This window comes from Medicago sativa, chromosome 3 (assembly GCF_051527215.1).
Source record: "Medicago sativa cultivar Bolivia chromosome 3, Bolivia_mono, whole genome shotgun sequence".
Taxonomy (NCBI): domain Eukaryota; kingdom Viridiplantae; phylum Streptophyta; class Magnoliopsida; order Fabales; family Fabaceae; genus Medicago; species Medicago sativa.
The window spans coordinates 90,674,796-90,807,779 of record NC_140751.1 but is presented as its reverse complement, the minus strand read 5'-3'; the positions used below and the strand labels follow the sequence as shown (position 1 = coordinate 90,807,779).

Below are 132,984 nucleotides of genomic sequence, written 5' to 3'. Positions count from 1 at the left end.
TGGTCGAGGAAGATGACAAACCACAACTGTACATGTAAAATTCAATTGTCAATGTTATTCCTCAAAAGTCAATTATTTATTGCAATGGATATGAGACTTGTTCACAGAGCCTAGGTCGATAATCTGGCATGATATCTATACAGAAGAGAAAATTGGTGTTTATTAATTCCATTTTTAGAGTGATATGTTTGGTTGTTGTCTGATAGAATTGATTTTGTTTTTATAATTGCTTCTACTCATAGTTAAGATTTGTAGCTTTTAATTCTACAATTAAATTTACACACAAATATATAATTCACTTTTATATGTGTATCCAAATACAAATCATTTTAGTCACAATATTTTTAACCAAAATCAATTTTACTAAAATTAATTATTTCCACCGCCGCACAACCAAACACACACAAAAAATTATCTAAATTGTTAGTCTAAAATGAATGACAGTCGAGTTAAGGGTTAGCTTATATTCAGATAACTAAATAGAGATTTGTCGAGCTAGCGAGCATCGATTACGAGTTAGTTAAATCTTTCTTAGGTCAAAAGAGTTTCACCAAAGTTGTGGAGGTGTCACAATTCGTCTAATATACTTGGAATGGACAATTGGACCCAAACTTGTGTTCTATGACAAAACATGACGAATATGGCAAAACGTTGGTCATCATCTAAACGCATCAACATTCAAAAACTTATGTGTTATTTGCGAATTCGTTCGATTTTTTAATAACAAATGTCAGTATGATAATTGTTATGTTAGTTTTTTCTTCTCGCCAACTAATGACATTCAAAGTCAGTCTTTGTCGGCCACATTAGTGGCCAACACAATTACGTGCTTTGTTTTAGACACACTCAAACTATGAGCTTTACTTGCATTTACCTGACTTCCTTTTCATTTTGATTCATAGCTTAGTTCTAAAAAATTCTCAACCTTCGTACTTAATTAACACTCCTAAGAGAAATTATGAAGCTCGCACCCAATGGACAAAGTTCTTTCCTTATTGTAATAACGTAAATAAAAATGAATCATTGTTAAGAGCTATTAGACGACCTCTTGATTAACTTTCAATTTCACTAAAAGATGGTTTCATATAACTAATGATCTCCGATTAACTGTGATTAGATTTAATTTTAATCCCACATTTTATCACTCACGTGTTTTTTTTGAGGAATCACTTACCTGAATATGTTTAGTATGGTCTATGGTTTGGTTTCTTTTAAAATTTTGATGTGTACGAAATTCAATGTCCTCTAAAGCTAATTATATAAAGCAAGAATTTGACAGAGTTTTTTTCTTTATGGTTAATAATAAAATTTTATTTTAAATGTTAAGTTTCTTATTTTCTGAGATACGAAATATTTTCTGAAAAATATTGTAGTTGGTTTCATTCAATATTTCATTTTAAAATGAGGATAAATAGGATCTGAGGGAGTACAATGCATCATATCTGCCAACTGAGTTAAACTCATACGAGAATTATTTAATCTTTATTGAGACATTATTGATCTTATATACTAAAGTTAATTTATTTAATCTTTGTAATTCTTTATTAATTTTTCCTTTGTCCCACATGTAAGTTTGACACACTTGTTTATTTTACATTCATTAAGAAATGACTATAAATGGAAATTTTATCAAATTGAAAAAGAGTAATTGATTTACATTGAAGATAAAAACTTCGTCCCTTGACTAATTTCAAATAACACTTCCGTCCTTTAATTTTTTATTTAATCATTTATGTTATAAATATGTAACATTTTCTTCTTTTATCCTTTTTTATTTTCCAATTGTTATCCTTTTTTTTCTCAAAAAAAAATTGTTATCCTTTTTTTTATGAAAACAAAATTAAAAAAAATCATTAAAAGAACTTATAAAAGATTCATCAAACTCATAAACAAACTCGAATCTTCATCATACAATAGAAACCCAAATTTCATTGAAAAAATTCTAGAAAAAAAGGATAACAATGTTGGTATTTTATAACATAAATGATTAAAACAGAAAGAAAAAAGGGCGAAAGTGTAACCTTATTATAACATAAAAGATGAAATCGGAAAGAAAAAAGAAGAAGATAAAGACAAAATTGTTGCTCAAAAGTAAGCTAAGGGACAAATTATTTAATTTTGTCTAAAAACAAAAACAAAAAATTGACATTCATTTTAAAACAATTGTAACACAATGAAAGAGTGTGATAAACTAAAAATTTGGGGCCTGAGGCCCTTATTTTACCTGCCTGGGGTGGCCTATAGTATATCTACATATTGGATTTATTGTTTTCAGCCGAATAATGTATGAAAACTGTTCTTTAAACACCTAACAATCGCTAACAAACAACTTAAATTTTTAAAAACGCCATCAATGATAGTTAACTATCGTTGTCTTCTGAACCGTTCAGATGTTGTCGTATATCGTTGTCTTCCGAGTATTATTCCATCAGAATGAGAGTTAAGTATCGTTCAGGAGCGAACAATAATTATGTACAGTTTGGGGCATTTTGCTAGCTTGTGATGAGCAATTGTTAGGTGACCCTAAAGATCAATTTCCATAATGTATCTTTATTATAAAAGCTAGACTTGCTTGACTACCATGTTTGTCCTAATTCACCCTATTTTGCCCTAATGTCTAGCATTTTTCCCTCCTAAACAAGTATTAATTGCTACTCTAATCTCACCCGTTCAAACTCTATTTTCACACTTGATGACACCCGTTGATTCAAACTCTAAAAATGTTCCCTCATATAACTTTGTTAATGCAATTGAAGACGTATTAAATGCTAATCAATTCGTTCAACAATCCACTACACTAATTGCTAATCAAAAAAATCATAAACATCCATTAAAACGAACTTATATCAATTGGTCACGAAAAACTTGATACACGGAGAAGTTAATCGACTATGCTATATATTCTATATATCAAATATGCTCCAATAACAAAAAATAACCATATATAATATATTAAACACATTTGTCACGCTAAATGGAAAAGCTTTGCATCAATATGCACAGACAATTTAACAACAAATATTGCATCACGAAAAAAATTGATGCAGCATATTTTTTGGTAAATTTTATGTTTCCATTCTTTACGGTAATGACACTTTTTTGATGCCCTCCGTTTTTATTTATGATGTGACTTAAGATCGAGCAGTGTAGTGCTATGTGCAATTTTGTTAACAAGTATTCAATTTTATTTTCGTATAGGAATTGCTTTTAATTGCTTTTAATCTCGCCCGTTAATTAAATCTCGGTTCTCAAACTCATCGTTTTCTATCATAGGACTTACTTAATGCTAATTAAAAACGAATAACACACTTTTATTGCAATTAAAATAAATGACACACTGTTAATGACAATAATTGTCGTAGTTAATGGCTTGAAATAGTAGTTAATGGCAATTGAAAACTTTTAACTTGCATATTTTCGTATAGAAATTGCTTTTGATTGCTTTTCGGCATTATGCACTAATTACTCTACCAATTACTACCTATTAAAATCAATTATGACGTATTTATATCAATTGGTCACGAAAAAATTAATACACGGGGAAGTTAATCGAATATGCTATATATGTTATATATCAAATATGCTCCAATAACAAAAAATAACCACGAAAAAATATGTTAAACACATTTGTCACGCTATATAGAAAAGCTTTGCAAAGTCATCGTTTTGCAAAAATATGACGTACTTATAGAATTGCTTTTATGCATTATGCATTAATTCCTCTACCAATTGCGCCCTATTAAAAGCAATTATGACGTGGTTATTGCACAAATCGAATTACTAATTTTATGGCTGCTGATGGCGTATTTCGCAAGTGTACGAAATCGTTCAAGTAGTAAATAAAACGGTAAGACCGAGTGTCGAACTCGAGGATCGCGTTATACAGTTGAATTGTATTTATGACTTAATTGAACAAAAGGTTAAGTTGTTTGTTTTATCGCAATATTGGAAATAACGGAAATTAAAGTGATGAAGATTAATGAGAGAAAAATGTCAGGGATGAGTTTCGCTAGATGACCATGAAAAGCTCATAACCTAGTTTTAACTATTGAATCGACACGTATGATTGTTATCGAATCATCTAATTTATTCTTGCCCTAATTCCTTAGTGACAAAAACTTTAAACCTAAAATAAAAACCTAATTCCTTAGTGAATTTGAATATTAGGGTTAAGCATTACGAACAAGAATTCTTTTAATGATTCCAAGGGTTTGTATCTATTCCTAGATTACAAAGGCAAGGATCCCTTATTTCAAAGCGTTTATCAATTCCACTTCCGTTTCACAAAATAAACCGTAAATCAATTTAAAGGTGATCAATCAATAAAAAGCATTAAGAACGGAAATAAGAGAAACAATCATATGAATTTCAATCAATAATATTAAACTAGGTCATAACAATGATGTTCATCTAGGTCTACTCATCCCCAACAAAGGAGGGTTTAGTTACACATAATTGAGCAATAAACAAAAGAAGAAGAATTACAAGATGAATTCATGAATAAACCTTGTTAAAACTCCTTCAATGGTGTTCCAAGACGCTCCAGATCGCTCTCCTATGTGTTTCTAGGTCTTTTGATCTCCAAAAATCGTCTCCCCTTAACCTGAGACCGAGTTTCTTTATATAAGCACAGTCAAAATCGGTTACCGATGGCATCCAATCGGTAACCGATCCACAATTGAAGCCCAGAAAAATGCGATCCAAAGCTCAGGATCGGTGGCCGATTTAACAGGATCGGTGGCCGATTTTTGCAGTCTTGAAATATGGAAATTCAGCAGCAAAATCGGTGGCTGATTGGTTCAATCGGTGGCCGATTTCTGATTCCCTTAAACTTGTATTTTTGCTCCTTTGTGGCTTCTAGCTCCCAGAATTACATCAAAAATGACCCAAAAATTACATAAAAATAGCCTAATGAACTAGGATGACAGGGTGTCATCACAACCCCAAACTTGAACTATTCCTTGTCCTCAAGGAATTTACTTGCAACAGTGACAAATGACAGTAAAATAACAGTTACCTGATGAAATGATAGTACCCAAAAGTTCAATCTCCCTCTAGCTAAAGATGAGCTAGTTTGACTTGTTCGCATCCACCAATTCACAACTCCACGCAAAAATTATGAAATAGGGTTCTACCAGTCGACATGCAGGTCTACATATTACCATACGCTTGAAAAGTTTCTAAACATCAATCAAAGTCAAAGTCATTACACACTTTTGAGGTCTTTAGGGTTGTAACGGGGCTTAGGTAAAAGGTGGGATATATTTGGATAAGTAGGCTACACAAAATTTGAGTTAGGCATTCCTACAAGTGATAAACAGCATTCAATCCCCCAATTCCCCTTTGAAATAACGATTTTAGGTACCTAGAGAACATTTTCAAAAATTTGGGACACTTCGAGTTTGTAATTTACTCGGATATAGCAATGTGTGTCCCTTTTTCAATTTCATTCTTCTTCTTTTTTTTTTTTTTTTTTCATTTCATTTTTTTCAAAAATTTTTTTTTGATACACCATTTTGTGTGTATTTTTCATTCTTTTTCTTTCTCTCTTGTTCTCTAGTACCCCACCCCAAACTTATTGGGTTGCAAATTCCAAAGGCAACCCCAAACTTATCATTTAGCGACATTCTACATAGCCTAACTCAAAAATAATATTTCAGGTTAATCATCCTAAAAGGCTCTAGGCTTCATTTGTAGTTTGTCACCGAACAAAAAGTTCTAAACCTACCGGCTCAAATTGGCTAAGAAAGGATAAATTTACAAAATTAAAACAGGGTAGGCTTCAAAAAGGCTCACAGGACCAAGCACTTTTGCCTCAGTGTGTAAATGACAAAGACCAATCGACAGTAGAGAAACAATGCAAGTTCTAGAAATGTAGTTGCATGGAAATCTAATCTATCATATAAGTAAATTGAAAAACAAAGTTTGGCAATGAACCTTATGGCTGAGATTTCTGGGAGTTGTGACTACCTAGCAACGCCGTACACTTCGCCTTTTTAAGAACCAAGTCACTCCTCCTGTTTGAACTTTCAGAATATCATTTCATCAAATCACTGTTACTAAACTGGAATAGGTCACCTGAAACAAACAAATTCATTGATAATAAACAAGTTCAAGAACAAGTACAAAAATGGGAAACTACTCAAGTTCAAATGAAAATACAACTGAAACAAAGTACTGAATCATATAGCAAAAACATAAATACTGAAAAACAAGATAAAATGCTTGGGCTAGACAAGGTGCCCAAGTCAAGTCAATGTGGTCCTCCTGCTCCTGACGACCCTCCTGGTCCAGATGGTGGGAATGGATAGTAATGTGGATGCTCCTCGGTATTAGGCTGCTCAGCCTGAATCCGGTAGTACTCCTCTCTGATGCTAGCCTCTCTGGCGGCTCCCCTCGCCCTCTCCTCAGCAAAGTACCTCTCCATGTCCTCGGGGCTCGCAAATCTCTGATATGCATTAGTCATGGCATCAGGACCACGACGATATGCATCAGCTGCAATAATAAACTCTTCATGGAAGGCTGGTGGTGGAATCCGATCTCGGGAGGAGATATCCATGGCCCAGTTGGCCATAGCATAAGTGTAGTGTGCAAAATGAGGAGGGATGTATCCCTGCTGCTGCTGTATCATAGGTGGCTGTACCTGAGGCATCTGCGGTATCTGGTGTGGCGGATCCTCCTCCATCATCTGAGGCTGACCCTGCTGCTCTCTTTGTCGTGCGAGTTCGCGCTCAAACTTCTCTTGCTCTTTCTCATATTTTACCAGGGTCTTGTCTGAAATTGGAAGCTGAGATGTGAGATAGATATCAGTAGGTTCTGAAGGAACCTGTGCCTCCTGGCAAAGAGCGTTAATCAAACAACAATGACCAGCAGTGGACCCAGTGGTGTTGATGAGGTCCTTCAAACTCGCATACATCAGCCTGGCAACATCAATGTCATCATCAGAAAGCACAGCCTGCAAAATATAAAAGCGAGCACGGGTCATCTCAGCCTTAGCGGAAGTCCGCTCAATAGTGGTCAGAAGAAAGTTCGACCAAGCCTTGAATATTGGCAATAAATCCACTACATCAATTCGCTGCGGTACTCCGCCCTTTCCTTTCCAACCAGCCCCCTCTCGAACAAGACCAGCAAGTAACCCAGCCCAATAATCCGCATTTCTCTCCCCTCCTCCAGACTCCTTCCTCCGCTCAATAACACCACACTCGTCCGGCCTAGTAAGCCCCAACACCCTAGCAATATCATCAGAACTGTACCCCACCCTCTTGCCTCGAACTTTAGCATGTCTACACGTTTCTCCCGCAGCAAATGCATTAGACAAAAATTCCAAAGCGATGGTCTTGTTGCTTTCACCGGTCACCATATTCACAATACCGTGCCAACCCTTCTGCTCAATTTTCTCAGCAAAAATTGGATACCTTGTGAGTGACCCAAAATCAAATCCCCTCTCCTTAGTAAAAGTGTTCCCCTGAATTTCCTGGTATCGTTTCTCCGCCGTCTCAGAGACAAACCGTCGGTAAGGTGGTGGGTTAATGGGTTGTGGTTGGGGTGGAGGGTTTGGTGGTGGTGGTGGTTGAGAGGAGGAAGACTCTTTTCCTTTCCTCTTTCGTGTGGGTGGTGGTGGTGGTTGACCTTGGTTCCTAGTTTGAGCCATGGGTGTTGATGAAATTGGGAATGGGTATGTGAATTTTGGATTATGAAATTTGGGAATAAAGTTAGAGTTTGGTGAAATTGATGGAATGTGGGTTGAATTCGTTGATAACAAGCTTGTGGGTTTGCTTTGTGATGGATTTGTGGTGTTGTGAATGGTTTATGAAGGTTTATGGTGATGGGTAGTGGTGTTGTTGAAAGAGGGTTTATTAGTGTGTGAGGTTAGAGATGGAGATGTGGAGGTTTGTGAAAAGGTTATAAATGTTGAAGATGAAGATTGGGTGAATATTTGAGGTTTGGGTTGGATTGAATGGTGAAGAAGAAGAAGAAAGGGAAGATTTTCGGTACCTATGGAGGTTGGGCGGCGCACATACTAAGTTTTTGAGGGTTGAAGATGACTGAAATTATGAAGGCTGGGTATTATAACAGCCGAAATCGGCCACCGATGGCAAAAGGATCGGCCACCGAAATTTCCAGCAATGCGGGACAATTTTTTCTCGCCAAAATCGGCCACCGATAGCAGAGGATCGGCCACCGATTTTGCGCCCCTTTTTTTTTTTTTTATGAGAAACAAAAATCAGCTAAAAGCATATTTTTTTTTTGTGTCAAAAATCAGTCACCGATTGAGATAAGCGACTCCCGATTTTTGACGTTTTAAAAGGACAATTTCTGATTTTTTGTGTGGGACTTAAAACTGTACTGCCCACATTTTCATAAGATAAATGCAAAGATTAAAGAAAAGAAAAATACCGAAGATGGGTTGCCTCCCATCAAGCGCTGGTTTAACGTCCTAAGCTTGACGGTCCACTTTCCTTTCTTCAAGTGGATTGTAACGAAATGGACTCCCTTGAACGCTCCGACTCTCCCCCATAATATGGTTTGAGTCTTTGTCCATTGACCTTAAAGGTCTTGTCAGAATCCAGATGTTGAACCTCAATAGCACCGTACGGATAAACTTTCGCCACTTTGAATGGCCCGGACCACCTCGATTTCAGCTTTCCAGGGAACAACCTCAACCTGGAATTAAAAAGTAAAACAAGTTGCCCTTCTCTAAACTCCCTAATTTGAATCTTTTTGTCATGCCATTTCTTTGTTTTTTCTTTATAAATTTTGGCATTCTCGTAGGCATAGTTCCGGAACTCATCCAACTCATGGAGTTGAAGAATTCTAGACTCACCTGCTTTAAAAAGATCGAAATTAAGGAGCTTAGTTGCCCACAAAGCCTTGTGTTCGAGCTCCAAGGGCAAATGACAAGATTTTCCATAAACAATCTGAAAAGGGGACATACCTATAGGTGTTTTGAAGGCAGTCCTATATGCCCATAAGGCATCATCAAGCTTAAGAGACCAATCCTTTCGGGACGAGTTCACAGTTTTTTCTAAAATTTGCTTGATTTGCCTATTGGATACTTCTACTTGTCCACTAGTTTGAGGGTGGTAGGGTGTGGCAATCCGATGATGCACATTGTACTTTTTCAACAACGCCTCCATCTTTCGATTGAGGAAGTGGGTGCCTTCATCACTAATTAAGGCTCTAGGAACCCCAAAGCGTGAAAAAATGTTTTTCTTGAGGAAGGCGACCACTACTTGAGCATCATTGGTTTGCGTGGCAATTGCTTCCACCCACTTAGAAACGTAGTCCACTGCCACCAAAATGTACATCTTTGAGTATGAGGACGGGAATGGCCCCATGAAGTCAATTCCCCACACATCAAAGATTTCCACTTCTAACACAGGATTTTGTGGCATCTCGTTTCTTTTTGAAATATTTCCTGTGCGTTGGCAGCGGTCACATTTCTGAACATAGGTGAAAGCATCTTTAAAAAGAGTAGGCCAAAACAGGCCTGACTGAAGGACCTTTGCAGCAGTCCTATCCCCACTAAAGTGTCCCCCATAGCTGGAGTCATGGCAGTGCCACAACACCTTTTCTTGTTCATCTTCGGGGACACATCTTCTTAACAAACCATCAACCCCCCTTTTGTACAAAAATGGTTCATCCCACTGATGTAAGATTTTTCCTACACGTCATATAACTATGTACACTTGAGTATATATAGGATCGTTTCCACAGGGAGTTACGTTAATCATAAGCATTTACACAATCGTTCACATTAAGGGTTTGGATATAAATTGTTTGTTTGTAACACTATATCCATATTTGACATTTAAGTAAAAACGAGAGGGGATCGAACTATTTCGCTTGCGGTATAAGATAACGAGCAAGCATAACAGCAGCAATCTCTCGATCGATTAACAGACTCTAGCTTTATAACCAATATTATTACAATCATTTCTACAATATCCTTCGTGTCCAAAGTGACATCGTTATTTCTAGGTTATCGTTTAAACATTCGTGTCCAAATTCCTTAAACGATAACAAAGTCGATCGGATGACTTAATCGACCGTGTCCAGCCTGATTAAGTATCCGAAAGCATTAAAAGCTTGATTAAAAGTAATTATCAAAGGTTTACAAACTTGTCAAGAATGATATAACATAAGATAGATTGTTATTCTAGGTCTAGATTCAAGGGTTTGTGTCCAAATCATCTTGAATCTCTTTGAAAGCATTAAAAGCAAGAATAACAACAATATTGAATCATTAAGCTAGAACCTTATATATTAAAAGATCAAAAGATTACATAATAGCTTGATAGTTACCTCAATACTACAAAGAAGGTTAGTTACATATAGACATGTAAACTAATGCAAGGAATGAAGGAAAGATGAAGATTCCATGCCAAGATCCTTGATGTCTCAATGAATCTAGGGTTGAATCTACTCCTTAATCACTTGCTTTGTGTTTCTCTCTATGAAATAGCTCTAACCTCTCTCTAGAAATGTGTCAAATGTTTTAATGGAATAGTGAATACCTAAAAGAGAGGTAAAAATGCTATTTAAATGGCCTGTGTTTTTGCACCTGCGCTAATAGCGCATCTCACGCTAATAGCGTGGTAAGGCGGCCTATAATTTGGCCAATGGGAGCCTGCCACGTTGTTCTTGCCCTGCTGCTACGCTCCAGCCACGCTAATAGCGTGGCTCTCTGGAGCATTTACGCTAATAGCGTGAAATACGCTAATAGCGTAGCTCTTCAAACCCAGCTTCTGCTTCCACGCTCCAGGTACGCATATAGCGTAGCTCTCTGGACATTGTACGCTAATAGCGCAGAATACGCTATTAGCGTACTCTTCAAGAGAGCTCCAGATCCACGCCCCAGGTGCGCTAATGGCGTATCCCTCTGGCCTTGGGTATTTCTTCATCACGCCAATAGCGTAGGACACGCTAATGGCGTAGCTTCATGAACTTTGACATTTCTTGCTCCTTGCTTGTAATTTCCTGCACAAAAAGGGTAGACTAAGGCTCAAAAGCATAAATGACATATTAACACAATATTTGGAGTTTTCCATAGAGAATCTTGCAAAACAAGTCACTAAAACGACTAAACTCCTATGCGAAATATATCACTTTTAAACACTTATCAAACTCTCCCCAACTTGGCTTTTTGTTTGTCCTCAAACAAATTAATTGAAAAGGAAACTAACAAGGCTTTGGACAAGGTTTTCAACATGGTGTCAAACAATTCAAAACAAAAATAAACAAATGGTGATTCAAAAATGATTGCGTGGACAAGCATGAAGTCCTCCGCTACTCTAGGTTCAAACTAAGAATGCGAAAAATGTCCTAAGCACAAACTATACATCATAAACTTCAATACATAAACATAACTATCTATGAACCACACCTAACACACTTCTTTGAAAGTAAATGCAATATAATGATAACAATGAATGAGGTAATGAACACACATCCAACAATCATGCTAACATCCTATTTAAGTTAGGTGTCCATCCTAATATCGTCTCAAAAAGCATAAAAGCATGGATCAAAAGGTCTTGCAAGGGTTATAACTTGGCCGGGCTACAAAAGAAATGTCATATGTGGGGCAATTGATCAGAAAGCCTATCAAAGAGGAACATTTTTTTGTATCACAACTTGAAATCCATATACTTCCCTACCAAGAATTAAAACCTTTGGTGATTAACAATAAAACTTATAACCTTGACAACTTATTCTCTTTTTGATTTTTCACTTCCTTTTTCTTTTCTTTTCTTTTTTTTTTCTTTTTTTTTTTTTTCAAATGTACAATTTTTTTCTTTGATTCAACGTTGTCAGGTTATTTTACAACTTCACCAGAACTTAACATATAATGCCTCCTTTTTCTCCCCAACTTGAATACAACAAAAACTCTAATTGAATGTTCCCCTATCCTAAGGCAAGGGACAAAGTACAAAAAGGTTAAGGGTTCAACAAAGTAAAAATATCAAAGTCCTATAAGATTCAAGCATGAACTGGATTTTTTTGAAAAATTCCAGGCAAATTCAACAAGCATTGTGCTTATGAATATTGACAGTTCATGTTTGAGGACTTGATTCATTAGGCTCGGATTGGGGTATCAGATACTCGCTCTTCTCACAGGTAGGCTTTATGTGGTCAAGTTGGTTACTCTCAATTCAAAAAGTGCCTTGATCCTTTCCATGCTTTCAAACAATTCAAAATAATTATCAGATTTAACATAACTAAAACAAGTTAGACGGTGATTATTGGTCTCCAGCATATATACAACAGATTGAAGCTACCTCACATTTATGTTAAGTACTAAGTGGTTCAAAAATATTTATGTCTATGAAAAGAATTAAATGATATATATTTGTGCAAAGTACAAGTTTCAAATTCTTATTAAAAACCTAGAATAAAAGAAAACCAATACCTTGGCCTTACGCTTTATCACAAGTAATATCATTATCACTCACCTGCTTTTGCTCAAACATGGCTCCATGGAGCACTTTAAGATTTATTGTTCATGAGCAATTTTCTTTTGAGAGACACAAGCAAGATGTAACAAAAATTTCATCCAAAGCATAAGTTATTAAACTAAAAAGCTAAGTTATTAAACCAAATATAAAGTAACAAAGTAACAAAGTAACAAATCAAGCACTAAAAACCACAGTGCTTGAAGAGTACAAAATACAACCAAAATAAACAGATGTTCCAACATGAAATAAAAACATAGAGTTATAAAGCAAAAAGAAAAACATCACTAAAAACTCAAGTTCACTGATCATCCTCTCCAGCATCATCCATATCAAGATCCTGGTACACATCATCATCATCACCCACGACTCCAGCATCATCAGGTGTCGCCTCATCATCAACAGCATCAGCCACCCCCACATAAGGATTTGGCCTGCCCTCAGGCCAATGAACATAAGTCTGGTACTGCTCAGGAGTCATAACCGGGTACTCAGCATTTCCCGGATGCATGTGAGCATTGTAGAGGTCCTGGTGTATGCCCATGTTACTCCTCCAAATTGCTTCATTCTGGTCCATCAAGAAGCTGTTCTGGTCCCTCACGTACTGGTTATGCATCTGCTGCTCCAGCATAAAGGTCTGCAAACCTGAAAAGTCAAAAGAACCAGCAGCCTCAGATGGGCCACCTTCATCATCAGAGAAATGGTATTGAGCTGCCCTTTGCTCTGTTTTCTCCCAGGTGCGAATATGAGTGTCAGTAATGACCCCTTCAATATCTTCATCATAGGGTCCAGAAATAGGCACTCCATAAGCCTTCAGCAATCCCATAATCAAACCCGGGTAGAACAAAGCCACCTTCTTAGCACCAGTGGCTACTTTCAAAGCCACAGCCTTCATCTCATTAGCAATGATGCGAGCAATATCAACAGGCACTTCTTTCATAATGCACCAGATGAGTGGTAGAACGGCTTTTGGGGCATCGGAAGTATGGGCTCTTGGAAGGGCATTGTGGACAAGGAATTGGAAAATTAAGCGGGCAGTAGCTGTCATCTCCTTGGTAAGTGCATGCCTAATCTCTCCCTTGTCATTTTTGACAAATAGCCTACCCTTGTTCATTATATCACGCTCAATTTGCTGATATTTCCAATTTCCTTGAGCGTTTCTCTTAGCATAGGTACACAAGGTGGGCATTGTGGGGTCCTCAGATGGCTCAAGGTTTAAAGCATTTTCAAGGAAATCATTGATTGCATCCCTATCAAAAGGGATTTGCTTTCCTCGGACGTAAGAAGTCCAAGAGAAAGTCTCAGCAAAGGTAGCGGGTGAGGCATCAGGGACAGCATTACAATAAAACTCCCTGATTAGGTCGGTGTTAATCTCGGTTGCAGGCACGAGGAGTTTGGTCCATTTGCGACCAGTGAAAATGTGGAGCATATCAGAATGCTCACCACTAGGATGAATATCAAAAGTTTTCTCGTGCCAGGTTTTGTACTGCACCATTTTCTTAAACCTGGCAGAGTGGGCAGGGGTGGGGAAACGGTTTGGGATTGCAGGTGCAGCAGAGGAAGAGGCACCTTTGCCTCTAGGACGCTTAGTCCCGGTAGTTTTTTCAACATTTTTCGGTGCCATCTGCAACAAAACCAGGAAACACCAACATATTGCATAGAAAATATTAGCACAAAATACAATTGGTCATTTAAAAATATCAAAAATTTTGAAAATCTGGGCAAGTAAGAAGATCTACGCTATTAGCGCCTGCCACGCTAATAGCGAAATTTTTCTGGGAAACTTTCGCTATTAGCGTAGAATACGCTAATAGCGAAATTTTCTGGAAAAGTTGCGCTATTAGCGTAATTTTCGCTATTAGCGTAGCTCTTCGTACCTGCAATTTTCAAATTTTCAAAATCTTTGTTCCTGCAATTTCTCAGCACAATCCAGCATATTTCAACCCTAGGTTTCATCCTATGTCTCTAAAACACAATAGAATCATGAAAAGGAATCAAAATCACATCATTGGCATACAAATCATTCAAAACCCTTATTTTTCAAATTTACAAAATGGGTCAAAATCAAAAGATGAATGTTTGTTGCATGTGGGTTATGATTATTGTTCCTTTTCCAACTATTATCAATGAAGAACAATCTCTATTCACAAATCAAAACTCTAACCCTAACCTAACCATCTCTAATCATGTCAAAAACATGGATTTTTCAAATTTAAGAACAAAGATAGGAAGAGAAGATCAAACCTTGTTAATGCAGAGAGAAGCAACACAAATGCAAGAAGAAATGATGCAAAAATGGATGCTTGAACCAAAATGAAAAGTGGGTTTGATTTCTAGGGTTAGGGAATGGGAGAGAAGTTTTTATGTGTGGTTATGAGATAATGGACAAATGAAACCGTAAAAGGGGAAAAAGAGGGGTTGTGGGAAGTTAAGGGGAGTTAATCCCCTGGGCCCACAAAATTTTTTTCTCCCACGCCAAACTCACGCTTATAGCGTGGCTCTCTGGAGCTCTCACGCTAATAGCGCAAATTTCGCTATTGGCGTGAGGCTTCAGGATCAGTTTTTCAAAGTCTTTCATTTCTGCTGTAAATGTATATGTACTACTACTATATGCAATAACCATAAAAATACTTACAAAACTGGGTGTGCCTCCCAGCAAGAGCTTGTTTTACGTCCTTAGCTTGACGCATTTTGAAGAAATCATGGCTCGATTAGTGAAATTGTCGTCAAACACCGATCAATTTCACCACCGAAGTAGGGCTTAAGCCTTTGCCCATTAACAATCCAGTTGGCTTTGGTGACTGGGTCCTCAAGTTCCACAGCTCCGTATGGTTTGACCTCTTTAACCATGAAAGGTCCGGACCACTTAGACTTCAATTTGCCCGGAAACAACCTCAGTCTTGAATTGAAAAGTAATACCATTTGTCCCGGCATGAATTGTCTCAGAGTGATCTTCTTGTCATGATACTTCTTGGTCCTTTCTTTGTAGAGCTTTGAAGATTCATAAGCTTGATTTCTCAATTCTTCAAGCTCATGCATTTGAACTTTTCTTCTTTCACCGGCTTTCTCTTGATCGAAGTTTAGGAACTTCAATGCCCAAAAGGCTTTATGTTCGAGCTCGACCGGTAAATGACAAGATTTGCCATAAACCATTTGGAAAGGAGTGAGGCCTATAGGAGACTTGTATGCAGTCCTATATGCCCACAAAGCTTCATCAAGTTTAGCCGACCAATCCTTCCGAGATGTAGAGACCGTCTTCTCAAGTATGCGTTTGACCTCCCGGTTAGAAACTTCGGCTTGTCCATTCGTTTGCGGATGATACGGTGATGCTACTTTGTGCTTGACTCCATAATGATCTAGGGCCTTGGCAAGTTGTGCGTTGCAAAAGTGTGATCCTCCATCACTAATAAGCACTCTTGGTGTACCAAACCGGGTGAAAATATTCTTCTTTAGGAACTTCACCACCGTCTTGCTATCGGCTTTAGGCGATGCTACGGCTTCCACCCACTTTGACACATAATCAACAGCGACCAAGATGTACTCATTTGAATATGATGAAGGGAAAGGGCCAACAAAATCTATACCCCAACAATCGAACACTTCCACTTCAAGGATGAGTTGTAGAGGCATCTCATTTCTTTTTGACATTGATCCGGTTCTTTGGCATTCATCACAATGCTTGCAATGTAAGTTGGCATCTTTGAATAAAGTTGGCCAATAGAACCCGGATTGAAGTACCTTTGCGGCTGTTCTCTCCCCGTTGAAGTGACCTCCATAGGGCGAATTATGACATTGCCATAGGATCTTCTTTGCCTCTTCATCATCCACACACCTACGCAAGAGATTGTCCGCTCCAATTTTGAACAAATAGGGCTCATCCCACACAAAGTGGTTAGCATCATGGAGGAACTTCTTGCGTTGTTGCCATTCAAAATCTTCCGGAATGAACCCGGTTGCTTTGTAGTTCACCATGTCGGCAAACCACGGTCTCACATTGATTGCTAGCAACCGTTCATCTGGAAATTCTTCACGAACCTCCGGTTCATTCTTGGTTACCTCATTGTTTGTCAACCTTGAAAGGTGATCAGCTACAAGATTCTCCGTGCCTTTCTTATCCTTGATCTCTAAGTCAAACTCTTGAAGCAACAACATCCACCGGATGAGTCTAGGCTTTGAGTCGGACTTAGTAAGGAGATACTTGATAGCTGCATGGTCAGTATAAACAACAATTTTGGAACCTACAAAGTAAGAACGAAATTTCTCCATTGCATAAACTATTGCAAGTAACTCTTTTTCAGTTGTGGCATAATTGATTTGTGCCTCATTTAAAACCTTACTTGCATAGTGAATAGCATGAAAAATTTTATCCTTACGTTGACCCAAGACCGCACCAACAGCATAATCACTTGCATCACACATTAATTCAAAATTTAAATCCCAATTAGGAGCAATGATTATTGGTGCGGTGGTCAACTTTTCTTTTAAAGATTCAAATGCATCAAGACATTCATTATCAAAAACAAAAGACTTATCTTTGTTGAGCAAGTTGCTCATAGGCTTTGCAATCTTTGAGAAGTCTTTGATGAATCTCCGGTAGAAACCGGCATGACCAAGAAAACTCCGAACACCTTTGACATTCACCGGTGGTGGAAGCTTTCCTATGACATCGACCTTTGCTTGGTCTACCTCAATACCCTTAGCAGAAATCTTATGACCAAGGACAATACCCTCGGTAACCATGAAGTGACATTTCTCCCAATTGAGCACCAAGCTAGTTTCAATACACCGCTTCAGCACGGTATCCAAGCTATTCAAACACGTATCAAATGACGAACCGAAAACTGAGAAATCATCCATGAACACCTCCATGCATTTTCCAATAAGTTTGGAGAAGATTGCTTGAACACACCGTTGAAAATTTGCGGGTGCATTACACAAGCCAAATGGCATTCTTCGATAAGCAAAAATACCAAAGGGGCAAGTGAAAGCCGTCTTCTCGTGATCATCTGGGTTCATGGCGATTTGATTGTAACCGGAGTAACCATCTAGGAAGCAATAAAAGGATTGACCGGAGAGTCTTTCAAGCATTTGGTCCATGAAGGGCAAGGGAAAGTGATCCTTCCTTGTTGCTTGATTGAGTCTTCTATAATCTATACACATCCTCCATCCGGTGACGGTTCTAGTTGGGATCAACTCATCTTTATCATTAGTGATCACCGTCATTCCTCCTTTCTTGGGAACTACTTGAACCGGGCTTACCCAAGCACTATCCGAGATAGGATAGATCATGCCGGCTTCAAGCAACTTCACTACTTCCTTTCGCACCACCTCTTTCATGTTTGGATTCAAGCGGCGTTGCGGTTGTGCTACCGGTTTAAAGTTTTCTTCCATCATGATCTTGTGCATACAATAAGATGGACTTATCCCTTTCAAGTCGGATAGCTTCCACCCTATTGCTTCCTTGTTGGCCTTGAGAACCTCTACCAACTTTGTTTCTTCATCGATGGACAAGGAGCTACTAATGATCACCGGTTTTGTACCATCTTTCTCAAGAAAAACAAATTTCAAATTAGATGGTAAAACTTTTAATTCTACCTTGGTGTCATCAACTTTGGCTTCTTCCTTGGATTCTTCTTTCAAATCTTCAAGTATGGCTTGATTAGGAAGAACCTCCTTCAAGGAATCTAGCTCCTTCAAACACTCTTCAATGGCACTTGCTTCGTCTTCATCAATAGCATTGAGTGCGTCCACCAAAGCACTCTCAAGGGGTGTTCTATTGTGCATTTGCTTCCGAGTAGTCAAGATGACTTCTTCGGTTGCATCCATTTTGAAACATGCACCCTTGTCTTTCGAGTACTTCAAAGCTTCTCGGATGTTGAAGGTAACCTCTTCATCATTTACCTTGACCTTCATGATATTATCATCAAGATCAATCATCATCCGAGCCGTTTGCATGAAATTCCTTCCCATTAAGATAGGCACATCCTCATCTTCTTCGACATCCATAACCACAAAATCAGCCGGAAAAATAAATTTGTCCACTTTTACAAGAACATCTTCGGCCATACCTAGTGGTTTTGCAAAGGATTTGTCGGCCAATTGCAACATCATCCTAGTCCGCTTTATACAAAGGTCACCAACTCTTTTGGCAACGGACAAAGGCATGAGATTGATGCTTGATCCAAGATCAAGTAGTGCTTTACCTACATGTGTTGTGCCAATAGCTACCGGTAGAGTGACTCTTCCCGGATCTTGCTCTTTCTTTGGCAATGTTCTTTGAATAATAGCACTACAATTGGCATCGATTTGGATCGTCTCTTCATCGTTGATTCTTCTTTTCTTGGAAAGGATATCTTTCATGAACTTTGCATAGACCGGCATTTGCTCCAAGGCTTCCGAGAATGGTATATCAATTTGCAACTTCTTGAAGAGTTCAAGAAACCTTGCGTATTGCCGCTCTTTGTCTTTCTTCGATGGAGCATGTGGGTATGGTAAGCGTTGAGCCACCTCTTGCTTCTCAACTACTTGTTTCTTCCCTTTATCTCTCCCCACATCTTTATTCTTCCTCTCCATCTCCTCTTGTAACTCTAGATCTCTTTTTTGATTTTTTTCTTTTTCAACTAATGCTTCTTTATTCTTTATATACACTTCCTCCTCTATCTCTACACTATCCTCCTCGAACTCCTCTTTATTGACAACCTCATCATCCTTTTCCTCAACAACAATATCATCACCTACCCCTATACCTACTACTCTCCCACTTCTTGTAGCTATAGCTTTTGACTGCTATGCCTTGTTGTGCTCCTTAGGATTTGGTTGAGTGTTAGCGGTGAAAGCTCCACCTTGCGGAGGACCTTGAGCCATTTGTTGAGCTAACTGACCAACTTGCGTTTCAAGGCCTTTGATGGACGCGTCGGTGTTTTTCTGGTTAGCCATGGACACTTGCATGAATTGTTTCAAGACCTCCTCGGTGCTTTGGGAATTATTTGGTTGTTGGGGGTTATTTGGTGGTGGATTTTGGTATTGATTATTGAATGGTTGTTGGTAAGGTTGTTGGTAGTAGTTTGATGGTGGATATTGATAGTTATTATTGTACGGTGTTCTCCAAGGTCTTTGTTGGTTCTGGTTGGCCGGATACCTTCCTTGGAAGTTGGAAGTACCCGGATTTTGTTGTGAGGTTCCGGCTTGTTGTGATTGGTTAGGCCTTTGTTGGTTTCCCACATAGTTGACCTCTTCCCCTTCAAAAGAACCGGGCTCGGGACAATAGCCGGTGGGATGATCCCCCGTACATAGTCCACAAGTATAGACTTGAGCGGTTCCTCCTTCTTGCTTGAGAGATTCAAGAATTTGTTTAGGCATAGCTTTCATCTCCTTTTGCATAGCTTCTAATTGTTGAGTGAGAAGCTTATTTTGAGCTAAGACCGCATCATTTGCTTCAAGCTCAAGAATACCGGCTTTCCTTTGATTAGGATTCCGATTGTGAGAAGATTTTCTTGTGTTGAGCGCCATTTGGTTAATGATTCTGACAGCTTCAGCTGGGTTTTTCAAAGCAATAGAACCTCCAGCACTTGCATCTAGCATCGTCTTGGACATGTCTTGAAGCCCTTGACGAAAAAGATATAGTTGCATTTGGCTATCAAAACCATGCTTTGGACAATTCCTTAGCAATGATTTATAGCGCTCCCAAGCTTCACAAAGAGTCTCACTTTGGCCTTGAGCAAAAGTTGTAATTGAAGTTTTAGCCTCAAGATGCCTATCCTCCGGAAAGAACCGTTCTTGAAATGCTTTCTCTAGCTCACCCCAATTTTCCATCAAAGAAGTTGGTTGATCAAGATACCACTCCTTAGCCTTCCCGATCAAAGAATGAGGGAACAATTGCACAAACACACCCTCTTCCTCATCTTCTTTCATACCAAGTGTACCGGCGGTAACATAGAAGTTGGTAAGATGTCTATATGGATCCTCATGATCCATACCGGTAAACTGGTTATGAGTTATCAAGTTTATCAACCCAGACTTAAGCTCAAAAGATTTGGCATTACGGTTGCCAAGATTAGCTAGCCTCCTCGGACTAACCCACATAGGTAGAGCATTCTCATCTTCATTAGCCATGACTACTTCTGGATCACTCCTCGGAGATGAATGTGCAGAAGAATGTGATGAAGAATCACCTAGTGATATAGTATGCACCGAACCTGACGGAGAAGGAATAAAAAGTAAAGATTCCGGCTGAGCCAGCCTGGCTAATCTCCTAGCTTCCTTTGCTTGCTTTCTAAGTAACCTAGCAGTTTTCTCAATTTCAGGATCAAATTGTAGGTCTTCCTTATCAACGGTACCTCGCATAAACAAAGTTCACCAAGACTATACCAGGTGGTTAGCATAAAAAATAATGAATGACATAAGTGTATAAGTATATGCATGAAAGAATTTTGTGCAAAATTGACTTAACATGACAAAATTGTTTCAATACTTATGATAAAAATTTCCGTTACTCCCCGGCAACGGCGCCATTTTGATGTAAGATTTTTCCTACACGTCATATAACTATGTACACTTGAGTATATATAGGATCGTTTCCACAGGGAGTTACGTTAATCATAAGCATTTACACAATCGTTCACATTAAGGGTTTGGATATAAATTGTTTGTTTGTAACACTATATCCATATTTGACATTTAAGTAAAAACGAGAGGGGATCGAACTATTTCGCTTGCGGTATAAGATAACGAGCAAGCATAACAGCAGCAATCTCTCGATCGATTAACAGACTCTAGCTTTATAACCAATATTATTACAATCATTTCTACAATATCCTTCGTGTCCAAAGTGACATCGTTATTTCTAGGTTATCGTTTAAACATTCGTGTCCAAATTCCTTAAACGATAACAAAGTCGATCGGATGACTTAATCGACCGTGTCCAGCCTGATTAAGTATCCGAAAGCATTAAAAGCTTGATTAAAAGTAATTATCAAAGGTTTACAAACTTGTCAAGAATGATATAACATAAGATAGATTGTTATTCTAGGTCTAGATTCAAGGGTTTGTGTCCAAATCATCTTGAATCTCTTTGAAAGCATTAAAAGCAAGAATAACAACAATATTGAATCATTAAGCTAGAACCTTATATATTAAAAGATCAAAAGATTACATAATAGCTTGATAGTTACCTCAATACTACAAAGAAGGTTAGTTACATATAGACATGTAAACTAATGCAAGGAATGAAGGAAAGATGAAGATTCCATGCCAAGATCCTTGATGTCTCAATGAATCTAGGGTTGAATCTACTCCTTAATCACTTGCTTTGTGTTTCTCTCTATGAAATAGCTCTAACCTCTCTCTAGAAATGTGTCAAATGTTTTAATGGAATAGTGAATACCTAAAAGAGAGGTAAAAATGCTATTTAAATGGCCTGTGTTTTTGCACCTGCGCTAATAGCGCATCTCACGCTAATAGCGTGGTAAGGCGGCCTATAATTTGGCCAATGGGAGCCTGCCACGTTGTTCTTGCCCTGCTGCTACGCTCCAGCCACGCTAATAGCGTGGCTCTCTGGAGCATTTACGCTAATAGCGTGAAATACGCTAATAGCGTAGCTCTTCAAACCCAGCTTCTGCTTCCACGCTCCAGGTACGCATATAGCGTAGCTCTCTGGACATTGTACGCTAATAGCGCAGAATACGCTATTAGCGTACTCTTCAAGAGAGCTCCAGATCCACGCCCCAGGTGCGCTAATGGCGTATCCCTCTGGCCTTGGGTATTTCTTCATCACGCCAATAGCGTAGGACACGCTAATGGCGTAGCTTCATGAACTTTGACATTTCTTGCTCCTTGCTTGTAATTTCCTGCACAAAAAGGGTAGACTAAGGCTCAAAAGCATAAATGACATATTAACACAATATTTGGAGTTTTCCATAGAGAATCTTGCAAAACAAGTCACTAAAACGACTAAACTCCTATGCGAAATATATCACTTTTAAACACTTATCACCCACACATATGACTTGCAGTCATGTAGGAATTTCTTACGTTGTTGGGAGTTAAAGTCAAGAGGAATAATCTTACCCACCATGTAGTTTGCATAGTCCGCAAACCACGGCACCATTGTAAAAGCTAAGATGTGCTCATCAGCAAAGAGGTCCTTGATAGGCCTCTCCTCCTCTGTTTCATCCATCTTCTCCAGGCGAGAAAGATGGTCAGCCACCGTGTTCTCCGATCCTTTCTTGTCACGGATCTCTAAATCAAATTCCTGCAACAACAGTATCCACCTAAGAAGCCTTGGCTTAGATTCCTGCTTAGAAAACAAATACCTTAGTGCAGCATGGTCAGTGTAAACAATGACTTTAGACCCTAACAGGTAAGATCTAAATTTATCAAAAGCATAAACAACAGCCAAAAGTTCTTTTTCAGTGGTAGCATAGTTAAGTTGTGCTGGATTCAAAACATGGCTGGCATAATAGATAACATGCAACAACTTATCTTTTCTTTGACCAAGTACTGCCCCAACAGCTATGTCACTTGCATCACACATAATTTCAAAAGGTAGTGACCAATCAGGTGCAATGACAATAGGGGCAGTGATCAATTTTTGTTTCAAAGTATTAAAAGCATTCAGACATTCATCATTGAATTGGAAAGGAATGTCTTTGACAAGCAGGTTAGTAAGGGGTTTTGCTATTTTTGAAAAATCTTTGATAAACCTCCTATAAAAACCTGCATGGCCTAAAAAGCTTCGTATGCCTTTCTCATTAGTGGGAGGAGGAAGTTTTTCAATTACTTCAATTTTGGCTTGGTCAACCTCTATCCCATTGTGGGAGATTCGGTGACCCAAAACAATTCCCTCTCTCACCATGAAATGGCATTTTTCCCAGTTTAGGACTAAATTAGCTTTTTGACATCTTTCCAATACAAGAGATAAATTATGTAAACAATTATCAAAAGAAGAGCCAAAGACAGAGAAATCGTCCATAAAAACTTCGATATGTTTTTCAAGCATATCGGAGAATATGGACATAACACACCTTTGAAACGTGGCAGGGGCATTGCATAGCCCAAATGGCATCCTCCTGTAAGCAAATATCCCGTAAGGACATGTGAAAGCAGTTTTCTCTTGATCTTCAGGTGCCACCGCAATTTGATTATAACCAGAATACCCGTCCAAGAAACAGTAGTACTCATGACCCGCTAACCTCTCTAGCATTTGATCAATGAAAGGTAGTGGGAAATGATCTTTCCTTGTTGCGGTATTCAGCCTCCTATAGTCAATACAAACTCTCCACCCGGTGACTGTACGTGTTGGGATCAGCTCATTCTTCTCATTTGTAACCACGGTAGTCCCACCCTTCTTAGGAACAACTTGGACGGGACTCACCCACGAACTGTCTGAAATGGGATAGATGATACCAGCTTCAAGTAACTTCACCACCTCCTTTCTAATCACTTCTTTCATGGCTGGATTTAGTCTTCGTTGTGGCTGCACCACCGGCTTGAAATTGTCCTCCATTAATATTTTATGCATGCAGAAAGTAGGACTTATTCCTTTCAAGTCCTCAATAGACCAACCTAGAGCACCCTTGTACATTCTAAGCACCCTTATCAGTTTTTCTTCCTCAAGTTTGCTCAAGTTAGAACTAATGATTGCTGGGTACTTCTCTTTCTCACCAAGGAACACATACTTCAAGTGAGAGGGTAATTGTTTGAGTTCAACTACCGGTGCTTCCTTTGATTTCTCCACAACTTCGTTTTGAGGATGAAGTTCCTCCCACCTAGTAGGGGTGCGACGGTTGTGGGATGGAGAGGCCTCCAACATAGCTAAGACTTCACCTTCTTTAGGATCCTCACTTTCTTGTGCAATTTCCGGTGGCAAGCTTAGGACTCTTTCAAGTGGTAGGGCTGGTATCTCTTTTTGGAGTTTTTCTTTCACAAAGGATTTGATCATGTCGACCCTATAGCATTTTTCCTCTTCGGGGTGCTTCATAGCTTTTAGAACATTCAACTTCACCACCTCATCAAAGAATTTCAAAGTTAAAGTGCCATCTTCCATGTCAATTAAACACCTCCCGGTTTGCAAGAACGGTCTTCCGAGTATCAAAGGAATATCATCATCTTCTTCCATCTCAAGAACGACAAAATCCACCGGGAAGATGAATTTATCAACTTTCACAAGGACATCTTCAACTATGCCATAGGGGAATTTGTAAGACTTATCTGCAAATTGTAGAGTCATCCTTGTGTCTCTTACTCTTCCGATGCCTAACTTCTTATAAATAGACAAAGGCATCAAGCTCACACTAGCTCCAAGATCAATCAACGCCTTCTTAAAAGTTCTATCCCCAATGGTACAAGGAATGGTAACACTACCAGGATCTTTCAGCTTCCTTGGGATTTTTCTTTGTAGAACAGCACTACATTGCTCGGTGAGCATCACATCTTCATCATCAATTGTTCTCTTTCTTGAAAGAATGTCCTTCATGAATTTTGCATATGAAGGCATTTGTTGAATAGCTTCAGCAAAAGGAATGTTGATTTGTAGCTTCTTGAACATCTCAATGAACTTTGCAAAGCACTTTTCATCTTTTTCTTTCTTCACCCTTTGAGGATAAGGCAGCTTGATTTGTGGCTTTGGGAGGTCATCGTTCTTTTTCTTTTCTGGCTCTTCGACAACCTGAGTATCAACAACATCACGCACTTCAACCTCCACTTCAATTAGTTCAGGAGATGAGTCACCTTCATCATTTTCATGTTTAGCTTGAGATGATAGTGATTCATCCCTCTTCATGCTTCTTGTGGTAACCATGTTCACATTTTCATGATCCCTTGGATTAATAACAGTGTTGCTTGGAAGGGTCCCTGGTGCTCGTTGTGTGAGTTGTTGAGCAATTTGACCAACTTGAGTTTCAAGATTTTTGATTGAAGCCCTTGTATTCTTTTGAGCCTCTCTGGTTTCTTGAGCTAAGGAATTCATGTTGGATGCCATTGCTTCTATAGCTAACTCCCAATCAGCCTTCTTTGGAGCTTGGTTTGATGGACCTCCTTGATAACCCCCTTGTTGTTGGTTTTGAGAACCACCTTGCTGATTTTTCCACGAGAAATTTGGATGGTTCCTCCAGCCTGGATTATATGTATTTGCAAAAGGGTTATTTCTAACTTGGTTCCCTTGACTGCTGAGGTAGTTCACCATCTCCACTTGGGTTGCATCCATGGGCACATCACAATGGATAGTGAAATGAGGGCCAGCACACCAATCACATTTGACAGTGTTCATTTGATTCACCGGAGCAACTTGGGGTTGAGCTAAGTTAAGTGCTGCCATTTTCTTTGACACTTCAGCAGCTACTGCATCTTGAATCTGCTTACCAGTTAGTATGCTTTGAGCATTTTTGAGCTCAAGTTGATTCAGATCTATGAGTCCTCCCCTTGTACCACCAGTTCTATCATACATCTCCATTTGTTCATTAAGTGCAACAGCTTCAATGATTTTGATTATTTGAGAGGCGGTTTTGAAATTGATGGAACCACCGGAAGCTGTGTCGAGAACTTGTCTAGTAGCCAGACGTAGACCATTACAAAACATCTGCATTTGAACCGTAGTATCAAAGTTGTGCTCGGGACATGCTGAGATTAACTTCTTGTACCTTTTATAAGCTTCTCCCAAGGACTCTCCCTCTTTCTGTTGGAAACTGGAAATGTCTTGTCGCCTTCTTACAAATAGAGCTGTAGGAAAGAATTGCTCCAAGAACTTGTCTTCCATCTCATTCCAAGTTGTTATGCTACCAGCCGGTAAGGAGTCAAACCACTCATAAGCGTCATCAGTCAAAGTAAACGGAAAAAGTCTCAACCGTTTGGCTTCTTCAGAGTGCCCTTGCACTTTTGCTGTCTCACAGAGTATCAAGAAACTCTTCAAGTGCTTGTTGGCATCTTCATTGTACTTTCCAGCATACTGATTCTCTTTCAACTCCCACAATAGACCGGGATTGATCTCAAACTTGTCCACCGTTACAGGCTGATTAGTAATGGTCAACCTGTTTCGATTTCTGTCACGGGCCCCATAGTCTCCTAGAAGTCTTTCTTCAGGTTGGGGCTGTGGCTGTGGCTGTGGTCCCTCCGCCATCTCTTCGTCTAACTGCTCGTCCGTGTCAACCTCTACTCTGCTGGTCCCTTCCTTTTCTCGAAGTTTTCGGAGTTTTGTTTCTTTCCGGATTGCTCGGCAGTACTTTTCAACTTCTGGAATAAAGGTAAGTTCAGCTGAGGGCTGGCCTCGCATACAAGGTTAGACAATGAGTGAGTACTAATATTAAAACAAAAATAAAAACAATAATTTTGTTGCAGAGCAAAAAATTTCAATTAAGAAAATAAAATTCAACAGTGATTTGGCAATCCCCGGCAACGGCGCCAAAAACTTGATGGCGTATTTCGCAAGTGTACGAAATCGTTCAAGTAGTAAATAAAACGGTAAGACCGAGTGTCGAACTCGAGGATCGCGTTATACAGTTGAATTGTATTTATGACTTAATTGAACAAAAGGTTAAGTTGTTTGTTTTATCGCAATATTGGAAATAACGGAAATTAAAGTGATGAAGATTAATGAGAGAAAAATGTCAGGGATGAGTTTCGCTAGATGACCATGAAAAGCTCATAACCTAGTTTTAACTATTGAATCGACACGTATGATTGTTATCGAATCATCTAATTTATTCTTGCCCTAATTCCTTAGTGACAAAAACTTTAAACCTAAAATAAAAACCTAATTCCTTAGTGAATTTGAATATTAGGGTTAAGCATTACGAACAAGAATTCTTTTAATGATTCCAAGGGTTTGTATCTATTCCTAGATTACAAAGGCAAGGATCCCTTATTTCAAAGCGTTTATCAATTCCACTTCCGTTTCACAAAATAAACCGTAAATCAATTTAAAGGTGATCAATCAATAAAAAGCATTAAGAACGGAAATAAGAGAAACAATCATATGAATTTCAATCAATAATATTAAACTAGGTCATAACAATGATGTTCATCTAGGTCTACTCATCCCCAACAAAGGAGGGTTTAGTTACACATAATTGAGCAATAAACAAAAGAAGAAGAATTACAAGATGAATTCATGAATAAACCTTGTTAAAACTCCTTCAATGGTGTTCCAAGACGCTCCAGATCGCTCTCCTATGTGTTTCTAGGTCTTTTGATCTCCAAAAATCGTCTCCCCTTAACCTGAGACCGAGTTTCTTTATATAAGCACAGTCAAAATCGGTTACCGATGGCATCCAATCGGTAACCGATCCACAATTGAAGCCCAGAAAAATGCGATCCAAAGCTCAGGATCGGTGGCCGATTTAACAGGATCGGTGGCCGATTTTTGCAGTCTTGAAATATGGAAATTCAGCAGCAAAATCGGTGGCTGATTGGTTCAATCGGTGGCCGATTTCTGATTCCCTTAAACTTGTATTTTTGCTCCTTTGTGGCTTCTAGCTCCCAGAATTACATCAAAAATGACCCAAAAATTACATAAAAATAGCCTAATGAACTAGGATGACAGGGTGTCATCAGCTGCAGTATCTTTAATTGCTTTAATCGCCCTAATAATAGATCTACCAATTACGCCCTATTAAAAGCAATTATTCAATTTTATGCTAATCAATTACTATTGCTCTAATTGCTTTTATTGCTGCAATGAATAATAATTATTACCAATAGAAGATTATGATCATTAACATTTGAAACTAATAAAGAGAATTGCCAATTACCTATTTAAATACCACTTAGTTGTGCGAATACAACCATTCTCTACTTTAAGCAAATTTAAGCAAATATAACTCTTTCTTGCACTTGCTAATATGACAAACATTTTCACCCCCCATTTCAGCTGTGACAGGTGGAAAGAAGGATTTGAAGTTGATTGTCTGTGTGGCCCATATATGGCTGATCCGTGATAAGGAAAATCCAGACGATATCATCTACATGAACATGATATTGGTTGATGAGAAGGTATATTATATAAATCGATTGTATAAATAAATGATCCTTTTTTCAAGTTGCCACTATGATAACATATACTATGGTTTATATTTGATGACATGTTATTTTTTGTTTAGCGAGGACGGATCCATGCCACTGTTCGTAAGTTCCTGGTGCCAACGATTCAAGGAATGGTTGAAGAAGGAGGAACATCTAAGCTAGATAATGTCATGGTAGGATTTAACGAGGGGAATTACAAACTCTTGCCACACAAGCACAAACTTAACATTGTTGATAGCACTTATCCAAACCTGTTAGATGGTATGACTGATATATCATATTTTCAGGACAAAGCAATACTTGCTCCAACAAACGCAATAGTGGATCAGATCAACGATTACATGTTAGATTTGATTCCTGGTGAAGAGAAAACATATTTGAGCTATGATACTCCATTGACACAGAATGAAAATTGTGATGTTGTTGATCATGTCCACACTCCAGAGTTTCTTAACACAATAAATGCTTCAGGACTCCCACATCACAAGATAAGATTGAAGATTGGAGTTCCAATTATGCTTTTGAGAAATATTGATCTAAAGTTAGGATTATGCAATGGAACAAGGTTAACCATAACCAGAATGGGAAAATTTGTACTTGAAGCAAAGGTTATATCTGGAAGTAACATCGGCGAAAAAGTTTTCATACCCATGTTATCTCTTCAACCGTCTGATATTAAAATTCTATTCAAATTTCAGAGAAGACAATTTCCAATATCTGTTTCATTTGCCATGACAATCAACAAGAGTCAAGGGCAATCACTTAAAAATGTTGGTATTTATTTGTCGAGTCCTGTATTCTCGCATGGTCAGTTGTACGTTGCAATTTCTAGAGTCACTTCAAAACAAGGTTTGAAAATACTAATCGTTGATGGAGATGGAGAGAGCACTAACACGACCTCAAATGTTGTTTATCACGAAGTCTTTCGTAATGTATCTTGATGATTAATGTTCAAACATTTTTGTTATGTATGTTACCATTTCATTTTGTTATGTATAATATAAAACTTCTATCGGCAATGTATGATTACATTATTTTCATTGATTCGATTAAATTCTACTTTGTAGGACCCCGTGCGGTAGCACGGGTCATTGGTCTAGTATGTAAAATTATTAAACATATCATATAATAGTATATAACGTCCGTAAAAAAAAAAAAAAAAAAACTAGACTTTTTTTTTTTGAGCAAAAAAAAAAAAAAAAAAAAATGGAATATAAAAAACTAGACTCTGGTTTTTTCAACAACAACAAAAAATAAAAATATTCACCATGACCATGGTATACTTATGGACTCTGGTTGAACGGAAGCAAAATCATCATGTCTCAGCAAACAGAATGCATCTGGAACTTTGGCTGGAATATAAAATTATTGATTTTTGTGTCTAAAGAGTCAACAAAAATGGAAAAGTGATCAATCAACACATATAAAATAGAATACATTCTTTCAAAAAAAAAAAATAGAATACATAATTTCTGTCAAAAAAAAAAAATATTAGAATATAGAAGGATATGATGAGAGATTGGATAATTGTAGGATATGATAGAAACAACTCTTATCATATCTAATATTTGTTGTGCACCTTATAACCAACTAAATATCATTATTTTAGCATATATTGTGTCTTTTTTTTGTTTGAATAAAAGCATATATTGTGTCTGAGATGAACCAACCATATAATATCATAATTGATATAATTGGATAAAATTAACTTATATATATTGTGTCTGAGATGATGAACCAACCATATATTAGTATAATTGATATAATTGGATAAAATTAAATTGTATATATTTATGCGTGCACCGCTTTTTTCATTTTTTTAATAATTAAATATGCATTTTTTTACATTCGTTCATATTTTATGTAATTTTATGTTACTTTTAAAATTTATATTTTATACTCGGTAGTTTCTAAAATAGTTAGAAATGACAAAGTGACCTTTTTTTTTTTTGACAAAAACAAAGGATATTCATTCATTCATATTGATAGAATACATCAGAGCCAATAACATGATCAATATCGCTAAAAACGTAAAGGGTGAATCTGCGAACAAACTCACAGCACCCAAGTTAATAGCATTCAACGGCAAAATGCCTACAAATAATATGATAAAATCTAAATCACCAGAATACCCATGCTTCTGAATCTGCAACGTTGACGCCCAAATCATTGATTGAATTTGTGATTGTCTGAAGCTGATCTTTCAATACGAAGCAAACGAACACCGCACAACAAAAGATGCGAAATCAAACAACGCCGCACAAGACGACGAACAACACAACGGCGCACTAAGACGACGAAATCACGAAAAAAACACAAAAGAAAAACTTGATGTATGTGGAGATCACTTATTTAGATTGAAAGAAAGGGGAAAAGAGATGCAGAGGGGTGATTCTAGGTCAAAAATTGACCTAAAATCACCCCTCCTCGATGTGTGAAAGAGGAAGAAAACTTAGAGATAAGACAGAGTTTCTCTCACTAAAATTGAGTATTTGGCGATCTTCAGTAGCATTAGAGCTGTTGTTGACAATGTGTTGAAGGCCATTGATTGCAAATGAATTCTTAGATTAGATAGATAGATGGAATGCCGTGTGCACTATAGTAGATAGGGGTATCATATCTTTTGACAAAGTGACCTATAATATTTTAAATTAGCTTTCATAATTTTTTTACTCAAATTAGTTTTGCTTAATCTAATATAGTTTTAGTTTTGTTTCTAATTTACTTTTTGTTTATATATATATATATATATATATATATATATATATATATATATATATATATATATAGAGAGAGAGAACATATACTATGAGAATGACATTCTTATATGAGAATAGTGAGAATGAATAAGAGCCATGAGATTAAAAAGCATTGGTTGAGATTAAAACATTCTTAAATGAGTCATTTATCATTGATATCATTATATAATTATGTTGTGTCATTAGTATTCCTTTTTTGAACATTCCTAAAATATAATTCTGAATCCTCATTAATAAAACTTCATAGAACATTTGCTTAAAAAAAAAAAAACGCTTCTTAGAACATATCTTGTTTATAAAAAAAAAACTTAGAACAGTGAAATGAGTATCAAGCTTCTTCCTCATGAATCAAACTGGATCACGACAAAATTGTTTTAAAATCTATGGAGCCTTCATTGGAGGAGAATTGTTTTAAAAATTTCACGACAAAATTATGAATTTCAAAGAAAGGGAATGAGTTTTTTGTCAAAAAAAAAAGGGGGAATGAGTTTATAAATCCTTAAGGTTTAAATCCTTCTTACTAGATATCATTTAAGGCTTCAAATGATTTTAACCGCTACATAGAAAGGGAATGAGTTTCAAAGATTTAAACCCGACTACCAATGAAGTATAAATATCTTGAAATGGAAATTATGAATTTTTCAATGGAGGAGATGAAGACCATGGAGAGAGATCATGCCCGAAATAAATGAATAATAATGACACCCTTTTTAAAAAAGAATATTATTGATACAATAAAAATCACAATTATATCATGATGTTAATGACAAATGACTCATTTAGGAATGTTTTAATCTCAACCAATATTTTTTAATCTCATGGCTCTTATTCATTCTCACTATTCTCATATAAAAATGTCATTCTCATAGTATATGTTCTCTATATAAAAATATATATATATATATATAATATTTTTCTTGTTTTTTTTAAATGGCAAAATATGTACACAAAGGAGAAACTTCAAAACACCGAAAAACTGTACAACAACAAGGCTTCCGTTATCAAAAACGGGAAGAATCTTGCTCTTTACCCAAACAGTATTGCTTAGTCCCAAAGTAAATTACCTTTATGACCCTACGCATGTTAAGTCACGCCACGCATGTTAACATGCGTTAGTTATAACGGTAACGCAACTTAAGTTGCGCAGCGTAACTTAAGTTGTGCAACTTAAGTTGCGCAGCGTTACTTAAGTTGGTTTTCACCAACACAAAACCTCCATTCCTCCATTTCTCAACTTTTCAAAAACGAAATTTTCACCCCCAAATCCAAATTTCACTATTCTTGCGCCATTCAAACCGAATTTCTTCTACAATATCAAGTAAGTGATTATTAAACTACTTCTTTGCATTATTTTGGTTGAAATTTTCGAATTTTAGTATAAAATTAACATTTTTAGGTTTTTAAAAAATTGTCTTGCATGTTAAAGATTATGGTTGTTAGTGATGATTTAACTTAGGAATTGTTGTTTAGATGTTGTTTAGGGTACAATGTGGTAGTTTAGGGTTTTGAAAATGCTAGATTACATAGTTGTTTGAAGAATGCACACTACGTGTTCGGTGAAATGTCTCAATGATAATTTTTTTGGTTTTATTGGATTGTTAATGATGTAATTAGTTAGAGTTATGTTTGTTAATGTTGAATATAGTTAATTTGACTGCAATGTGGTAGTTTATGGATTCAAATGACACTGTGGACATTATAGTGTTGTTGTTGTTGTATTGCTAAAGATTACACGTATGTTGCTGTCGAAATTATGTGAAAATGTGTTAAATATTTTTTGATTTTTGTGCAGATATGTCTAAACAGGAGAGGCCTGATAGGCTTAGGTTAGGGAGGATGGCCCCTACTAGTAGTGCACGTAGGGAGAAGCAAGCACTACATCCTCTGGAGGGTCGGGGTCGAGGTAGAGGGAGAGTGGGGCCCACGAGTCTTGCTACTGTTGATGCTGCGGGGGGATTGACGTCACAGACGGGTGCATCCCAGATTATGGACCCCCCACAGTATCAACATCAGTTTGAGGAGCTGACTTATCAGGATCAGCATTATCAGGAGCAGGCTGGATTTCAGCCGGGTTATCACTATCAGGAGGGGTATGAGTATCAGCATCAGTTTCAGGAGGGGTATCAGCCTGAGCATCAGTTTGTCGACCCTCCTCAGCAGCAGCATCCTGAGCAGCCTCCTCAGCAGCATCATCCTAAGCAGGATCCTGAGCAGCAGCATGCAGAGCCAGTTATGGAGGATGAGGGCTTTCCAGGGGGGCCTTACGAGTTGTCACTTTTACCAGACTTCGGTAGACACGTGGCATGCAAGCTTTGGAACGATAAAAGAGTAAGTATAATTTGCTTTATTTAATTTAATGATATTTTACTATTATGTGAAGTTTATTTTACGTATAATGTAGAATATTTTTAGTTTATTATTTCATGTTTCATTTATATATAATATATATAATTTATTCTACGTATAATATTCTACGTATAATATATTCTACGTATTTTTATTTATGAAGTTTATTTCATGTTTAATGATATTCTACGTATAATATTCTACGTATAATATTTTACGTATATATATAGTTTATTATTTCATGTTTATTTTACATATTTAATTATATTTTTGTTGTATTTCAGTTGCAAGCGGATCGTAAGATGAAAGGCATCTCTCACGGGAGGAAACCGAAGCTTTCTTCCCTGTCCCTTCCAATGCCGGCAGATGCTAACCCTTGGTTCTGGGAACCGGTTGATAGATCGGGTCTAAGGCCCCTCCTTCTGACTGGGTACGACAACATCTCCCACGGTTTAGTGTGTCCCATGGCTAAGAGATGGCATCAGGAGACCAGCAGCTTCCATCTGCCTTTTGGGGAGATGACCATCACACTGGATGATGTCACTTGTCTCCTAGGCATCCCTGTAACTGGACGGCTCATTCATGAGGAGGATTTAGATCATGACGCAGCTATGGATATGCTGGTGACCCACCTGTTGTTTTCGGTGGAGGCTGCGGTTGGGTATGTGACTAATTTTGGTGCATCTGTCTCTTACACGGCCCTGAAAGACCAATATGATTACCTGTTGAATAGGTGCAACCAGTTGCTGGGGGAGGATTTATCAGAGGAGGAGGAGCAGGAGCTGAGTCGTATTAGGCCCGCCTGTGTGAAGGCGTTTTTGTTGCTCTTGCTTGGCTACACCCTTTTTGCCTGCAAGAACAACAAAACCATTAGTCTGTTGTGGATGCTTGCCATTCGGGATTTGGCTAACATAGGCACGTGGTCATGGGGCGCGATGGGACTTGCTTTCTTGTATGAGCAGCTGAATCTTACCTCAGACCCAAATGTTGGCTCAGTTGGTGGTTACATGAGCTTGTTTGTGGTAATATATTTTTCCCTCTTTTTTTAAGTTAAACATAAATGTATAGGTGCTTGTATGACATGTATATATTTTGTCTGTTTGTGTTTGCAGGGATGGGTTATAGCTCACTTCAGACATGTGGTTCCGAGGTCCAAATATTTAGATTACGACCGGGAGGACCCGTATGTGGGTAGATGGAAACCTCAAAGGGGGTTTGCTCATGCTGACCACTTCAGAGGCTTGTTGGACTCGATGGAGCATTGTCATGTCACCTGGAGGTCGTACGAGCACCGACGAGACGTGACGCCTTTTCATGACGTGTGCTGGTACTCTGGATGGATCATGGCAGGCAGTCAGAGGATGGTGCGTCACTTGCCGGAGCGGGTGCTGAGGCAGTACGGACATGTTCAGAGGGTTCCCAGACCTCCTACTGATGTTATGCCTCTTGCCGCAGCAGAAGTGGCTGCTGTCTTCTTGGAGTTTGCTCTTCATGTCGTTCCCCACCAGCGGAGGGGGTCGCCAGGTCCTAGACGACGAGCCTTGGAAGCATACAGAGAGGTACGTGAGGTGGTTCTACCGTGTGTCCCATCCTCTCATCGTCAACCCTGCTCCAGAGCCTGATATTGTCTTGCCGAGACCTGTATACCAGGATATTCTTGTTGACCAGGAGTGGGCCAGACATCCTCCCGATCCATTGCAGGTCATCGGTAGCATGAGAGATAGAGAGTGGAGCATGCGATGGGGATTCCAGAGGTGGTTTCTAATCCACTCTTCTTTGGCATTTTGGAGGGCCTCCGTACTGACTATAGTGTGTTTGAGCAGCAGCTGGTTCCGAGGAGGAAGTCTAGGAGTCCACAGGAGGACCAGTAGTGTCTTATGTTAGGACTACATTTTATGACTTTTTTTGGATATATTTGTAGTATTTTCTCGACTTTTTGGTTTTTACATTTAGGTCTAGCAGCTGGTTGTATGATATTTACATTTGCGTGATTGCGCCTCTTTATGACATTTGCGTTAATTATCGTTTAAATTGCATTTCTAAATTATTATTGAATGAATGCTTGTTCTCTAAATTAAGAGTTTTGGTTGAATCAATGCATGTACTGTAAACAGGGAATGAAGGAACAAAACAGTAGCTACTGCCACTGTCATTCTGTTCTGGTGCCACTGTCTCTGTTCTGCTGCCAGCGTGAGTTAAGTCACGCTAGTGTTAATACTAGCGTGAGTTAAGTTGCGTCAATTGGATTTGGCTTGCGTGAGTTAAGTTGCGTGATTAGCAGCACACCAACAACAACGTGAGTTAAGTCATGCAACAGATGCAAGACATGTTGCACTAGCGTGACTAAAGACACGCTACGTGACTTAAGTCACGTGAAACTTTGTACTAGCGTAACTTAAGTAACGTAGCGTGACTTAAGTTACGTATGGTTTGTACGTGCGCAAGTTAAGTTGCGTAGGGTCATAGAGGTAATTTACTTTGGGACTGAGCAATATTGTTTGGGTAAAGAGTAGGACTCAAACGGGAAAAGCCTACACTCCAAAGAACAAAGCGAAACCAAAAAAAGAAATCGAAGAGCCCAGACAAGGTCTCCCTCGGCAACATAAAAAAGACACACGCACTACCACTACCAAGGAGACAGCTAGAGCGAGAAGAACATCACCAAATAGAGACATATGAAATCTAGGCACCACTCAAATTTCAAAAGCACATATTAGATCCATCTCTGCCCCCACACCGAACACTACTACTCCCTCCGTTTCAAAATATAAGTAAAATTCATTTTTTAGGTTCATTTATTTAATGATGTATGTGGTTCATATTATGAACCACATACATCATTAAATGAATGAACCTAAAAAGTGAATTTTGTTTATATTTTGAAACGGAGGGAGTAACTCCAATAAAGAATTGGCTCCACCTTCTACTTAAAAAAAAAAAAAACAAAGTGGTGTCTAATGATGAAATTGAATCTTGTAAACCAATTGATCAATCTTAAAATTACCACATAAAATATTGAGGTCATTATGAGCTTTTAGATAGACCACACAGTTGCATGCCAGACTAAAATAAAACCTAGCCGAGCCCAACTAAGACTTCCTAAACACACAAAGACCTAGAGCAATCTCACCAGATTCTCCAGCAAAACTACTCTCAACCTAACCACCTACACGGTGAATACCAAATCCCCGACGCAACCTATTTTGATGTTTATTGTATTTTAAATCTAGTTTTCAAGGGTGGAGAGAAATTCTTATCATATCTTCGTAAGTTTCTAATTCAACCTTCACTCTAGGATAATATTTATTTACACTAAAATAATATGACTGACTTAATTTATAAGATATAAAAATAGTAGATTAATCCCTCTAAAAAAAATAGTAGATTAAGATAAGATATAATTGCTTGTATCTTTTATCTTGGCTATGACATAAACCATAACGTGACTTAATTTAAAAGGAGAATCGTATTTGACATCTCAGTTGGTAAGGACAATGCATAATATATGTAAGGTCTGGGGTTCAAACCTTAGATACCACAAAAAAAAAAGTAAACGGAGAATACGTTAATTTTTATTTATATTTTTTTAGGGGAGCGATACACTTTCAGCACTCGTTACATGTTTGGGGAGCAACAGAGGAGAGCACCCCATACATGATTTTTACAAAGCTTTTCCAGGTCCTTCCTAAATTTTTGATGCATGCTATGGACAATTAATAAATTTGTACCCTTTAATTATTTGAAAGCATTTCTTTTGGCATTTTTTATTGCAAAAGATTTATTGATAATCAAGATTCTCTAAAAATGTATTTTTGCTAGAATTAATCAAAGTGAGTTAAAAAGAAATCTATCTATATAGTACTGACTACCAAGTAAAAATAATAAACTTGATGCCACTAGAAAATGATGCCCTGGATTGCTATCCCCTTCCGTTCATCCTAAAAAATTGGTGCCCCTAAAAAAAAATATTGCCCTGGGTGCCCCTAAAATAATTTTGGTTGTCATAAAGTAAAATCAAGTTTGGTTATAAACGCAAGCTTTGCTACAAATTAATCAAAAGAACAAAATAAAAACTTTTTTATAGGTTGAAGTTGAACAATGAAACCAGCGAGTAACAGTGAAATAGTTCTTCATCAATGCGCTATGCTTTAATTTTGAAAAGAAATATTAATAGATGATTACAATCTGCAATTTATAGCAGACAAAGAACAAGGCTAAAGTGGAAGCATTATACACGCATGAATTGCTCAATCAAGGTCGATCCAATTAGCTATTATAATCTTACCTAGTATAGAACTACAATATGTACTAATTTAACATGCTTACACAACAGTTGAAATCATAATGAAAAAATATATAACTTACATAACAAATAGTACAGTACATTATAACTTCTCCTTATTTATTTGCTTGTAATAAATTAATCAAGAATCTTGTATTGGAACTAATGGAAGTTTGCCTCCATATATCTCTGGGAGCTGACTCTCATCAATCTCTTCAAGCAATGTTGCTTTCAGCTTCTTGTTCTCAACAAATACTATCTGCAACATATTCAACACATGCATTATGCTCCTAGAACATCTCAATTTTCAAAGACATGTAGTAGTAATTTTTATACATCAAGTAACAATTTTAAAAGTGTTACCTTCTTCTTGGTATTGTCATCAATGAAAGGGTAAATAATTTTCCATACTTTCATAAACATGTAAGGTGCATGGACTATGAACAACTTTCCCAATCTCTCTGGATAGTAATCTTGTAGAATGGTTAGAGCACCGAGGTAACCGCGAATGTCGCTGTTTGCATATCCCCAGCCCTTAATGTCTGCAATAGATACAAACTTTTCTTCCCCTGGTGGCATCCTGTCACATTATTGGGTAAGCTACAAACTTTACAATTCTTCTTACTGGATTCACAGTTCCAAATATAAACTGTATAAGCATCACATTTTCTTTTTTGTATGCATGAATTAATTAATGAGAGGAAAGACACTTACTTTGAGCATAGTTTCTCAAGAGCAAAAACTACATACCCTGCATACACAAAAAATATTTATCATTGAGCCATTGTTTGGATAAACAACATATAAGTGCTTATGTCTAAATTAACAAAAGGTAACGCTGAGTCAAACTGTTTTCATAAACTACCTGTTGGGATAAACAAATTAATTAAACACTTATAGCTATAAGCAATTATCATATTATGCTTATGTATAAGTCATTTTTATAACAAGATAAAATCAAATTTATCTTTTTTTACACAGGTTATAAACTTTTATATAAACTATCTTGAGCAACTTATGAAAATAAGCTGAAAACAACTTATGGATATGTCATAATCAGTTTCCTTAAACTCTCCCAAATAGTCTCACATGAGTTTATGTTAGTAGATAAGTTCAAATAAGTCAATCCAAACACAGGGTCGGCCCAACACGTCAAGATGCCTAAAGCAAATTTTATAAAGAAGCCTTTTAGAATTAAAAAAATAACACAATGTTTATTAAAAGCAGAGTAAATCAAGTTTTGTTGAATCCAAGATTTGAACTTAAGACCAACTTAAGACCAAAAGGATATATATGATGTCTTAAAATGACCAACTAAGCTAGATAAATATTGATTATTAGTATGTCAGATGATATATTTATAACTAAATTGACTTATTTTGAGGCTTTTTTTTTAACCCTAAATCCCGAAGTTTAAACCTTGCTTGGGTGGCTTGGCCCTTGGGCCGGCCCTGTCCAAACAGACCCTATTTTGGAGAATTTATGGAAATAAACTCAAAATAACTTATAAACATGTCATAAGTTGTTTTTTATAAACTCTCCTAAACGATCTCACACAACTACATAGATAAAGTTAAATAAGTCAATCCAAACATAACTTCACATATTAGTTTGTTAACCATAAGAGGATTTCAAGCATTGTACAACTAATAGCATCTCAAGTGGGAAAAAAACATACGTTTGAATGCATCCAAACCATTTTTGTTTTGAAAATGTTTAGCAGCAAAAGCAACAGTTATAGGTCGACCCTTCTTATCCACTCCTTGAACATACATCTTTTCTTGTGCAAGATCATCAGGTATCTCTGAAGGGGATACAGAACCACTTGGAACAAATGATTTTCTCCATTTCATGTACTTTAGGAACATAGCTGAAGCCTTATCTACATCTAAATCACGAGCTCTCAAGAATCTTCTAATCATTAAATCATCTACCTCCTGCCCATCAAGTTCAATTCAATTCCAATCTAACTATTTGCTACCTAAGCCTAATCAGTACTGTAATAAAACAAAACAAACATCATGGCCATCATAAATTTTGTATTTTTATCATAATCCAAAAAATTTAGTTCGAAAAAAAAAAACAAAATAATTTTTCTAAAAAGTCAAACTTTGGGACATTGAACTTGTTTCAGAGTGAAAAACAGATCCAAATCGGTACAACATAGTAATTGACACCAAAATAAACTAATCTTGAACAAAGTGCTAGGATATGACACAAGTTGTAGTTGCAAAAAAAGTGGCAAAGTTTAACCGTTATCACTGTTTTATCAAAACTACATACGATGATGTCATGTCATGATGATGTTTGTTAACTTTGTTTGTTACCTTAGAAGAAGGGTCGCGGCTTTCAACAAGAGTTCTCATGAGGCTGATTTTGGTGAGTTCTGCTTCTGTGCTATCCTTCAAAGCTCCATCATCTTGAACAAGAATTTTCCCATTGGTTTCTTCCTTAGCCAATTCATGTTTTGAATCCAATGCTGAATTCCCAGGCTCAGGGCTCACGGTTTCCATGATCTTGTTGAAAAAATGAATAATCAATTGTCTCTCAATTCTTTAGGGGGGACATGTCACATAAATATAATAATATCATGCATATGGTTTTAATTATTTATTTATTTATTTATTTATTTCTTGAGCTACAAATAAATATCGAGTCCGGTTTTGAGTGCTTTGGTGGTTAGTATTTGACGTGAGTAATTATGTCCTCTCAACTACCCAATTGGGTTAGGTCCAAGCATTAATTTTCATTGTTGCCACTTGCTTGCCAAAATATGAAGTCACAGTTAGGTTAGTATTTTTATATGACACTTCGAATAAACTAGAGTACACCACCCGACGAAGTCGGTAAACGACAGACCCAGCTGGCATTCACCAAGGCAGCTGGGGGAGCTGGCAGGGGAATTGAAGAAGATCAATCGGAAGAAGGTGAGCTAAACTGCAAATGATAATGAGTTGGGCAAGGCTGGAGGTTGCCTTACGCCGGGAAGAAGGCCCTGTTCTCTTTTTTGATTTCCATCCATAGATATGGTTGGTATGTTGAATCACCTGTGAAGTCGACTTTACTTGACCGTGTCTGCCTCAACTTCACCCTAGACTCGTGTCGTGTAGCAAGAGCATATGTTAGGGAATTTAAAATAGAAATAATTCTCTTAAAAGTTGTGTTATCAACTTTATTCAACTTTTCAAAGTCAAACCTTTGTTCTTTTCTATGAAAATTTTTTAATTTTGGATTCCTTAACTTGTGCCCTAAGGACACAAGATAACAAGACCCTTTAAGCATAAAATTTCATGCATTTCATTCATAATCAACCGGGAAATATTAGTGACGGATGATGAAAATAATTGAAATAGCTGTAAATGTTGTCGTCTATGCTAAAGAGTGTGTTATATCATTTGTTAATCGTGTAACAAAACTAACACCATAATTTATAAAAGAACCAAGAAAAAAACTTGCAAGTAGATAGCAACCAAGACCAATTCATACACATGATCAAGGGACTCATGAAGACAATTAACAATTGTCTCACAAATCAAAAAAGACATTTTGTATGCTTAATTTTCTCACCCAGAAAACATGTGGTTTCGACTTTAAGAGTAGATAAACAAGAAGAGGCCCAAGTTGTTCTTGCTTGGACGGCACTCCATTTCTTTTGAGAAATGAAAATCATCACTCAAAATAATGGATTTTGGATCATTACGTTTTACGTATGCATTTTTCGGATTATATAGGATATATAATATAGCATAGGATTATTCATTATATTACTTGATTAGTTAGGTAACTATGTTAGAGTAACCGAAGTTAATTTCAACAGTGTCTTTGGCCTTAATTAGCGCCAGCCTACTGTACATTCATTCAAGGCTCTGGGGTCATTTTCATATGGAAAAGTAGCAATGTTCGTGTGTTAAAATGACCCTCTAAAAAAGGAAATTTATGGTCCGTTGATTGTATAGTATTTATCTTTTGCCCTGTATGGTAGGAAATGAAGCCACATTATTTAGACCACGTATGGCCACCAATGGACAGATCGATCATGTTCATCATCCTTAATCAAATAAAAAGACAATGAATTGACATAGAGAAAATTTATTAGGGAACGTGGACAACGCTTCCCTCCAAAAAAGTAGTCTTGGTCTAGGACATTCTAAAAATAAATCATGCTTCCCTCAAAAAAAAAAAAAATCATGCTAAGATAAGATATTTTGTATAAAAAAAAATTGTATCGCTGAATGAGTTATTTGGTCAGACAGTGTATGGAGATGAAGATTGAAGCCCCAGTTTCAAAGTAAATTTATAGAAGGAAATAAAGCAGCTAATTGTTTCCTAAGTAATTAGGGAACCCAAATTGTACTTGGCTTGAGGAAATTTCTCTTTGCGTTGTACATTTTTGTACAAACTACAAATGTAGACCTTATGTATTTTATTTTGAATGAAATTCACTCATTTGTCAAAAAAAAGATATTAAGTTTTGCTTTTCTTTTAAAATTTTGGCATCAAATTAATGACTCTTGCTAACAAGTGTCCCAGGAGTATTGTTTAAGGAACCTATAAAAAGAAATTTTGTCTTAAAAATACAAGTCAAACACATCTAAAATTCATAACTACACAATTGTCAATTCAAAAGTTACTACTTTTTGATGCTTAAACAATGCTCTAAAGACACTTGTTAGCATTTTCCTAAATTAATTCATCAATTATAGAGTACTAATATTATGACATATGTTTTTTTTTTTCAAACAGAGATAACTTTTATTAACTAAAACAGTTATTACAAACTACATGGAATTAGGAATCACCTAAACATAGAAACAAGAGTCAAGCTCAAACAAACAAGAAAGCCACTAGCCTCACAAACGAATCATCAGAGGTTGCACCTTCTTAAATTGCAATCCTCTGATGTAAACAATCATTTTTGATTTGGTTAAGGAGTTGTTGAACATACAGGTAGCAATTCCGAAATCTTTTATCATTCTTCTCCTACCAGATCATATACAGGGTCACACTCAACACCATTATATGAGCTTGATGCATACCATTGTTTCTGTTGCAATGAGACTAGACATATTGCAAAATAGATTGTCAGTTGCTAGTATTGATGCTCATATTCATCCATCTCATAACACCCATCCACACGGCATCAACAAATTCACAAGTAAAAAATAAATGAGAATGACTTTCATTCTCCTTTGTACATAGAATGCACACCTGATCACGTTGAATACCTATTTTAAGCATCCTATCACAAGTTGGCAGTCTAGCATGAATAATTAACCAAGTAACAAACAAACATTTTGGAGGGGCTGGATTATTACATATCATTTTCCTCTAACCAACCTTTGCAAACTCTCTTAAGGCATTATACATTCTCTTAATTAAAAAATTAGTTTGTTGATACACATTGTCATTAACACTTGAAAGGGTCTTTGCTGCACCAAAGACATTTTTTACTACCCATGAAGCTTGTGCAGGCACATCCATGAGTAGCACATTCCTTCCCTTAGTATAATATTCATGAACTCATTTCACCCATAAAACATCCTTCTTATTGGCCAAGTTCCAAAGAAGTTTACAAATTGCAGCTTGATTCCAAACTTTCAAATCAATTACATTCCACCCACCAGTTGTCTTAGGTAAACTTATATGACATATGTATTTTTATAATATTATTTAGTTAGTATGTATCCCTCAAAAAAAAATTAGTTAGTATGTAGTGAATAAAAAAAATAGTTGATGTAAGCATTGTTTAAAATTAAAAAAAAATAGTTGGTCTACAGTTCGATTCAATATCCTTTTGCACGGCCGTAAGCATTTTTCTGCTGGTTTATATGAAAAAAATATTGTATCGAACTATAGAGACCACAAATTAGTTTAGATCATTCTAATCTTACAAATTCTAAATTAAGGTTGAAAAAGTTGTTGTTTATTAAACAAATTAGTTAAATGGATTGCAAATATAACAAAAAAAAAAGTGTTGAGATTAGACTTAAGTAACCATTCATTCAATGATTTATCTTGATCAATTGCATATTTTCCATGATTCAGATATAACTCAGCATATCTTTCATCTTATGTTGACATGTTTGCGTAACGATGTGAAATCCATTGTATCAGTCAACTTCTAATACTAAGCAAAATAGCCGGTTGATTTAATGACATATAACTCGATAATTGAATATGAATATACATTTAACCATATGTCTATGCATTAGCATCCATACATGGCTTAAATTAGACCCTTCTCGCACTTGACAAGTCATATAATCATTTTCGGATTGCACGTTGGAAAAAATATTAAATATAAAATTAAATTAAAAGTTAAATTGAATAATCGATTATATACAATCAGCCAGATCAAGAGTAATACATTGAATTTCTAGCACCTACATCTAATCCCAAACACAGATAAATTAGTTACCCACAAGTGAGGTAACCAGCAAGAAGAGAAGAATGATGAAGGATGGACATCAATAAGCTTGAATCCAAACTCTAATGACATCCAATGGTGAAAATTAACTTCTTACTCTCTTTCTCTCTCTATTTATACAAATACTACTTGCTTGGCGAAGTGATGCTCGCTCAACGAGTTGAGGGCCCGTTTGTTTCAGATTTTTTTCAAAAAAAATCTATTTTTTCCCTTAAAAAAATCACTTTTTTCATTTTTAAGTGTTTGTTTAGGATTTTTAGAAAAATCATTTTATCAAAAAAATCTATTTTGACCCTAAAATGAAAAGCTATTAGGATTAACTTTTCTCAAAATCTATTTTTTTCAACAACAAGGAGAAAACACATGTGCATGTTAGAACTCATTTTTTTAAAAAAAATAGATTTTTATGGATAGTAAGCAAACACAAATAGATTCAGATTTTTTAAAAAATCTCTAGAAAAAAATCTCAAGATTCTTTTGACACAAAATCTACTCCCTCCGTTTCAAAATGAGTGTCGCTTTAACCAAAAAAATTTGTTTCAAAATGAATGTCACTTTCGGTTTTCAATGCAATAATAACTTTTTCTTTTCAATTGTACCCTTCAATTAATACTATGTTACACTACTTCCAAAGTATTATTTTTTCTTTAATGAAAAACAAACCAATAGTTGATTAAAATAATTTGGAAAAATTGCTATGACATTTGACTACTTTATTCCATTCCTTAATCTGTGTGCAATTGGCTAAAGCGACACTCATTTTAAAACGGAGGGAGTATTTTTTATAAAGCTGAAACAAACGCACCCAGAGTCTGCTTCAAGTGGAGGAAAAAGCCAGTTGCTCGAGCAATGCCCATGCAAACGAAGCGCCTCTGATACCAACTAAACTTGATGCTCCAATGAATTGAACTTAAAAATTATATAAAATTACTATAATTCATAACAAATCGCTTATTAAGGAGTGTCTATGCAAGACTATTATTATCAACATAATCATATACCAAAATCAGGTGGTTTTGTTCAAAGAAACAATTGTACAGTAACGTCACATTGTCATGTTTGGTTCTAGAATCACTTTTATTTTTGTGTGAAATTCTTCAAGTCCTTGTGTTGTGAGAAATTAATTACGCTTATTGATATACCATAGATAAGAAAATGAATGCTTTCCAATAATAAATAAGAATACTTTTAGGTGAGATTTTCACTTGAAACTATACAAGTTTTCTAAGCATGAATATTCTTACAACATAAGGAGATGAAATAGAATGACTAAGCTTTATTGTTTGGTTCTGTCAGCAGAAAAAACATTGTTTCTATTGTTTAAAATGAAATAGTATTTAATTTTAACAAAGGTTTGGGATTGACATGGTCTAAATAAAATGCATTTCACATAATTTTTTTGCAATATTCATTTTATATCCCTCTAATGAGTGGGGGTGATTAATAGTTGTCCATGATATTTTTTAACCCTTACAAAAATGGTCATTTATTTTAAGTTCAAACTTAGTGAACTTAACATAATCAACTAATTTACTCTCTTTTTTATTACAAATATCCACCAATTGACTTGTCTATCCCAAAAAAAAATCGATAAATATATTTGTTGTCCTTGTTAAGTTAACATGTATTTTTAAATGACTTTCTCACATGTGTTTAGAATACTATAACAAGTTTCTATGCCAAAATATGAGTTTAAAATTTGAACTTTAGGCCATATTTTTATTGCTTTTATTTTGAACATTTGTGATAAAAAAAAATTCATATTTAATTTATCTCAAGTTAAAATATTCAATTAATTTGTAAAAAAAACTTTTAGTAATGTTTTAAACATTTTTACGAAAAATCATTCAAAAATTTAAATGTTTCTAGATAATTATACAAATTTAGTTTTAACATAAATAAACATTGCATGTTAAAAATTTTTACAGAGACAAAGTGCCTCATTTTTATGAGAACGAAAAAACAATAGTTGATAATTTTGTCATGACGAAAAACATATTTAATCAAAAAATAAAGTAACAAAAAAATATGAAAAATAAATAAAGGAAAAAAGTAGGGAAAAAAACAACAAAATAAAATTGAGATGACATAGGTGAAAACATAGAGTTTGAAAGAAAAAAAAGTAGCCATTGTTAGCCGGCCCTAATTTTTTAGTGAGAGATACTCTGCCTTCTCTCTAAGTTTTCCTCCTCTTTCACACATCGAGGAGGGGTGATTTTAGGTCAATTTTTGACCTAGAATCACCCCTCTGCATCTTTTTTTCTCCTTTCTTTTAATCTAAATAAGTGATTTCCACATACATCAAGTTTTTCTTTTGTGTTTTTTTCGTGATTTCGTCGTCTTAGTGCGACGTTGTGTTGTTCGTCGTCTTGTGCGGCGTTGTTTGATTTCGCATCTTTTGTTGTGCAGTGTTCGTTTGGTTCGTATTGAAAGCTCAGCTTCAGACAATCACAAATTCAATCAATGATTTGGGCGTCAACGTTGCAGATCCAGAACCATGGGTATTCTCGTGATTTAGATTTTATCATATTATTTGTAGGCATTTTGCCGTTGAGTGCTATTAACTTGGGTGTTGTGAGTTTGTTCGCAGATTCACCTTTTACGTTTTTAGCGATATTGATCATGTTATTGTCTCTGATGTATTCTATCAATATGAATGAATGAATATCCTTTGTTTTGTAAAAAAAAAAAAAAAGTAGCCTTCAAGAAATTACTCATACCCTTAGCTTAGTAAGAAATTTACTAATAGTCTAAAAAATGTTGTGTTAATTTACATTGTCGACCTGAAAATTAATGTGTAATATATAGTGGCGGAGGCAGGATTATTATAAAACTTGGACAAAAAAAAAAATTGCAACGAATTTATAGGGGTTTATATAAGAAATTGCAAATAAATAATAAAAAAATCTAAAGAAATTGTCCAATTTATAGGAGTTTATATAAGAAATTCATAGGATTTTACATAATAAATTGCAAAAATTTTGGACCGGAGCTCGAGCGAGTGCCCGGGGTCTCGCCGGGCCTTAGAACGGTCTATATATCTAAACATTTCATTTCCCCTAAAAAAAAATCTAAACATTTCATTTATTAAAAAAAAAAAAAAAAAAAAAAAAGTGGGAAAAAGTTGTGTGGGGAGTATGGATGCCACGCTTTCCACGTAGGATTCAAACCAATTACACCCTTACAGACTCAATCACCAGAATTTTCCACAACACACAACTATTCTCTTATCTCCATTCATTTCCTCAATTCATAGCCGGAGGAAGAATCTTCGAAGATCAAAGAGAAATCAAAATGGCCTTGCAAGTGCAGGCCTCCCTTCACACTACAAGATTATCACCTACTGCCACTCCTACCCTCCGACCTCTCTCCAATCCATCTACTCTCAAGACATCTTTCTTCTCTCGTTCCCTTAACCTTTTACTTCATCCTAATCAACTACAAGTTGCTTATGGACCTCCCAGGTTTACCATGCGTGTAGCTTCCAAACAAGCTTATATCTGTCGTGACTGCGGGTTATTTTCCTTTCTTTGATCATTCTCTTTTTAGTATATCTGAATGAAATATATATCTCATTATTTGGTTTTGTTGATAATAATGTTGCAGGTATATTTACAATGAGAGGACCCCCTTTGATAAATTGCCTGATAAATACTTCTGCCCTGGTAATTTCATTACTTTTTACTCATATAGTGTCCACTATTACTCATAGATGGAGGAACTTCATTTCAAAACTATAATATTTGCTTTTACGCTTTCCATGCCATATGAATATTTATCAAATTCTTGTTGGTTTAGTTGTCTAACAAAAAATAAACAATTTTATCATGATCATAACAATTTCTATTGACATAAGGTATACTATTAAATTTCTCTTATAAGTACAGAGAAAGAAAATCAGGCATATCTATTATCTATATATAGGATGTATGGATTCTAAGTGCATGTTAGGTTCAGTGAATTTGACGGTGAATTTGACAGAATCACGGTGGATTACCGCCATATAGGCAACACATTTTAGAGTTTCAAAAAAATCATAGTGCCACCAAATTTAGAACTTAAAGCAGAGCTTCACTGCCACTCACAAAGACTGGTCTCATTTGTTTTTCAACCAAGTTTATTAAGGTCTAAATTCTAATATTATACTGATAAGAAAGGAAAAATAGGACATTTTTTAAGAAGCAAAAGAAATACGGGTCAATGAGACTGCATTATGATTGTCTCAAAATGGCGTTTTGCAGTTTGTGGTGCTCCCAAACGAAGGTTTAAGCCCTATGCAACAGATGTCAACAAAAAAGCAAATGAAACAGATGTTAGAAAGGCAAGAAAAGCTGAACTCCAAAGAGATGAAGCAATTGGGTGAGTGAGCCATAGTCATTTTCTTTTTGCCTTGCTTAATATGTTCACTCCTACCCATTATTTTTGTTTTTGACATAATTTATTATGCTAATGTCAACAGGAAAGCACTTCCTATTGCAGTTGCCGTGGGAGTTGTAGTTCTTGCAGGATTATACTTCTATCTCAACAACACATTTTAGCTGAATGGTTGATTCATTATGATTTACATTAGAAAATCAGACCTTTAATTCATTCATGTTCTTTTGTTTATTTGGTTCGTCAACACTTTTACACAGTTCCTTTTAGTTCCATCTGTTCAATTTCCAATAGCTTGCACAAGAATGTTGTCATAAGTTAAACTGAAAATAAAGCATGAATATAAGAAAAGTGAGTTCAAGTTTTTCATTTGCCAGTTGCCACCTATGACTGAACAAAAGGCTTAAAGTATGGTACTCTAATTATCTGGGCAATCCATGAAGAATTGCCATGTTTATGAAGTAAAATGCATTTTATTTTCATCTATGTAAAAGGAAAATCAGGCTGCCTCAAAAAAGGAAAATCAGCCGATAGAAAGTTTAGAGTTTAGACAAGGGCAAGTTACGCCGTCCTTGCAATCATGGTAAAAAAATTCTTCCAATTGACATTCATAGTAATACATTCTCCATAAGACAAATCTCAGAATTACATCGCAATTGTGAAGGTGCAAATTATGCATCTTCATTAGCACCTCTATCAATACTAAGCTTCTTAGGTTTCACTGTAACTAAGCTCTCTATCTTTTCCTAAATATGCTAGGAATATTAATCAAACCCGATCGAGAAAAACAAAGAAACTAGCTCTTTTATTGGCTATGGCTTTTAATATAGACTGAAATCAAAATATTGACAAGATAGTAATGACTAACGTATGAGAAAGACAAATACTTATATTGACAGATAGCAAGTGGCTGAATTACACATTATGGTTATACCAAACGCTTTCATTCTTGCAAAACAAATGAACCCTCTATTCTTCTATCCATGGGTGGTGGAGGGGGGAAATTCAAGGGCGAAAATGTATCATTAAAACAGGAGGTCGGTGCAGGCTTGAACTCGTAAGGACCTTCTTTTTGTCCCCAAACCTGCAATTGAATAGGAAAAAATCATGTTTAAGTTCACCTTTATTGTCTAGGTTTTAAATTTATGAAGGTGAGGTTAAATAAATCATCAAATTGATCAAGTTAATGAGTTGAAGAAAACTAACTTGATTTCCATCATCATCATAACCCCGATCCCAGGTGTGTATCTCATTGTTCTTCATAACCGCAAGTTCTGAAGTACAGTAGGTTGCTCCATTCTGTTTTTAGAAGAAGTGCGGATATTAAGACACTGATACTGGTACAAAAATGAGGGTAATAAGACAGTGGTTAGAACTGAAAATTACCCATGAATTAGGAAATCCTCCGGGTGGGGTTGAACCTTCATATAAGCAGCGTTTTCCACGTGAACAACGCTTGAGATGTATCGTTGTCAAATGTTCTCCAATGTCCTGCAAATCACAGTATATGTCAAGGAAGATCAACTACTAAAAGGAATAGAGGTATTACCTTGTTCAAGTATTGGATAAGTCAAGGTATTCAGACACACGGATATAATTTATCTTACCTAAGAAACTATAGATAAAGAATAAGTTTTATCCAGAAATTAAAAAAAAATAAAAAAAAGTATTTCATTGATGAAACCAAGTCATTAAAGACGTAAACTAACAGACATATGCTCAAAATATAGAAGACCATGGAATTTTTTATAGAAAACTATTCTGGTACATTGCAGGTTAAGAGAGACTTGTTCTCTCCTATTGAAAAGTTCATCTCAAACTATGGAATGGAGCAAGGCTCCTTACAAGATTGATAGAAAATCAAACTAAAAGATGTTTCCATCCTCTCCATCTCCCTCCCCATTTTCTCTCATCAATTCTTCTTCTACTCATTCTCTCTTGAATATTTTTTCTCTCCATATCTCTCATCCAGTTGAAGGAAAGAATCCATTTCAACTAAAAGATAGAAGAATTGCTCAGAGAGAACCAACTGCATCACCCAAACCACCTAAACCGGTCGATAGAATTCTAGGGTTCTACATCCTACTTTAGTGGGTCATGGAATTACCATATCATCACCTTCATATACAAAATTCTGGGTGAAAGGAAAAACTGGAATGTTCATTCATTTGCTTAATCATAACCTAAAAGTGACAATTGATACCAAGGTGCATTGGACTCGGCCTCTGTAGCACTTTGTCGTATAAATCTCAATATTAATGCCAAAACGTTGCTTCAGCAGCAGTTCAGCTGTAGTTTTCTAATTGTTTGCAGATCTAGCAATTTCTTGGGTATCCATTGATCCATCTACAGCTATTGAAGACTGATTTTCAAAACATTCTAAAACCTTGCTTCATTTGTCTGAGTCTCTTTTTATCACCATACTTCTTTATACCCTACTTTATTGTAAAATTATTTTCTGTCCTGTTTTTCTTTACTTTCTTCGCTCATCCTCGACACAATTATTTTGACATCCAACGAATTTTATTTACATTGATTTCTTTTCTAACCCACTTCTCCCTAACAAAAAAATGACAACTGTCTAAAAAAGAAGATTCCTGGAGCTAAGATCACAGGATGAACTATGAACATGACTTAATGCTTACCCCAATGACTTCTTCTGGTTGTGGGCGCTGATCCTTTGGCCGATCACAGAAATTTTTGTATTCCTCCATGTCTCTGATGGCATATGTACTTAACTGTCAGCAAAAGGAAGTTAGGATTCATGCTCTATTGAAAAGCAAATATAACTTTGACATGTAACATGAAAAGAAGTATCCCTATAGAAATACAAGAACAAGTATCCCTATAATGTAGGGCAATGGTTAGATTAATAATATTTAAATCTTGGGCATGGTTCGAATTACATGTCAGCAGAGTGAGTACTCATCTACCAAAACACAAATAACAAACTGACATTTAAGTATAATTGACCCCCTAATTCCTGCATCGACATGTATACGTAAAACCAAATATGAGAATAACTTTTAAGCAGTTTAAAAAAAAAAAAAAAAAAAAATCCTCTTCACAACGAAGGCATAGCATACACTGTTTTTTCAATGCCATTCGACGGAAAAATAATGATAAACTCCCTCTATGGGAGATCTTAGAATTAAGTCCTAGAATGGATCCTCTCGTGTTAAAATTTCACATTGCCTTGTTATCCCGTTTACAAGTTGTCTCTCACTCTCTCTTCCTAGACAGAAATTGAGTGGAGGTCTACTAAACTTTGTGAAAATTTCTAATGAACGAGACGTTGCACAAATTGTTTGCATGACAGGATCATCCAAAATTTCAACATTAGAGGATTTATTTTCCTGGGCAAGGGTTGTTAGCTAATGACCTAAAGTTGGAAGATAGAATGTCGACATCTTTAAATTGACCGAATACATACCTCAACATCACATTTCAACTCTTTTGGACAAGGTTTCGTCATTAACAGCCTCTGCAAAAAGATGAACAATGGCAACTAAGATATAGCTATTTTTTAACAAAATGAAAAAAGTGCATTTTGATGTAGATCATATCAACTGCTCTTGTTCATATTTCAATCCAAATAAAAATTTTCAGAAGAATATATATAGTCTACCAACCTGGCGAAAGGGTTTCTGTGGACTCCTCCAAAAAGCCTAGCATCATAAAGAAAAACTTGATTGAGCTAATTTTAAAGGCATTGAAAACAATTAATCAGAAAGAAGAAATACAGAATTGCACAGTAGTGCTGACCTGCTCATAATATAGGACATTTGAACCATCAACTAGCTCAGCAGCTGGACATGTAAGCATTCTACAAGCAAGTATATAATGTCAATGTTATATTTACAAAACACTTAATAAAACAATTAAAAGTAGAATTATTAGAGTGTTGGAAAGGAAGAAACCTAATATTGAAATAGTTATCAGGGTCTCTAGAAGCTTGGTCCTTGGAATACTGCATATCCATGGATGAAGAATTGAATGAATAATTGAGAAATTAAAGAAACAAGAAAAAGAAAAGTGGGAGGAAAAGGACCTTTTCGCCGGTGAGTGATTGAGTGACTAAACGAGTATGGTCCCAGCGAGTGGTAGACTTACGAAGACGTTTGACGAGAAGAGCGCCACCGAGGAGTAAGAGAGCCTTGAGAGCTAATCCTTGAGCACGATTCCATCCATTGGAATTGGAATTGGAATCGGATTCGGATTCCGTACACATGATGATGATGATGATTTTTGTTTATTTTGAATAGTGATAATAAGAAGAACTAATCATGGATGGAATGGAGCCAAATAGCGAGGGCGGCTACAACCACAAGAAGTGGAAAGTGCGGCGACAATTCTAGAACATTCTTATTGAGAATTCTAGGCTGTTGTATGTTAGTTTCGTATTGGTCTGTGGAGTGAATCACTCTTCATTCATCCAGTCTAGAGTGGAGTAGAGATGAGGGAGAATCCAGCGGTTCAATTTTCTTTCACCCTTTTTTATATTATTCTTTTTTTTTTTTTGTACAATTCTTTATATTATTCTTTACTACCTACCTCCAAATGTTTTTTTTGTTTGGTGAATTACTTCCAAATGATTGATTAAGGTTAAACCTTTTGTGCTATGCAATTAATAATAACATTAATAGGATTAAATATTTGGTAAAAAAAAGTAAGAAAAAAAAATTTGGTAAAAAAAAATTTAACATGTGTTTTTACCAATAAAGTTGGTTAGGAGTTGGCTTATACTTCGGAGGGGCGTCATTCAACTCTCATGTTGATACGAGGATATTTTTTTTTTTTAAGTTATCGAACTTGAAACCTTTAAGAGGAGCACTCTCTCAAGTCTCAAACCAATATCATCATCAGACCAACCAACCCAAGTGGATTAATACAAAGACGTTTTAATTTGTGTGATCTATAAATACTAATGTTATTCTCTTTGAATCTTGAGACATGTCCAAAGTTAAAACTATATAAACACTTCCGACGAATAAGCAACTAGCTAATCATTGATAGAGTAACTTTCTCTTTTTCGTTTCTTGTATGCTATGCAACTCGTCCCATAGAATGGTGTAGCTTTTCTCGAACAAGAAAGACAGATTAGCCAAATGTTACCATTCATATCCATTTTCAGCCCTGAAACTTTGGTGAATCTGATCCAACTAACTTAAACTTTTTTTTTGAGGGACTAACTAACTTAAGCTTTTCTTTACAATTTTTTTATCCGTACCTATAAAAGTACCGGCTTTTATTTTTCGTCTACATAAAAATGGCGTTTTTGTCCATATAATTTTTTCATGCACGCAGTTTTAATTATCCTAAAACTTTTAAAATTTTGAATAATTTTCTGTGTGTATGCCTAAATGATACATATTTGACTTGTGACTATACAAATACTTTTCATGCTGTAAATTATATGAAACGTCTATTATGCTTGCCGTGTACAAATATATGATGAATAGAGCTCAACTGAAGTTTTATGATACGGGACATCATTAGATAAGGGATTTGAAGTCATTAAATCATACTTTACATTATACACGGATACCTTTGTAAATTGAGTTGTTGAAAGTAATTATGAAATTTTAACTTACGCAAAGATTTCAATGATTTAACGTTAATTTCCCAACTAAGTGCAAATAGTGTCACGTGAAGGTTTTTTTTTCTTCTTCTTCTTTTGAGGGAGGTCATGAGATGAAGCTTTTTGTTTGGCAAAAATTGGAAGTGAAAAGAGATAATTATGAATTATTGACATTCCAACTATGTCCATACACAAACAAAACAACATATGACTGTTAGGCACATAGTCCAGGGCAACAAGTTAGTTTTATGATCTTCCTTCAACTTCAAGCATTGCTTTATTGTATCATCGCTTCATCTGTAGTTAAGAACGTTCTCAACTGATCATCATCTACTTTGATAGTTCAATTTTGCACTATATGTCCCTTTATGTGAAACCTTACATAAAAAGTTTGGCTTGTATTAGCCTTCCAATCATCCTCTAGTCTTTCTTATTCATCAGTAATAGAGACACTGACAATAGGTATGAGACGTTGCCTGAATTTTGTTAAGGTGTATGTTTCTACAAGCAGAGATCGCCACAACATATACAGTTTATAAAAATGAATGATAATCTACTTGTGCATTTATACCCGATAAGATATTTGAATGCAAGAAAGTATTCATTTCTACTGCCACTCTTGATCTTGTCCTGATATCGAGAGTCACAAACCATTTAGAAAACAATGGTTCATGCATCCCAAGAAGACTGATAGAAAAATGATGGAAATATTTTGCTAAACTAAACATTCACTACCTATCATCAGAACAGAAATAGAATAGGTACATACTACATCTTGAACCATTTTCATAATTACAAACACTTATGCAGCAGCAGCATCAACTTTGCCTCTCATCAAACTCCCAAAATCCTCATGAACAGTAGTGGATTCTATTATTATTATCTCAGTCTGATTGAAGCAGTATATAGGAGCCTGCCAATGCGGTTCCTCAAGCAGTGCTCCAACCTCAAACGTCATTACATGAGCGGTATATCCTCCATCTATTAAAATTATCACTATATCAAACTTTACTTCATTTCACAGCAACAATAACAATATTATAATTTTATTCACTTCATTCAATATCTTGGTTGATAAACTAATAATTAATAAGCTCAATCGGTTATAGAATAAACGTTTTTCATATAAATGTTTATGTATAAGTTATTTCTATTACTAGAAATATAAGAAAAATTGTATCATATAAGCTAATATTATGAACATGTCATAAGAAGTTTCTGCAAACTCTCCCAAAATGTATGACAAGATAAGCTTAAATAGGTAAATCCAAATATAGCCCAAAAGTGATAATATAAGAGAGACAAAACCAAACCTGAGTAGAAGAACCACTTAACAGGTCTACGAGTGAGAACATCTTCATAGTACACAATGAAATCAACTTTCGTCCAAACATTACAAAGGAAATTATCAACATGTTCTTGACCTAAATACGTAGCGCCCTCAAGAAAATTAGGACGGAGAATACCTACAGGAAACTGGACGACCTTGCAATGGCGGTCTGAGGGATGGAGAGTGTAGATGAAGGAGGTACCGTTGGTCCATTCGAGGTCGTAAACGACGACAGCATTGAGTTGATTTTGGATGATGTTGAAGTTTCGACCGTTAGGCCAGTCGTACCATAAGTCCACTTTCTGCAGGACTCCGCTCTTGTTCATAAACATTAAGGCATGAAACTGCTCCGGCCAAACAGCCGGAATTGGCTCAGCCATCGAATATGAAGCCGAGAGAGAGAAGAGAATGACATATAGGAATATCCTAGATAGTTGTTCTATTGCAGAGGCCATGGCTGCTCTAAGTTTCATCACAACAAATAAGAGAAACACTCAAAGTGGAAACAAAAAACAAGTCATTTTGGAAATTATCAGAAAAGATAAGAGTTTGATGAATGTGAGGTGGAAACTCCATTTTATTCTTCCAAACAAGTTTTTTTTATTTATTATTTATTTCTTGTCCCTTTTTTTATTGATTTAAAAATACTTACTTTCATCTGCCATTTTGATTTACCAATTTTTTTAGATTTAATCTCTGGGTATTTTAAATCATTACTATTTAGTCCCTCTACCTATCTAAAAACAGTCTCTTAGGTACTAATAAGCGAATTGGAAGTGATTCTGCAATCAATACATTATGCACAATTACTTTCCACACAACAGAGCGTATTAATTTTCGGGTGCTATACACACAAGCCTGCCATTTCACGCTAGATGGACGTGATCACGAGGTATTACGAAATTATTTCTACTTATAATCAATCAATTGCTACGTTAACATTTTCACCAAAATCTGTCTTGTTTATCACTTGTGAGACTTTTACCAATTCAGTTCATTATTTCCCAAAAGTAAAAGATAGCTGAGCTGACAAAATTTGATTTATGAGTTTGGATGAAAACCATATTGCATCCATCCCTACAAGATGATGATGGAAAATTGATGTTAATATTTGGCTAAACTAAACAATCATTCGGAAATACATTAGGCATATACAGTTTGAACATTTCATAATGAACAGCTCCTATGCAGCAGCATCGACTTTGCCTCTCATCAAACTTCCAAAAGAATCGCCACGAACAGTAGCAGATTCTAACATATTCTCAGTCTGATTGAAGCAGTATACAGGAGCCTGCCAATGCACATCCTCAAGCACTGCTCCAACCTCAAATGTCATCACATGAGCAGTGTATCCTGCATTAATTACCAGTATATCAAACCTTAATTCATTTCACAGGAATGAACAACATTTCAAAGAATAATAATATCATAAATTTATTCTCATTCATTCAATCTCTTGAAAATGATAAACTAATAAGTTCAAGGGCTTACAGCATAAACTCTTTCTATACAAGTGATTATGTACAAGTTTTTTATATTACAAGAAATAAAATCAAATAGTTTTATACCGACAAATTGTTATCATATAAGCTATAAGCTATTTTCACAAACTCATTGACATGTAATAAGCTGTTTCTATAAACTCTTCCAAATAAGTCAATGAATCCAAACAAACAGTAACTAGGAGTGATATTAGAAAGAAAGAAGTAAACAAACCTGTGTAGAAGATCCACTTAACAGGCCTTCGAGTGAGAACATCTTCATAATACACAATGAAATCAACTTTCTCCCAAACATTACATAGGAAATTATCAACTTGTTCTTGACCTAAATAGGTAGCACCATCAAGCCAATTAGGACGGAGAATACCAACTTCAACATGGACAACCTTGCAGTGGCGGTCGGAGGGATGGAGAGTGTACATGAAGGAGGTTCCATTGGTCCATTCAAGGTCGTAATCTACAACATCATTGAGTTGATCTTGGATGATGTTGAAGTTTCGACCGTTGGGCCAGTCGTACCATAAGTCCAATTTCTGTAGGGATCCGCTTCTGTTCATGAATAGTACGGAATGAAACTGCTCCGGCCAAGCTGCCGGAACTGGCTCCGCCGTCGAGAGTGAGAAGAGAACGACGGAAAGTAGTACCGTTACCGTAAAGGTGTGTTCTATTGCAGAGGCCATTGCTGCTGCTTTCAACAACACACACGAAAAATACTCAACAGATAAGAATTTGATGAATGTTAGGGGGAAATTTCATTTTGGGTTTGGGACCACTCTCTCAAGATTTGTCCACTGTGAAACCACGTGTCACATTTCTGTGTAGCTCAATTACTCAGTCAGAAACTGTACCCATTTGGATTACTCATAACAGCATAGAGTTTCTCCCTAACCCAACAATAATGGAAACATAATTTTCAAAGTTAAAATGAAGTTTTAGTTTTGGTTTAAGGTTATCTCTGTGCCTAAGTAAAAACATTTGTTGGAGATTTATCTAAGATGAAAACAAAAGATATTAATAAGTGGAATTGGATCAAATAGTTTGTTCGTAAATAAAGTGCCATCTCAAGCGGAGATTTATAGTTGATTGATTGCCCATCAGCAAGTTAGCGTGAGAGACCCTTATAAACTTCACAATTGTATCTTTCATATGGTAACTCATACGTTTCTTCTCAATGGTATGACTAAAAGAAAGTTGGAACTTGGAAGTAAAATAGAAGAAAAGAGTTAAAAAAAATAAAAACGCATACAATGATACATTTTCCGAGAGTCGCATGTATTGTGAAAGTGAACACATTTAGTTTGTTATAAATCCAGAAATCAACGCAGGGGTGGTGGCTCTAGACTGTTACTTCACTGAGTGTAAACCCTGGAGGGGAGAAGCATATTCAAACCATTTCTTTCTTTCTTTTATCATTAGTTTCTTTACATTCTGCTTTATTAGAGGATTCTTGCAATGAACAAAGGATAGTCCCTCCCCCTTTGATTTTCATTGATGACCAATCCCCAAACAATATGCCAATAATCAAAAGATAGATTGCAGATAAAAGTTAAGATTCAAGTCAAAATCTTCAAAGTTTATACGCCTTTCACTTATATCTAGTAGTAGCCGTAGCTAATACAAACCTTAAAGAAACATTTACTGATACTATTATTTTAGTGACTTATAGTGAGAAGAACCCGATTCTATTCTTTGCCATAGATAGACGAAAAAATACTCGATCACAAGCTATTGATTTCCAGATGCAGGGCCATCCCGCCCTTTCTTAATATCATCCCAACCTCTTGCCCATGGCTGGCCAAGTGTTGCTCTAGTTTCAGGAGCAGAATGGCTGTCAAGGTTTTTCATAACTTTTTCCCGCAATGCAGCAAAGACCTAAGCAATAACAGATGATTGACTGGCATGAGAATTGTACCCCAAACAAAACAAAATCAACCAGCTAACATAATCGGAATTTAATTATCTGATCAATAATATGAAACTCACTGGGTTTACATCAACTGATTCTGGGGGTTGCTCCTGTCCCGATATCCACTTCCATAAATCTGGATTTTCCTGAAGACCAGAAATAGAATTTTGAACTGACTTATGTTAATCAACAGAACAGACTGAAACTTTGACCTTTACTTGCTATCACATTTTCCTTTTTCCTTCAAAAATTGACTAAGTAAATCCTCAAATAGAACCATAGCCACCAGTTTCATAATTTTCTTCGGTAGGTGGTATGGGGTAGGCAAGACCTCGAATTATTAGATACATCGGGGATACGTTATTTGGCTTCGTAGTACTTTCTAATATACTAATTGATGCACTGTAAATAAATTAGTAAAAACAATAAAGTAGTTGATGAAAAATATATAATATCTTCAATAGGAATTACTTGAAATTTAAAAGACAAAAATAAGAGTCTGGACATAAACATAAAACACTGGTATTAAAAATAACTTAAAAAATTAAACATAATTTGCTAACAACAAAAACTCAAATTTTATGCATTTTCCTCTCTAGCCAACAACTTCTCTCATTGTATTTCTTTGATCTTTCACATCATTGATTAATTCCAATATCATATCTTGTAGAAGATTCTTCTAAATAAGTGTCGCTAGTAATCCATATCACATATTTTGAACGAGTCGTCCTTGTAGCGCTATTAGAAAACTGTGACCATAAACAGTTGTTTCCTTGAGTAAAATCAACCTATCCGCTCTTGCACAATTAAATTTGTTCATCACTACATTATAAATATAAGAATAAGTACTCCAAGTTTTTTTATATTAGAAGAGTTGCCTATTGGTTGAGGTTGACTTTTTTTGTCATCTCTCTTTGGAAGTCTTCAATTAATATGTTGACCATCAATCAATAGAACTCATGGTTACAATATACAGTTGAGCGGGAAGACATTGCATATATTCCATTTTTGTGTGAACATGACAAATTGATAGCTCAAAAATTTGTGTTCTGCTTTGTATATTTTTTCAAAGACTTGTGTGAAGTGTCCGCTTCCTTATACCGATTTGTAGCAAGATAACTTTTGTCATAAAGTCGAGGGATCAATGCCAAAACAAGACAATAATTAGTAGGTAATGTTTCCCATTTCAGAGTACAATATGTATATTTGTCTCTTTTTATAATTTCTCGACTTCCCCAATCATCAAATTCATTTTCTTGTAATTTTTTTAGCTTTTATCATCAACAAATTTAATCAACGTGTAATTCTTTTGATTATATTAATCACATTTTCAACTTGCACCCAATAATTCTTAATGTCAATTGTTTCAGCAACAAAATCCCTCAATTTTTATATGTTTTTATCTCCTTGCTTAACTCATTCTTTCCAAGTATTCAATATGGTTCTAGTTGCAAGAGCTTCTCGATACCAAGAAGCGTCGTAGGTATATTATAATGAGGCAAATCTGATTTTTGCAACTGTCAACAATTCAAGTTTTGGATTGGCTCTAAAAATGGCTAAAGATTAATTATGTTTACTTATGTACTTAACTGTAGTTTTTTCCTGTGAGAGAGGAAATGTTACAGTAAAGTACATAATCATAGTCAATCTTTAGCCATTTTTAGAGCAAATCACAAACTTGAATTGTTAAAAGTAGCAAAGACTGGGTTTGTCTTGCATTATATTATATTCAAGTTGCTTCTGGTGTATTGAGAAGGTCTTGTAACTATTGTTGTGTTGCATACTTGTAAAACAATGAATTAAGTAAGGAGATGGAAACACAAGAAAAATGGGGTTTTGTTGCAAAAACAATTAGCAGTGGGAATATTTGGGAGGAAGTTGAAAATGTGGCTAATATAATAAAACCAATTTACATGTTGATTAAGTTTGTTGATGGTGAAGACTAAATAATGGGAGAATTTTATGAGAAAATAGATATGATGTTTGGGGAAGCACGATAAATTATACGAAAAGAGACAAGCATGCAGATTGATACTCTCAAATGGAAAATATTATCGCTACAAGATGGGTCGAAGTGAATTATAATATTAATTATTGTTTTGGTTTTGGATTGACCCCTCGACTTTATGATACGCGTTACCTTGCGACACTGGTTCTAGGAGCTATAGCTAGAAATCATATAATGAAGAGGACAATACACTATGCAAGTCTTCGAAAAAAATATACTAAAGTGAACTAATGAAGAGGAACAAAAACTTGAAATTATCAGTTTGACATGTTTCACACAAAAAATGAAATGTATGCAACTCAACTAGAGGTGGTAACCATGAGTTCTATTGATTGGTGGTCAACATATGGATTTAAAACTCTTGAGTTAGCCAAGTTGGCAGAAAAATATTATCTCAACCAACAAGTAGTTATTCTATTGAGAAAGAACTTGGAGTACCTACTCTTGTATCTAAAATGTAAATGTGAACGAGCTTAATTGGCTAGAGCGGACAAATTGGTTTATATTCACTCAAACATCCGCCAACAATCAGGATTTTCTAATAGATACAAGCATGACTGTTCGATACTAGCAAAGCCCCAACAGAAACAATCACATCATCAATTCATGTTAGCAATGAAATCCAACTAGACAAACAAACAAACAGAGAAATGACATAGAAAAAGTGAAAGGGTCATAAAATAATAACCAGTATAATGTGAAGATGTAGCTAAATTACCAAGTCGAGGACATGAATGAGAGCTTTAATCCGATTTTCATCCAATTTATGTATGTTATCCTCTACCCATTTGCCAAGAACCAAGTCCAGTTCCAGAAACCCGCGTTGTTTGCTTCTGTATAATAACCTATGGAGCATTGACAAACAAATCAAACAAAGAAAGAACGTTAAACCCAATCAAAACGGGGAAAAAAATTAAAAAGAGGAGAACCTGTTAAATAAGCGCCTTTTGGATTCTTCGTTAGATAAATCAATAACTTCGGGTGATTGAGATTGGGATGTGAAAGGGGCAAAAAGAGGCCTACAATTGAAAAGAGGTCTTGTGGAAGAAGTGATGGTGCCTTTGTTAGAGTAGATGAGTCTGTGGACATTGATAACAGCTTTTCTTATTGTCGCCATTAGAAAATTTCAATTTGACTACTATTATTGTTTTCTGTGTGCTATTTGGGTGGGAGTGGTTCTCTATAGAGTGATGAATTTCGACGATTTGTTTGAGAAATGGGATTAGGAGGAGAGATAATTAACTAATGCAAACGCCGATGGACGGAGGAATTCTCCTGTGTGTCTCATATGATAACTAAAAAATATGGTAGTGCATAATATACGCAAGGTCTGCGGTTCGAATCTGAACACCACAAGAAAATATATTTTTTTTTACTAAGGTTCGAACTACCTATTATGCAATGTTTCTAGTGGTTATCTAAAATTCCTTAAATAGTCTCCGGGGATTATAAAATATATAAATGAGAGACACGTTTATTATTCCATGTGTTTAAGTTACTCTAAACCATTGAAGTTAATAGGGATACTAATTGTTAAGTTTTTTGAATAACTAGATTGTCTACCTGTCTTGCTGCACGAGTCATAAGAATTGAAATAGATTTTTTTGTTGGGGATAGAAGTATATGTTTAAATAGAATATCATACATGATAGAATCATTGGTTAATTTAAACAAAATGACCTTATCAATTTTGCCGAAAATGACATTGCTTATACATTATGAAAAGTTTCTTTGTAGACGACGTTGGTAGTAATACAATCACCATTTTTATCGGTACACAAAATTTTCAGTCCACTTCTTGCCGTAACCTTAGAAATTGCAGCGTAACAATTCATAAATCATCTACCACATCCGGTCCTTATTATAAGAAAAAGTTGACTTTTTAGATTCATAGAATAATTAATGTATCTTAGTGTAAATATAGACTAGATACATCACTTACACAATGAACCAAGAAAGTCAATTGTTTCTTATAATAAGGACGGGAGGGAGTATAATTTACGATGATTTTGAATGTTAATTTATTAATATTTTATATTGATCATATTTTCTTAATAGTTCGCAGGTCGGCTCAAGGGGACCAAACTAAGGTTTTTGGCCGTAAAGTATGAGTGATGTCTTAATTGTATGAGTGTTGATTTTATTTTTCTTTTTCTTGGTGTTATGAGTTTTGATTTATTCAATTAGTAGAATAGAAAATATTTATAAATTATTTATGTCGTCTAAATAAAAAAAATGTCAAAAAGAATTTGGGATGCCATCGAGGTCAACATAGCAATGCTTTAGGCAACATTGTCACAAAATATTGCAAAAATAAAATATTGATACCAACATTCTTTTTTGATGATTAAGGATAAAAAAATTATTTTCTTGAGTTATAGTGAAGCTCCAATAATGAATAATGAACTTACAATAAAAATAAAAGTCTTATAACATGATATGATATGAAAAACTCTTCAAATTGCTAGTGAACATTTGATGACATCAAACATTGTCAAACTTTCAAGTGATGATCACCAATGTGTCTCATATACCTCTCCATAGTCCATGTGTCACACTAATGGACCATTAATTTGACCATCGATCCTAATATCTCAATTAACCTGTGAATATATTGGTAGCCCTTAATTACCATAGACCACAAGGAATCAAAGTTGCAACTTTCTTTTCCTAGCAGTTTAATTCTACATAACCATGTTGTGCTTAAAAGTTAATCTCTCTTCTTTCAGCAAAAAACTTCCCTGTAATCTCTTGATCAGGAACAAGGGCAATCCAAACTCCAGTATCAGCCCCTTGTTCAACTGTAACACTTCCTGCATAACCTGTTAGAGCAGTTTTCACCCAACCAGGACAGTAACAATTAATGTAAATCTTTTCACCCTCTGGCCTATCAGAGAGCTTCTTTGCCATATACCTTGTGTAAGTATTAACTGCAAGCTTTGATACTGAATAGTCAGTAAATGTTTGAGGCCACCCTCCTGTTTTCCAACTTCCATCTTCTACTTGTTGTAGAAAATTATTTATAGTTTCATCAATTAGTTCCTCTGAAAGAGATTCCACATCACTCAGTTTCTCCCTCAACTCCTCATTTTCTATTCTCTGTAACACAATCAAGTTACAGTTAATCAGTTTTGCATTTCGCATAATTTGAGAATCAAGAGTATACAGACAAATTCATCATTGAAATTGTATGTTTGGTCAAATAGTCCCTTGCTAATTGGGAAATATATCCCTAAAACTATAAAATGTCATTCAAAATGATTCCTCCGTTACTTTCCATTGTTAAATACTATGATATGGGCATGTGGCATATTAATTGAACATGTCACATTACACGTTAATCCTACATCAATATAAGCTCATTAGGAATTAATTTGACTAAGAAACTTAGGTTATGTTAAAAACAAATTTGTCACTAGTTGCAATTGTTCATGGACTAATTACTAACCAATTAGTCCATGAGATACCTAAATTTCATAGGCAGATTAATCTACGGTGTGGTGCTATTAATATGGTTAAGGCGTCATATCATAGTCTCCAACGCTAAAAGGTTAATGGAGATACTATTCTAATTTTATATAAATTTATATTTATAAATTTGCAAAAATCATACTATATGCAATTATGCATACAATTTTGAGAGCAAAAAGTGTATTGCAAGTTACAAGAATAGAAATTACTCAATGAAACAATTAGATTGTTTGCTTACATTTCGTTTGCCATTTAGACGACCCAAACGTGAACTCACATTAACAATACGACCACCAGCAGCAGATGGCTTCATCAAAGGAATCATAGCTTCAATCATTCTCTTGGTCCCATAATAATTTGTTTCAATACACTTACGAGCATTTTCAACTGAGTTATCAGATCCCATGTTGGAATTAACACCAGCATTATTTACCTATAAATAACAAAATTATAGCCAAGAAACAATTGATAATTATAAAATTAACAACGCTAACACCTATAAACAAAATTAAGTCGAATTTCACATTTTTTGGCTAATTACATTTTAGAAACTTACCAGAATATCTAGACCACCATATTCTTCTTTCAACCACTCAGCAAATTCATTGACAGATGAAGAATCTAATATATCAAGTTGATGACAATGGACGTCCAAACCACCTTCTTGCAAGACCTTGATTGATTCAACACCGACACTAGCATCTCTTGATGTCAACACAACAGTAACTCCATGATCGGCAAGTTGTCTTGAAATCTCAAAACCAATTCCTCGGTTTCCACCAGTAACCACGGCAATAGTTTCCTTGGACCACCACCTTTATATAGAAAGGTAACATATTAAAATCATGATTTTAACGGATTTTAATTTGTTGCAATCAACGATCCACACATTCACACAATCCGTACATTGGTGGTCATTGGATTGAGATCAGGCGGACTGGATTGAAATATATATGGGTTATTCAATCTTGATCCGACGACCACCAACATGTTGATTGGGTGAATGCATCGAATTTAACAATCATATGTTCATATGATAATCAGAAGGAAAAACTAACTAAAAGTTAATATTATTGAACAATAAAAGAATTATAGGTATATATCTATAAGATCAAATTAACCTCTGGTGATCAGAATAAGGAATGGTTCTCAAAAGGGATATCTCTTGCAATCTCTTATCTTTTCGTGATTTTTCTTTGTGACCCATGTCTGTATAGATGTGGATTTGGCAACAATGAAGCTAAATTAAAAGTAGCATTGTTTGGAGTATGGGATAGTGCAACATGAAAGAAAAGTATGTTGTGTTGTAATGTATTGAATGTATCACATTACGTTGTTATCCGCATGCAAAGGATCAAATTGATGTCCTAAAATAGAATGTTATGTTATTGGTTCAAGAGCACCTATGTTGTTGGTCTCTGGTCAATGCATGGAACTACACTTTAGGTAACATCAGCTAATTTTTGTTCCGCAACGTTGGGGCCCTTTCTTGTCATTTTTCACGTAAGCTATTTTTCACGGAACATTTAATTTTAACAATAAATTTAATTACCAAAAAAATAATAAATTGATCATTTTTGTTGACAAAATAAATGATATTCATCATTCAAATTGATGGAGTGATACAATACAAAGTTAAAGTCGCTAAAAACAGAGGGGCGGATTTGTAAATAAACTCACTGTATTTATGTTAATAGCATAAAACAACAAAATACATATACTTACAAATATATGATTATATTTAATTGTACTACTAAGACGGTAAACTCACATAAACAAACAAGAGTAGTTAACACCAAATTTTAGTTTTTTACACGTTAAATTGTTAAAAACTATCGAGTATCATGTATGAGTGCTATGTGTGTTTTTTTAACATCTAATTTGATGTTTTGCTCAAATTTAAACTTATACCTTCTAGTAGGGGATTAAGTGTTTGTTGTGTAACTTTAGGATTTTCAGGTCTAGTTTACCTCAGGACGTGATATTTGCCTATTTGCCTTGTAAAAGCTAATTCAAACACATACTAAATTGGCTGGACTACATAAGGATGTGTCATATTCTTTACCCAAAAACATTTTAAAACATAATTGTAACAAAAATAAAACAAATTTGGTCCATAAGAAAAATACTTTCAAAAATAACAGAATTTAAATCAAACATAACAAAATCTAAATCTCAAATGTCATAGAAGTCAGTGCCGATTTTATATAATCTAATTATTGGTCTACGACTACGAACATGTCAATGAACTAAACATAAATGATAAAAATATATCTATTGTGACTGTTTCATTTTGATCAAATCATATCTTCAACTTCGATATATTTGTCAACTGTCATCTCGTTATCTATCCGCACAAATGATATGTAAACTGTCACACGAAAAACACAACGAAGTGAGTCATCATACTCATACTCATAAGCATATTATATGATTTAAGTGCACATAACAACAATATCAACACAAACATTTTGCGGATAATCAACAATGCATCGTAATATAATATGCTTCATAATCTTTAACTACTTCACAGTTGGACTTGTCTGACTCTAAATTGATATAAGTAGAAAAGTCACCTCAAACTCAATGAAAAGAAGTGTCGAGTCGTAGTGATGCCTTTTTAACTAAGTAGATTTATAAAATAACCATTGGCCTTGACTCTTTAAAAGAAGATAAAGTATGATTTTGTTTCGGCTTGAAGTAAACCAAGTTTTAGAACCCTGTCTTATTCTGATATTTGGCTTAAGCAGATTCATCTGAAGGTCTCCTTATTTGTTTGGTGCTTATTCCACAACCGTCTACCTATGAAAGACAACCTGGTGCGTCGTGGTGTTGTTCAAGTTGGTGACAACGTCTGTCTTTCAGGATGAGGATCACAAGAAACTGTTGAACACTTACTGTTGAACACTTAAAAAAAAATTGTTGATTTCGCCTCATGCAATTTGAGAAAATTCCAGTTTACCCACTTCAATTTGAGCAAATTTTGATTTACCTCCTACCAAATCATCGATTTTGTACAGTCAGATGACTTAGGGGATATTTTGAAAAGAAAATAAATTTACAAGGATCGAATCCAATTTTTTTTTAGAGGAGGCAAAACCCAAAAATAACACATATTACAAAGGTAAAGCACTATTAACCCTTTAATATATTCCTACTCTACTTTATTTTTGGGAGTAAATAGTCAATTACCCCGCTGAAATTGTAGCTTTTGTCAAAAACCCCCCTGAATTTTGCAAAACTTCAAAAAAAAAAACCCCTGAAATTGTCAAACGTCGGTCAAATACCCCCCTCCGTTAATTTCCTCCATCCAACATGCTGACATGGCTGTTAACTGCCACATGACACTGCCACATGATCAAAAAAGTCATGCCATGTCATAGGGGGGGTAATTGACTATATTTTTGTTTTTTTAAAAAAAAAGCTGATATTTTTTTATAAAAAAAAAATAAAAAATCTAACTTTTTTTTCTTTTCAAAATTAACATTTGTGCCACACATTTACCTTGCAAATACCCCCCTAAAATTTAACATTTACGTGCATATACCCCCCTCAAATTTAAAATTTATATATCAAATACCTCCTCAAATTTATACTACAAATTACACCTTAAAATTATTTAAATGGCAGAATTTGGTCTAGTTATGAAAAAGTTATTATATTTTCTTGTCTATAATGTTGATCAAAGAAACTTAAATTTTGATTAAAAACTATTTTGATCCTACCATGGTTGCAGGCCTCCTGGTAGTAACTAATTCATCAGCGTGACTGTAAAAAATGCTTCTCATTCAAATCTACCATGTGTAAAGTAGATGGTATTGTCACATTGTGTCTAGACCATTGGAATTGTTTCTTGTACAAGTGAACCCTTGACAGTGTTGTAATGGCTTAATGGAACTAAGCTGATTCATTGGCCTATTGTTCTGTGCAATTGTTCTTTTATCTTTCTTGTGCAAGTGAATCCTTGACAGTGTTGGAATGGCTTAAGGAACTAAGCTGATTCATGGTTTCTGTTAATGAATTTGCATTGTATGTATGAGCTTTAGTGGCTCAGAATTATTCTTTTATAATTATTTGTGTGTTTAATATCATAATGTTGTTGGTAAAAAAAAAATCATAATGTAGTTTCAGTAACTTATCATTTACCATATTGTATGTTCTGCAATCTTATATATCTTTCTAATTTGAAGGAAAATATTCTCCCTAATGACCAGATTGTATGAGTTTTTGTTATCTTGCAAGAAATCTTCACTGTCATTAGTTGCTAGTAAAAATGAATGAGGGGATATTTGCATATAAGTAGTATAAATTTGAGGAGGTATTTGCTACGTAAATTTTAAATTTGAGGGGGGTATATGCACGTAAATGTTAAATTTCAGGGGGTATTTGCAAGGTGAGTGGGTGGCACAAATGTTAATTTTGAAAAGAAAAAAAATCAGATTTTTTTTTAAAAAAATTTAAAAATATAGTCAATTACCCCCGTGACGTGGCATGACTTTTTTGATCATGTGGCAGTGCCACGTGGCAGTTAACAGCCATGTCAACATGTTGGATGGAGGAAATTAACGGAGGGCGGTATTCGACTGACGTTTGACAATTTCAAGGGGTTTTTGAAGTTTTACAAAATTCAGGAGAGTTTTTTACGAAAGCTACAATTTCAGGGGTAATTGACTATTTACTCTTATTTTTGGGCTCACTCATGCGCTCCTATGCATAATTGCAAATAATTTTCCATAACCAACGTGTCTCAACGAACTGGCCAACACGTATGCGTGGAAAGTACTACTTTACAACTGGGCCAAAGTGTTCAAAATGAAAAGAAGAAAAAAGTGATTATATTTTCTTTACAAGATTAGAATTTAGTTTTGACACATTATAATATTTTAAGTTTAAAAAGTTTTCTCTTTCTTTCAAAAAAAAATGTTTAAAAAGTTTTCTTACAACGAGCTGTAAATTAAAATATATATTTGACAAATGAAGGTTATGTCCGGTAGGAATGGTTAAAGAGAAATGATATTTGTACAATCATTTTATAATAACTTTTGTGACAACTTTCTCTCTCATACTCATATTATATTTTACTGTTTCTCTCTATTACTTTGATTTTCGTGCCAATACATATTTTTTTTTTGTAAAAGCATATGGTTGTCTATTTGGTTGTCAAACAAATAGATGTTCAAATAACATTTTTAAACTCTTGCAACATGTCAAACTAACTCTAGTTTGAAAAGGTATTAATGTTTTCTTTAAAAAAAAGTAATAATGTCTAATGTCCAACAAACATCAAATAAGATTACTTTGTGGAAAGTCAAAATAAATTAAAATATAATTGTAAAATAAACACAAAAAGTTACAACCTTCTAAAATAGTGTTTTTCTTAATGTATTGTCTACTTCGAATTTTATGTGTAATCTGACACTATTTTTGTTTTTGAAATTATATTATATATGAAATTTGTATTTTTGTTTAATAGTGACTATCTATAGTTTAAATCTCTTACCACTTAGATCAATTTACTGTTGATTAATCGCACACCCGACTTCATCATCAGATGAAAGATGTTTTGATGAACACAACTCTTTTAACTAAAGACAAAAACATGGAGAATATCTCCTTAAAAACATGGAGAATATCCAATGAAATGCCTCTTTTACACATACTTAGTAGCCACTTTTAGATTCAACAGCAAAATACTATTTAGTCAAAAGAAAACAAGCAAAGTATTAGAGTCAAAAGAAAAGAATAATCAATATATTATATATATGTATATCCGATAAAAAAGATTAAAATGAACGAAAATTTGAATAAAAATAGTTCATAAATCTTAGCTCAACCGATAAATATATTGACATTTCTTTTCTACTTGACGCAATATACTAGAATTTTTAAGTCGTACATCAATTCTTTCAATTATGTGTGTGAGTTTTTTATCTACCAAAAACAAATTTGAACGGAAATAAGAGGAATCTAAGAAAAGTATACCATTGTTATTTGGCAAATATCCCATAAAATCTGTCTTTTTGCATACATTTATTGGTTAGCCAGTTTTATTATTCAACACCAAAATGCAGTCAGTCACCCTTCACATTTGACATCACATTTTTAACTTGCAAGTTGCAACAATCATCTTTTCTTTTCATCCACCACAAAACATAACAAAATAAAAACGTGTTCATTCTGTCGAAAAAAAATCTTGTTCTTTTACACAAAAAGAGAAACATACACAAAATGTTGAAACCGTCGCAACTACCAGTTATGTTGTAATTTTCATCTTCAGACATTCTTCTCAGTCCAACATCAGATCTGCTAATAAAGTTCGAAGCTTTTCATCCTCAAATTTCAAATGCTCAAAAGGGTTATCTCATAATTCATTAAAACCAAATCAACACAATGGGTGGTGGCAGTATCAAAAAGAAGATCCCAAGAAACATTTCACTAGATCACGTGCTTGAGGCATTAGGTGAATCAAGAGAAGAAAGGGAAATTCGCATTCGAAGCCTTTTCAATTTCTTTGATGGAGGGAATAATGGGTACATAGATTATGTTCAGATAGAGAAAGGGTTATCTGCATTGCAAATTCCAGCGGAGTATAAATATGCAAGAGAGCTTTTCATGGTTTGTGATGCCAATAGTGATGGTAGGGTTGATTACAATGAGTTTAGGAGATATATGGATGATAAGGAATTGGAACTTTATTGTATTTTTCAAGCTATTGATGTTGAACATAGTGGTAGTATTCTTCCTGAAGAGCTTTGGGATGCTCTTGATAGGGCTGGTATATTCTCTTCCTTTTTGTTTTGCCTCTAGTTTAATCTTTTTTGGTTATTTCTTACTATTTTTGGTTAAGTTTGTTTAGAAATAATTACTTTATGTAGGTTGAGTTTTTTATTAGGAGAATTCTAACAGAAGAAAAGTATAATGCTGTCTTAGTGAAAACCAGTCTTAAAGTAGAAAAGTTATAATGAAAATCTGTTTATTATATTATACTTAAAGTAGAAAATGAAAAGCCAAAGTTTGAATTCGGCTGGTTGAGGTATCCACATTTAGTGTCTGACACGAACAAGGTTACCTCCCGTGGAAAAAACACTTGGGTAAGAAAGTATTTAATGATTTTTAAGAGGAGATGGTTCTGACCTTTCTTGAGGTGTGCTTAAATGATACATAGCCCATACTATTCTGTGTAAGACAATGATCTCCCCTCAATTTCCCTCCCCTCCCCCTATATTTATTATGTATAAGTATAGGGGCGTGCCATTGAAACATAATTGCAAGGAGGTTAGTAGAATTTTCTCAACAAATAACTATGATGGGTATTTATTCAAAAATAGAAAGGCCATGTGCTATTTAAACATACCTTCTCACTAGAGGTGTATGCGATTTCCCTTTTTAATTTAAAGTTATTAAAAGTGAGAAAATGTATTAAATACTTTTTTAACCGATGTCTTCACTCTTCAATTCACTGATCAGGAATAACTTATTTCTTTTTTTTTTGTTAAAAGCTTTTTGAGACATAAAACAAGTAAATCAAGCTTGTAATATTGGCTTTTAGACTTATGTAGTTTAGGATAAATGGAAATTGGATTGTGGATTCTATTATTGTGAAGGGATATATATGCTTTGCCTTTTTAACGGGACATTTTAACCAGTTGTAACAGTTATCCGTGAAGAATGTTGACTAACTGCAGATGTTTTATATTCCTTCCCAAGTTTATACCTTTTCCATTCTATATTGTGTTTGTTACATCTTTGTTTGTTTGGTGTCTTATTTATGTGTAATAATCTGCTCTGACCACTGCAGTTATTGTGGATATTGAAGATGGTTTTCCTTTTTGTGAAAGTTTTATTGTTTTTTTACCTGATAGTATTTATCATAAGCATGAGCAGTTTCAATGCTGCAGGAATAGAAATGGATGAAGAGGAGCTTGCTCGCTTTGTGGAGCACGTTGACAAGGACAATAATGGAACTATCACTTTTGAAGAATGGAGAGATTTTCTTCTACTTTACCCTCATGAAGCAACTATTGAAAATATATATCACCATTGGGAGAGAGTGTACCATGTAGACATTGGAGACCAAGCTGTCATTCCTGAAGACATTAGCAAGCACGCTAACCGGAGCAAATATTTTATCGCTGGAGGAATAGCAGGTGCTACTTCACGTACCGCGACTGCACCTCTCGATCGTCTGAAGGTGATGTTGCAAGTTCAGACTACACGTTCTTCTGTTGTTTCTGCAGTGACGACAATATGGAAGCAAGATAATATACGGGGATTTTTCCGAGGTAATGGATTGAATGTTGTGAAGGTAGCACCGGAAAGTGCAATCAAATTCTATGCTTTTGAAATGTTGAAAAAAGTAATTGGAGATGCTCAAGGTAACAATTCGGATATTGGTGCTGCTGGGAGGCTTTTAGCAGGTGGCGTGGCTGGTGGAATTGCGCAGACCGCAATCTATCCTATGGATCTTATCAAAACTAGGCTACAGACTTGTGCCTCTGAAGGTGGAAGGGCTCCTAAACTTGGAACCCTCACAAAGAATATATGGATTCAAGAAGGACCTCGAGCTTTCTACCGAGGACTTCTTCCGTCTGTGATTGGCATGATTCCTTATGCTGGCATTGATCTCGCTGTTTATGATACCTTGAAAGATATGTCCAAGAAATATATTATTCATGATAGTGGTATGGTATTACTGCAACTGCTAAACATGCTTATTTTGTTTAATAACAAATTAACAATTATTAAACTTTTTACCTTTGAAAAGTGAAACTATTTCTTATTATTGTTTTCCCTCCTTCATAGATCCTGGTCCTCTGGTACAACTAGGATGTGGGACAATTTCTGGAACCCTTGGAGCTACATGTGTCTATCCACTGCAGGTTATTCGTACTAGGTAGAGTGTTGTTTCTCTACTCTCCTTATCCAAATGAAATGATCAGAATCATTTGTGTTTTTCAGAACTGGTTTTGTATTTGTTATTTTAGGGATGTTCTTTGCTCACATTACATTTTAATCCTTTTTCAGGCTTCAGGCACAATCTTCGAACAGTTCCGATGCTTATAAGGGAATGTTTGATGCATTTTGTAGAACTTTTCAGCATGAAGGCTTTAGAGGTTTCTACAAAGGACTCCTTCCAAATCTACTCAAAGTTGTGCCAGCTGCGAGCATTACTTATATGGTCTATGAAAGTATGAAAAAAAATCTCGATCTAGAGTAGAGTTACATATATCTATCTAGAATATCACCTGGTTTCCCCACACGCATCTAGCTGCTTAGTATTGGCTTAGCCCTGGCCTTGTGGTACTTCCAATTAGGTATAGTTATTTCTTATGTAATTGAACTAATGCATTTACCTTAGTAAATCTTGCATTGTTGATGATGATGTCGATAAAAAAAAAATTATTACTCCTTTAGGCAATATGGCAAATATTCATTCCTTCTGTGACTCTTGAAACACAATTTTGTAGTCAGAAACATGGGAAGTATTTCCTCATTATGCTTATCTGAACTAAATGTTGATTAACTAGAGTTGTATCATTCTTAGATCAAATGTTAAAATACAGTGCTGTGGATCTCTTCATTATGTGGTCCTTCAATCTTCTTTTAAATTCTATATTAATCATAATAAGGATCCAGAAGTTCTAGTGGCCATTAGGTGAAATGGGTTCCTCAACAGGCAGTAAGATGAGAAAGAGAAAGATACAGGATCCTATAAGCATTCTGCAGTGTATAATTTCTGGTGAGGTCAAGGATCCAATTCAGCTTCTTGATGAAGCCATACGTTGCTTGAAATGCTTAAAACTGAACCATACGTTGCTTGATTTCTTGTAAGTTGGAGAATTTTAAGCCACTTGAGCTTATTTTTTGTCTAGTAGCCCAATGGCCGGAAATTCATCTTTTTTAAGGTGAATAAGCGGGAATACTAGTATGTTAGAAACAACTTGTATTTAACATATTATGTCACAATGAGGGAAATATGAATGATTATGTCCATGTTTGTCACTTGATCCTTTGCTGCCTCAAAATAACTGATCAAGCTCCACCATTGCTAAAATACCGAGCAATTGAGACTTGTTTCAAGCTTTCCTATTTATTCCTAGCTAATTTTAGAAAGAGCAATGTTATATGGACAATCAAATATCAACAACTTTTCTCACACCGTAGCTCCTCCATGAAGAAATTTCAGACCGGCACGCATTTCAAAGCAATTGAAAATGATAACTTTTCAATTCTTATGAATCTCTTGGCAATATATTTATTCTTATGAGAACTTTTTTTCCACTTCTTTTTTGGCAATAGAAAAACTTCTCATGAATCTCTTGACTTAAACCTAGGAATAACATTCAGTTAACTTTCTTATCTCTTTTTTGAGAAATCTACAAATATAACTTGAATCAAATACATAATTCGTATCTACCACAATTTATACATTTAAAAATATGATTCAATTTATATGCAGTGATTGTGTAATATTTTCTTTTACGATGTCAAGCAATCATGACCCGTTTAATTATTAAAAAATCTTTGACTTTCATCGTATGTAGATATGTAAAAATTCCATATAGTAAATGATGTGTAAATATGTAATTCACTTAAAAAAATCATTTTAAGAGCTCTAGCCTCTACGTTAGAGTTGCTCTAAAACAAACGTATTAGAGAGTGCCAAAAATGGATTAACTAATCTACTTTTATTTATTGCCTTTTTTAAATAAAAAAAAGTTGTTTGTTAGCTGTTACCTTTAACGGTTAGGTGGTGGATGACAATGTCAATAGTCATTCCATAAGAGAAATGATATTTGTACAACCGTTTTATGACAACTTTTTGACAACTTTCTCTCTCATATTCACATTATACTCTTATTTTCTCTCTTCCTTTTTCTCTCCATTGATTTTAACCAATGAAAAGAGAGAAAAAAGAAGTTGTCACATAAGTTGTCTCACATGGTTGTTCAAATATCACTACTCATTCCATAATGCATTCGTTTGTTTGGCTTTGTCGGTTGCTGGTGGTATGTAGATCGAATGTCCATGAGATTTTGAGCTAATAAAACTACATAAACATTAGAGAATTGATGTTCTGACATTCAATGTGTCTTAGAAACACAAGTAAATGATCAAAAAACTCAGCGACAGTTAACTGCTGCCGGTTTTTCTAGTTATAAGCCAGTGGTAGTTGACTACCGCTTGGGGTATTTTAGTATTTTACTTGTGTTTTTAGGAAGTATTGAAGGTCAGAAAAGCAATTGTCTAAACATTATATATGCTTGTTGATGTCATTTCTATAATTCCTTCTTCTCCAGTTCTCAATATTAAAAAAAAAAAACATATTAAAGGTACTATTAGACACTAAATATAGACATTTTCTTAATCATCACGTTATAGAAGCGTAGTCTCTTCCATTAAATTTAAACTTTAATCGTGTCAGTTCAAACAAAGAAAAATACAATCACATTTTTTATGAAATGTTTGAATCAAACTTCACTCATCTCTCAAGTTATACACGCGTAAGAAATAAATATAAATGTACTAGAGTATATAACTATATTTTAATACAATTAAACTTTTAGTGTCCTTAATTAATGTACGGTTGGTTCATCAACTTCTTTTACCAAACCAACCAACTATGATTAACTAGCTTTTCTAACCATAGATGTTTGTCTATCCAACTACGTAATTATAAAGTATAAACTAGTTTTGCTTAACAGTTCACAAGCATATCCTTAGCTTAACATTGCCACCTCATCATATGTAGATTGCCTTCCTCACATACACACAACCATCGTATGATCAGAAACTTAGAGCTTATGGCAGTTCCAATCAAACATTCCAAATTAATGTACATGTACTATGTGTGGAAAATAAAACAATAACATAAAATGATCCCAAATTACATGATAAGGAAATTTGAAAAATAAACATAACATAAGCAATCACCATAGATAGCAATCCGCACAAGCACTTAATATTTTAAAACAGAACAAAACAAAACAAAAGTACTACATATTTGAGATAAACCGAAATTAATCCGTGTGTTACATAAATAACTAAGTTACATGAATTGATCCTGGAAGAAAGGCGTTACCTTCCCTTTGCCTTCATGACTTGCCTTTTCCTTCATCTCCCTTCGCATCATGGAAGAAGAGATTACCTTACTTTGGTCACATCATCATCTTCATTTTCATCATCATCATTCTTTTCTTCTTTCTCCATATCCTTATCTTGTTACTAAGAAAAGAAATAGAGGGGGACTTATTGATAGCACCATTCAAGTATATAAATATAAATCCTCTACAAAGCAAAGATTCTTAGATGAATTAAATACTCAAATACCTTCAAATTTCAAGGGAGAATCTAAAAGCACAAACGTTAAATATAACAAAGAATAATGAAAACAATTCTCACACATCTCAACTTTGAAAATGGTCCCCTCACCTTCAAAGTAATTGATTTGTTACGGACGGAATAATATTATTCTTCTAGACTTAATTAAAACAGAACAATATTTTATAAGAGACAGTGGGAGAAAGTAAGAAGTAGGGAGTTTGGTCCATGTGAAAATGGATAAAGGAATAAGAGAGGGAAAGTGTAGATGAATTTTTATAGATTAAAATAAAGTCAATAAATGATATAATAATAATGTAAAGGGTGTCGGTTAATTAGGTTATAAGCAACCAAGAACGACAAGTGTAAAGACAGAACAAGGAGGTAGATAAGCACTTGCATGTTTTGTATAATTCTTTGGTGATTAGTGGCATTGTTGGAAGGGATCTTTAAACTGGTCCATATTCCATGCTGTGTTGTAGCTTCACATAGTTTCATACAGCAATTGATCTCAGCTGTTGATTTGTGATCAAACAATTTAGATTATCATGCGGTTAAACAATCTCATCCGTTGATTTTTGCAACTATGTGACAAAATTACATCATAGAAGAATCCATTCCCCTTTAAACATTTTGGCTAACATATCAAATGATGTATGGTGGACTTATTAATCTAATGGTAATAAAAACTTGGATACAGTACAAGTACAACATTATTTTCTTTGTCCATCATAAAATTAGTTTGATTTTATCCATATAGTTAAATAAGGCATAATTGATTATCTACTATGGACTCGGACTAACGATGAATATTTTCGGTTAATTTTAATAAAATTTATTTTTTAATAAATGAGATAAATGTTCACTTTTAAATCAGTTTTGAGATAAATGAGATAAAAAAAAATTCCCTAAAAAAAAAATCAGTTTTGAGAGTTTTCCTTTAAATAAAATAATCAGTTTTGAAAGATTCGTATTAAACACATGTTTTGAATAAATTTTTTTTAACACATTTGTTAAATAAATATGATTAAGAAATTGTTTTTTTCTTTTGACAAGATGATTAAGAAATTTTTGCAATATTAAACTTTTGTTCTGTCATTACTATTGGTCATATAACATTAAGATAATGTTTAGTGACCAACAAAAAGGTAGATGATAAATCTATGAAACAGAGGTACATTGTTTTACATATATTCTTTGACGAAACTAATCAACAAATGTGGACGTGCCGGAGTGGTTATCGGGCATGACTAGAAATCATGTGGGCTCTGCCCGCGCAGGTTCGAATCCTGCCGTCCACGTTTTTTGTCTTTTTCTTCTTAAATATATGGAGGTATAGACTTTCTCTGTGGGATAATTTAGAACGGTGCGCTTTTTATTTTATATTTTTGGTTTTCACATTTTGTTTTATTTACCGTAGGTAACGATAAAACCTTACATGTCTTGTTTTATTTTAACTAAAATTCGATCAATTTTTTTTTAGCAAAAAATTCGATCATTTTGTTTTTGCCTAAGGATATTCAAAACTTTAAACTAACATGATTCTTCTCTTAGGTATATTGAAGCTTTGTAGAATATCATACTCTCATAAATACAATTCATTTAAAATTTAATTCAATTTTAAATAAATTAATAATTAAATACAATATGTTGTTTCCTTCACACAAAACATATCGTTGAATAAATGAATGATGAGTATGTATCAACCACGATTTCAAAAGTATTTCCTTCACACAAAATATGCATTTCTTTCTATTATAATATATGAAAAATAAAATATTCGGATAGGCTCTAAAGATTCAACAAATAATGTTCAGCTTCTTTAAAAAACACACAATGTTATGAACCCAAAAATTGAATTCCAGAAATAACAATTTTATTAGGAAATAAAAAATAAAATAAAAAACAACAGAGCAAGCTCTCATACGTTGGTTATAAAACCAATTACAATTAAGATTATATGTCAAAGATGAATGATCAAATGGAAGAAATAGAAGACATTGGGAGGAGAGGGCTTTGGAGGTTAATTTTTTTACTCATAATTAAAAATCCCCCTCATTTGGGGGAACTCAAAAATTGTATTGGGGGAGGGTTTTAGGGGGTTATGAAGGGTTTATATGAATTTTTCAAATTCAATCTATGTTGTTATAATATTCTTAAAATTAAAAGTATATTAATCATAAGTATTAGTTTATCATTCTCTAAAAAACTGTTTTTTCAAAAAATGTGAATTTTTTGTCCATTTTTCTATATATTTCCAACCCCCCAAAGCCCTCCCCTCCCTTCCCCTCCAAACTCCCAAACAAAGCCTAAGAGAAGAAGGTTATATTTAGGCTTAAATGCACTTTTCACCCCTTATGTTTCAAAAAGTTGCGATTTTAGCCCCTTTTTAAAAAAATGGATATTTTAACCCCTAACGTTTGCCCCTCTTTTGAATGGTTGATTTTGACCAAGTCAAAGCATATGTGTCAAGTCATTTAAGTGACAAGGATGCCATCTGTACATTTTTTAATTAAAAATAATTATAAATACCATGTGTGTATTTCTAAAATAAAAAAAATAAAAAAGATAAAAAGGATAAGGGAAAGGTGAGGAACACGTTGAGCACCATCATCAAGCTTCTGTTTAAGCTTCTTCCTCAATGTAAAAACACAACAACAACAACCGCACCATCATCATCTCCTATCCCAATCTGTCCACCGCACCACCATCTCCTTCCAACAACCACCACAACAGAAACAACAACCACACCACCATCTTTTCCATTGATTCACCTTCTTTCTCCTTTCCATTGATTCAATCACTTTTTAGGGTTTTGATTGAAAATGCAAATCAATCTGGAACATTGTTAATTGAGTCATTTTTGTTCCATAAAGTTCTCATTTCTACTTCTAATTCACTTATCACTGCATGTTTTGGAAACCCAATTTGGAACATTGTTAATGCATCATTTTCACCTTCTCAATCTGCTCCTTCCAATTCTTCTTCTTCAAACCCACCTGCACCGAAATCTTCCTTAGGGATAACGTGACTGTTTGCTACCTCTTCTTCATCGTTGTGAGGTTGATAGTTACCTATTCTTATTTTTTAGATCTGTATTCGTTGTTTTGGGGATTTTTTAATTTTTTTTCCATTGATTATGGATTGCGACAAATTGAAACAGTAAGATGATATTGAAGGTAATGAAGGTGTGAGAAGAAGGAAAATGAGGAAGGAGAAGAGAATGGAGAAGGGGAAATCATATCCTGTTAAGAATGTTGTTGAGAAGAGGAGAGTATGAGTTTTCTGGGCTTGTGCTGGAAATCACGTAAGGAGAGGAGAGAGTGTTTTTTGTTTTTACAACTATTTTCTGGGTTTTTTTTTTCTTTTCTGGGTTCTATGTTGAAGGATTATGAAGATGAAGAATGAGGGGAAGGAAGAAGATGAAAAGGGGAAAAAATTAGAAACTCACATGCATCTTTGTTGTATTATTTTATTTTTTTAATTCTTGAAATACATGAGTGGCTTTTCTTTTATTTTTTAAATGAAAATTACACAGTTGGCATGCCAAATCACTTAAGTGACTTGACACATAGGCTTTGAGTTGGTCAAAATCAGCCATTCAAAAGAGAGACAAAAGTTAGGGGTTAAAATATCCATTTTTTTTAAAAGGGGGACAAAATCGCAACTTTTTGAAACATAAGGGGTGAAAAGTGCATTTAAGCCTTATATTTATAGACCTTATGCAGCAAAGAGATAACTAACTAATAGAAATCTAACTAATTTACAATGGAAAATAGAAATCTAACTAACAACCTAAACCTAACTAACTAATTTACTAACTAACTGCTCTAACAACTGGTAACCACTTTAACTACTATAACTTCCCTTTATTCAATATTCTTATCAATACACCCATTTTCAAGAGAACCATGTCCTCAGTGTTGACATTTGTTATATTATTCTTGAGGAAAAACCAAAAGGGATAATGTTGCTTTGGCTAAAATACTCATATTAGGAATTCGACTGAACTTCACCGACAATGTTGTTGTTTGCCTTAGGAAATTTAGTCAATGGCAGAAAAATAAAATGAAATTTTCCTCTAGGATCCCATTGCTGAGAGTTTAATGAACCAACTTTATCTTCAGCCAGCTTCCTATTCCATTGCTTTGTATTTTTCTGCCATAATAGCTAACTTACTGAAACAATTAACTTGATAATATTTTAGAACAACGACCTCGCTTTCGTTATTGGAGTTGCTCCAAATTCGTCGTCGAGTTTGAAAGATTGGCTGTCAATCATGCTCCACTCTTTTTTCGTAGGAAAATCAGTGTCCCCCTATTTTGTTGGTGATGACAGTCTAACCCACTTGTGTGTAGTTGTTGTGGGCTCTATGTCTATCGACGTCAACACCGCATACCCACTCCTTGATTCTTCTACCGAAGTTGCAACAAAAATCACTTGAGTATCGTCATCTGACAGTTTTTATGGCATAAGTATCTCTAATTTGGAAGAATCTTCATTGTTATCTCGCTGCTATGCACCCATCTTTGTTGTTCCGATTCACATCTAGTGGTTCTTTTTTCACATTCTGATTTGTTTTCTTCCTTGTACTTAATTGTTTTCCACTTCTCATTTCTAGGGCTACATCTTGGCCACCAAGAAAATGGTTTTCTCCATCTTGATAATAGATTGCACGCCGCCCTTGTTCCGCCTTTGCTCTTATTCTCCTTCGTCTTTTCATGGTGCCCCTCGTCTTTAAATCTAGGTTAACATTTTGTTTGGGCCAAATTTGCGATTTGCCTTGCTCTAGTTTCACCGCCTTGTCATTACAACTCTTTTTTTACCTTGCTATCCATACCTCCATCTTCACCACAATTTTTTTTTTGCTCTAATGAATTTTTCTCTTTCAAAGGGGGTTGCATCGCCTCTTTTGATTCTTTTCTTGTGCTCAGTTTTATTTTTTGCCATTAGTTCTTCCCGATGAACTTAAAACAAACCCCAAATTCTGGATTGAATTTCACGAGCAAAGGCTTCTCAAAGGAGCAAAAATCTACGTTTTGATTTGTTTTCCTCTAAGATGACTTCTTCGTCAAATCCCAATAAAGTCTATGATATCCATTTTTCCTTACAAATCTTAAGAACTTTAATGTAATGCTAGACTTGAATCAACCACCAATACATCCGTCGAATTTTGGCATCGTTATTGCCTCCATCATCATGAACACTGACATGCCTCAAAGAACCGGTAGGACAAACCAATTGTTAGGAACCCAAGTATCAGATTCCAAAGAAATAACAATTTTATCGAGAAATAAGAAAGACAAAATTACACGAGATCATTTATCTTATTTAGTTATAACACATTTGTCTTTTATATTTTTTTTTGTCCCGTTTAAATCCTTTATCTATCAACAGTTGCATATGTGTTATCCTTTTTCATTTTTTATTATAAAAAATGTTGAAATAATAATTTTATTAATAACTTTATTTATTATAATATTTTTAATTAAAGAAAATCATAGACCATATGAACATCTTCATCATTTTCATCATCATCTTCTTTCTTAAACTCGAAAAATATGAAGTGCAAGATCCTTGCCAAATAAAAATTACAATCGAATTTATTTTTTTTTTAAAATTATCACAAACTCAAAAATTATTAGACATCGTTGAACGTTTTATGAAAATTGCTCAAATCAGCAATACTTATTAGTTTTATTTAAAATAAAACTTATCACTTTAACATAATTTTATATATACTATTTCATATATTGAAAACATGATTAATTCTTAGAGAAATGATAGCAACACACATTTTAACACAACATTTTTGATTAGTTAAAATTCACATGTGTCTCATAAAATTTATATGGACCCCACATAATTTGGCGGGACTCGTGATTTTTAATTAATTAATGAGAGTGTGTTGAAAAATGTAAGTTAAAATGTGTGTTGCTAACATTACTCATTCTTAATAGTTTGTAATATTTTTTTTTCTTCGAAATAGTTTGTAATATTAATTTGAGATTTACTTTTCTCACCCTGCTGCCTTCTCGCGCGCTCTGCAAAATTTCCAAAAATGTCCATGGTCCGGATTATATAATCCAGACCAGATTGTTAGTGATATCCGGAAAACGAATTTCAGAACCGATGTTTGTTGCTTTTTTGTGTCTTTCTTTGATGTCAGGGGTCTCTGTTGATCGTTATATGAACCCCACACACGCTGCAATGCAATTGCAGGGTTCATATGAACGGTCAACACTGACCATGACACCACCGACACCCCTAAAAAACTAAAAACATTTGAAGAAAACGGAAGAAAAGAGGTGAAGTGACGAATGAAGGTATTTGTTGAAGATGAAAACTTATTTATAGCCTAAAACAAGTTCTAGGTCATTATTACAGTCAATGAAAACGTGTTAGTGGTTGTAACCATCCAAACCTACATTAATGACTCTCTTTCAAAAGAATCCAATGCTGAAACTTTTCAGATTATACAATCTGGAACTTCCTTAACCCTACAAGAAGTGCCAACTTTTCCGTTGTTCACCATTATCGTGTTAAGCTGGAAAATATATTCCGGAAACCAAAGGTGCATTCCAGATTGTATTTTATGGACTGCATCAGTGTCATGGCCGGTGGTCTGCACCACATGTTTTTGTCGGTGGTCAAGTCAAAAAACGTTTTTACCACGTTTTTTTTACTACATTTATGACCTCCCAACCGTTTTTGACCCCCCTCCCTATAAATAGCCTTCCAAACCCCACCATTTCTCACACCATCCTCTCCCACCCTCTCCTCCTCTTCTTCCTTTTACAACCATGGTTTTTCATCGTTGGTTTTTCATAGATAAGGGCCTCGTTGAAAACTTTCAGGGTTTGTATGAACAGTCAATGAGGATGGAAGCGCGGTTCATCTGGGGGTCATGTGGGTCAGTGTGGTTCTTAGCTTGGCATGTCTGGGCGTAAGTTTGAGAACCCCCTACCTCCCTCAAGGGAATTGGTTTCTTCTTCCCGCCCTCCGCTTCCCTCCTCCTCCGGTTGCCCTCCAATAGGGAAACTACTACTATGTCATATCACATAGCAGTGGTTAGACTCTTAGGAGATTGGAATTAGGCTCTTAGGAGATTAGAAATAGATTTAGGATCTTATGTAATAAGCTTAAAAAGCTTGAAAATTATTGTAATGTATTATTCATATATTAATAAAATGAGTTGTTTTTATGTTTATGTGTTTTTATTTATGTTTTTTACTTTATTTGCATTTTATTTTACGAATTTTAAAGCTTGAAATTGTAAAAGTTCTGGAAGAAAACAATTCCGGATTGTAAAATCCAGATACATCTGCAAATTTCTAACAATCGATTCCGGAAAACGAAATCCGGACAGGGGTAAAAATGGAATAAAATTGGGCGCGCTAGGAAAGACATAGGGTGGGAAAAGTAAATCTCTATTAATTTTTAGTATTTGGAGCTAGGGATGGGCCAATGGATGTGTATTTTAGAAAGGAAAAGAAAAACAGGTAAAACTGCAGGTAGAAAAGGTGAGGTCTAAGTAGCAAACAATTTAATTATATTAAGGGGTCAATCAATTACTCTCCATTTTGAAATGACAACTACCGTTTTTTATTGTTCATCCAACTCCTGAAAAATGTAAGATCTGATCCGAAACTATTTTTGGTAGTGTATTTTATTTTTTTAAAAGAAAGAAGCTTATAGTTTTTCATTATTCATCAAAGTAGAAATAAAATGTGGAGTGTTACGATGAACTTGGAGACTAGGTACAGTGCTTCCTTAACTAAACTATGAGCATCATCATTGGCTTGTCTCCTAATAAAACTCACATCAGAGTTTACTAAATCAGTACTCAACAAATGTCTACAATCATTAATCGTTGCCATGAAATCAGAGACACCATCCTTACCATATATGTTATCTGCCACTATTTTGGAATCCGTTTCGAAATCCATGTGCACCATATTAAGCTATTTTACCCATTGCATTGCATCTAGCAGACCCATGACCTCCTCTACGTCAACATTATGCAAAGGGGTAGCCCAATCAGTTCGTGCTATCACAAAATTTTCCTCTGCATCGCGAATACAAGCTTTGAATCCAACTATATTAGGGAAAATGGAAAAGGATGCATCAGCATTACACTTGAACCTCCTCGAACTCGGTTTTTTTCCAATTTTCAATGACAATATGCGAATTGCGGTTGATGCTTTGGTTTTTCACTGCTTGAGCATTTTTCCAACTGATAGAGTATTTTATTTAAAAATGTGTTACGAAAGTTAGTTTTTCATAGCGTATTTGACGTATTAAAGCATTTAAGATCGAAAATGAACAATCACATTTTTTTTAAGGAAAACAATCACATTTTCCTTCAAAAAATTCACATTTATTTACAAAGGCCAGTCAATTAAGTTATTTATAATTTTTAACAGCATTAATTAATTATTATTAAAGTTAGTTGATCTTTTTATAATTAATTCATAGATTGGGTTGGTCGTGACCAAAAAAATAAACAAAATATTAAATATTAGATTTGATTTTGACACTATGACCGTGCATCATAAGAGAGGGAAGTGATGCAAAAAATCCAACGTGGCTCAAAACAATTGGTTTAAGTCACGTGGCACGCAATATGATTGGTTGAAACAGGTCGAACAGCAAGCGTAAGTGTTGAATCCCATTTATCACTATCCTCTTTGAACAGAACGAGTTATCTATTTAGATCTCAGAAGCAGAATCAGATTTTTATATCAAAGCTAGGGTTTCAACAATTCAGTTAGAAACACAGAGACATTAGCAATGGTGGAACGAAAGGTTACCCCTATCGCTATCGCGGTGCTCCTTTTCTTCATTGCTTCCTCTTCCTTCGTTCACGCTTCCGATGAAGCTGACGATGCGGTAATTACGATTTACCTCATTATTCATTATTTTTTTTTGTTTGTGATGGATCTCTGATTTGCGATTTTTTTTTGTTTAGATCTTCTACGAATCGTTCGATGAGGATTTTGATAGCCGTTGGATTGTATCTGAAAAGGAGGAATACAATGGTAAGTAAATTCGAATCGGTTTTGTTTTGCTTCTAATTCAATTCAAGTAGTTTGATTTTTGTTTTCTTATTATTAATTAATTGTGTTTTGGATCTATGTTAACTTTGATATATCGATAACTTTTTAAAAGAAATCGGTTTCTGCTACTACATGGAGTATAGTTTTGTTTTTGTTGAGAATTTTCAATTATAATTGAGTTGCTGCTGTTAGATTTAAGTAAAACCTAATCTGGATTATTGATTCACGATCACGCATGATCGTAAGTTAGATCAAGTTATTCTGAATTATGAATTTCATGCAATTGAATAAACAAACTAACTGCTATTCTGGTGACTTATTTTGTATTTTATGCATAACTTAATTAATTACGTCTAAATTATCTGAAATTTGTTGTTAGTGTGCAATACATTATACATATACTTGCAAGTGATCATATAGTATACATGTGTATAATATTGCAGGCTAGATTTGGATTCCACTTGATTTCCTTTTAAAATTACAGGGACCCAACTATAAAAACCAATAGGAATATTTTTTGAAATATAAGAATGATTTTTGTGGCAATGTTGAAGGGTTGTTGTGTTGGCAATATGCTACGGAATAATAATGAAAGTAAGGATGAAAGCATAGGGAATTATTTGTCAAATCTATTATTAATGAAATTAAATAGAAACTAAGGCTATATAGTATTTTATCCAACCACTTTCATTTTATTTCTGTTATTCATTCTGGGGTGTGCATATCTCATATCTGATTCTTAAGACTGAAGCTGTGAAGTATAGTTCAGTTTATTTTGCAAGTTCAATAAATTTTGAAGGTTTAAATCCAACGCATATCACACTATGCAAACCCGGATCTGTTTCGCATTAATTGATTTTGATATGTATAGTCTATCCAACAAATTTTGATGTACATTTTGATTTTTGTTTTGGGTATCAGGTGTCTGGAAGCATTCTAAGAGTGAGGGGCACGATGATTTTGGACTTCTTGTTAGTGAACCAGCAAGGAAGTACGCCATAGTTAAAGAACTTGACGAACCTGTCATTCTTAAGGATGGATCAGTTGTCCTTCAGTTTGAGACTCGCCTTCAGAATGGCCTTGAATGTGGTGGTGCATATATTAAATATCTTCAACCCCAGGAGAGTGGTTGGAAACCCAAGGGATTTGACAACGAATCTCCATATTCTGTCATGTTTGGTCCAGACAGGTGCGGGGCAACAAACAAGGTGCACTTCATCTTCAGGCATAAAAATCCAAAGACTGGAAAGTATGTTGAACACCATCTCAAGTTCCCCCCTTCTGTCCCATCTGACAAACTATCTCATGTGTACACTGCCATTCTAAAGCCTGATAATGAGGTGAGAATTCTAGTTGACGGCGAGGAGAAGAAAAAGGCTAACTTCCTGTCCGAGGAGGATTTTGAGCCTTCTCTTATCCCTTCCAAGACAATCCCTGATCCTGATGATAACAAACCAGAAGACTGGGACGAGAGAGCCAAGATTCCTGACCCAGAAGCTGTAAAGCCAGAGGACTGGGATGAGGATGCACCTATGGAAATTATTGATGAAGAAGCTGAGAAACCTGAAGAATGGTTGGATGACGAGCCAGAGGAAATAGATGACCCAGAGGCAACAAAACCTGAGGATTGGGATGATGAGGAGGATGGTGAATGGGAAGCTCCCAAAATTGAAAACCCAAAGTGTGAATCAGCCCCTGGCTGTGGTGAGTGGAAGAGGCCAACGAAAAGGAACCCAGCTTATAAGGGAAAGTGGAGTGCCCCCTACATTGATAACCCAGCTTATAAGGGTATATGGAAGCCTCGGGAGATTCCAAACCCAGAGTACTTTGAACTTGAGAAACCTGACTTTGAGCCTATTGCTGCCATTGGTATTGAAATTTGGACAATGCAGGACGGCATTCTATTTGATAATATTCTTATAGCTAAGGATGATAAGATTGCAGAATCCTATCGTGAAACTACATGGAAACCCAAGTTTAACATTGAGAAAGAGAAACAGAAGGCTGAAGAGGAGGCAGCAGCTGAGTCCGAGGGTATTGCTGGCTACCAGGTAACGAAAATCCTTCCATTTACTCTATCTTCTCTCTTATATTTATAAGCCTTCCTTTTCTTTCTTATGCATGATGTTAATTTTTTTTACCTTACAGAAGAAGGCATTTGACCTCTTGTACAAGATCGCAGACATTCCCTTCCTAAGTGGCCAGAAAGATAAGATTATTGTAAGTATTAAAGCTTCAAATAATAAGTTTAAATTTTCCTCCTCTTTTGGTATCCATTATGATTCACTTACTGGATGGATTATGACTTATACTTTATGCTTCTCTGCAGGAAATCATTGAAAAGGGGGAGAAGCAACCAAATCTGACTATTGGAATTCTTGCATCCGTTGTGGTTGTTTTCGTGACAATTTTCTTTAGGCTCATATTCGGCGGGAAGAAACCTGTAAGTTGTGAAATTTTATTATGCTCGTTCATATTAATTTCATGGGGGTATTTTTCATTCACATTCATGGTCATAACCAAGTCTTTTCTTCTGCAGGCTAAGGTGGAGGCGAAGGTAGAGAAGAAGACCAACACAGAACGCACAGAAACTTCCCAAGCTGGTGGAGAGAATGAAGACAACAAAGAAAAGGAAGAAACAGCCAATGCTCCACGTAGGAGGCCAAAGCGAGACAATTGAAAGGATTGAAGCTTATAGTGGCTGCCCATTAAGTATCATCATGAGTGGTTAATTTTGGGGGGCTTAGTTGGATTTTAGGTGCACTTCGTATTCATTTTTTCCTTTTACCTTTTTCGAAAGATTATATACTCAAGGAGTATATTTTCTCCTTTTGGATACTCTGAGTGTTTGACCTAATTGTAGCTGTACAATTATTTTTTGTCCTCTTTTTTCTAGTAATGAATTATGTTTTTCACATAGCCAAATACGGGCCTGTCTCTAGCCACTGTGTTTCTTGCTTTTCTTATTCCTAATGTTCCCAAATATATCTCTTTCCTTTCTGGCCGATCTAGCCTATGTTTTTTTTCTGGTGGATTTAAGTTTGGTAATGGAAAAAGTGCAAATTCGCAGCAATGGAATAGTGATGATTTTATATAATAATCATATCAAGTAGAATTGTAGAAGTTTGGTGTTCAAAAGATAAAAGTTAATTTATCCCTGAAAAACATAAGTTAAATTCTTGTAAAAAATGAGTACCTTTAAAAAAAAAGTCAAAAACTAGTGATAGTTAACAAATTTAACACTATTTGTAAAATATTTTTCAATTATTATTACTTGATGTTTTTCCGGTTATTTCACAATTTTATTGATTTTTTTTTTAAAAAGTGTAAGTTAATTTATCCCTAAAGAAAAAAGATATTAAATTCATGTAAAAAATGAGTAATAGTTAAATGTGTTTGGGTGTGTATGTATGAAAAAACTACCCATACAATAAATCATATCAATGTTTCAAAAAAAATCATATCAAATTTGTTAAAAAAATTAAATTAAATATAAATCATATCATATTTTCGTAATTTTTTAATTATAATTTTATTTTTTAAAGTTTTTTTTAGGGGAACTGTTTTTAAGTTTTCTTACCTCCATAAATTAATTATTGATATTGTCCGCTTATGTACTTCTGAAGGAAGGGGGATATTGTTAGGATTAAGGAGGGTGTTAGGGATGGTGTGGAGACTTGGATACCTGACAATACTAAACGTGTTGTGGGTAATGGGTCTTCTACGTTGTTTTGGAAGGATTGGGGGTGGGGTGAATCGTTTGTGTGATAATTTTAGAAGATTATTCGAGTTGTCGGAAAATAAATTGATGGTGGTGGCTGATATGTTTATTTTGGGTTGGGGTGAGGCGTGGAAGTGGTGGAGACGTCTGTTTGCTTGGGAGGAGAAGATGGTGGGAGATATTAAGTTGTTATTATCTAACGTTGTTTTGCAGGAAAGTTCAAATGATAGATGGGTATGACCGTTAGATTCTTCCAAAATTTATTTAGTCATCAGCGCTTATGACTTTCTGATTTCCATGAAAAATGATAGTTTGGACGGTCTTACCAATGTTTAGGTTAAAGGAGTGCCGCTCAAAGTGAATATTTTGTGTGGCGCTTGCTTTTGAATCGCATTCCGACTAAGGATAATCTAGCTAGGAGAGGTATTGTTAGTTCAGATGATCGTCATTATGTGGGAGTTGTGGTTTGGATGAGGAGAGGGGCCACTTATTCGTTAGATGTAATCATTTTGGTAGAATTTGGAATATGGTGGCAGCTTGGTTGGGTTTCGAGTTTGTAGGAAATGGCCTTCTGCAGGAACAACAGATCATTTTTGTGCTTTAGGCGCTCCGTCCAAACGAGCTTATTGTACAATGGATGTGTTTTGGGCAGCTACAACTTGGTCAATCTGAAAAGATCGTAATTGTCGAATCTTTCAACAAAAAGTCGAGCCTTTGCAAACGTTACTCGAGAGAATCAAACTTCAATCTTTTAGGTGATTGAAATCAAATTACGCTACTTTTGATTTTGATTATCTGTATTGGAGGTTGCATCCTCAAATGTGTTTGATGTCTGTTATTTAGCTCTTGCCTTTTTTGTTGTGTCTTGTCTTGTTTCTAGTGACTGCTTGTATCTTTTAATCTTTTCTGGTACGTCTTGTGCTGGAAGGATTTTGGTTTTTTAGTTTCATTTTGCCTTGTTCAAAAAAAAGTTATTGATACTGTCATGTAAGTGCACCTAAATTGATAGCTCCATAAACATTGACACGCAATGGACGAGATTTTCACTTCAAATATTATGCAATGTCCATACCAACTAAGCTAAGCTCACAAGAACATTTTTTTTATTATTTTGTTGATATATTTAATTTATTAGATTTAAATTTTTTATATTTTATAAAGATAAATCAGTAATATATTTTCTTATATGATCTTGTTGGTTTCTAATCCATCTTAAATGCAGGTTAATTTTTTTCACTAAAAGACAAGATACGATAAGTTTTAGGATTAAACTAATTATGAATCGACTTCAAGTTTGATATAAAAAATTTATGCCAATTAACTTATTTAGGATGGGGGATTATCTTTTTATTTTATGTTGTTTTTATTCTATCCTCGTGAGCTTAGCTCAGTTGGTAAGGATAATACATAATATATGCAAGGTCCGAGATTCAAACCTCAACCACCACAAAAAAAAAAAAAAAAATTCAAAACTCAAGGGAGTGCTGAGTAATCTGTATGTAAGTGGTCATTTGTTTTAGTACATATTAAATTAAATTTTCCCCTTAAAAAAATTAAATTTTTAAAATGACTTTTTTACGAGAAAGCTTAAGATGTGTTACCACCTCTATCCTTTTTCTAATAATTTTTTTAGGCAATAAATCTTTTGTTTTACACATTGAGAAAACAATTACAGAAGATATGGAAAACATCAAACAAACTATACAAAACTATCTTAAAATGGAAAATAATTTTTATATAACAATTTTTTTATTCCAATTTCAATAAAAAAAAGTTAATTTAGGGCCCGTTTGAATTGATTTATTTGGACTTAATTTGTTTACTTTGTGTATAAATATTACTCAAATGTGTCCCTTCAGTTGGTAAGGACAGTGCATAATATATGTAAGGTTCGGGATTCGAACCCCGGACACCACAAAATAAAATATTACTCAAATGTCTTTTCGATACTCTACTTTTTGATTTTTTTTAAGCCAAATAAAAATATATTAAATAAAAAATAAAGAGATACAGAGATCGGATGAACATTAGACCTGACTCCGGTACAACCCAAAACGGGAAAACATCATGATAAGCCAAACCAACTGGAACAAAATCAAACCCATTGGAACGACCCTAAACTATCCTAACAAAAATTCTTTCATCACAAAAATTCATTGCAGTCTTTTTTCTTATTTTTGTTTAAGTTCTTTATCTATCAAAATGTACACAATTTAATCCTTTTTTACAATTTAGTCCTTTAGGTAAAATAGTTCTTTCAACATTATTTTAATTAAAAAAAGTAGAAAAGGATTAAAATGTGTATATTTTGATACATTAAGGACTTAAGAGGAACCAAAAAAAAGATAAAAATACTAAAATGTTACAATTAAATAATATAAAATTTTAAGCAATGATTTTTTATGAAAATTTGATTTTGATTAAGATAGGCTTAAGTGCAGTTTTACCCTCTCTATTTTGATTGAATTTAGGGCCCGTTTGAATTGATTTATTTGGACTTAATTTTTTTACTTTGTGTATAAATATTACTCAAATGTGTCCCTTCAGTTGGTAAGGACAGTGCATAATATATGCAAGGTTCGGGATTCGAACCCCGGACACCACAAAATAAAATATTACTCAAATGTCTTTTCGATACTCTACTTTTTGATTTTTTTAAGCCAAAGAAAAATATATTAAATAAAAAATAAAGAGATACAGAGATCGGATGAACATTAGACCTGACTCCGGTACAACCCAAAACGGGAAAACATCATGATAAGCCAAACCAACTGGAACAAAATCAAACCCATTGGAACGACCCTAAACTATCCTAACAAAAACTCTTTCATCACAAAAATTCATTGCAGTCTTTTATCTTATTTTTGTTTAAGTTCTTTATCTATCAAAATGTACACAATTTAATCCTTTTTTACAATTTAGTCCTTTAGGTAAAATAGTTCTTTCAACATTATTTTAATTAAAAAAAGTAGAAAAGGATTAAAATGTGTATATTTTGATACATTAAGGACTTAAGAGGAACCAAAAAAAAGATAAAAATACTAAAATGTTACAATTAAATAATATAAAATTTTAAGGAATGATTTTTTATGAAAATTTGATTTTGATTAAGATAGGCTTAAGTGCAGTTTTACCCTCTCTATTTTGATTGAATTTAAATTTTGACCCCCTATTTTAAAACTCAGAATTTTACTCCCCCCCCCCCCCCATCATTTTGATTGATTCTGGATTTTGCCTCCCGTATTTTAAAACTCGGAATTTTACCCCCCTGTTTTATTTTCTTCAGGATTTTGCCCCTCCGCCTATTTTATCCACATAATTAATTATTTATATTAAATGTTTTTTCATTATTTATTTTTATAATGAATTCAAATAAATTATGCTTGTATTTTACCAACAATATAACAAATATAATAAAAATTCTTATCATTTTCAATAACATCAACAATATAGCATTCTTAAAAGAAAGTTTGTTTATGGGTATAACTTTTTTTTAAAAGACTTAAGGATATAACTTTTTTTTTTAAGGAACTTAAGGATATAACTTGAACAATGAAAAATTCAGCCCAAAAAAATCATGTATTCTCTTTATATATTGTTATAGATTAGGTTTATAGATGTTTGTGACTTTTGAATAGTAACAAACTATGTTTATCTTGTACCAACAATATAATAAAAATTCTTGTTCAAAAAAAAAAAATCTTATTTTTTTCAATAACACCAACAATATACCATTCATAAAAGCAAATTTGTTTAAGGGTATAACTTGAATAATGAAAAATTCAGCCTAAAAAAATCATGTATTCTCTTTATATTGTTTTATATTATAGATATATTATTATAGATTTATATATGTTTGTAACTTTTAAATAGTAACAAACTATGTTTACCTTTTACCAACAATGAAACAAATATATTAAAAAAATTACCCTTTTCAATAACACAACACTATAGCATTCTTAAAAACAAATTTGTTTAAAGGTATACTTGAAATAATGAAAAATCCAAAAAAAAAATCATGTATTTTCTTTATACTTTGTTATAGATAAGTAAAATAATGATTCAATTACTTGATCTACCAAATTAATCCCCTGTTCTATATATATTTAATGAGATAGTACTTAACTAAGTTGATCAATCTCAAAAAAAAAAAATTTGATAAACATATAAGGGTTAAACATACAAAAAAGAACATATTACATTCTTTTTTGAAGAAGTTAAACTAACTCATCAAAATTGATACTCAAGATAATTAAATCTAGAAATTTGAAAGAAATACACTCCAAGGTTATAAATCAATACCACCAGATGTTAAAATACAAAACAAAACATATTACTTTTTTTTGGTGGTGACTAACAAAACATATTACTAAACCAACATAATACAAATTCAACATATCCTATCTTTTCCCTCAAAAAAATCATATCCTATCTTAAAAAAAGTAGTTCATAAGGAGATTAACGTAAACCATAAAAACAGAGATGAAAATATGCTAAACCATTTTGTTTTTCTACATGTGGTACACTGGTACTTACCCTTCCCCACTCCTCAAATGAGCCAAGCATAAGACTAAAAGGTTTACTTCTCTTAAAAGGTACGTTGACCCAAAAGTACCAAATGTGCTTTCTATTTCCTAAAATATCTGCTTAGGTCACCAGGCAGCATGGGGCCACACCACACCTTGACTTGTCCTTCAACAAACATCTTTCAAAGCTCAACGCTCGCCACCGGACAGTTAACTAGGGCAAACTAACATCTTTTGAACTGCCAAACCAAATACAACACTTACTTCTCTAACATTGAACCTTAATAAACTGAAACATGCACACTAACAAACAAGTGCAATTTAACAACAAATGACACATGCGAATGCCTATAGGGCAGTTAACAAGATAACATTATCCCTGTTAATTAAGCTCAAAAGATTACATATAAATATAATAATTATCACAATTCTAAAAGAATTGCCTAAACTGTTTGTCAAATGAGTAACATTTCAATTTTTATTATTAATGAGAAAAACTTAATTTTATTTGAATGAAAAAAATGTATATTTAGATCATGAAAATAAACATTTTTTTATGAAAAAAATGTATATTTAGATCATGAAAATAAACATTTTTTTTTTATATAGGAGGATGAATATTATTAACTTAAAAGCTGAGAATTATAACATCCGGCATCAGACATTTACAAGGGAATGTAAATGTGAGGAAACATAATCAACAAAAGTAATTACAGTCTTCCTCTAAAAAAAAGTAATTACAGTCTCCAATTACATGCATAACAGTTTTTCCTTAGAGTATTACTTTTCCCACCCCATGCCTTTCCTCGCGCGCCCTATTTTTTTTTTCCAATTTTACCTCTGGTCCGGATTACAAATTCCAGAATGAATTGTTTGTATTTTTCAGATGATTCCGGATTATAAAATCCGGAATAGTATTTTAGCAGAACTTTTGCAATTTTAAGCTCTACAATTCGTAAAATAAAATGCGAATAAAATAAAAAACAGAAATAAAAAGACACAAACATAAAAACAACTCATTTTATTAATATATGAACAATACATTACAATAATTTTCAAGCTTTTTAAGCTTATTACATAAGATCCTAAATCTATTTCTAATCTCCTAAGAGCCTAATTCTAATCTCCTAAGAGCCTAACCACTGCTATGTGATAGGACATAGCAGTAGCTTGACTATTGGAGGAAAACCGGAGGAGGAGGGAAGAGGAGGGCGGGAAGAAGAAACAAATGCCCCTGAGGGAGGTGGGGGGTGCTCAGACTTACGCCTAGGCAGGCGAAGCTAATAACCACACTGACCCACATGACCCTCAGATGAACCGCCCTTCGTTGCAGCGCGGTTCCATCCTCATTGACCGTTCATACAAACTCTGAAAGTTTTCAACGAGGCCCTTATCTATGAAAGGTCAACGATGGAAAACCATGGTTGTAGAAGGAAGAAGAGGAGGAGAGGGATGGTGTGAGAAATGGTGGGGTTTGGAAGGGTATTTATAGGGAGGGGTGGGTGAAAAATGGTTGGGAAGCCATAAATGCAGTCAAAAAACGTGGTAAAACACGTTTTTTTGACTTGACCGCTGTCAAAAACGTGTGGTGCAGACCACCGGCCATGGCACTGAGGCGTTCCGGAATATAAAATCCAGAATGCACCTTTGGTTTCCGGAATATATTTTCCGGATTAATGCGTTTATGGTGAACGAGGGAAAAGTTGGCACTTCTTTGTAGGGCTAAGGACATTCCGGAATGTATAATCCGGAATGATTCATCACTTTTGAAAGAGAGCCATTACTGTGGGTTTGGACGGTTACAACCACTAACACGTTTTCATTGACTGTATTAATGACCTATGACTTTTTTTAGGCTATAAATAGGCTTCCATCTTCAACAAATACCTTCATTCTTCACTCCACCTCTTTTCTTCCATTCTCTTCAAAATTTTTAAGTTTTGTAGGAGTGTTTGTGGTGTCATGGTCATTGTTGACCGTTCCTATGAACCCTGCAATTGCATTGCAGCTTGTGTGGGGTTCATATAACGGTCAACAATGACCCTTGACATCAAAGAAATACACAAAATATTCATATCGTTTTTGTTCGGATTTAATTTTCCGGAAATCTCTTCATCTTTTTTCTTCAAATTTCTTCAAATGTTTTTAGTTTTTTAGGGGTGTCGGTGGTGTCATGGTCATTGTTGACCGTTCATATGAACCCTGCAATAGCATTTCAGCTTGTGTGAGGTTCATATAACGGTCAACAGAGACCCTTGACATCAAAGAAAGACACAAAAAAGCGCACAACATCTGGTCCGGATTTTATGTTCCGGAAGTAACTAACAATCTGGTTCGGAAAACATAATCCAGACCAGGGGTATTTTTGGAATTTTAACAGGGCGCGCGAGAAGGCAGTAGGGTGGAAAAAGTAATACTCTATGCCTTATGGTGCCATTTTCCAAGGGGTGGTTCGCATGCGAAGGTCCACGCCCACACATCCTAGAAAGCATGATGCTTCGAGTACATCATAAATTGTTTTGATGCTAACTTTTTTATAAACAATTTTAAAAGGGAATTTTACATATATGACAATTAATGGTGAAAAAGAAATAAAATGAGTTAAATCATTGTACGAAGTAAGAGTAATAAGATGATTAAGCATTGAATAAAAAATTCAAAATAAGCAATTAAATGTATGATCCACACAATTGTTATAAAATCTTTGAAAACAGTTTTTTAGAACACTTTGGGGAACACATATATAGAAAAATGAGATTTTGATATATAGGTTGAAACTTTGAATACAATTCTTTTTTTTACCAAATGAGTACATTTTTTTAGTACAAAATGAGGTCATTAGTCATAGATAATCAGTTTGAGAAAGTTGATTAATATTTAGGTGAACATTTTACAAAAGAACATTTTTTTTGACAGATTTACAAAAGAACATATTAATCAGGAATATACAGCATATTAAGTTTCTATATAAATAGTAAACACTCACGGTTAAGTGTTACCTCAAAAGTTACGTGGCCTAGTTTCTTTTTCTTTTCTTTTTAACAATTTCAGTGGCCTAGTTTCTATGTGATAAAAACCATCAAGAAGAAATACAACTGAAGCCAAAAAAAAAAAAAACCAACACAGTGAAAAAAGAACAGTTTCTTAAATTATCAAAACATCTCTGCCGTCTTTAGTAAAAAAGAACCCTGCCGCATGTACCTTATTAGGACATCTACAGAAAAAAAAATGTTCCACCGAATCTAACAACAAAAGTCAACAAGAAAAACAAAACAAAACTTAAAAAAGAAATACACGGCATTTTCTTCTTTCTCTCTAACTCATGTCTATAACTTGAATCATTTTCTCTCAAGATGTCTATTATATAACTTACTTTATCTGGTTACACTTATTTGCCACGGCCACCACCGGCTTTTCTCTGAGGAGGAGCAGTATCCTCGTCATCTGACTGAATATCTCCATACTGCCACATTCCACGCCTAGCGGTCCTTGCCTCTCCTTGGAACATTTCCAAGTTATCAAGGGCCTGCTTTCTTGCTGTTCTGTCCCACCTGTTTCTTTTTTCCATCCTAGCAAGTCCTTCCTGAAAATTCCAAATGACAACAAAATGTTCAGTGTGGTGTGTTTTGTGATTGTATGTGTATTTCAGGCAAGAGTCGGTGGTAATAAAAACCTGAAGCATGGCAGCATTGACGCTGATCTCAGAATCGACAGCAACAAGAGTTACAGCAATAATTGGTCCTGTTCCCTGCCCTTTAACTTTTCCGCCAGTAGTATCTTTCTCCTCAACCATGGCCCTAAATTCTTTTCCACTGCTTAAAGTGAGTTCACTCAAGTATTCAGCTGCTTCTTGACCAAAATCATCTTCCAAATTTGGTAACTTAATGTATGCAAGGCTACACAATTGAGCAAGACCAGGTGCAGCAGACACAGATGGATCAAGAGGCCGCAATTGACTGTAAGGTACTACTTCTTGATTTCCATAATCAATGTAGAAAACTTCAAACGCGTCTTTAGAAGATTCAACTGGTCCACGTGGCGTATTGACAACCTTGAAAATTCAATTGCGAATAATCAGTATAAAATAAACAAAGGAATGCGACACCAACTATTTAGCCTCTCATCAACTCTGATCATATGTGAGCTTGCAAAAGCGGTCATAAGGAACTTGTGCATAAAGTATAAATCATATAACGGCATATCAAGCTCAACAATCTCAGGTCAACCATATTTTTGTGGATTTTTTTTAAGCAGCTAGAATGTGCAGAATAATCTGGTTAACGAAATTAATCTACTTCACATTACTTATCCAAAAAATTCATAAACAGGATATTATAAAATATAATTATAAACCATATTGATTGAATATCAACCTAAACGCTCGTCAAGGTACCTGGATAAAAAATCTAGAACAAGAAGGGTAGGGGAAAACAGCCAAGGGATCCAAAAAAAGACAAAGACATGAAAGAAATAGGTCACTGTGATGAATCATCAATTGATATTATATTTTTAATCAGCTCCCTATTTAATTTAATGGCCACAGGATTGCAATGCCTACACTGGTAAGGGGAGAAGGAAAAAGCAACAAAAAAAAAAAAAATCATATTGGAACTTACCATAGCCCGGTACCAAGATGAATCAGCGTGAAAATAACACAGGACTATGTCACCCTTCTTAGGATTAAAAGCACCAATCACAGGAGCATCCTTCAAGTTCAAAGAAGCTAGCTGATTCTGAATGGAGGCTATCTTTTGATCTCCAACAGTTTGGACATAAAATTTACCACCACCCAAGACTTCTGTAACAGTTACCTATGAATGTAGGACAGTGGATCAAGTCATTCCACCATTAACACAAACAAGGAGCACTAGTACTATTAGTAATAAAAAAGTATCCTACATTCCAACGTACCTTAAGTACTTCCTGCTGTTTGCTTTCAACATTTGCACCACTGGGTACAACCTCCCCTTCAACATAATTTTCCCAGATCTGCAAAATAATTTTCTTTAGAATAATAGCAGGGAAACAGAGTGATTATGACAGATATAGTTGGGACCCCATTCTTACCTTCAGCTTTTTACTCTTGGCAGATTGTTCAGCTTGCTCTAAGACGTGAAGATCAGGAATCCTGTCACTGCCAAAGGAAGTTTGAAGTTTTGCAAGACCAGCTTCGAGTAGTGGAACTGCCCCGTTGGCTCTTGACTCCCATAAGGATCCCAAGAATGTTCCAGTTCTATCAACTGTTTCTACCTCAATCTGCAAAAATTATATGTTTAACCATGTAAAATAAACAACACTCGTACTCAGGAATCTTGAGCTCAGAAAGGAACTGAATTACCTCAACATCTCTCTGCATTATCCTTCGCCTCATTAGCGCAATTGCTTCATCAGAATATGGCTCTTCACGACCAGGACATCTGACACCAGAGAATGCAAAAGCAATACTGCAAGTTTCTTTAGGAATCAACAATTTGAAACGGTGACCACTGAAGACATATTCCACTACAGCCGGAACTCTTCTGCTTCGATGCAGGAAAGGCAGGAAGTCTTTGGCTTTCTTGGCTGAGGCCTAACAATATTGAAGAAAAGGAAATAGTTAAAGACTTGAGTCACACTTTCTAAGCTTCAAATTAAAAAACAAAATCCAGTAATTAAAATTTTCCAAACCGTGATCAAGTCAGTTATATGCATCACTGGAGGATCCTTGGCAGAATGGATCCCTTTCCTTCCAGAAATGGCACGTGCTTCAGCAGCAAGAAGAGCATCATAGAAGTTAGATCTCTCTTCGAAGTCACGATGTCTAATGACAGTTCCAAAGCCACGTCCAATTATCAATTCGGCGACATTCAACCCAGTTTGCTGACTTGCAGGAACAGCAGGTGAAGGGGCATCATCACTGTCAGCTTTCCCAGAGGACAATAAGAAAACTGATCCAAAATCCATTACTCTGGAATCAGCAGCTCCCGGTGGAACAACAGATCCATCCACAGGACCAACCTTCCTAGAATATTCCATTTGTACATTCACCTGAAAAATAGAAGTAATCAGTTGTAGCTTAGGTCAGCAATGATATTAAAAGGAGGTCCACAATATATCTTCGTACTTGGCGACCAATGAGGCGTGTTCTCAAAAACTCCTTTGCTTCACGGGCATAGGGAGCTGGCTTTTCATCTCGACGAGGATTGCCCATTTTCGGACACCTAATACTTGAAAGGTTAACCCGCCTCTCGGCCTGTGGACTACCGTACGGAATAGAATCATCAGCAACAATGACGCAATCTCCACTCACAACCTCAACCACCTGAAAAATTAAAGAAATCAACACTTATATCACTGAAGAAATAACCATTTGGCATAAAAAATAAAAAAAATAAAAAATGAATTAAAGTATATTTTACCTTTCCAGTAAAATTTTGGTCATGAATTGCCTTCGAATTTGAAGTTGGTGGTACATAGTTTGTCCAAATTCTTAACCTAGTTTTCTTAGCCTCAAGCTCTGCAGCCTTCAGCTTCTTCTTTGCCTCATCTTCCATCATGTTTGCACTCCATTCAACATATTTAGCAAAACCCTATTTGATGGAAAAATCAAATTGATTAAAGACATGGAGAAACATTCCAGACTCCCACAACAAACTATCAAGTGACTTTGGCACATTCGAATACCCTATCGATGAGGGGAGAAACATGGGATATCAAGGTCCAACTAAATGCCATGCAATAGATATTGCCTAATGATATGGCATTAAAACTAAGGTAAAGAATTATAAAATATTAATATAAAATGAATAACAGTTGAATATTGATAAAAGATTCACAATTTATTTTGTCTACTCTTTCTTCAGAAGAAAAAGAATCTTGAAATATTTTTTTATTAGTCCATTCAAGTAAATAAAGCCAGCATCATAGCAAGCAATAAGTTTCCATTTTCACACCGATTTAGTTGGTATGGTAGGTAGGTAATCAAAGACTCTAACAGAACTTAAAAAAAAAAAATATATCCTACTGGTCGTTATATATACGAGATGTGATATACTCCGTGTACCAACAACCGTCTTAGACCAATTAAAATTATGTATAAACACAAATGATCCAAACTTGCTTCAAAACAATTAATGAAACAATGCTACAGTATAAAAACCGTGGTAGTAAACAAGTCAGATCTAACAAGATTTGATCTTGACAAAATAAATCATGTTAATATGGCTCTATACAAGTGAATTACATACGTTTTCAACAAGCTCCAATGCCAAATCCTTTGCTGATTCACCATCGGGATAATACACTGACCCAATCAAATTGCTGAACTTATCCACACCTTCTAGGACAATCCGAACCTGCATAGCCATTTGGAATTTAGAAAAAGCTCAGAGATGCAAAAGCAATATAACTTGTAGAGGATTGTTGCTTACATCTCGATTCAATACACGCATCTCAGTGAAAAATTTAGCATCCGCTCCAAAAGGATCAGCTGAAGTTTCAGCAGCAGATGCTGAAACAGCAAGTCTCTGGGCAGATGTAAGGGGAGCTCTAGGTTCCGCGGGAACATCTCCATTTGTGGTATCAACCGTTACCTCAGGTACAACTGCACTTTCCGGTGCAGCTCTCCTTCCCATTTGTGGGGCCTGGCGTAAAGACAAAAAATAAGTGGGCACACATAAAAAATGGTAGCAGCCAAAGTAGCATTCATGAAACGTACCTGAATTCCAGCAACAAAAACTTGGACAAACTGAAACTCCGGGAGCAAATAGATTCTGAGAGTACTGCCATCACGAACCTGCTCAACAAGTGCCTCCATGGGCACCCCTTTGTTTTTAGCTAACAACCCCATAGCATCAAAGTTGCTAGCATCACCGAGGGCAGAAGGTGGCAGATTTCTGACAGATGCCTCGGCGGCACCGGGAACCTGCAACCACCATAAAATCATATATGATACACTCACAGGAGATTTCAATGATATAAACGGGAATAGAAAATACCATTCCAGAATCATGATGTCGTGTAAATTTAAATGAAATTAGAAGACAGCGTCTATAAATATTGAATAATAAAGTAAGAGTTCACTCTGTATTTAACCAACAATTTAGAATATTGACCATTCAAATTATTATTGCCATACTTAATTGATTATTAAATGCAACATGTAATCAGGTCAAGACTTTGAGAAAACGACAGTAGAAAATACTCGCTAAATATTGTCGTTAACATAGATACCATACTTAATTGATTATTAGATGCAACATGTAATCAGGTCAACTTCGAGAAAACGACTTTGATAAAACGACAGTAGAAAATACTCGCTAAATATTGTCGTTAACATAGATGCCAAACACAGTGCACATCGGTTGCAAGAGCATCAAGGAACAAACAATTGACTTTCAATCAATGCAGCAAAAGCAGTCCCTTAATTACGAAGTATTCAAAAAAGATGAAAAGCCAGACAAACCTTGCTCCAACGACCAAGTCCTTCTTGTTTAGCTTGTTCTTCTAACCGTAACAATTCTGCCAAAAAGGGACTTGCTTCTCCTTTCTGCTGCCCCTGCTCTCTAACCTACATGAACGACAAGCCCACAATCAACAATGCAATCCAAAAGTATCGCATGCAAATCTATCTAGACATAAATCACAGAGAAGTCAACCTTTGCCCATCCTTGAGAAACAACAAGCAGTGCAACATTTTTGTCGCCAAGAAAAACCGTTCCAAACTCTCGATTAATGGATGGCACGGTGTAATCAATTCTGAACGTAATCTCCTGATATAATAAACAAATCACATCAGAAACATTGCATGCATCATCAACCACAACAAAACAATATCAGATCACACAATCAGATCAGATCAGTGTAACAAACAACGACTCTATTTTCGCACCTTTCCTATCAAAAGCTTCCTCAGAAATTCTCTACTTTCCCATGCAAATGGCTCATCCACACCACCTCTACGAGCCTGTCGAAATTTCCAAAATTCCATCCAATTAAAACATATAAATTATAATTTTATTTTTGTTAAATCTCAGCACAAAGTTTTAAAACCTTGCTTCAAAACACATTGAATTCAACTAATCAAAATTACCAATCTAGGAGCAATCAACGACGATAAAGTGATTGATTTCTCAGGAAGAACACCAAGCTTGGCATTGGCTGCTACAGATACAACGACGATGCAATCCCCTGAAGGAACTGCCTTCACCTTCGCCTTATACCATGCTGAGTTCCCTGCCGCTGTTGCTGCCATTCTTCAACAGCTACCGTTCGATCTACATCAAACGAACTCAACTCAATTCAATTCAATTCAATTCAATCCATATATTAAAAATAGAAAATAAAAAACTCAACTTTCGATAAGTGATTCATATCTCTTATCATGCACCATGCAACAAAGTAAATCACAAAATAACAGAATGCAAAAAACGAACAAAAAAGCAAATCATGCGATATTTTTATAAGATTATATATCATCATGGATAAAAATACTCAGATCTATGTATGAATCAAAACATGAATAAGAATTTTGATTAAAAAAACGGAAATAATAGTGTGAATAATACAGATCGAATAATCAAAACGAGAATGCGATCGATCAACGACGATACCTTGAAACGATTCACACTTTGGATCTACCAGATAAAACAAACTGAACAAAACTTCAAACTCTGAAACTGTGAATTCTATGAATATTTTTTTTAGGTTTTTTTTTGTTATATAAGAAGAAAAATTTGATTCGAAAATGAAGAACGAACACCGGAAGAAAAAAAAAAACACGAGTTGAAGTGTTTGAGTTTCAGGCGGAGAGCACGGAAGAAGAGAAAGAAGAATAGAAGAGAGAGAATGAAGAGAGAGGGTTTTTATATTAGGTGAATTGTGTTGTGATGTTTAATAGTGACCTTAGTTTTGTGCGTTAATTACGTGAATTGCCACTCATAAATCAGAATCTGTGTGAAAAGTAAAAAACAGCTGCGTCATCCAATCCACCTTAAATTGCTAATTTAGCATAGAGAGAGAAGAATTGGGATAACTTATGCCTTTCGTTGTTTTAACTGTCTATTTTGAAAAGAAGTTATTATCCAAAACTATTTTATCTTTTGCTTTTTGGGTTTCATGTCCAAAAGAATCTTATAATCAAATTTACTCCCTTAATATCATTATAAAAAAAAACATTTTTGTATGGAAAAAATATTAATAGTTTAAGAAAATCGAGTTCGATTGAGTTGTATCGTTGACATATGTGCACCGCTTTTATAATATTAGTATTTTACCGTTGTTGTTATTATTTGGTATCTTTGTTTCTTAGACAAATCAATAATTTTAAAACGTTTGTTGGTTAGTATGACTTTTTTAGTTGTAGTTTATTAATTTTGTCGGATATAATTTATGACGCGATTAACTTTGGGTTTTAATCGATTTTTCAATATTAGGATAAAACATAACTTTAGTTGTAGTTTATTTATTTTGTCGAATATAATTTATGACACGATTAACTTCGAGCTTTAATTCCCTAAAAAAAAAAAACTTTGAGCTTTAATTGATTTTTCAATGTTAGGGTAAAACATGAACTTAATATGTAGCATTAGTTGAAGGAGGATTAAAACTTTCTATCAATTTTTTTTTATCTAAACTAAATTAGATCATCTTGTCTGAAGGATAATGCAAGTCATTTAAAATACTATTGATTTTTTTTGGTACAGTCTATTAGTTTGTTTCTATTCATCTATTAGTGTTGATCTATGTTAGGATGTACACATTGTTTTTATCAATTAATCTGCATCAATTATAAACGGTTTTATTAATGGAAATTTTGTTAGGATTAAAATTACGGGTACTAGCGTTTAGACGAACATAATGTTCGTCGGTCCGCTCTTCTTGTTGCGTTTATACGTATAAATTATTAGCAGAATTTTTTTTATTTTTTTGACAAAAATAAACGATATTCATTCATTCAAATTGATAGAGTACATCGATACAATACAAATTCAAATTCGCTAAAAACAAAAAGGATGAATCTGTGAACAAACTTACATCATCCATGTTAATAGCATAAAACGGCAAAGTACATATGCCTACAAATATGACTAATATGAATATATTCATGTCTCCGAAATACTCATGTCTCCGGATCTGCAACGTTGACGACGCCAAAGTCATTGTCATTGATTAGATCTGCACTTGCTCAAAGCTAATCTTTCAACCTGAATCAAATAAACACTGCACTAAGACGGGAAATAAAAAACACACCGCACAAAGACGAGAAATCAAAACAAACAGAGTCGTTCAGAAACGACGAAATCACAAAAACAAACGAAAGAAAACAGAAAATATGTGAAATCACTTATTCAATTAGGATAAAAGGAAAAACAATTCGGAGGGGTGATTTTTGGGTCAAAATTGACCCTAAATCACCCCTCTGATCAGAAGAAGAAGAGAGGGGTGACGGTCTCTGATCAGAAGAAGAAGAGAGGGGTGACGGTTCGGGTTTGAGAAGGAGAGAAGAGAGAGGAGAAAAATAACTCTTTTTAACATTAACTATAGCGGAATTGTTTTTATGAAATTTTGATTAAAATTAATTTGATTTTAATTGAAATTATAGGTATAGATAATAGATACTTTGTACTTTCGTGTTGTAAAAAATTATTCTTATTTTTTTTCAATGATAACAACAATATAACAAATATAATATCTTCAATAAAAAAAATATAACAAACGTAATATAAATTCTTATATTTTTGAAATGATAACAACAATATAACAAATATAATATCTTCAATAAAAATATAACAAACGTAATATAAATTCTTATATTTTTTAATGACAAAAACAAAATTGCATTTTTCATGGTCGAATTTGTTAAGGGTGTAATTACGAGGAGAAAATTCAGTCTAAAACGATCTACTTTCTTTATATCTGCTAGCGAAAAGACGGGCACATTATTGCGTTAACATTTAAAAATTATGAACATTATATTTTATTATATTTTGATTAAAACTATTAATATAAATGTTTACTACTTTCAAGTTTTTTTTTTGACAAGGATTACTTTCAAGTTATAACAAACCAAGATTAACTATTTCAATGACACCAACAATATAACAAAAAATATATAATCTAAATTCTTTTTTTTTTAATGACACCAATAACAATCTTTATTATAGAAAAAGTTGTTTAAGAGTGTAATTGAGATAATGAAAAAGTAAGTGTGTGTGTGTGTATCTATATTTGTATTGAAAATTGAGGACATTTTTGGAAAGAGAAAAAGCCAGCCAAAAAATGCTGAATAGATAAGAATAATTTTTAAAATTTTTGGAAAGAGAAAAAGCCAGGCAAAAAATGCTGAATAGATAAGAATAATTTTTTTTTTGTGGTGATCGGGGTTTGAACCCCGGACCTTGCATGTATTATGCATGAGTAATGATATTTTGACATCCATTTGATGACAACTTTGTTGACAACCTTGTTTTTCTCACTTCTTATTGGTCAAAAACAATGGAGAGAGAAAAAGGAAGAGAGAGGATAACAACATCATGTGAGTATGAGAGAGAAAGTTGTTCAAAAGTTGTTAAAAAGTGGTTGTCAAAATATCATTTCTCATTATGCATTGTCCATAGCAACTGAGTTAAGCTCACGAGGACAGAATAAATTTAAATATTTAAAAAGTATAACAAACACGATATGAATATATATATATGAGAAATAATATTTGAACAACCATTTTTTGACAATTTTCACTCTCATACTCACATCATGTTTTTACTTTCTCTTTCTATTGCTTTGGTTTTTGTGCCACTACATAAATTTCTTTTATGGCAAATGTTAACTTGTGCCCTCAAGGGCACATGTTAAGGAATTCATTATAGAAATATACGCATTAAAAGTCGTGTAGTCAACTTCTAAAAAGTTAAAATATCATGTTTTCCATTGCAAAGCTACTCTTTTTGGGTTCCTTAACATGTTCCCTAAGGGCACAAGTTAACATGACCCGTTCTTTATATATTTTGGTTGTCAAACAAGTTGTTCCAACAAAAGATTCTTCAAATAACATTCATCTATATATATATATATATATATATATATATATATATATATATATGATGTATACTATGAGAATGACTATCTTATATGAGAATGATCATCAACCATTAGATCATAAATAAATGGTTGAGATTTAAAATTCACATATATACCTCACCTTATTATATCAATTCTCATGAACTCATTTCCCTTTTCATCTTCTTCTCCCCACAATCATAGCTAAACAAAATTAAATTCATATTCCAATCTAATTAAATCATCTTGAATGCATGGCCAAATAAATTTCATTGCAAAAACGTTACTGAAAGTTCATTTGTGTAGATAGGGATAAACCAATTTGTATGTAGGGATAAATCAATTAAACAGAATTAAAAAAATGGTATATACAAGTGAATTTGTGAGTCTTGCGAGATATATACAAGTGGATTTGTATATAGTGAATTAGTAAGCATATAAGAATTTGTATAATGAGATTGGGATTAATCAATTAAACTTAATTTAAAAATTGAAATTATTCAGGAGGGTGAGATATAGGACATGAAGAAATGTTATAATGAATGAATCCAAGGAGATAAGAGAGAAAGTAGAATTCAATTTGTTTTAGGGCGGAGAAGAAGAAAGAAGAATCAATCTTCATCGGAGATTGAACGGTAACCGTCGGAAAGAGAGGTGGTCATCAGAAGAGAGATGGTAGCATAAATCCGGATTTTCTGGAGAAGAAGATGAAAAAGGAAATGAGTTTATTATGAGAATTAATATAATAAGGTGAGGTATATTTGTGACTTTTTAATCTCAACCATCTATTTATAATCCAATGGTTGATGATCATTCTCATCATTCTCATAATAAACATCCTCTATATATATATATATATATATATATATATATATATATATATATATATATATATATATATATATATATATATATATATATATATGATTTGTTTTTCCTTTATCATTTAAAAAGTGTAACAAACTAAATGAGTATATTTATACTTACTTTTTTACTATCTTAATTATACCCTTTAACAACTTTAAATATAATAAGATTGTTGTTGGTGTCATAAAAAAAATATTATATTATATTTGTTTGTTATATTGTTGGTATTATTGAATTAGATTATCAAGTTTAATTCGGTTTGTTATAACTAGAAAGCAACGAACATTTATATTTTTAGTTTCAATCAAAATCAAAATTTCATTAAAAAAAAGAACATAGTTCATAATTTTCAAATGTTAGCGCAGTAAAAAGAGCGGAAAGACGGACACGTGAGTGCCCGTCTTTCCGCTAGTATATATAATGTTCTTGTGAGCTTAGCTCAGTTGGTAGAGACAATGCATGATATATGCAATGTCTGGGGATCAAACCCCGGCCACCACCAAAATACTATATATAAAGAAAATAGGAGGATTTTGGGATGGCTTTTTGTTGTTCCAATTATACCCTTAAATATATTTTTTATAGTAATGTTATATTGTTGGTATTTTTAAAAAAATAACAATTTTTGTTATATTTGTTATATTAATGTTGTCATTGAAAAAGATAAATATGGTTTGTTACACTTGAACGTCACAAATATCTATACTTATAATTTTAATCTATAATAAAAAAAAATTATATAAAATATCGTTTGTAATTTACACGCAAAATTTCTATAAAATATCGTTGATAATCTACACGCGTTAGTGCAATAAAAAAAGTGAAAAGACAGGCACGTGACTGCTTTTAGGACACTTGTTAAGAAATCTATAGTGAAAAATTTATCTTGAGGATTATGTGTTCAATACGTTGAAACATCAAAAAATATTTTTTTACTGCATAAAACTTACCAATTATTTTCAATTAAAATCTTTAACAATTGCCCTTACTTAGAACACTTGATGGTCTTAAAAAAAATAGATCAGAGATGTAATAATTTCAAATAACTTGTTTATTCACAATTCAAGAAAATTATGCTACGAAATCTTGTGTTGCTAACAAGACGTTAATAAACTCGCATCGAAGTTTGGATTTCCTGAGAGTGTTTTATTTCATGTCCCTCATTTGAAATATGATTGTCACACTATTTACGCTTAAGGATTTAAACTCCAACGTTTTTGCAAGGATTTCCTGAGAGTGTTTTATTTCATGTCCCTCATTTGAAATATGATTGTCACACTATTTACGCTTAAGGATTTAAACTCCAACGTTTTTGCAAATAACTTTAAAAGAAAAAGTTTTTTTTATGTGTTATCTGGACTCGATTAATATTTATTTGGACCCAATGAGTGAATGATTCTAGCGCAACTTGATGTTTGAAAAGAATATGAGAGTATTTATCAGAAAGATAATGTTAACTAGTACTCCATGAGCACTAGAAAAGAAAATGAATATATAAATATTGAATTGGGAAGTATGAAAATGTTGTATATCAAAAAAAATTAAAGTCAATAATTCATTGTTTTAAACGAAAAATTTTCACTTTTAACTTTCCTAACTAATGCCTCAAGGGCACTAGTTACAATATTTGTTGTAGCTTGAGAAATAAACTAGATGGTTGAATTATTTTTTATTTTTTTAATTTATGGTTGGGTCATTGATAAGTGGCAACGTCATGTTACTTTTCACAACACTTGTTAAACTTGATTTGCAAGTAATATGTATAAAAAAACTCCAATTTATTAAAAATACATAACATTCTAGTTTTAAGCCAACTAAATTGTTTTTTTTTTTATCTATTTCCCTTCAATTTTATAGGTTTTCGAGCTTAAAAACCAAAAGTGATAAAAAGCAAGGATTATGAATCAAAGCACTTTCGCTAGGCGAACAAGAGTGAGCTCAATGCGAAGAATTACAAAAAATTTAAGAGAAAATTGCAAGATCAATTTCGCTAGGTGATTTAGGCTTTACCTAACTTAGCAAGTCGGTTTTGGTGACCTATTAGATTAGCTAATATTTCCTTCCATTCGAAGAAACCTCAAGTCGCTAGACAAGCTGAATTTGCATGTCGACGTGTAATCGAAAAATGATTATTTGATTTAGAAAGTGTGAGACGTCGTCTTATTATCTAAAGGATTTATATTAAATCATATGTAAATACTAATGTTTGGACATTGGGTTAGGTTTGCATTCATATCAACTATTCGGTCACATGTCATTAGATCAATCGACTATTTTGCTCAGCATCAGAAGTCTGTTAATGCAGTGAATTTTGCGTTGTTAGGCAATCATGTCAACGTACAATGAGGGATATGCGAAGACATTGTTGAATTAAAAGGAGTATATAATTAATCAATAAAAACTTTGGATGAGTAGTTAACGAACCTTAATCCAGATAATTTATAATATTTCTATTATTGTTTAATATTTGAACTGCAAAAACCAATTTATGCACAAATTAATCCATCTTTTATACTTAAAAATAATCATATCTGTTTAACAACTTTATTATTACACGAGTCTATGTAGATTCGATATTTATTTTTGATAAAATCGGCATACTTAATATTTTGTGAAGGATAAAAAAAAACTTTTTTTTAGCAGTCATGATAATAGGAATATAAGGTATCAGGGTCTCATGATTACTACCAAACGGGGGAGTAATTATTTTGATATGCTTTAATATAAGGGTCATGTTAACTTGTGCCCTAAGGACACATGTTAAGGAACCTAAAAAAAGTAACTTTGCATTGGAAAACATAATATATTACTCCCTCCGTTCCTTTTTAAGTGTCACTTTTGGAGAAATTTTTTGTTCCTATTTAACTGTCACTTTTAAAGTTCAATGCAACAATAAATATTGTTTTACCAACAATACCCTTAGTTATTTACCGTGGAGAGAGAAATATATGAAATAAGATATTAAATGACTAAGGCTATTATAGTAAAAGTATAGATAACTGTATAAGAAAAAGTAACATTTATTGAGTGTCTTGGTTTGTGTAAAATGTTAAAAAGTGACACTTAAAAAGGAACGGAGGTAGTAACTTTTAAGAAGTTGATTGCACGACTTTTGGTACGTATATTTTTATAATAAGATCTTTAACATGTGCCCTTGAGGATACAAGTTAACATTTGCCTTAATATAAGGGTGGTGATTGGGTTAGTGATCCAGGAGATCTGGATAATTATTACCAATATATATTCACCAAAGACAAGTTCATAGATCATTATGTTTTGTATCAAGGTTTTTATAGTCGGAGTCTATAAGAATTTACCATATTTGGTGTGATTTTCTTCGGAGATGAAATATATGGTACAACTATGGATCCGTTCAAAGCTTCAGGTTTGGACAACCTCCAAACAATGCTTTTATCAATCCCAATTAGGTGGATGTTGTTTCCTCAATGAAACATTTTCTGTTGAAGACAAAATCCTTATTTGATGTTTTAAAGATTACAAACATTTAATACTTGTTTTTTAACTTGTTATCTACTAATGAATTTTGTGAGAAATGTTTCATGAGAATGTTCTTAACATAAGAAGAAGGCTCTTTGCTCACAAGACAAGTTAAAAACGTCCTTATCAAAGCAATTAAGCAAAAGGACATAAATGGACTTTTTGGTACAAAATCAAGAAGCAAAATATTCTCTATGTCTCACCAAAAGAAGATACTTGGTATACATGACATAAATAGAATATCATATGATTACATAAAGGCTTTGCACTTTGAAAAGAAATGGAAAAGCACGTGCCAAAGAAAAAGAAGAAACAAAGCTGTTTTACAAAGAAAGAATGTTCTTGAGAACATTCTGGTGAAACTACAAATATGGATAAGGATGCTGTCATTCAAACACAGCCAATTACAACTCATGCACAACTGTATTACAACCTCACGTGGGCTGTCTCAAATGGCTAGGAAGAAGAGAATGTTCTTCAGAACATTCTTCACTTGGAACAACACATTTTTTGCAACACTTGTGCATCAAGCAACAAAAAGCAAGAGCACATGGGCTGTTTCTCATACACGCTTAAACAGCTGTATGTTCATGTATAATTTCAAGTGAGCTTCACAAATCAAGCCTCTATAAATACAAGCATATGGCAAGGCTAATTCTTCAAGAGCTTACACACAAGAATTCCATTCTCTCATTCACGTGAATATTCAAAAGAAATATTATCAAGCTCTTCAACAACAACAACAAAGCAAACTACACATATCTTTCTTATTAAGCTTAGATATCCCTGAGAGTTTACAACAAAGCAAACTACACATATCTTTCTTCTGAGTTTAGATATCCCTGAGAGTTTGTATTTAAAATATCTCTTTGAGATATTATTTTGAAATCTCCACGTGAGATACTTTTTCTCTTTTGAGATTCCATATTTTACCAACACCCATCACCATACAAATTGTAACTAGATCTCAAGTCTATTAGGCTTAATAGTTTGAGATAGAACTTTTCTTGTGTGATCAAGATTAGTAGAAGCCTGCTGAGGTTGATAATACAGAGTGTAACGGACTGATCTGGTGTGATCAACAAATTATAGTGCTATTCAGAAGTTTCTGATAGCAGGATACTATAGTGGATAATCTCACACGTAGTGTGGGGACTGGACGTAGCCGGTTAGGCGAACCAGGATAAATCTCTTGTGTTCTCTCTCTTCTCTCATCTCTTAATTTCTGGCCGTCACATATAACTATAATTAAATATATTAATTTTCCAGAGTACTCTGGTCCTTAAAACTAAAATTAAATAATTAACCTACCACTTAATAATCCAGAACTTTCTGGTCCTTTATCGCTTTATTTATTTCAGTTATATATATCCAGAGTTTTCTGGTCCTTTATCGTTTTATTTATTTCAGTTAATTATCCAGAGTTTTCTGGTCCTTTACTGCTTTATTTATTTCAGTTATATATCCAGAGTTTTCTGGTCCTTTACTGCTTTATTTATTTCAGTCTTTTATTCCAGAACTTTCTGGTCCTTTTATTTATTTTATTATCCAGAGTCCTCTGGTCCTAATATTATAATATTATATTATTACTAACACTAACCAAGATTTTCTTGAGCATATATTTTTATTTAACTTCCAGGAATAATTTTTAAAAGGGTCACAATTCAAACCCCCCCTTTCTTGTGACGTTTATTGCTACTTCAATTGGTATCAGAGCCCGGTCTCTGAAAAAGATAAAGCACTTAACACGTGCTAGAGGAAAAGATCCAGAAAGAAGCAATGTCTTACATACCAGAAGGACTTTCGTGTACTAGGCCTCCATTATTTAATGGAAAGAACTATTACTTCTGGAAAGGGAAAATGGAACTATTCCTAAAATCTCAAGATATAAATATGTGGAAAGTTGTCACTGACGGTAACTTCATACCACAAACCACTGACGCAGTCACGGCTGTAGTGACTATCAAGTCTGAGGCGTCATGGACTGATGACGAGAAAAAGAGAGTTCTCTTAAACTCTAAAGCTCAACTCTTTTTACAATGTGCTTTAACCATGGAAGAAAGTGAAAGAATATATGAATGCAATACTGCAAAAGATATTTGGGACACTTTAAAAATTCACCATGAAGGAACAAGTCATGTAAAAGAAACAAGAATAGATATTGGCGTAAGAAAATTTGAAATTTTCGAAATGAATGAAGAGGAAAACATTGATGAAATGTATTTCCAGATTTACTTCAATAGTAAATGAATTAAGGTCATTAGGGAAAATATATTCCCCTCATGACAGAATAAGAAAAATACTAAGATGTCTCCCAAGCACGTGGAGACCTATGGTTACAGCAATCACTCAAGCCAAAGATCTGAATACTTTGGCTTTAGAAGATCTCATTGGGACACTAAGAGCTCATGAAGTTCTACTTCAAGAAGACAAACCAATGAGGAAAGGAAAAATGATTGCTCTTAAAGCATCTCAAGCTACTCAAGACAATCTAGATGAAATATCCTCACAAATTGAGGAAAAAGAAATAGAAGAAGAACAGATTGTTCAAGAAGAAGCGGAAGATGAACTAGCTCTAATATCAAAGAAAATTCAAAGAATGATGAAAAGAAGAAACCAAATCAAAAGATACTTCCCAACCAGACGAGACAACTCAAAGAAGGAAGTTGATAAAAGTCAAGTAACCTGCTTTGGATGCAACAAGCTAGGTCACTATAAAAATGAATGTCCACAAAACAAAAGGAACCAAAAATCTCCTTTTAAGAAAACGGCATTAATGACATGGGACGATCTTGAAGAACCACAAGAAGAAGAAGAAAAAGAAGAAGAAGCAAACATATGTTTGATGGCAAACTCAGACAACGAAGAGGTAATTCTATTCGACAAAGCTCCTTTAAACAACGAATTAGAAAATACAATTGACAGTCTTTTATTTGACTCAAACTTTTTAACAAACAAATGTTATTCTTTACAAAAAGAAATTAATGAAATAAAAGAAGAAAAAGAAAAACTTCAAACTATGAACGATGATCAAAAGAAAATCATTCAAAGTTTGCAAGACTCATATTTTCAAATAAATGAAAAAATGAAAGATCTTAGCAAAACTCAAAATCCTATTTACACTAAAAATGAAAACATTTTTCTAAAAAATGAAATCAACAGTTTGAGAAACGATCTAACTCTTTTCATTAAATCAACTGAAACTTTTCAAAAAATTATAGGATCTCAAGTAGGAATGAACAGTCATACTGGTATAGGTTTTGATGCTTCTAAACATCAAAAAATATATGAAAACATTTTTATACCAGGAAAAGACAAATTAAGATGTTCATTTTGTAACAAAAATGGACATAGTGAATCTATGTGCTTTCAAAAGAAAAGAATGAAAGAACATTCTCTCCAACACCAAGAAAGAACCTTCTTTAAAAAATGTACTTTTTGTAAAAGAAGTGGTCACTTAGATGTTGATTGTTTTCTCAAGATTAGAAATCTTGAGTTATTGAAAACTAACAAAAAAGGACCCACAGACTCTGGGGTACCTAAGAAATCACTAACTCAAAATGCAGGAATCCTCTCAAAATGCAAAGAAAAAGCCATGGTACTTGGACAGTGGCTGTTCTAGACACATGACAGGGGACAAACACTGCTTTATCTCCTTCATAAAAAGAGAAGGAGGAGCAGTAACCTTTGGTAACAATGACAAAGGTCAAATCAAAGGTAAAGGTATTATTGGTAAGAATAACTCTGCTAAAATAGAAGATGTTCAATATGTTGAAGGTTTAAAACACAATCTACTAAGCATAAGTCAATTATGTGACAGTGGCTTTGAAGTGACTTTTAAACCTAACATATGTGAAGTCAAAAAGGTTTCCACGGGAAATATTTTCTTCACTGCTTCTCGAATGAAAAATCTTTATGTTTTATACTTAGATGACCTTCCAACTGAATCTTGCTTTATGTCCATTGACAAAGACAAATGGATTTGGCATAAAAGAGCTGGACATGTAAGTATGAAAACTATTTCAAAAATATCACAACTCGACTTGGTAAGGGGTCTTCCAAAAATCAATTTTGAGAAAGATAAGATATGTGAAGCATGTACTAGAGGAAAACAAGTCAAGAGTAGTTTTAAATCAAATAATATTATTTCCACTAAAAAACCTCTTGAGCTTCTTCACATAGATTTATTTGGACCCGTTAGAACTGCAAGTCTTGCTGGAAAACAATATGGTTTTGTTATAGTCGATGACTACTCCAGATATACATGGGTTTTATTTTTAAAACACAAAGACGAAGCTTTTAATGCTTTTGAAAATTTTTGTAATCTTGTTCAAAATGAAAAAGAATCAAACATCATCTCCGTCAGAAGTGATCATGGAGGTGAATTTGAAAATTTATCATTTAAAACATTCTTTGATAAAAAGGGTATTTCACACAATTTTTCCTGTGCAAGAACTCCCCAACAAAATGGAGTTGTTGAAAGAAAAAATCGAACCCTACAAGAAATGGCAAGAACAATGATTAATGAATCAAATGTTGAAAAATATTTTTGGGCTGAAGCCATTAACACTTCCTGCTATATTTTAAATCGTGTTTCTATTAGAAAAATTCTAAACAAAACCCCTTACGAACTCTGGAGAAACAGAAAACCAAACATTTCTTATTTTCATATTTTTGGTTGTTTTTGTTATATTTTAAATGATAAAGAAAACCTAGGAAAATTTGATTCTAAATCAGATAAAGGAATCTTTTTAGGATATGCAACAAATTCTAAGGGTTACAGAGTTTTTAATCTAAAAAATCAAACCATGGAAATAAGCATGCATGTTGTGTTTGATGAGTTTGATGATTTAGTCACTAACAAAGAAGATGATGAGGAAATTTTGAAAAATCAAGAAACTATAAGCAATATAGATCAAGCATCTTCATCTCAAACTCCTCCAAAAAGTTGGAAGCTTGTTGGTGATCATCCTCCAGAACAAATTATTGGAAATACATCTGATGGGATTAGAACAAGACTATCCTTCAAAGATAACAACAACAACATGGCAATGATCTCACATATTGAACCAAAAAATATTCATGAAGCTATATGTGAAGAATCATGGGTAAATGCCATGAAAGAAGAACTTTCTCAATTTGAGAAAAACGAAGTATGGAATCTTGTTTCTAAACCTCAAGGTCATTCCATAATTGGAACAAGATGGGTATTTAGAAATAAGCTGGATAAAGAAGGAAAAGTCATCAGAAACAAAGCCAGATTAGTAGCACAAGGCTACAATCAACAAGAAGGTATTGACTACGATGAAACATTCGCTCCAGTAGCCAGGTTAGAAGCAATACGAATTCTTCTTGCATATGCATCTCATAAAAATATTAAATTATTTCAAATGGATGTAAAAAGTGCCTTTTTAAATGGATTCTTAAACGAAGAAGTTTATGTGCACCAACCACCTGGTTTTGAAAACACTAACAAACCTAATCATGTGTTTAAGCTAACAAAGGCATTATATGGTCTTAAACAAGCTCCACGAGCTTGGTATGAAAGGTTAAGTACATTCTTAATCAAAAATAATTTTTCTAGAGGAAAAATTGACACCACACTTTTTAGAAAAGACAATGAATCAAATTTTTTAATTGTCCAAATCTATGTTGATGACATCATATTTGGATCAACAAATGAAAAAATGTGTGAAGAATTTTCCAATCTCATGCAAAGTGAATTTGAAATGAGTATGATGGGAGAATTAAGATTTTTTCTTGGTTTACAAATTAAACAAGAAAATGATGGAATATTTATTTGTCAAGAAAAATATATTAAAGATCTCCTTAAAAAATATAAAATGAATGAAGCCAAAATTATGGCTACTCCCATGCATCCTTCCTCAAGTTTAGATAAGGATGAAAACGGGAAAAATATTTCTGACAAAGAATACAGGGGAATGATTGGTTCCCTGTTGTACTTAACTGCTAGTAGACCAGATATTGTCTTTGCAGTTGGTTTGTGTGCACGTTTTCAAACTACTCCAAAAGAATCTCATTTAACGGCAGTAAAAAGAATTTTCAGATATTTAGTAGGTACTACTGATCTTGGCCTTTGGTATAGAAAAGGTTCTTCTTTTGATCTTGTAGCCTATTGTGATGCTGACTACGCTGGAGACAAAATTGAAAGAAAAAGCACAAGTGGAGCATGTCAGTTCCTCGGGAATGCACTTATCAGTTGGTCATGCAGAAAACAAAACACAATCGCTCTGTCAACGACTGAAGCAGAATATGTGTCAGCAGCAAATTGTTGCTCCCAGGTATTGTGGATCAGAAATCAACTCGGAGATTTCTCAAAAAGGTACACAAATATTCCTGTCTTTTGTGATAATACAAGTGCTATAAATTTATCAAAAAATCCCATTCAACATTCAAGATCAAAGCATATTGAAATAAAACACCATTTTATTAGAGATCATGTGAATAAAAGTGAAATCGAATTAATATTCGTAGACACTGAAAATCAGTTAGCTGATATTTTCACTAAACCTCTTGCTGAAGATAGATTTAATTTTATCAAAGATAAATTAAATATTATTCAAAATCCTCATAAAAAATAGGATGTTAATTCTTAGAATGTCTATAGAACATTCTTTTTGTGTGCTTTCTATGTGTGCATATGTGGGGCTCACGTTCAAAAATTTTAGTTGTACTTCTCTAGTTAAGTGAACTAAAATCATCATTAGATTGTTCTAAAAATATTTTAACACTGCCCAACACAAGTTTGATGCTAATCACATCACTAAGTAGGCCCACTTGAACTCTCTCATGTTTCCAATACCACTCTCAATCAAATCACTTTCACTTCCCTCTCTCTTCCCTAAACCGCAACTTTTTCTTTCTTCTTCTGCAAAACCACCACACACTAAACTTTTCATCTTCCATAAAAACACAAACCTTCTTCCATAAAAATCAAACTTTTTTTTTCTTCCATAACAATGGCAAGAACAAAAGGAAACCATGCTAACTTCAGAACTCCCTCACCATCACCTTCTCCACCTCGCTCTCCATCACCACCCTCACCACCGTCACGGCCATCCTCTCCGACGAACCCTCCACCAGCCTCACCGGAATCCTCAGACTACCAAACTCCAAACAAAGCAACCCCTCACTCTTCTCCTCAAACCGAGCCTAACCCTAAACCATCTTCAAACCCTAACATTGTTGAAGAACCTTCTTCACTTCCTGAACCCACTCCAACCGAACCCTCTCTTCCAGTAAGGGCCATGCCTTTAAACTTCATGCTTCAACCACTCTTTCAAGCCTCTGCTCCTAACTTGAATCAAACCCCTCCTCATCTTAAATCTAAACCTAAGAAAGCAACCTCAGCCCCAAATTTGGCTCCAAGGAAATCACAAAGGTTAATAGGAAAAAGGAAGACTAATGTACTTGACAACACAGTGCATGTAATCAGCGATGATGATGATGATGTTGTCCAAAAGGAAATTGCTCAACAACCTACTCCTACTTCTAAGAATGTCACTCCTCTTCCTACTCCTAAGGAAACTAATCCTCTCTCTACAAATGAGGAAACAATCGCTCCTCCAATAGAAAAGGAAAGCGAATCTCTTCCTAATCCCTCTGATGTTGTTGAAATTGAACAACAATCAACAATTGCTCCTGAGAAACCCTCATCTCCAATCGAAACTCAAAAGGATGCATCTCCACCTCGGTGTGACAAAGAAAAGGAGAAGGAAATTGGTCAAGAAGATACTCCAGAACTTTCTCTTGCAAGGAGGAAAGGAAAAAGGAAAGTTTCTGAAAGATCAGAACGTTCTCAAGAACGTTCTTCTGTCAAAGAAGCCGGTCCAAACAAAAGGGTAAAATCTCGAAACTTGTCTGTGTCTAAGTCTAAGTTTCCTCTGCTGATTGATCCTTCCCTGAACACTACCTTTTATGAAAAATGGTCTTCTAGGCCCATTGGTATAGGTAGATACTATGACTTTGATAAGTTAGAAAAAGATGAAATTTTCATCAAACAATATCCTGACAAACTAGGTTGGGTTCCATTCCTTCAAATTAGGGAAAGACACTACCCAGAGGCCATTCAAGCCTTCTATCTTATGGCTGAATGCTATCCTGAAAAAGACTTAATTGTTTCCAACATTAAGGGGGTTAGAGTCCACATCTCTTTAGATGAAATCTCAACCATTCTAAAAATTCCTATCTCTGGAACAATTGTTTTTGGTGATGAGTGGTACGATGCTTTAGGTCTAGATTATGACTCTGTGTGCAAAACCATCTTTAAACCAAATGCACCAGACCACACATACTCTAGTTTGCTTCCAACCACAAAAATTCTAGCAAACATGTGTCATTATAGCTTCCTCCCTAAAAATGGCAGCTATGATCAAATTTCTCACAATGACATATTACTCATCTATCACATGTTCAAAGGTGAACCACTAAATTTACCTCACATCATCATTCAAAACATGATACTTGCTGCCAAAAATCCAAGCAAAAAGGGCACTCTCCCTTATGGAATGGCCTTGTCAAAAATTCTTAAAGAACTCAATGTTCCACTTGATGATGAACTCTCAAGCTTTAAGTTCTCAACCTTTGGACCTAAGAATGTTCATCAAATGAAGGATGAACCTGAGATTCACATTCCCCCTGCTGAAAATGTGTCACACTCTCAAGGTACCAAAAGAAAGAATCCTATTTCTATGGAACATCTTTTTCAATGTCTTCAACCTGAGTTAGAACCTCTTAGAAAGAGTTCTCCTGTGTCTAAAGACCATGCTAGGTTGTTAGAAAACTTTGCTCAAAATCCCATCTTTCCAAAGTTTCAAAACTTGTATGAGATGCAAAGTTTCTTTGGTGAAATTGCTCCCACAAACAAACTGTCAGTGGCTGCACCACTCTATGTGTCTCCTCCAAAACACAATTATTCAGCCTTGTTTAGATCTGAATCAATTGATAAGTTTTTCATGGATCCACCTTTTTATGAGTCTCCTACTCCTCATCATAAAATGCAATCCTCTTCTCCTTCTTTCAATGTGCTAACTGGCGCATCTCTCCCTCCTTCCATGGATGAACCTCCTCCTAAGAAGACAAGAGTTGAAAGGGAAATAAGAAAGATTAGGAAGGATGTCTTGAAGTTATTTGAAGCATTTCATGGAATCATGAATCATACTGTGTATGATTCTATGGAAAATACATGTTTAAGGCAATGGTACAATTCTCTAAGTGCCAAATCGGGTATTGAACCACCTATGACTAATCCTTTTCCTCCACCACCTGCTATTCCTATGCCGGTTCCATCTAATTCATCCTCTTCTGATGGATCTTCTCCTTCTAAGTGAAGCTTGAAGACTTGGTGCTTTATCTCCTTTTTTATGTGACAAAGGGGGAGATAATTAGAAGTACAACTTTTGTTTTTGGAATGGTGTTGCTGCGCACATGATGCATACAAGGATATATTTTAGGTTGCTAGCTTGCTGCTTTAAATATTATTGCTGCCTTGTATTAAAAACATTCCATGTACTTCTGTATTATGCACTTTTTATATTTTGTTTCTATGTCATTTTGCTACTTTATGCTATTTTGATATATGAACCTTATGTGAACTTGAAGTATGTATCATTATCTTTATATATGAAATGATATTTTCGGTTCATTATTTACTTTGGTGCATTATTGCATATATTCTCAATTTATTCAAAAAGATCTTGGATGCTAAAATTGAGGGGGAGTTATTGATAAAATTATTTCACAAATAAATTATCAAATCTCATATTTAAATATCAAAATCAAAAACAAATTATAAATGTTTGTCATCATCAAAAAGGGGGAGATTGTTGAAGACAAAATCCTTATTTGATGTTTTAAAGATTACAAACATTTAATACTTGTTTTTTAACTTGTTATCTACTAATGAATTTTGTGAGAAATGTTTCATGAGAATGTTCTTAACATAAGAAGAAGGCTCTTTGCTCACAAGACAAGTTAAAAACGTCCTTATCAAAGCAATTAAGCAAAAGGACATAAATGGACTTTTTGGTACAAAATCAAGAAGCAAAATATTCTCTATGTCTCACCAAAAGAAGATACTTGGTATACATGACATAAATAGAATATCATATGATTACATAAAGGCTTTGCACTTTGAAAAGAAATGGAAAAGCACGTGCCAAAGAAAAAGAAGAAACAAAGCTGTTTTACAAAGAAAGAATGTTCTTGAGAACATTCTGGTGAAACTACAAATATGGATAAGGATGCTGTCATTCAAACACAGCCAATTACAACTCATGCACAGCTGTATTACAACCTCACGTGGGCTGTCTCAAATGGCTAGGAAGAAGAGAATGTTCTTCAGAACATTCTTCACTTGGAACAACACATTTTTTGCAACACTTGTGCATCAAGCAACAAAAAGCAAGAGCACATGGGCTGTTTCTCATACACGCTTAAACAGCTGTATGTTCATGTATAATTTCAAGTGAGCTTCACAAATCAAGCCTCTATAAATACAAGCATATGGCAAGGCTAATTCTTCAAGAGCTTACACACAAGAATTCCATTCTCTCATTCACGTGAATATTCAAAAGAAATATTATCAAGCTCTTCAACAACAACAACAAAGCAAACTACACATATCTTTCTTATTAAGCTTAGATATCCCTGAGAGTTTACAACAAAGCAAACTACACATATCTTTCTTCTGAGTTTAGATATCCCTGAGAGTTTGTATTTAAAATATCTCTTTGAGATATTATTTTGAAATCTCCACGTGAGATACTTTTTCTCTTTTGAGATTCCATATTTTACCAACACCCATCACCATACAAATTGTAACTAGATCTCAAGTCTATTAGGCTTAATAGTTTGAGATAGAACTTTTCTTGTGTGATCAAGATTAGTAGAAGCCTGCTGAGGTTGATAATACAGAGTGTAACGGACTGATCTGGTGTGATCAACAAATTATAGTGCTATTCAGAAGTTTCTGATAGCAGGATACTATAGTGGATAATCTCACACGTAGTGTGGGGACTGGACGTAGCCGGTTAGGCGAACCAGGATAAATCTCTTGTGTTCTCTCTCTTCTCTCATCTCTTAATTTCTGGCCGTCACATATAACTATAATTAAATATATTAATTTTCCAGAGTACTCTGGTCCTTAAAACTAAAATTAAATAATTAACCTACCACTTAATAATCCAGAACTTTCTGGTCCTTTATCGCTTTATTTATTTCAGTTATATATATCCAGAGTTTTCTGGCCCTTTATCGTTTTATTTATTTCAGTTAATTATCCAGAGTTTTCTGGTCCTTTACTGCTTTATTTATTTCAGTTATATATCCAGAGTTTTCTGGTCCTTTACTGCTTTATTTATTTCAGTCTTTTATTCCAGAACTTTCTGGTCCTTTTATTTATTTTATTATCCAGAGTCCTCTGGTCCTAATATTATAATATTATATTATTACTAACACTAACCAAGATTTTCTTGAGCATATATTTTTATTTAACTTCCAGGAATAATTTTTAAAAGGGTCACAATTCAAACCCCCCCTTTCTTGTGACGTTTATTGCTACTTCATTTTCATCCCGTTAGAATGCATAATGCATATTACTACCTCCGTTCCTTTTTAAGTGTCACTTTTTAACATTTTACACAAACCAAGACACTCAATAAATTTTACTTTTTATTATACAGTTATCTATACTTTTATTATAATAGCCTTAGTCATTTAATATCTTATTTCATATATTTCTCTCTCCAAAATAAATAACTAAGGGTAATGTTGATAAAACAACATTTATTGTTGCATTGAACTTTAAAAGTGACAGTTAAATATGAACAAAAAATTTCTCCAAAAGTGACACTTAAAAATGAACGGAGGAAGTAATAGACCAATGTGAAGATTTTGCATTATAGACATCATTGAGTGGTTGAGTATCTTATTATGAAGCTCTGATACTCTAAAATGGAGACGTACTCGTATCATATACGTATCGGATACCGATACTTCACGTATACGTACCCACAAAGTATCGGAATTAATTACTTTAATTTAAAATATATATTTTATCGGATACTTATAAGATACTCGACAGATACACACAAATACTTATAAGATATTTTTTCACATAGACATATCTCGAAGAAAAAAATGAAGGATAAAAAAATGAGATTGTGTTGTGAAAATTCAATGGAGATGTATATGATTCAATTTAAGATATGAATCATTGTAATTGTTTTTCGATTAACCAAATAAAAATTATGCTTTTGGTGGATGAAAGTAACGAGAGAGAAGATTCAATTAATCAACCTTAGACAAACTTTGTTTTGAGTTCCTTTATTGATGCATTTGTTAATATCCTAACATCTATTCTCTAATTATGAAATTTAATGTCTACCAAAAATATAATTTTACCCCTTCTTAATTTTTTAACACGTCATCAAAATTATATCCTTTTGTGTCTTTTGCATCAACCTCCCTCTATTTTTTCTCTTTTAAAAACAAATTAAAACAAGCTCATTCGATACACACTAACTTAATCTTTTTTTTAAATAACAAACAAACTTAATCTTTTATTTTCTAATTATCTATTCTCTAATTATTAAACTTAATGTGTACCAAAAATACAATCTTACCCCTTCTTAATTTTTTGAGTCGTCATCAAAATTATATTCTTTTGTGTATTTTGCTTCAACCTCCCTCTATATTTTCTCTCTTAAAAACAAACTAAAATAAAATCACTTGATAAAACACTCTAACTTAATCTTTTTTTAAAGAACAAACAAACTTAATCTTAATCTCAATCAAAATAAATTTTTCAAATAATTCAACTTCTAAATATCTAAAGAGTAAAAAAAAATTACAATCTATTATCTTTCTCTAATTATTAAAGTTAATCTTTCTATAATTATTAAAGTTGATGTAGTTTTGTAACAAAAACCCATTTTTTTTATAGTTGTATCCAAAAAGACATGTGATTTTAATTACAATAACCAAACAAAATAAATCGTGATTTGTTTTATAAATTCTCTTAATTAATAGATATCAAAATCACTTTTATAAATTATACACGGGGTTAGTATTTATTATGAGAAATACAACTACTTTACATAAAATTACACATCTTCAAGATTACTTCTTTTGTATAAATGATTTTTATACGTTTTTTGGTTTAACTTAATGTCATATTATAGAATTATTATTTTTAATCGTTATTCGTTATTAATCATTATATCATTTCAAAGAATGACTATAAAAAAACACAAGACAAATGTTACTATCTAATTAATTAGACACTAACTAATATTGTTGTACAAATCATACATGAGACAATAATGAGTCACATATTAATTAGTTAAATTGATTTTTTTTTATGTATTGTATATTAATTAGTTAAATTGATTTTTTTTATGTATTGTATCTAGGCATGACAACAAAACCCGTACGTGCGAGTACCCATCCAAACCAAACTCAATTTGACGAGTTTTCCCCCGCTTTGATTCAGTTTGGGTTTTCCCCGATATTAAAATACGGGTACGGGATGAGTAACGGGGATATAGGTATACCCACCCTGAACCCATACCCAAACCCGTCCCGAATGTAGAAAATCATTTTATTGTCCCCTTTTATATAAAAATAAACTCAAACAATAAATCATTTCAGTCACACAATCAGAGTCTCAGTCTATCAGATGACACTCATTTCTCAGAGTTCTCTCTATTCTCCATCACCATAGCCTTGATCTATCATCGTCATTTCTTTGCATGATAATGCATTGCAACATTGCATCAAAGGCAGAAAAATACTTCTACTTTATTAAAAAAAAAATCCATTACTGGGATGGGGCGGAGATACCCTATAACCCGTAGGAGACGAGAATGAGATTCGATTTCTTATCTCCGTTGGGTATGGGTAGGATAGCGGGTATGTATATGGTAGTAGGGTATGGGGACGAGTAAGGTAAAACCTGTCCCCACCCGCCCCATTGCCATGCCTAATTTTATCTTCTAAATAATAGTGGGAGTAATTATAATATACTAATTATAATTTGATATAAAAATATTGCACGATATACATATTTATTGTTTATAAATTCATATAAAAATAAAAAAATGCTAAAAAAATTACAAATAGTTTTCAATGATATATAAAAATCACGGGGCTTATTAACGTCCCCGTTATCATTATTGTGATTTTATTATTTATAATATTTTCACATATTTTTAGTCTACCATTTTATAATATATAATAACAACTATTTCAATGTTTTTATTATTATCTCATCTTTATCGTTATTTTTTTTTTCTTATTTCTCAATGCAAATAATATTGTAAACGCGTTTTGACCCATAAATCGCGATTTAAGGATCAGCCCGTGCGAAGCACGGTCCCCGTGCTTAGCACAGGTCTGTTGCTAGTATGAATGAAAATAGAATATGATTTATACGAAAACTTAATATTTTTTATTTTGATCACATGTATTATTTTTTGTAAATTGTGACTTTTATGATTATATAGTATTGAAGAGTAATAAATGCTTAGTTTTTTTTTTTTTCAAGTATCTTATATGCATATAAATTTTAGCATAAATATTTTTTTTAACGTATCTTAGCCGTACTGTATCCTAAATTTTAAAAAATTTGGGTATCTGCGTACCGTATCGTATAATACCCACACTCATACTACGCATCCTGGCTTCATTGTTATTGGCCTATGCCATGGTTGTTTTGTACATAATAGACAAAACAGAGATAACATAAACGTGGTGCAAGACATCTTTAATTCCTTAAGTAGTAAATAGACGTTAAAGGTTGGATGACGATCAAAATTGGCCTTGAGAAAATTAATGGCAGTTTGGATTGAGATTTTCTCAGAGACATTATGGAGTAGATAAGCATTCTGAACAAGTTTGTTGATATATTTGGCATTGTATTTCTAAACAAGTTATAGAAAGACGGATCTCTAAACAAGTTCACTCCCTCGTGCGATATCTATTTGTACTATTTGGAAATATTGTTCCATATGGTCAACTTAATTGTGGGGTAAGGCATCTGGGTTTCTATTTAGCAAGTGAAAAGAAGACCAACTATTTTATGTATGGTCTTTCCTGATGATATTATCCTTCTTAATAAGACTGATTGATAGCTACGATGTCACCAAGGTATATTAAATTAAATTATCATATCCACATGACTTGCTGTATGTTTTCGTCCTTCAACGATTTTTATGTTAGCAAGTATGGTTTTGAAGTTTATATGTACATAAACTAAAATGTTGCTAAGATTGATAAAATTTACAAATAAAAAACTGGTTGGAATTAGAATTTCGCTAACTACTTCTCCAATGTATCATCATGGTCGATCATATGTGTTCAAGTTTTCGATATTTTCACTAGTTGCTATAATTTGAACATTTTCATCTTTGATAAACGGCAAAATATCTATTGTATTACTTAACTTTCGATCTCTCGCACAATTGACCAATATGATAACATTAATTTCGATCAGATAGTGGTTTGTGAGGGTAAACCTAGCCATACTAGTGCCCCGCTAATATCCATAGATGAATTATTCTAGATTCATGTATAAAAAGTCCTTTCCAAACACTAGTTAAATCAAAAGATCAATTTCATGAGTTGTTGATTCAGAAAAAAGCATGGTGAACCAAAATAAAACATCGATATCATGAATAACAAAAGCTTATATAACCACCAAATCAAAAGTTATACAAAAGACTCATAGTTAACTATATAATCCTAACAACAAAGAAATTAGCTACTCATACCCGATGATAGCTTTACAAAGAGAATGAAATTATATGAGGTGAGAATACACGTCGATTCCTCAAACCTTAATTGTCTTTTAACCTTTGTATTTTTGTGTTTCTTTGTACACTCTCTCTAAGTTTTCAATGATTTCTTCCAAAACGACATGAATAAATTTAGTGATTTGTTGCTCCCTGAGCAATTTGACATTGCATCACCATGAATAAATTTCAGTTTTTTTTTTTTTTGACGAAATGAATAAATTTCAGTTGATTTCCTAACAATACGATAACCACTCTTCAACATTATATATTAGAGTGGTGTCACAACTAATATGTCCCCGGTTTTTATGTATTTTTCTTTTTTTTTTTAATAATATTTATGATTTAAACAACATATTAGAGCAGGGTACCAACTTAATTGCGAGCCTCTCTTTTGCTGTCATTTTCCCATTCCCTAATTAAAAAAAACATTTTAAATAGTTTAAGATCTTAAAAATTTGAGCATATTTTTCTTCTCAAAATGTAATTATTTAATTCTCATAGCAGTGTCACGCACTTATATAAAAACAAAAACAAAAACGATGTCACGCACCATGACGCAGTACCAGGTGGCTTCTTCCTATTAGCTAGCTAAGTCAAGCACAAAGTTGAAAAGTCAAAGTTTACGACCGGAAGGAACAGAGAAGGTGAAATTTAATTAAAATGAAGGGAAACCCACCTAATCTAGCAACTTGCTTTCATAGCCTGCTTCTTAAATTCCTTACTCCATTTTGCAGTCTCTAATCTCTCTACATATTTTTTTCTTCCTATATAAGCATTAATATTTTTGTTCTATAGATTTATTACAATAAGAAGTGTTATGGAAGGTCTTCTACCTCTTGTGTATAAAGCAATCAAGAAAAATAGAACAAGACGACAGTATGAGGTTATTTCTTTAGGAGGAAGCTACAACATAAGCATGGCTGAGATCCACCCTCAAACTCAACAACCACTTCATCATAATCAAATACCAGCTTCAGATAATTACAATATTGGTCACAGGAGACATAAATCTGTTGGAGATAATTTTGGTAATGGTTTTCAATTTCATGATCAGACAACAACTGGTTCTGTTTCTCCTAATTCATCAAAAAAACTTGTCAGGTTTAGTAGTCATAGAATGTTTTCATGTATCAAGGGTGCCTGAAGTCAAGGTGTGTGTGCAAGATTTGATATTGTATGTATGTGCTGTTTTTTTGAATAAATGTTGCAAAGATGATGTTGTGCTGTGTTGTAATTATTACAAAAGATGTTCTGTTTCTATATTTGTTGAGTGTTTTATTTATTTATTTATTTGTTTTTTTGAGGAAAGGTTTTACTAGTTGGTTTGGGTTTTATATTAACTTGTATATATACGTGTATATATATTGAATGAAATGAAAGCTAGATTTATATACAGATTGTTTTGGCTGTCAATGATCGATCATTTGGATTTATCCTTCAGAGTTTAAAAAAGTGTTATATTTTAAATTTTAATCGTTATTTATTTATATATTCAGTAAATAAGTTACTACTTTTTTTTCTACGCGCAAGTTCTATAGCTTTCTCATTTTCAACACTGTCAGCCAGATTCTCATGTCATTGTGGTAGGTATGGTGGCATTCACTGTCAAGTGAACAGTGATAATGAATTAAGGTGTCGTCTTAGGCAGGGATAAGAATCCAAGTGTGGTAATCATAAATACCATGCGCCGGTATATTACAGGAGTAAACAAAGGTGAAAAGGATAGGAAAAAACTTTACTTGTGCACATGATATTAGCCATTAAGCATTTATAAGCTGAATATGGATTTTCTAGACAGACATTTTTTTGGTTTGATTTAAAGCACAGTCATATAATTCACTTGTCAATTAAAATTAATTTATTTTTTACTTGATATTAAATAAAACTAGTTTTTTGTTGTTGAGAGGATTAAGTAAAACTAGTTAGTTAATGCAATACCGCATACCACATATTTATTATAAGCCTGTTTATTAGTTATTCATTCACAAAATAAAACATTGTTTATTAGAAGATAAGTACCATTTTATTTCTTTGATAATCATTTTAAATAAGCACATTTTTTTTTAATTTCGTAGTTTACTTTCTTTCTTTGTTAATCATTTTAAATAAACACATATTTATACGCAAGCAATTAGGCGCACGTTGATCTAGCCAACTTTTTGTTTTGAGAGGAGAGGAATGACCTAGCCAACTTGGCCACATGATATTTTAAAAGAAACATTGTTTAGTATTTCAATTTTTTTATTTATTATATAGGTTCTGAGAGACTGAATGACGTACGTTCAAATCAATCATCTTATCTTGAGATGAAACCAACAACCAGTATTTTATTTGTTAATAGTATTAATCACATTTGATTTTTTAGGTGTCGGGTTTTTAGTTTTTTTTTATTGTTTTTAAAGTACAAAATATTTATTTTTAATTAAAATCACCATTAACATTTTATCGTAGAGAATGAGAAAGATAAATAAGATAATAATAACTAAAAGTTTTATAAAAAAATAAAAAATGATTGAATCAAAAATTAGTAGACTTTTTATTTGTATAAATAAATAACTTGAAAATGACAATAAAAAATGAAAGATGTTGTTCCGTAAGTTCAACTCAGTTTATAATTGTATATACATTTTTCTTAAAAAAGTAAAATAATTGTATGAACATATTGAAACACACATTCAAACTTATAATTTTCTATAAAGTTTTTTTGTGCGTGAATGGATAATACTCCCTTTGTTTTAAATAGTTATTTTTCTTTATAAAAATAGTTTTTTTTTGTCTTAATATCTGATTTCCAGGATAATGAGTTTAAAGCAAAGTACAACCCTCAACCCTGTACCAAGCAAGCACCCAACTATAGGAAACGCAAAGGCCCACCAGAGGGTAGAGACAAAGAAGCCACTTCCACGAGGAAAAGATGCGAGAGCCCCGCTAAACACCCGAAAGCACTGCAATCTTGGGTAGGTGCATTTTTAATGTGAATTAATTTACGTAGGATGGAAATGAGCAAAAACAGATGGAAGAAGAACAATTCTCATCTTGCACCGCCACCACCAAAAGCACTATTATAGGTTCTTGCACAAGAGGGATTCCACCTTCCACTCGTACATGTAGCATAAATTGTTGACAGAATCAGAAAATCAGAATATATTATGACTAAATTGCATTTTTAGTCCCCTAACTATTTAGGTAGTATCGCTTTGGTCCCTTAATTAAAATTTAATTTATTTTGGTCCCTTAACTTCTCCTTGTTACACATTTTGGTCATTTCCATTAGTTTTAATTCAAAAACGTTAGGTTTTCTTCATCTTCTTCTCCTCTTTTTCATCTTCATATCATCTCGATCAACCTTCAACAACAATAATCCCAGAAAAATTCCAGAAGAAAATGAAGAAAACCTAATGTTTTTGAATTAAAACTAACGGAAAGGACCAAAATGTGTAACAGAGAGAAGTTAAGGGAACAAAATAAATCAAATTTTAATTAAGGGACCAAAGCGATACTACCTAAATAGTTAAGGGACCAAAAATGCAATTTAGCCATATATTATTTAGTTAAATTATATTTTTGGTCCCTTAAACTATTTTTAGGTTTTACTTTGATCCTCTAAGCCTCGTTCATTTTATTTTAGTCCCTAAGTTACAAGCATTATACAATTTTGTCCCTTAAGTTTTTTTTTTTCTGTTTAAATTTAGTCCTTTAAATATGAATGTTAATAATTTGGTTCCTTAAGTTACAAATATAAAGATATTTTGGTCCTTAACAAGAGGGACTAAAGTGTTTGAATTTTGTAAAATTTAAAGAATCAAAATATATAATATTTGTAAGTTAATCGAAGAGGGCGAGCAAAATCGTAAAATCATAGGATTTTACGATTTCAATCGTGATGTTGACAAAATGTTTAAGAGACTAAATTGTCTATCATTTATTATTTAATGGATCGAAATAAAACCAAAAGAAAACTTAAAAACCAAATAAAACATAAAATTACTTAAGGGATCAAAATATAATTTAACCAATTACATTCTAAGAGGAACAATGGCCAACGATCCCCACTAAAATCGTATGAAAATTGTTTTTCCCACTTCAAAACAAAGCTAAGAAACACTATGAAATGACAAGTTTAACCCCAAACTTCAACGACAATTAACTGCCATTGAATTTTAACCGATGATAATTAACAACCGATGAAATTTGAGATTAAATTTATTATTTTATGGTGTTTCTTAACTTTGTGTGAAATGAAAAAAGCAATTTTCAAATCGTATATCTGTAAAGAAGGCCAATGACCCAAACAAACTGCAGTATGAGAGGAACAATGGCTCAGACAAACAAACTGCGGCCTCACTCTAACTTTTCTATTTTTTTTTTGGTAGTGGGCGGGGTTTGAACCCCGGACCTTGCATATTTATGCATTGTCCCAACCAACTGAGCTAAGCTCATGAGGACCTAACTTTTCTATTTTAACAAGTGCATAAGATTTTCGAACAAAAAAAAAGTGCACAAGACATGCAACTCTCTTCTTTTTTGACAAGATAAGACATGTAACTCTTAAATTCTATTTCTGTGTCATTCACCCAAAATAAAATCTCTCTTACAAATACAGGATGTAAATAGTTCATAAAAAATATACGTAATTCATTCATGTAACAGAAATCAGAGGAAATAATTCCATTGCAATTTGGCATCTAAACAATCACTTTTCTCCTATTTTGAAAGTGATTGATAAACTACTATTTATTTAAACAAAATTAGTTTAAAAACATTTGCGAGGGTTGACTCAATTGACAATGTCAATATTGTTAGAATGAATATCCTCATCCGAATTTAAACATGAAATAGTGTATTTGTGTGTTTCATGTGTTTGACACTTCCTTTACGGAAAAAAAATTAGTTTAGAAACCATTTATCATGTTTCTATAGTTTCCGGACTAAATAAAAGAGAGAGTAGCAGTTTGCATACTAAATTTTAGAATTACTTAGTGATTCTAATAGTACCAAATTTTAAAATATTAGTGCATATTGTTAAAATTTCAACATAGAGGAGTCCACTAAAGAGCACCTTCGTTCTAATGATACTTGATTTTGAAATTGCACAATTAATGATGATTATGATATCGTCACAGATCATCACGGATTCACGGCAAAGAAGAAATAAAATTGAGTAAATAGGCAATTACCATCTGATAACCAAGGCATAGCATAATTAGCTCTCTTTTTCCTTTTCTACCCTTATATCTTTAGTTGAACTTTTCCTTGGTACTCCAAATGCATGGCTCACTTTTTTGACAGAAAGCTTTTTTGTGGCCTCGGTAAAAATGTTTATGATGGAGTAGAGGAATTGGATTAGGCTCAAATAATAATGCAATTAATGTGACAGATTTAGTAATTGAGAGGTTAAGGGTATAATTGACATATTACACTCTTAAACTCTAAAAGTGACACTTATTTAGGAACAAATTTTTTTAGCAAATGTGACAGTTAAAAAGGAACGGAGGGAGTACCATCTGAAATTGTAAGTTTCGTAAATTACCCCTCTGACATTAACAAAACTTCAATTACCCCCATGAAATTGCACAACGTTAATCAATTTACCCTCTCCGTCAAATTCTTATGTTAGTCAACCTAACGTTTTGCAAATACCCCCTGAAGTTTTGCACTTATATGCAAAATGACCCCGAACTTGAAAATTT

General features: G+C 34.1%; 13 protein-coding genes, 1 long non-coding RNA gene and 1 other non-coding gene across 18 annotated transcripts; 6 read left to right on the top strand and 9 right to left on the bottom strand.

The window, feature by feature from the left end:
- Positions 1-22,431: 22,431 nt before the first annotated feature.
- LOC146941841 (uncharacterized) lies at positions 22,432-26,718 on the bottom strand. The gene is made up of 2 exons (XM_085749989.1): positions 23,896-26,718; positions 22,432-23,799 (listed from the first exon to the last, which is right to left on the bottom strand). Exons 1-2 carry the CDS (start codon positions 26,716-26,718, stop codon positions 22,432-22,434), a joined length of 4,191 nt encoding a protein of 1,396 aa, XP_085606115.1.
- Positions 26,719-37,814: 11,096 nt separating this feature from the next.
- LOC146941840 (uncharacterized) lies at positions 37,815-40,402 on the bottom strand. Its single transcript, XM_085755684.1, has 5 exons — positions 40,181-40,402; positions 39,532-39,790; positions 38,568-38,604; positions 38,217-38,433; positions 37,815-38,112 (listed from the first exon to the last, which is right to left on the bottom strand). Exons 1-5 carry the CDS (start codon positions 40,364-40,366, stop codon positions 37,996-37,998), a joined length of 816 nt encoding a protein of 271 aa, XP_085611810.1. The 5' UTR covers positions 40,367-40,402; the 3' UTR covers positions 37,815-37,995.
- A 7,086-nt stretch (positions 40,403-47,488) lies between these two features.
- Positions 47,489-49,023, top strand: LOC146941839 (Rubredoxin-like superfamily protein). The gene is made up of 4 exons (XM_085755683.1): positions 47,489-47,795; positions 47,887-47,945; positions 48,522-48,639; positions 48,740-49,023. Exons 1-4 carry the CDS (start codon positions 47,575-47,577, stop codon positions 48,816-48,818), a joined length of 477 nt encoding a protein of 158 aa, XP_085611809.1. The 5' UTR covers positions 47,489-47,574; the 3' UTR covers positions 48,819-49,023.
- A 215-nt stretch (positions 49,024-49,238) lies between these two features.
- Positions 49,239-53,127, bottom strand: CRL (crumpled leaf). The gene is made up of 9 exons (XM_085755682.1): positions 52,706-53,127; positions 52,575-52,624; positions 52,420-52,480; positions 52,287-52,322; positions 52,088-52,138; positions 51,300-51,392; positions 50,041-50,145; positions 49,861-49,953; positions 49,239-49,738 (listed from the first exon to the last, which is right to left on the bottom strand). Exons 1-9 carry the CDS (start codon positions 52,883-52,885, stop codon positions 49,598-49,600), a joined length of 810 nt encoding a protein of 269 aa, XP_085611808.1. The 5' UTR covers positions 52,886-53,127; the 3' UTR covers positions 49,239-49,597.
- Positions 53,128-54,817: 1,690 nt separating this feature from the next.
- LOC146941837 (uncharacterized protein At4g14100-like) lies at positions 54,818-56,119 on the bottom strand. Its single transcript, XM_085755678.1, has 2 exons — positions 55,549-56,119; positions 54,818-55,216 (listed from the first exon to the last, which is right to left on the bottom strand). The coding sequence occupies exons 1-2, from the start codon at positions 56,036-56,038 to the stop codon at positions 55,038-55,040; spliced, it is 669 nt and encodes a 222-aa protein (XP_085611804.1). The 5' UTR covers positions 56,039-56,119; the 3' UTR covers positions 54,818-55,037.
- A 425-nt stretch (positions 56,120-56,544) lies between these two features.
- On the bottom strand, positions 56,545-58,433 carry LOC146941836 (uncharacterized protein At4g14100-like). Its single transcript, XM_085755679.1, has 2 exons — positions 57,282-58,433; positions 56,545-56,918 (listed from the first exon to the last, which is right to left on the bottom strand). The coding sequence occupies exons 1-2, from the start codon at positions 57,745-57,747 to the stop codon at positions 56,749-56,751; spliced, it is 636 nt and encodes a 211-aa protein (XP_085611805.1). The 5' UTR covers positions 57,748-58,433; the 3' UTR covers positions 56,545-56,748.
- Positions 58,434-58,579: 146 nt separating this feature from the next.
- Positions 58,580-62,271, bottom strand: SDHAF2 (succinate dehydrogenase assembly factor). Its single transcript, XM_085755680.1, has 4 exons — positions 61,911-62,271; positions 61,700-61,826; positions 59,051-59,119; positions 58,580-58,939 (listed from the first exon to the last, which is right to left on the bottom strand). The coding sequence occupies exons 1-4, from the start codon at positions 62,096-62,098 to the stop codon at positions 58,793-58,795; spliced, it is 531 nt and encodes a 176-aa protein (XP_085611806.1). The 5' UTR covers positions 62,099-62,271; the 3' UTR covers positions 58,580-58,792.
- A 1,031-nt stretch (positions 62,272-63,302) lies between these two features.
- On the bottom strand, positions 63,303-65,778 carry LOC146941834 (short-chain dehydrogenase/reductase 2-like). Its single transcript, XM_085755677.1, has 4 exons — positions 65,574-65,778; positions 65,009-65,267; positions 64,691-64,885; positions 63,303-64,080 (listed from the first exon to the last, which is right to left on the bottom strand). Exons 1-4 carry the CDS (start codon positions 65,657-65,659, stop codon positions 63,685-63,687), a joined length of 936 nt encoding a protein of 311 aa, XP_085611803.1. The 5' UTR covers positions 65,660-65,778; the 3' UTR covers positions 63,303-63,684.
- Positions 65,779-70,511: 4,733 nt separating this feature from the next.
- On the top strand, positions 70,512-73,975 carry LOC146941833 (calcium-dependent mitochondrial ATP-magnesium/phosphate carrier protein 3-like). Its single transcript, XM_085755676.1, has 4 exons — positions 70,512-71,227; positions 72,351-73,133; positions 73,255-73,345; positions 73,477-73,975. The coding sequence occupies exons 1-4, from the start codon at positions 70,843-70,845 to the stop codon at positions 73,667-73,669; spliced, it is 1,452 nt and encodes a 483-aa protein (XP_085611802.1). The 5' UTR covers positions 70,512-70,842; the 3' UTR covers positions 73,670-73,975.
- Positions 73,976-76,302: 2,327 nt separating this feature from the next.
- LOC146941832 (uncharacterized) lies at positions 76,303-77,023 on the bottom strand. 2 transcript variants are annotated; one of them, XR_015032496.1, is made up of 2 exons: positions 76,885-77,023; positions 76,303-76,677 (listed from the first exon to the last, which is right to left on the bottom strand). It is a non-coding gene; the product is annotated as an uncharacterized LOC146941832 (long non-coding RNA). The 2 variants fall into 2 exon arrangements; XR_015032497.1 differs by having other exon boundaries at positions 76,783-76,930.
- A 969-nt stretch (positions 77,024-77,992) lies between these two features.
- TRNAS-AGA (transfer RNA serine (anticodon AGA)) lies at positions 77,993-78,074 on the top strand. The gene has a single exon. It is a non-coding gene; the product is annotated as a tRNA-Ser (tRNA).
- Positions 78,075-85,479: 7,405 nt separating this feature from the next.
- On the top strand, positions 85,480-88,757 carry LOC146941830 (calnexin homolog). Its single transcript, XM_085755675.1, has 6 exons — positions 85,480-85,665; positions 85,745-85,814; positions 86,754-87,883; positions 87,981-88,052; positions 88,162-88,275; positions 88,372-88,757. The coding sequence occupies exons 1-6, from the start codon at positions 85,567-85,569 to the stop codon at positions 88,510-88,512; spliced, it is 1,626 nt and encodes a 541-aa protein (XP_085611801.1). The 5' UTR covers positions 85,480-85,566; the 3' UTR covers positions 88,513-88,757.
- An 8,448-nt stretch (positions 88,758-97,205) lies between these two features.
- Positions 97,206-103,892, bottom strand: LOC146941829 (ribonuclease TUDOR 1-like). 3 transcript variants are annotated; one of them, XR_015032495.1, is made up of 17 exons: positions 103,670-103,892; positions 103,150-103,333; positions 102,949-103,023; positions 102,716-102,829; positions 102,523-102,627; positions 101,776-101,982; positions 101,489-101,701; positions 101,306-101,413; positions 100,478-100,648; positions 100,183-100,380; positions 99,747-100,106; positions 99,418-99,648; positions 99,147-99,335; positions 98,991-99,068; positions 98,433-98,890; positions 97,753-98,370; positions 97,206-97,662 (listed from the first exon to the last, which is right to left on the bottom strand). XR_015032495.1 is itself a non-coding variant. In XM_085755672.1 (17 exons), exons 2-17 carry the CDS (start codon positions 103,309-103,311, stop codon positions 97,468-97,470), a joined length of 2,979 nt encoding a protein of 992 aa, XP_085611798.1. In that variant the 5' UTR covers positions 103,312-103,333; positions 103,670-103,892; the 3' UTR covers positions 97,206-97,467. The 3 variants fall into 3 exon arrangements, 2 of the variants coding, with proteins under 2 accessions (XP_085611798.1, XP_085611799.1); XM_085755672.1 differs by having other exon boundaries at positions 97,753-98,130; positions 98,696-98,890; XM_085755673.1 differs by having other exon boundaries at positions 97,753-98,130; positions 98,696-98,890; positions 102,716-102,826.
- Positions 103,893-113,258: 9,366 nt separating this feature from the next.
- LOC146941828 (uncharacterized) lies at positions 113,259-113,729 on the top strand. The gene has a single exon (XM_085749988.1). It carries the CDS (start codon positions 113,259-113,261, stop codon positions 113,727-113,729), a length of 471 nt encoding a protein of 156 aa, XP_085606114.1.
- A 14,243-nt stretch (positions 113,730-127,972) lies between these two features.
- On the top strand, positions 127,973-128,689 carry LOC146941827 (uncharacterized). Its single transcript, XM_085755671.1, has one exon. The coding sequence runs from the start codon at positions 128,112-128,114 to the stop codon at positions 128,436-128,438; it is 327 nt and encodes a 108-aa protein (XP_085611797.1). The 5' UTR covers positions 127,973-128,111; the 3' UTR covers positions 128,439-128,689.
- Positions 128,690-132,984: the final 4,295 nt, after the last annotated feature.

What these genes read in the sequence shown, in the direction of transcription:
- LOC146941841 (XM_085749989.1), bottom strand. Translation starts at nt 26,718, where the DNA reads ATGCGAGGCCAGCCCTCAGCTGAACTTACCTTTATTCCAGAAGTTGAA. An exon ending in TAAATCCAGCCATGAAAGAA is followed by an intron (nt 23,800 to 23,895) that starts GTGATTAGAAAG and finishes GTTGTTCCTAAG; the next exon opens with AAGGGTGGGACTACCGTGGT.
- LOC146941840 (XM_085755684.1), bottom strand. Translation starts at nt 40,366, where the DNA reads ATGGAAACCGTGAGCCCTGAGCCTGGGAATTCAGCATTGGATTCAAAA. An exon ending in TGGTTTGGATGCATTCAAAC is followed by an intron (nt 38,605 to 39,531) that starts GTATGTTTTTTT and finishes TTGTGTATGCAG; the next exon opens with GGTATGTAGTTTTTGCTCTT. An exon ending in ATGACAATACCAAGAAGAAG is followed by an intron (nt 38,113 to 38,216) that starts GTAACACTTTTA and finishes AATATGTTGCAG; the next exon opens with ATAGTATTTGTTGAGAACAA.
- LOC146941839 (XM_085755683.1), top strand. Translation starts at nt 47,575, where the DNA reads ATGGCCTTGCAAGTGCAGGCCTCCCTTCACACTACAAGATTATCACCT. An exon ending in TATATCTGTCGTGACTGCGG is followed by an intron (nt 47,796 to 47,886) that starts GTTATTTTCCTT and finishes ATAATGTTGCAG; the next exon opens with GTATATTTACAATGAGAGGA. An exon ending in CAAAGAGATGAAGCAATTGG is followed by an intron (nt 48,640 to 48,739) that starts GTGAGTGAGCCA and finishes TAATGTCAACAG; the next exon opens with GAAAGCACTTCCTATTGCAG.
- CRL (XM_085755682.1), bottom strand. Translation starts at nt 52,885, where the DNA reads ATGTGTACGGAATCCGAATCCGATTCCAATTCCAATTCCAATGGATGG. An exon ending in GATAACTATTTCAATATTAG is followed by an intron (nt 52,481 to 52,574) that starts GTTTCTTCCTTT and finishes ACTTGCTTGTAG; the next exon opens with AATGCTTACATGTCCAGCTG. An exon ending in AACCAGAAGAAGTCATTGGG is followed by an intron (nt 50,146 to 51,299) that starts GTAAGCATTAAG and finishes TGTGATTTGCAG; the next exon opens with GACATTGGAGAACATTTGAC.
- LOC146941837 (XM_085755678.1), bottom strand. Translation starts at nt 56,038, where the DNA reads ATGAAACTTAGAGCAGCCATGGCCTCTGCAATAGAACAACTATCTAGG. An exon ending in TAAGTGGTTCTTCTACTCAG is followed by an intron (nt 55,217 to 55,548) that starts GTTTGGTTTTGT and finishes TAATTTTAATAG; the next exon opens with ATGGAGGATATACCGCTCAT.
- LOC146941836 (XM_085755679.1), bottom strand. Translation starts at nt 57,747, where the DNA reads ATGGCCTCTGCAATAGAACACACCTTTACGGTAACGGTACTACTTTCC. An exon ending in TAAGTGGATCTTCTACACAG is followed by an intron (nt 56,919 to 57,281) that starts GTTTGTTTACTT and finishes TAATTAATGCAG; the next exon opens with GATACACTGCTCATGTGATG.
- SDHAF2 (XM_085755680.1), bottom strand. Translation starts at nt 62,098, where the DNA reads ATGGCGACAATAAGAAAAGCTGTTATCAATGTCCACAGACTCATCTAC. An exon ending in AAAAGGCGCTTATTTAACAG is followed by an intron (nt 61,827 to 61,910) that starts GTTCTCCTCTTT and finishes AATGCTCCATAG; the next exon opens with GTTATTATACAGAAGCAAAC. An exon ending in AATCAGTTGATGTAAACCCA is followed by an intron (nt 58,940 to 59,050) that starts GTGAGTTTCATA and finishes GTTATTGCTTAG; the next exon opens with GTCTTTGCTGCATTGCGGGA.
- LOC146941834 (XM_085755677.1), bottom strand. Translation starts at nt 65,659, where the DNA reads ATGGGTCACAAAGAAAAATCACGAAAAGATAAGAGATTGCAAGAGATA. An exon ending in CCTTATTCTGATCACCAGAG is followed by an intron (nt 65,268 to 65,573) that starts GTTAATTTGATC and finishes TTCTATATAAAG; the next exon opens with GTGGTGGTCCAAGGAAACTA. An exon ending in ATGGTGGTCTAGATATTCTG is followed by an intron (nt 64,886 to 65,008) that starts GTAAGTTTCTAA and finishes TGTTATTTATAG; the next exon opens with GTAAATAATGCTGGTGTTAA.
- LOC146941833 (XM_085755676.1), top strand. Translation starts at nt 70,843, where the DNA reads ATGGGTGGTGGCAGTATCAAAAAGAAGATCCCAAGAAACATTTCACTA. An exon ending in GGATGCTCTTGATAGGGCTG is followed by an intron (nt 71,228 to 72,350) that starts GTATATTCTCTT and finishes TCAATGCTGCAG; the next exon opens with GAATAGAAATGGATGAAGAG. An exon ending in ATATATTATTCATGATAGTG is followed by an intron (nt 73,134 to 73,254) that starts GTATGGTATTAC and finishes CCTCCTTCATAG; the next exon opens with ATCCTGGTCCTCTGGTACAA.
- LOC146941830 (XM_085755675.1), top strand. Translation starts at nt 85,567, where the DNA reads ATGGTGGAACGAAAGGTTACCCCTATCGCTATCGCGGTGCTCCTTTTC. An exon ending in CCGATGAAGCTGACGATGCG is followed by an intron (nt 85,666 to 85,744) that starts GTAATTACGATT and finishes TTTTTTGTTTAG; the next exon opens with ATCTTCTACGAATCGTTCGA. An exon ending in AGGGTATTGCTGGCTACCAG is followed by an intron (nt 87,884 to 87,980) that starts GTAACGAAAATC and finishes TTTACCTTACAG; the next exon opens with AAGAAGGCATTTGACCTCTT.
- LOC146941829 (XM_085755672.1), bottom strand. Translation starts at nt 103,311, where the DNA reads ATGGCAGCAACAGCGGCAGGGAACTCAGCATGGTATAAGGCGAAGGTG. An exon ending in CGTTGATTGCTCCTAGATTG is followed by an intron (nt 103,024 to 103,149) that starts GTAATTTTGATT and finishes AAATTTCGACAG; the next exon opens with GCTCGTAGAGGTGGTGTGGA. An exon ending in TTTCTCAAGGATGGGCAAAG is followed by an intron (nt 102,628 to 102,715) that starts GTTGACTTCTCT and finishes TCGTTCATGTAG; the next exon opens with GTTAGAGAGCAGGGGCAGCA.
- LOC146941828 (XM_085749988.1), top strand. Translation starts at nt 113,259, where the DNA reads ATGTCTTACATACCAGAAGGACTTTCGTGTACTAGGCCTCCATTATTT.
- LOC146941827 (XM_085755671.1), top strand. Translation starts at nt 128,112, where the DNA reads ATGGAAGGTCTTCTACCTCTTGTGTATAAAGCAATCAAGAAAAATAGA.